Raw genomic sequence first — 144,179 nt, forward strand, 5'->3', positions numbered from 1 at the left:
TATACACACACACACACACACACACACACACACACACACACACACACACACACACACACACACACACACACACACACACACACACACACACACACACACACACACACACACACACACACACACACACACACACACACACAGTGGGGCCAAAAAGTACTAGTCAGTCCCTGATTGTGTAAGTTCTACTTAGAAAGATGAGAGAGGTCTGTAATTTTCATCATAGGTACACTTCAACTGTGAGAGACAAAATGAGAAAAAAAAAAATCCAGAAAATCACATTGTAGGATTTTTAAAGAATTTATTTGTAAATTATGGTGGAAAATAAGTATTTGGTCACCCACAAAGAAGCAAGATTTCTGGCTCTCACAGACCTGTACCTTCTTCTTTGAGAAGCTCTTCTGTCCTCCACCTATTACCTGTATTAATGGCACCTGTTGGAACACGTTATCTGTATAACTGTAAGAAAATGGAAGACATACAAGACCACTGATAATCTCCCTCGATCTGGGGCTCCACGCAAGATCTCATCCCGTGGGGACCAAAGTAACAAAGGCTACACACTACGCAGAGAGGGACTTAAATCCTGCAGTGCCAGGCATGTCCCCCTGCTTAAGCCAGTACATGTCCAGGCCTGTCTGAAGTTTGCCAGAGAGCATATGGATGATCCAGAAGAGGATTGGGAGAATATCATGTGGTCAGATGAAACCAAAATAGAACATTTTGGTAAAAACTCAACTCGTCATGTTTGGAGGAAGAAGAATGCTGAGTTGCATTCTAAGAACACTATAGCTACTGTGAAGCATGGGGGTGGAAACATCATGCTTTGGGGCTGTTGTTCTGCAAAGGGGACAGGACGACTGATCTGTGTTAAGGGAAGAATGAACGTGGCCATGTATCATGAGATTTTAAGCCAAAACCTCCTTCCATCAGTGAGAGCATTGAAGATGCAACGTGGCTGGGTCTTCCAGCATGACAATGATCTCAAACACACCACTCGGGATATTAAAGAATGGCTCCGTAAAAAGCATTTCAAGGTCCTGGAGTGGCCAAGCCAGTCTCCAGACCTCAACCCCATAGAAAATTTGTGGAGGGAGTTGAAAGTCCATATTGCTCAGTGACAGCCCAAAACATCACTGCTCTAGAGGAGATCTGCATGGAGGAATGGGCCAAAATACCAGCTACAGTGTGTGCAAACTTGGTGAAGACTTACAGGAAACGTTTGACCTCTGTCATTACCAACAAAGATTATGTTTCAAAGTATTGAGTTGAACTTTTGTTATTGACCAAATGCCAAATACTTATTTTCCACCATAATTTACAAATGTGATTTCCTGGATTTTTTTTTCTCATTTTGTCTCTCAGACCTCTCTCTCATCTTTCTAAGTAGGAGAACATGCACAATCAGGGGCTGACTAAATACTTTTTGACCCCACTGTGTGTGTGTATGTGTGTGTGTGTGTGTGTGTGTGTGTGTGTGTGTGTGTGTGTATATATATATATATATATATATATATATATATATATATATATATAAACATGCCACCCACGGTTTTCGTACCTGCCAGCCCAAAACTTTACCACTGGCTTGTAAACAGTGTGGGAAAAATGCCTGAAATCAACAAAGAGATGGATGTATTTAAAAAAATGAAACCATACACCATAAAAAGCACAGCATTTTATATTGAATCCCTCTTATCAAGTGGGCAATACAAGTATGATCTGTCTGTTCCTCTGTAGATGACCCATGGTTACTGACATACAGTCAGAGAAGCAGTTTGCTCTTTTCATGTCCACATCTGCTGGCATGTGTCCAGCTGGCCCACGTGCATGTCCTGCTCGACACGCGTGTCTTGTGGACGACGCGCCAGAACTGACACCGCGTCATGTGGAACAGAGCTCATGTGGGTGACATGAAAGTCAGATCACCCGCTACGCCTTCTGATCTAATGCTCCGTTTCAGCCTGTCAATGCGCTGTATTGAGGGACCGCATGCATGCTGCAGCCCACAGCATACAACCCCTGGCAAAAATTGAAAATGGCCAAAATATGGCCATCGGTTACTGCAAAGACTTTGCGTCTGACTGTCTGTCTGTCTGTGCTTAGCATAACTCCAGTCCTGTTACTGCCAGAGTCTTCAAATTCACAGGGAACATTCTTGGGACACAGACCTTGCAGGGGCGGTCCTGGAGGCGGGCCGACCGGGCAGCCGCCCGGGGCGGCATCGCGGGGGGGGCACGACCGTGCGGAAAAAAAAAACGGGGTGGGTGGGGTTGTCCTGACGGGGGGATCTGTGGTTACGTTACGTTACGGCAGAGCGGCGCCCCCACCTTCCCGTCCCATGGCGGCTTTCTTCTCGCTCATTCCCACAGCTTCACAGTGCTATAAACAGTAGCAAAGCAAAGACTGCAGCGAAATGAGACGAGTCTATATCTGGTGTTTTTTTTTTTGTAGCTGCTTGTGTTTGGAGACTGACTTCTATCACTCTTTCTGACTTCTATCGCAGTTTCTGTCCCTACCGAGCAGCGGGTGCTACTGAGCTCCTCCACCGTCACAAAGCACTCACAGGAGGACAAACTTCACACTAGCCTCGTGCCAGTCCCAGCTAGCAAGCTGCACATGATGGCAGACAATTTGAATGTTGTGGACCGGATTTTGGCGATGCCATTTGATAGTCTTCCTTACGAAGAAGTCATGGCTGCTGTCATGGCTTCAGCTCTCAATGGTTTGCAGGCCAAAGTTAAAGCAACAGCCCCCACGTCAATGTTTGTGCATTGCTATGCACACAGACTGAATCTGGTTCTGTCTCAGGGGGCTAAATGCTTATCTGAATGCAGAATATTTTTTGCATCACTCTCTGGGTTTGCCACATTTTTCTCAAAATCCACAAAGAAGATGTCTTTTCTTGAGTCTGCAGGCTGCTCAAGGTTGCCCAGAAATGCTCCTACTCGATGGAATTTCACATCACGGATAGTGAGCACTGTGGCAAACAATTATGATGCCCTCCTGGAAACTTTTGAGATGATCATTGCAGATAAGTCCATGGATGATGACACATTAGACTGTGCCAATTTCTTTGTGTTATTGCAGTAGTTGAAAATAGCTGTTGTGAGTTAATTTGTGTAATTTGTGGGCTTGTGGGTGTTCTGGACGAAGTTAGTGTTTTCATGGGTGGTGGGGCGGAGGTGGTGGCCACATTAGTGTGCGCGGGGGGGGGGGGGGGAAGGCGCACGCAGGGGGTTTCGCCCGGGGAGTAAATCACTCTAGGACCGCCACTGAGACCTTGGACAAGTTCAAAGATGGGTAACCTTGACCTATGTTAAGAGGTCAAAAGTTAATACAGTTGAGGGTATTTTAGCATTGTGTTATATTTGGAGATTTTAGAGCAAGTTGATATTCCGGGCTTTGATTCCTGGGAAACTCCTATGTAAATAAATAATCATAATTATTATTGTTGTTAATAACAAATGTGTGATACATACTACAGGATCTCCCAAGCTATTAGACCTGTGCTCTGAAAAATACAGTATATTGATAAATGAAATGAAGTTGATCACAGAAAAGATGACATATCTTGTTTTTATAGTCTGTAATGAAAAAGGAGTCAAAGTAAATGCGAGAGTCACTATTTTTTTCCTCAACTTCTGCTGATTTGGAGCTGTAATAAACACCCTTAAATCTTACACTCTGCAGCTTTAAGGCAAAACTGTCACAGGTTTTATGTTTATTTTGGAAATATTCGTCTCTTGTATCCTCCGTGTGCGCTACAAATAAAATGCAGTCGCTCCTGCCGGGTCCATAAGTGCAAAGTCAACCAGCTGATTGAAGATATTGTACGTATACAGGTGTCTCGCTCGCCCGTGGGCACAAACTTTGCCATCTAACTGATTGGAAATCTCTCCACAGATCAGCAGCTCAAGCGGACGTCGCCTTTGGGCCTTTGGCTGCTGCCAGACGGAGGGTGTGTCTGGTTTGTAAGGAGCTGCTGTGTGAAGGCCACAATAGCAGAACGGGTTTGTCAGCTCACTCATCTTCCATATAAGGGTCAGTAACACCTGCCGCTGCTCCGTTAGTTCAGACGAGGGCCAAGCGCTCTGCACAGATGGCAACAACTACAGCTCACCCCATGGGAAGCCTGCCCAGCGGACTGGGGATCTGCACCACGGCCCCGGATATACTTTACCTGCCTGAACTGGTGAGTAGAGCAGGACACAGGACACAGGACAGAGGAGACAGGACAGAGGAGACAGGATATGGCCTCTGATCCTGCAGGCTGCAGACGCTTTACACTTCAACTCCGGCAAACTTGCCAGACTCGGTGTGTTAATGCTTTAGGATGATTTTTCAAGATACACGTAAGATTTGAAGGAAACGCATCAAAATAACTGTGTTGTGCAAAACTTTTAGGCACTTCAAAATTTGAATGCAGAGTTTTAATTTTTTATTCATTCGTCAAGCTTAGGATGAGATCTCTGGGCAGTGTGGTTGTAGGATTACTGTCTTTGGAAAAACAGATCACGGGTCTGAGTCCCTTTCAGGACATTCATCCAGGAAGTGTCTCCAGGCTGCCCCCCATGCCCCTCCCCAGACATAACTATATCAGTTTGGACGTCCCCCAGATTAACAAGGTCCATGTCAGTTGTTGGAGAACCAGGACATCCTCATGAGAAATGGCTGGAACAAGGACTTACAACACACACACACACACACACATAATTTTTTTTTCTTACATATTTATTTCTAGATCTGTTTTTAAAGTTTTTTTTTTGTCTGATAAGTGTGTTTAAAACATTTGCACATTATTACATATTACCACATAATAGCCCAGTTTGTCTTATTTATTGAGCCACTCTTAGAAAACATGTGAAATAAAGGCAGAAAATTAATTATTAAATGAAAGCAAGTCATAATCACATCTTTGACTGACATTTTTCAAAAACTGGGAATCTCTATATGATCAACGAGACTTTATAATTCTGCTTTCTATTTTGGATGAGAAAAAATGTAATTCTAAACTTTTTTTTAAAACACCAGAATCTATATGTTTGGCAAAATTTCATTACTATATACTTCTAATACTGCTACGACGACTACTAGTAATAACAATTTCCAAGTTAAGCAATAATTTGATGTGTATTTTGGTGGTCTCAGTCCAGAAATGAGTATAAAATCATCTTACATTGAACATTTCATTCATATTGCATTTCTTTTAATAATTTCACAACATGTGACCAACTGTCAGTCTGACAGCAATAACACATATCGAAAAGTTACTATAACTCTGCTTAGACAAATTAAATGTGTTCTAGGCTGCTTTTTTCACCTTTATTTATCAAGGGGCGGATTATGATGATGATACACACAACACACACTCATGTCGACCACAGACGAAGTTACAACACAGTTTTCTGCAACTGTGCAAACACAACTACAACCCCTGGCAAAAATTATGGAATCACCGGCCTCGGAGGATGTTCATTCAGTTGTTTAATTTTGTAGGAAAAAAGCAGATCACAGACATGACACAAAACTAAAGTCATTTCAAATGGCAACTTTCTGGCTTTAAGAAACACTATAAGACATCAGGAAAAAAATTGTGGCAGTCAGTAACGGTTACTTTTTTAGACCAAGCAGAGGGAAAAAAATATGGACTCGCTCAATTCTGAGGAAAAAATTATGGAATCATGAAAAACAAAAGAACGCTCCAACACATCACTAGTATTTTGTTGCACCACCTCTGGCTTTTATAACAGCTTGCAGTCTCTGAGGCATGGACTTAATGAGTGACAAACAGTACTCTTCATCAATCTGGCTCCAACTTTCTCTGATTGCTGTTGCCAGATCAGCTTTGCAGGTTGGAGCCTTGTCATGGACCATTTTCTTCAACTTTCACCAAAGAATTTCAATTGGATTAAGATCCGGACTATTTGCAGGCCATAACATTGACCCTATGTGTCTTTTTGCAAGGAATGTTTTCACAGTTTTTGCTCTATGGCAAGATGCATTATCATCTTGAAAAATGATATAATCATCCCCAAACATCCTTTCAATTGATGGGATAAGAAAAGTGTCCAAAATATCAACATAAACTTGTGCTTTTATTGATGATGTAATGACAGCCATCTCCCCAGTGCCTTTACCTGACATGCAGCCCCATATCATCAATGACTGTGGAAATTTACATGTTCTCTTCAGGCAGTCATCTTTATAAATCTCATTGGAACGGCACCAAACAAAAGTTCCAGCATCATCACCTTGCCCAATGCAGATTCGAGATTCATCACTGAATATGACTTTCATCCAGTCATCCACCGTCCACGATTGCTTTTCCTTAGCCCATTGTAACCTTGTTTTTTTCTGTTTAGGTGTTAATGATAGCTTTTGTTTAGCTTTTCTGTGTGTAAATCCCATTTCCTTTAGGCGGTTTCTTACAGTTCGGTCACAGACGTTGACTCCAGTTTCCTCCAGTTTCCTCCCATTCGTTCCTCATTTGTTTTGTTGTGCATTTTTGATTTTTGAGACATATTGCTTTAAGTTTTCTGACTTGACGCTTTGATGTCTTCCTTGGTCTACCAGTATGTTTGCCTTTAACAACCTTCCCATGTTGTTTGTAGTTGGTCCAGAGTTTAGACACAGCTGACTGTGAACAACCAACATCTTTTGCAACATTGCGTGATGATTTACCCTCTTTTAAGAGTTTGATAATCCTCTCCTTTGTTTCAATTGACATCTCTCGTGTTGGAGCCATGATTCATGTCAGTCCACTTGGTGCAACAGTTCTCCAAGGTGTGATCACTCCTTTTTAGATGCAGACTAACGAGCAGATCTGATTTGATGCAGGTGTTAGTTTTGGGGATGAAAATTTACAGGGTGATTCCATAATTTATTCCTCAGAATTGAGTGAGTCCATATTTTTTTCCCTCTGCTTGGTCTAAAAAGTAACCGTTACTGACTGCCACAATTTTTTTTTCCTGATTTCTTATAGTGTTTCTTAAATCCAGAAAGTTGCCATTTGAAATGACTTTAGTTTTGCGTCATGTCTGTGATCTGCTTTTTTCCTACAAAATTAAACAACTGAATGAACATCCTCCGAGGCCAGTGATTCCATAATTTTTGCCAGGGGTTGTAGATGATATACCAACGAACAAACCACAATCAAAATAATTGATTTGTTCTTTTTTCTTGGAGTCTGCTGCAGTGGAATTCCTTCATAACTGCTCAAGTGCAAACCAGCGCCCCCTAATCTGAGTTTTCAGGCTTTTTTTGTGTTATTTATGCATTTGAATATACAGGGTTTTGTTTTTGCACTTTTCATAATAACAAATGTGTGTCACTTCTTTAAAGGTTGCACAGATTTTTTTTTCCGCCTTTACAACCACAGACTGTTTAAAATAATTTTTCTCTTTCAAACATCAGGATGTCGATTTGAATGTTGTAGCAGAATGAGATGAAGGCAGTGACACTTTGTGAAGGCAGACAGAATTGTTTATAACTTCATGTTAGTAATAAAACACCTGTAATACCCTACTCAAGAAATCACATAGAAATCCTGTAGGAAAATATCATAAGATTCTTACAGCAATTTCTATAGGAGAAAAAAATCCTATAGGAACTTATATTGGATTCTTATAAGAAAGAACTTAAATATGATTCCTCAGGGAATACGTTTTCCTGTTGGTCTCGGTTCAGTCGTTGCTAGAAATTATCAGTGCATATATACTATAATGTGCTAGAGCGTAGCGCTTGTGACAACAGTTGGAGGTATCTTCTTTAGTCTGCAGAAGCCTGAAACAAAGAAATTCTGTCCATTAGTTCCTGGTATTATTGAACAAGTAATATAATTATTCTATTGAAACAGAGTAGGAGATATAGCTAAGGTTTTGACACAAATAAGTCAAGACTTATTCTCAGCGTTACGCTTGCGACAATTTTACCTTGCTTTAGAAACATGATGTTTTTTCTAGGAAATGACATTTCTACCTTTACAAAAATGTATTACTGTGTGTTAATATGAAGCACAAACAAACAAACTGACAAAATACACAAAATACAAGGTTATTTCTTTAACATTCAACTTTACATGATAATTCTAAATATTAATGTCACACAAAATTGGTGAAAAATGTACTATTTTTGTGGCAAATTTCGTGCATATCTCTGGAACCGTGCAGAATTTTTCCATGAAATTTTCAGTACCTGTCAAAGAGACTATAGGCAACTCACAGATAAATCTGGATGGTGCTAAATAAAATAATGGCTTGTTCATGACAAATGCAATGCAAATCAGCAGTTAGGCTTCATTATTTTTGAACTAGGCCATAGGGGAACACTAACTGATAGGCATCTTACAGGATTCCTATTAAAGAAAATCCTTTTAGAATCTTTTCCATCTTTTCCAGACTTTTCCATTTTTTCCAACAGGGAAAAGCTTGTTGAAATTTCTCAGAGGCATTCTTTTGGATTCTCATCAAAATAAATACTGTTGGATTCCTATAGGAGATTTACAGTTTCTTTTTTTCCTATGGGGAAAACCTTATTCCAGTTTCTGAAAGAAATCCTATACGATTCCATTGGGATTTGTATTGTTTTCTTACAGCGGAAAACCCGTCCAAATTTTCTCAAAGATATTCGACAGGACTCCACAGAAGAAAATCCTGTAGGATTCCTGTGGGATTTCTGATAGACATCCTTCCTATCAAAGAAAATACTTTAGCATTGTTACTGAATTCTTACAATTTTCCTAAAGGAAAAACTCTTTTCAATATCTCATATACATCTGATAGGATTCCTATGGATGAAAAATCCTATAGGATTCCGAAGGGAAAAACTTGTTCCAGTTCCCCACAGGCATCCTTTGGGATTACTACTGTAAAAGTCCCATTTTTAAAGGTGATCCTGTGTTCAAGCTTTTTAAGATTTACTGTTCTTTTTCATTAGTGTCCAGCTCAGTGTCGGGTTTTAGTGCCACACTTTATTTGCAATATTTGACTGAATTGTAACTTTATTGAGAATATGTGTTGCAGTAAAATGACGGCACAGACAGAATTATTTAATAGTGGCATTTGACCCATGTTTGGTTGTACAGACCAGGAAATGTTTAATCCACAACACTGGTGAGCTACCAAACCCATCAAACTACTAATACAGAAGGACGGCAAAAGGTGTTCTTAAAAACTGATCCAGATCAAATAATAACTTTATTTGCACAAGCAACAGTATACAGAGAATGGTGTATTTGTGACTGAGAGGTTGCATGAACTGAGGGAACTTGCTGTGTTTATTTATCATGGGTGTGTTGTGTGTTGAAGATAAAATGAAAAAAATCAACCATTCAGAGTGACGCCCGTCATTCCGTTGACACTGACATGCACCAGATGCACAGCGTTGTGGTACTGAGAAAACAGACATGAGTCAAACGCTCTCCGGTGCATTAATGGATGGCCACTGACCTGTCAGAGTGGGCACCAAAGCTCCCTGAGGTGAAGCAGAAAAGGAGGAAGGAGAAGACCCCCCCCCCCCCCCCCCACACACACACACACACACACATTTTTCAATTCTGGTTTATTTTTATTTTGTTGAATGATTGTTTTCAATTCACTTTCTTTGTGTATAGCTCCACTCACACAGAAGGTGTGTGCATTTATAGGTGTGTGTAGCACTCACAACCCATAACAGATGCCAATCTGACTGGTTTATATTTCATAATATGCCCAACACACACCCATAGCTAATCTAATTCAGAGCATAAATACAACCCCTGTGCTCCCTGTGCCTTGCTTGTGCTCAGATTGCACTCCAAGTAAACAACAAAGTGGAGTTGAACTCACCCTTAAATGCACATTTGGCATGTAATTGAGACAGTGCACCATAGATGAACAAGCGTTTAAGTGCTTGTTCCAGTGTAGAAGGGTCAAACCCCACTCCTGCTCATTCTCCATGTAATATAGAGTTGCATCAGGAAGTGCATCCGGCGTAAAATTTGTGCCAAATCAACATGCAGATCCACTTCACGTCTGAAATGAAGACCCCGAGTGAAAACAAAGGAGAAGCTGAAGGGATTTAGTTACCATAGATTGTCAAGATAGGGCCCCAAGTGTCATTTGTTAAATAAAAATATCAAGTTATACCATCCACAGTAACCCCTTGTTTCTTCCCGAACTGTCTCCATGGAAACATTCATTGTGGAGCTTTATTATAAAATAAAGGACCTTCTCTCAGTTTGAACAATGTACATGAAAACAAATAAAACAAGATGAGTTTTACTGCTGAAATCATGAGCGATCATAGTTTATTTTCAGGGAGGAGGCAGAGATCCTGTTTTAAGAACGGACGTAAGCAGATATCACGGAAGTTTCTGCTGCTGGTCAGATTTCATGTCTTGAGGCAGTTTGTCAGGATTCAGCGAGTGTCTGCAGCTCAAACTGTTCTCAGGCAGAAGTAAAGAGCAAACTGTGGCTGCAGGGACACAAACCGCAACAAAACAGAAAGTTAAAGTTCCACAGTGTTTAGGAATATCTTTAAAATATTAAGAAAATTCATCTCTGTCAACTTCAACATCCACATTTGTACCAAAATAAGCAAAATAGATGCTGATTTATTTTATTAATAACCTGAGTGTCAGACTGCGCGACGCACCTCAACCATCATTAGACACCAACATCTTCTAGGACTGTCAAAATAAATAAATAAAAATCCATACTCCAATACTAATTGTTATTAAAATTTACTATTGGATTAGATACTCATTTCTTCATAATAAAAATGAAAGCTGGCCAAAGACAAAAGTCAGAGTGGTTTTGCACTGTCTCTCATTGAAATGTTGTTTCATCTGACTTCTAGATCTGCGAACAGCCTCATACTAATGCTCAGAAATCCTAAAACTACATTCAGTTGACAAACTCTGAAAACAATCTGGATGCACACAGCAACATATTCAAGCGTTGTTTTTAGAAGGAACATATAAAAAGTTCTTGCTTTTTGCACTACTTCAGAGAAGCTAAAAATAGTCTTTTCTCTCCTACCTACAGTGGGGCAAAAAAGTATTTAGTCAGCCCCTGATTGTGCATGTTCTCCTACTTAGAAATATGAGAGAGGTCTGTAATTTTCAGCATAGGTACACTTCAATTATGAGAGACAAAATTAGAAAAAAAAAAATCCAGGAAATCACACTGTAGGATTCTTAAAGAATTTATTTGTAAATTATGGTGGAAAATAAGTATTTGGTCACCCACAAACAAGAACGATTTCTGGATCTCACAGACCTGTAACTTCTTCTTTAAGAAGCTCTTCTGTCCTCCACCTGTTACCTGTATTAACAGCACCTTGAACGCGTTATCTGTATAAAAGACACCTATCCACAGCCTCAAACAGTCAGACTCCAAACTCAACCATGGCCAAGACCAAAAAGTTGTCGGACACCAGGAAGAAAATTGTAGATGTGCACCAGGCTGGGAAGAGTGAATCTACAATAGTCAAGCAGGTTGTGAATAAATCAACTGTGGGAGCAATTGTATGAAAATGGAAGACATACAAGACCATTGATAATCTCCCTCCATGCACACGTGGCCATGTATCGTGTGATTTTAAGCCAAAACCTCCTTCCATCTGTGAGAGCATTGAAGATGCAACGTGGGTGGGTCTTCCAGCAAATACAGTGGGCGATTTTAACATCCACACAGATGCTGAGAATGACAGCCTCAACACTGCATTTAATCTATTATTAGACTCAATTGGCTTTGCTCAAAATGTAAATGAGTCCACCCACCACTTTAATCATATCTTAAATCTTGTTCTGACTTATGGTATGGAAATTGAAGACTTAACATTATTCCCTGAAAACTCCCTTCTGTCTGATCATTTCTTAATAACATTTACATTTACTCTGATGGACTACCCAGCAGTGGGGAATAAGTTTCATTACACTGGAAGTCTTTCAGAAAGCGCTGTAACTAGGTTTAAGGATATGATTCCTTCTTTATGTTCTCTAATGCCATATACCAACACAGTGCAGAGTAGCTACCTAAACTCTGTAAGTGAGATAGAGTATCTCGTCAATAGTTTTACATTTTACATTTGATTGATTGATCCTCATTGAAGACAACTTTGGATGCTGTAGCTCCTCTGAAAAAGAGAGCTTTAAATCAGAAGTGCTTGACTCCGTGGTATAACTCACAAACTCGCAGCTTAAAGCAGATAACCCGTAAGTTGGAGAGGAAATGGCGTCTCACTAATTTAGAAGATCTTCACTTAGCCTGGAAAAAGTCTGTTGCTCTATAAAAAAGCCCTCCGTAAAGCTAGGACATCTTACTACTCATCACTAATTGAAGAAAATAAGAACAACCCCAGGTTTCTTTTCAGCACTGTAGCCAGGCTGACAAAGAGTCAGAGCTCTATTGAGCCGAGTATTCCTTTAACTTTAACTATTAATGACTTCATGACTTTCTTTGCTAATAAAATTTTAACTATTAGAGAAAAAATTACTCATAACCATCCCAAAGACGTATCGTTATCTTTGGCTGCTTTCAGTGATGCCGGTATTTGGTTAGACTCTTTCTCTCAGATTGTTCTGTCTGAGTTATTTTCATTAGTTACTTCATCCAAACCATCAACATATCTATTAGACCCCATTCCTACCAGGCTGCTCAAGGAAGCCCTACCATTAATTAATGCTTCGATCTTAAATATGATCAATCTATCTTTATTAGTTGGCTATGTACCACAGGCTTTTAAGGTGGCAGTAATTAAACCATTACTTAAAAAGCCATCACTTGACCCAGCTATCTTAGCTAATTATAGGCCAATCTCCAACCTTCCTTTTCTCTCAAAAATTCTTGAAAGGGTAGTTGTAAAACAGCTAACTGATCATCTGCAGAGGAATGGTCTATTTGAAGAGTTTCAGTCAGGTTTTAGAATTCATCATAGTACAGAAACAGCATTAGTGAAGGTTACAAATGATCTTCTTATGGCTTCAGACAGTGGACTCATCTCTGTGCTTGTTCTGTTAGACCTCAGTGCTGCTTTTGATACTGTTGACCATAAAATTTTATTACAGAGATTAGAGCATGCCATAGGTATTAAAGGCACTGCGCTGTGGTGGTTTGAATCATATTTATCTAATAGATTACAATTTGTTCATGTAAATGGGGAATCTTCTTCACAGACTAAGGTTAATTATGGAGTTCCACAAGGTTCTGTGCTAGGACCAATTTTATTCACTTTATACATGCTTCCCTTAGGCAGTATTATTAGACAGCATTGCTTAAATTTTCATTGTTACGCAGATGATACCCAGCTTTATCTATCCATGAAGCCAGAGGACACACACCAATTAGCTAAACTGCAGGATTGTCTTACAGACATAAAGACATGGATGACCTCTAATTTCCTGCTTTTAAACTCAGATAAAACTGAAGTTATTGTACTTGGCCCCACAAATCTTAGAAACATGGTGTCTAACCAGATCCTTACTCTGGATGGCATTACCCTGACCTCTAGTAATACTGTGAGAAATCTTGGAGTCATTTTTGATCAGGATATGTCATTCAAAGCGCATATTAAACAAATATGTAGGACTGCCTTTTTGCATTTACGCAATATCTCTAAAATCAGAAAGGTCTTGTCTCAGAGTGATGCTGAAAAACTAATTCATGCATTTATTTCCTCTAGGCTGGACTATTGTAATTCATTATTATCAGGTTGTCCTAAAAGTTCCCTAAAAAGCCTTCAGTTGGTTCAGAATGCTGCAGCTAGAGTACTGACGGGGACTAGAAGGAGAGAGCATATCTCACCCGTGTTGGCCTCTCTTCATTGGCTTCCTGTTAATTCTAGAATAGAATTTAAAATTCTTCTTCTTACTTATAAGGTTTTGAATAATCAGGTCCCATCTTATCTTAGGGACCTCGTAGTACCATATTACCCCATTAGAGCGCTTCGCTCTCAGACTGCGGGCTTACTTGTAGTTCCTAGGGTTTGTAAGAGTAGAATGGGAGGCAGAGCCTTCAGCTTTCAGGCTCCTCTCCTGTGGAACCAGCTCCCAATTCAGATCAGGGAGACAGATACCCTCTCTACTTTTAAGATTAGGCTTAAAACTTTCCTTTTCGCTAAGGCTTATAGTTAGGGCTGGATCGGGTGACCCTGGACCATCCCTTGGTTATGTTGCTTTAGACGTAGACTGTGGGGGGGTTCCCATGATGCACTGTTTCTTTCTCTTTTTGCTCCGTATGCATCACTGCATTTAATCATTAGTGATCGATCTCTGCTCCCCTCCACAGCATGTCTTTTTCCTGGTTCTTTCCCTCAGCCCCAACCAGTCTCAGCAGAAGACTGCCCCTCCCTGAGCCTGGTTCTGCTGGAGGTTTCTTCCTGTTAAAAGGGAGTTTTTCCTTCCCACTGTGGCCAAGTGCTTGCTCATAGGGGGTCGTTTTGACCGTTGGGGTTTTTCATAATTATTGTATGGCCTTGCCTTACAATATGGAGCGCCTTGGGGCAACTGTTTGTTGTGATTTGTCGCTATATAAGAAAAAAGTTGATTGATTGATTGATTGAATATCTCTAAAATTAGAAAGGTCTTGTCTCAGAGTGATGCTGAAAAACTAATGCATGCATTTATTTCCTCTAGGCTGGACTATTGTAATTCATTATTATCAGGTTGTCCTAAAAGTTCCCTGAAAAGCCCTCAGTTAATTCAAAATGCTGCAGCTAGAGTACTAACAGGGACTAGAAGGAGAGAGCATATCTCACCCATATTGGCCTCTCTTCATTGGCTTCCTGTTAATTCTAGAATAGAATTTAAAATTCTTCTTCTTACTTATAAGGTTTTGAATAATCAGGTCCCATCTTATCTTAGGGACCTCATAGTACCATATCACCCCAATAGAGCGCTTCGCTCTCAGACTGCAGGCTTACTTGTAGTTCCTAGGGTTTGTAAGAGTAGAATGGGAGCCAGAGCCTTCAGCTTTCAGGCTCCTCTCCTGTGGAACCAGCTCCCAATTCAGATCAGGGAGACAGACACCCTCTCTACTTTTAAGATTAGGCTTAAAACTTTCCTTTTTGCTAAAGCTTATAGTTAGGGCTGGATCAGGTGACCCTGAACCATCCCTTAGTTATGCTGCTATAGACTTAGCCTGCTGGGGGGTTCCCATGATGCACTGAGTGTTTCCTTCTCTTTTTGCTCTGTATGCACCACTCTGCATTTAATCATTAGGGATTGATCTCTGCTCCCCTCCACAGCATGTCTTTTTCCTGGTTCTCTCCCTCAGCCCCAACCAGTCCCAGCAAAAGACTGCCCCTCCCTGAGCCTGGTTCTGCTGGAGGTTTCTTCCTGTTAAAAGGGAGTTTTTCCTTCCCACTGTTGCCAAGTGCTTGCTCACAGGGGGTCATTTTGACCGTTGGGGTTTTTACGTAATTATTGTATGGCCTTGCCTTACAATATAAAGCGCCTTGGGGCAACTGTTTGTTGTGATTTGGCGCTATATAAATAAAATTGATTGATTGATTGATTGAAATACACCGCTCGGGCAGCGAAGGAGTGGCTCCATAAAAAGCATTTCAAAGTCCTTGAGTGGCCAAGTCAGTCTCCAGACCTCAACCCCATAGAAAATTTGTGGAGGGAGTTGAAAGTCCATGTTGCCCAGCGACAGCCCCAAAACATCACTGCTCTAGAGGAGATCTGCATGGAGGAATGGGCCAAAATACCAGCTACAGTGTGCAAACATGGTGAAGACTTACAAAGTACAAAGTATTGTTACAAAGTATTGAGTTGAATTTTTCTTATTGACCAAATACTTATTTTCCATCATAATTTATAAATAAATTCTTTAAAAATCCTACAATGTGATTTCCTGGATTTTTTTTTTTTTCTCATTTTGTCTCTCATAGTTGAAGTGTACCTATGATGAAAATTACAGACCTCTCTCATCTTTCTAAGTAGGAGAATTTGCACAATCAGGGACTGACTAAATACTTTTTTGCCCCACTGTATATAAAATACATGAATTAATATTAATCCCCCCACCCCCACCCCCACCCCAATTCCCATGGTATTGATGTAGTATATTTTTCTGGGTGTCAGTATCAAGTTTGAAATTCTACTTTTGTGACAACCCGAATTGACTGTATAATTCCATTTATGCGTTTACATTGATTTTATTGGTGTTTAAGTGGATGTGAGGATGACAACATTTACAAAGAAGTAACAATGTGACATGTCCAAAAAAAATGAACAAAAAGAAAATTTAATTTGAACAAAGCTGAGCATTCTTCTTCTACAACCAGTTGCTGTGGAGTATTTTGGACTTACCATGGTTGTTCTGACTTCCTGCAGGTGTTCGGGGGTTTGGTCTGGATCCTGGTGGCCTCGACCCACGTGGACCCGCCAATGCCTCTGGGCTGGGTGATGTTCGTCTCCGTCTTCTGCTTTGTTATGACCTCAATCTGGATGGTCATCTTCGCTGTTGGAGGTCACAAGAGCAGCTCAGGATGGGCCGCAGCTGTAAGACAAAAGAGAGGGAGCAAAAAAGGCTGAGAGAGAGGAATAAAAATAGGGTGTATGGACTAAAGGAAAAGCAAAGCAGGGTATTGAGGAAGAATGGAAGAAGGGAGGAAATGCTGGAAAATGGAGAGGAAGATAGAAAAGGATTAACTAGGGGAAGGAAAGGAATAAAGGGAAGGAAGCATAGAAGAAGTGAATATAGAGGAAGATGATTTCAGATTAAAGAGGATAATTAAGAAAATTCTGATAAGCAACTCATTTTTAAAATATATTTTATTTTATTTTGATTCTCATACAGCAATAAAAACCTGTGAAAGTTCACAGGAGACAAGGACATTTTGCACTGCAGATATTTAAATTCTTAAAGTTATTCACCCACATGAGTACCTGTCTAATCTGACATGATAATTAACTGAATTTAATCTGATCAACACTAAAATGTATTTAGCTCCTCCTCATAAAGCAACCAATGTTGGTGCAAAGTTCTTAAAAAAATCAGTGGATGAATATTTGAGTTATTGAGTTAACAATAAAACAAATGCGAGCACAAAATTACATCATGAAATCATGAGTTGAAACTTTGGAAATATAGAATTTTTGTTTTTTTATGTTAAGACATTCTGTGCTGCAGAATTTCTTCATGTTGGCTTTTGACGTGCATGTATTTCCTGTGTTATTTTAATGTGTGTGTGGAGGACTTTGCTTACCATGGTCTGGCCACGATCTTCTACCTGAGCGCGGCGGTGGATCTGGCTTACATCACCTACTTAAAGAAATTCTCCACCCACTTTAAAAACTACCAGATCGACATTTCTGCTGTGGTGAGACACAACTGCACACATTTACACTCTGACTCTACACAAGATTACAGTGTTGTGTAGAAATCTTCATCATAACAAAAGTTCTTTTTAATAAAGAAATGATGCAGCAAAAATAATCTCAATATCATGTACATAGATCAATAATTATTCATCATTATTTCCTGGTTACCAATTCATGCATTAAATGTGCTGTAAACCTTCAAAATAACATCTAAATTCATGTGGAAATGACTGTTTTGTGAACATATGCCTGAGTGCAGCGATGGCGTTAAATCAAATCAAATCATATCAATTTTATTTATATAGCGCCAAATCACAACAAACAGTTGCCCCAAGGCGCTTTATATTGTAAGGCAAAAGCAATACAGTAATTACAGAAAAACCCCAACAGTCAAAACGACCCCCTGTGAGCAAGCAACTGGCGACAGTGGGAAGGAAAAACTCCCTTTTAACAGGAAGAAACCTCCAGCAGAACCAGGCTCAGGGAGGGGCAGTCTTCTGCTGGGACTGGTTGGGGCTGAGGGAGAGAACCAGGAAAAAGACATGCTGTGGAGGGGAGCAGAGATTGATCACTAATGATTAAATGCAGAGTGGTGCATACAGAGCAAAAAGAGAAAGAAACACTCAGTGCATCATGGGAACCCCCCAGCAGTCTAAGTCTATAGCAGCATAACTAAGGGATGGTTCAGGGTCACCTGATCCAGCCCTAACTATAAGCTTTAGCAAAAAGGAAAGTTTTAAGCCTAATCTTAAAAGTAGAGAGGGTGTCTGTCTCCCTGATCTGAATTGGGAGCTGGTTCCACAGGAGAGGAGCCTGAAAGCTGAAGGCTCTGCCTCCCATCCTACTTTTACAAACCCTAGGAACTACAAGTAAGCCTGCAGTCTGAGAGCGAAGCACTCTATTGGGGTGATATGGTACTATGAGGTCCCTAACATAAGATGGGACATGATTATTCAAAACCTTATAAGTAAGAAGAAGAATTTTAAATTCTATTCTGGAATTAATAGGAAGCCAATGAAGAGAGGCCAATATGGGTGAGATATGCTCTCTCCTTCTAGTCCCCGTTAGTACTCTAGCTGCAGCATTTTGAATTAACTGAAGGCTTTTCAAGGAACTTTTAGGACAACCTGATAATAATGAATTACAATAGTCCAGCCTAGAGGAAATAAATGCATGAATTAGTTTTTCAGCATCACTCTGAGACAAGACCTTTCTAATTTTAGAGATATTGCGCAAATGCAAAAAAGCAGTCCTACATATTTGTTTAATATGCGCATTGAATGACATATCCTGATCAAAAATGACTCCAAGATTTCTCACAGTATTACTAGAGGTCAGGGTAATGCCATCCAGAGTAAGGATCTGGTTAGACACCATGTTTCTAAGATTTGTGGGGCCAAGTACAATAACTTCAGTTTTATCTGAGTTTAAAAGCAGGAAATTAGAGGTCATCCATGTCTTTATGTCTGTAAGACATTCCTGCAGTTTAGCTAATTGGTGTGTGTCCTCTGGCTTCATGGATAGATAAAGCTGGGTATCATCTGCGTAACAATGAAAATTTAAGCAATGCTGTCTAATAATACTGCCTAAGGGAAGCATGTATAAAGTGAATAAAATTGGTCCTAGCACAGAACCTTGTGGAACTCCATAATTAACCTTAGTCTGTGAAGAAGATTCCCCATTTACATGAACAAATTGTAATCTATTAGATAAATATGATTCAAACCACTGCAGCTCAGTGCCTTTAATACCTATGGCATGCTCTAATCTCTGTAATAAAATTTTTTGGTCAACAGTATCAAAAGCAGCACTGAGGTCTAACAGAACAAGCACAGAGATGAGTCCACTGTCTGAGGACATAAGATGATCATTTGTAACCTTCACTAATGCTGTTTCTGTACTATGATGAATTCTAAACCCTGACTGAAACTCTTCAAATAGACCATTCCTCTGCAGATGATCAGTTAGCTGTTTTACAACTACCCTTTCAAGAATTTTTGAGAGAAAAGGAAGGTTGGAGATTGGCCTATAATTAGCTAAGATAGCTTGGTCAAGTGATGGCTTTTTAAGTAATGGTTTAATTACTGCCACCTTAAAAGCCTGTGGTACATAGCCAACTAATAAAGACAGATTGATCATATTTAAGATCGAAGCATTAATTAATGGTAGGGCTTCCTTGAGCAGCCTGGTAGGAATGGGGTCTAATAGACATGTTGATGGTTTGGAGGAAGTAACTAATGAAAATAACTCAGACAGAACAATCGGAGAGAAAGAGTCTAACCAAATACCGGCATCACTGAAAGCAGCCAAAGAGAACGATATGTCTTTGGGATGGTTATGAGTAATTTTTTCTCTAATAGTTAAAATTTTATTAACAAAGAAAGTCATGAAGTCATTACTAGTTAAAGTTAAAGGAATACTCGGCTCAATAGAGCTCTGACTCTTTGTCAGCCTGGCTACAGTGCTGAAAAGAAACCTGGGGTTGTTCTTATTTTCTTCAATTAGTGATGAGTAGTAAGATGTCCTAGCTTTACGGAGGGCTTTTTTATAGAGCAACAGACTCTTTTTCCAGGCTAAGTGAAGATCTTCTAAATGAGTGAGACGCCATTTCCTCTCCAACTTATGGGTTGTCTGCTTTAAGCTGCGAGTTTGTGAGTTATACCACAGAGTCAGGCACTTCTGATTTAAGGCTCTCTTTTTCAGAGGAGCTACAGTATCCAAAGTTGTCCTCAATGAGGATATAAAACTATTGACGAGATAATCTATCTCACTCACAGAGTTTAGGAAGCTACTCTGCCCTGTGTTGGTATATGGCATTGGAGAACATAAAGAAGGAATCATATCCTTAAACCTAGTTACAGTGCTTTCTGAAAGACTTCTACTGTAATGAAACCTATTCCCCACTGCTGGGTAGTCCATCAGAGTAAATGTAAATGTTATTAAGAAATGATCAGACAGAAGGGAGTTTTCAGGGAATACTGTTAAGGCTTCAATTTCCATACCATAAGTCAGAACAAGATCTAAGGTATGATTAAAGTGGTGGGTGGACTCACTTATATTTTGAGCAAAGCCAGTCGAGTCTAACAATAGATTAAATGCAGTGTTGAGGCTGTCATTCTCAGCATCTGTGTGGATGTTAAAATCGCCCACTATAATTATCTTATCTGAGCTAAGCACTAAGTCAGACAAAAGGTCCGAAAATTGACAGAGAAACTCACAGCAACGACCAGGTGGACGATAGATAACAACAAATAAAACTGTTTTTTGGGACTTCCAATTTGGATGGACAAGACTAAGACAAGCTTTCAAATGAATTAAAGCTCTGTCTGGGTTTTTGATTAATTAATAAGCTGGAGTGGAAGATTGTTGCTAATCCTCCGCCCCGGCCCGTGCTACGAGCGTTCTGGCAGTTAGTGTGACTCGTGGGTGTTGACTCATTTAAACTAACATATTCATCCTGCTGTAACCAGGTTTCTGTAAGGGAGAATAAATCAATATGTTGATCAATTATTATATCATTTACTAACAGGGACTTAGAAGAGAGAGTTCTAATGTTTAATAGACCACATTTAACTGTTTTAGTCTGTGGTGCAGTTGAAGGTGCTATATTATTTTTTCTTTTTGAATTTTTATGCTTAAATAGATTTTTGCTGGTTCTTGGTGGTCTGGGAGCAGGCACCGTCTCTACGGGGATGGGGTAATGAGGGGATGGCAGGGGGAGAGAAGCTGCAGAGAGGTGTGTAAGACTACAACTCTGCTTCCTGGTCCCAACCCTGGATAGTCACAGTGTTAGTGTTGTTGGTCCTGTTGTTGTTCAACATAACTCAAAGAATTTTGATCCAATTTGGACCAAATTTGGTTCAGTGTTTGAGAGTTTGCAAAGGAAAAAGTGAGGTGAGTTTGAGAAAAGTCAGTTAAAAGTCAAGCTCACTGGCACAAGGTCAAATTTTTGGCCCAGAGCTTTTATAGAGGGCATCAATTCTCTGGTGCACTGAAACTAAAGAGAGAAAACTGAAAGAAATGAGTTAAACTGATAACACTCAATTGAATTGACTCGATTAAATTAACAAATTGTCATAAATATCACTTAAAGTCAACTTAAGTGTTGTTAAATAAAGCACTTTTAAAAAATTCTCTTTTTAGTGGGATATTTTAAAATTCTGGATGGAGTGAAATCACAATGTGGTTCTTGGATTATGTGGTTCCAGGATTATCTGGTTCAACGAATATTTTGTTCACATATTAGCCTGTTGCTAGTTTATCTGATTTGCCCTTTTTTTCTAAAAGGGCTTTTGCTGGTCTTCTAATTTGGGGGTTTTATGACATCATGTAACTGTCAACACATTGCAGAACTGAGACAAAGTTGCTGCAACTTTGTCCCAAATCTGATGGATTGTGAACAATAATCAACAACATGTCATCTACTCAATGGTGACGGTCAAATGGCCTTCTACGAAATGTGGAAAAAACACATTCACTGAAAACTCAGATCAAATTAACATGTAGTAAAACAGGTACAGGGCGCTCTTGCTATCAGCTTTGTTAATTTTGTGTTTTAGGTGTTCTGCTACGTGGCCACGCTCCTCTACTTCATCCACGTCATCCTCTCCTCCATCCGCTGGAAAAACTTCTGAAGCGTTCAATGGATGCTGCCTCCGCGATTGTGTGATGTAACATTCCTGCCATGATGTCAAAACATCATCAACTATTCCGTCGGAAACATGCTGACCTTTCAGCTCCAGACCTGCTCTGATATAATAACGGTGCTCTGTGTCACTCCCGAAGAAGGTTTTGGAGCTTCATTTTTGGGATGTTTAATAATGTTTTGCGAAAGTTTTAAAGTTTTTTAAATATATATATTAAAAAAATTATCTTATGGACAGAAAATGGAGCAAATGGGTCAAATCTGTCATAAAAGCATTATTTTACAGAAAGAAAACACGCTTTGATCTACAAATGGTTCAGCCAATCAGCTTTTGGCAACTTTAATCTTTTTAATGTATTTCATTTTGATCATAACACGTGTATATGCCGCACTTGAAAAAAAAGTGATTTTAGACCATTTTACAAAGTAATATTAAAATTCAACACATTACAAGCCTGAAATTAAATGTCGCTGTCTTTTTTTAATCAGCAACCTCAAAACTGTAATAAACATTAAACATGTTTAAAAATTACCATGAAGTATATTTAACAAACAAACAAACAAACAAACAGTCTTTTGTGTTTGTTTTATTTTCAAAAGGAAAGAAACAAGTAAAAGTAACAATGTGGAGAACATTTATCAATAAATTACAATTTAGAGAATAAACAAAGAAATTTAAGTATGATTAAAATATTAAGTAAAAAGAGTACAGAAGGATAATGAATACAACAAAATAAAAACAATAATAATTTGGTTACACTGCTTTTTATAAACATGATTTCACCCACATGACTACTGACTACATATTGGGGAAAAAAGTAATGATTTGGTCAGTTTTTGTTAATCACTAATGTGTTAGATGATGATTTCAATCAATTCAAAATTGTTGGAACAGTGAAGCCTGAAAGGTCAAGCATGGTTAAAGTTTTGGTAAGGAAAGAATAAAATCAGAAAAATACAGTAGGACAGAGAATACGAATACAACAACAACAACAACTTGATCACATTGTTTGCTAAAAAATGATTTCAAATGTATGACTGAAGAACAAAATGAAAAACTAAGTTGATGTAGAGAATTTTTGTTAAACTGATGAATTCAAAGATAAATTTTTCTTTTTTTAAATATCACTTCCAGATTCCTAGAAAGTAAAGACTGAATTGTAAAGTATGGATACAATTTTTTTAAGGAAAAGATATAGATCAATACAGTATAGGATAGAAAAATGCAACAACAGCAGCACTGTGTTTATTTGCTTTGATTTTGTAAAGTTGATTTCAAACAAGAATAAGTAAAAAACCAAAAATGTATGTATTGCTGTAGAAAATATAGTTAATCTCTTATGAGTTCCAAAATAAATCAAATTAATTTAAGATGGGTTATTAAAAAGGTTAAAATGTTGAAAGAAGGGAAAATATATTTTTCTTCTTTTAATATTTGTAGAAGTATAAAGAAAATCAAAAACACTAAAAATGTTGGCCGCATGCTTTTGGTAAAGTTAATTACATCAGAAAAAGGAGAAACAAAAAGTATAGTTCCAGAAAGTCGACAGGTTTAGTTATACTTACCCACAATTTGAGATGCTGATCTTTAAAACATTCTTTTAAAATTCTGTTCAAGACTTGATCACTGTTTTGTTTTTTTCTAAACTTGTGTTTTCACCATTTGATTTTTGAGCCATTGTTCTCCCTAAAAGTAATTAATGCAAATAATTCACTACTTAAATGATAACCATGTGTATTTTTAGGTACTTGGTTGAAATTTTTAGTTTTCACTTTTTGTATTGCCTACATTAAAACAATAAAAAACATCTGTGTCTTTGATTCATTTGCTTTCTTCAATGATTATGGTGTTACTTTGGATTCCTCTGAGATAGTTTCCAGTGTACGAAAACAGATGCCCCCCCCCCCCCCCCCCAACAGTCTAAGCCTGGGTATAAAGTATCATAGGTCAGAATAAACTCTGGGGGTTATTTTGTCTTAGTTTACTTTATACCTGTGGGAATAAACAACCCAGTCACACGGTAGTTCGTGATTAGATGGTGATACGCTCATGATACGTAATACATGACTGGGTTGGGATAAAATACCCTAGAACAAAGTACACCCCTCCAGTACTGAATATACCCCTGATCTTTGTTTTTCTTGACTTGCATTTGCTTTTTTCTTCATTGAACTCTATATTTTCTAAGAAGCTGTGATGCAGTGTCGTGTTAGTTGCGTACATTGGTATTTGTTGAGCAGTTTTCAGTGTGGCACGTTTGATCTTTTGTCCTAAAGATGATGGAAAACACACTGTACAACAATATTTTGAAATGCTACACCAACACAGATAGAAAATGTCCTCAACACATCTATGACCTGGATCCTGAGAAACGTTTGAAGGGCAAATCTCAATTTCTAAACTACAAAACCGTTCCATGTTCATGAAAGCATCCTGTTGAGATGAGGAGGTTTTGATGAGATGTTTGCTCACCATCCTGAGAGTTTGCAATGATAACCCTTCAACCAGAAGACAAAACACTAAATAAAATAGCACAAAGGTACTACTGCAAAGGTATAAACAATGTAAAAGAATACATAACCATCCCTGGTTCTCAAGACCTGGCACCTAAGTGGCTATACTCTACTCTTCCTTTTTTAGATATACCTTAGTATACACTAATATAGTTCTAGCTTAGAAATGGAATATATTATAGAAGACATACCTTTCTGAATTTTCAAAAAGGCATGTGAAAAACGCTTTGCCGTCAACCCTAAAGTCAGCAAGGCGGCCCCATCAGTACACCCCATTTCTGTGCCTGCAAAGATCTGGAGCCAGGTTGGAACTGACATCATTGGACCCCTACAAGAGTCTATACCAATAAGTATATCAATAATCATTTCTCAAGAGTGGAAAGTCAGGGGCACAGGTCCTCCGTCATGTGGGAGGATGATCACCTTGATTAGTGATAAGGGCCGTGTGTTCGTGAACAAAGTAGTCGACTCTCTCGAGACAGACCATTGCATCAGCTGTGTAAATGGCCAAAGGGAACGAGACAACTGGACACTAAAGGCTGTGCTGAGTGAGCTCATCAATGACCAAACCGATGATTGGAATCGGTTCATCCCAGGCGTTCCGTTTGCCTACCGCACCTCTGTCCACACATCAACACGGTGCATTCCATTAGAAGTGATGTACGGCTGCACTGCAAAGTCAGCAAGATCTACACCCCGTTGTACCATCACAGAAATGTGACTTTGAAATACCAACTGATTTTTTTTTTTTAAAAAAGGTCCCTTAAAACAGATTATGCACAATATGACTTGTTTAAAATCAACAAGCATGCGGTAAGAGGAGCCTGTGGTCAGAGCATCTGTTAGTCATCTGAGGAGCTGTGCCACTCAGATCCACAGACAGAACTGAAGGTTCTGTCTGGATTTGTTTCCATATCCAAAAGAATAAAGACCACAGAATGGATATGAAGGTAAACTTCATACAGCATAACGAAATCTGCACAACCCTGAGTCAACCCTGTCAGAAAACCACTTATTAAAACCCTTAATAGAACCTCAGAACATCAAACTACATGAGCTTTGAACTCAGCAATGCAAACATTATGATTGGTGTATTTTTCTTAAATGTTCTTTCAACCTCCTTTAATTTAGTTGGAAGCAGAAGTAGCTAATTTGAGAAAAACCTCCAAAGGACAAACACAAACAGGCCTCCAAACCTCACCTTACATTAAATTCAGGAGTAAAGGCGCCCCCTGCTGAGCTCTCACAGAAAATACAGTCAAAACGCAGATAACCAGATAACTTAATTTCTTCTATTTCAGAGTATCACTGTTCTGCAATAAAGTAGAGAAATGCTCCAATACTGCAAAGTGCTAAAGTATTGTTGCCAAACTGCACCTACTACTACTACAAAAAAAAAAACAAACAAAACAAAAACAAAAACCTGCTACTGCATTAATACAGCAAATACAAATATTTTTGTTACATCGAGTCACAGTAATAATGTGTCGGGACCTGAGACGGGTTCTGTGACGTCGTGTCTGCTCCCAGACTCAACTTGACTAATGTGTTAAGTGTTTTTGTACCTGGACAGGTAGTAATCAGTTCATGTGCTTTGCACACAGAGCGACGCTGAGGTTGAGTTTAATCCTTGCGTTGATGCTTTGAGCAGATCAGATCCAGATCTGCACCAACATTTAACCACCTCAGCGAAACCCAAAAACCACCATTTAGACACATTATAGCCCGACAGACTGTGACCACAAGACCTGTTCTCTTGTTGTACCTTTGAGCAAGGCATTGTGTGCTACTCATGCTGGAATTTTGTCAGTTACTTCTCCCAGGACTTTTGGCTGATTTCCACCAAATCTGATATGCAAAGGTCAAGGTCAATACATTTATTTTCACACAGCGCTGCACAGAGGAATACTCAGCACACACTGGGAGGTTTTTCCAGGTTCATACTTTATTATTACTGATGTTTGACAGGAGATGATTTGTTTGTTCAACAGAGGACAGTTTGAGGGGAAACTAGAGTTTGTGTTTTCTGTGACAGGTAACTGCAGTCCATCTACCGCCCACATTCACAATCCTCTGGACGTCATTTACTGACTGAAGCGAGCTGTTTGTACAGTTTCTTGACAGATGCCAAGCTGACACTTCTTCCTCAATGCTGAATCCTCCTGAACCCACCCACACATCAGCACTGCAGTCCAAGTATTAGGCCCATCCCAAACTACCAGATGCTGCGTTTGACGCCTGCCCACGGTGAGCGTTTGACTCCCTGTGCAGCTTTCACATCGTCCCAGTGAAGCGTGATGTTGGGAACTTCATCCTCAGGCTCCGGGTTGGGTCGTGCCCCGTGTTTAGGACTCGCCACCACTATGGGGAGCGCACCGCGCTCCGCCCGAAACTCCACAACATGGAGCTGCTTCTTTTCTGCCAGAGCTTGGTGGGTTTCCTACAGGATGGAAGAGGAACAAAGAGGCGTTCATGAAGGAGTGAGAACCATCGCTGCGATTTAAGAACAATTCTGTGGTCTCACCTGATTGGCTAAACCAGAGAAGAGCGCCTTGGTGATGTTAAGGAGGTTAACGGATCCTTTTACTCTACAGTACATGTCCTCGATACCGATAAGTTTACACATAGTGATGACGGCTCGGTGGCAGCGCAGACCATGACCTGAAAACACACATGCGTCCAAATCGTCGTCACTTAACTTCAAATAAAAACAATACATACAGTAGTGTTCAGAATAATAGTAGTGCTATGTGACTAAAAAGATTAATCCAGGTTTTGAGTATATTTCTTGTTGTTACATGGGAAACAAGGTACCAGTAGATTCAGTAGATTCTCACAAATCCAACAAGACCAAGCATTCATGATATGCACACTCTTAAGGCTATGAAATTGGGCTATTAGTAAAAAAAAAAAGTAGAAAAGGGGGTGTTCACAATAATAGTAGTGTGGTATTCAGTCAGTGAGTTTGTCAATTTTGTGGAACAAACAGGTGTGAATCAGGTGTCCCCTATTTAAGGATGAAGCCAGCACCTGTTGAACATGCTTTTCTCTTTGAAAGCCTGAGGAAAATGGGACGTTCAAGACATTGTTCAGAAGAACAGCGTAGTTTGATTAAAAAGTTGATTGGAGAGGGGAAAACCTATACGCAGGTGCAAAAAAGTATAGGTTGTTCATCTACAATGATCTCCAATGCTTTAAAATGGACCAAAAAAAAAACCAAAACAAAAAAACAGAGGCGCGTGGAAGAAAACGGAAAACCACCATCAAAATGGATAGAAGAATAACCAGAATGGCAAAGGCTCACCCATTGATCAGCTCCAGGATGATCAAAGACAGTCTCGAGTTACCTGTAAGTGCTGTGACAGTTAGAAGACGCCTGTGTGAAGCTAATTTATTTGCAAGAATCCCCCGCAAAGTCCCTCTGTTAAATAAAAGACGTGCAGAAGAGGTTACAATTTGCCAAAGAACACATCAACTGGCCTAAAGAGAAATGGAGGAATATTCTGTGGAGTGATGAGTAAAATTGTTCTTTTTGGGTCCAAGGGCGGCAGACAGTTTGTGAGACGACCCCCAAACTCTGAATTCAAGCCACAGTTCACAGTGAAGACAGTGAAGCATGGTGGTGCAAGCATCATGATATGGGCATGTTTCTCCTACTATGGTGTTGGGCCTATATATCACATACAAGGTATCATGGATCAGTTTGGATATGTCAAAATACTTGAAGAGGTCATGTTGCCTTATGCTGAAGAGGACATGCCCTTGAAATGGGTGCTTCAACAAGACAATGACCCCAAGCACACTAGTAAACGAGCAAAATCTTGGTTCCAAACCAACAAAATTAATGCCTCGCAGATGTGAAGAAATCATGAAAAACTGTGGTTATACAACTAAATACTAGTTTAGTGATTCACAGGATTGCTATAAAAACAGTTTGAACATAATAGTTTTGAGTTTGTAGCGTCAACAGCAGATGCTACTATTGTGAACACCCCCTTTTCTACTTTTTTTTTTACTAATAGCCCAATTTCATAGCCTTAAGAGTGTTCATATGATGAATGCTTGGTCTTGTTGGATTTATGAGAATCTACTGAATCTACTGGTACCTTGTTTCCCATGTAACAATAAGAAATATACTCAAAACCTGGATTAACCTTTTTAGTCACATAGCACTACGTACTATTATTCTGGACACTACTGTACATGAATTAAATGCCAAGAATAAAACAATAAAGCAAGTTTCCATTGTGGTTAACGCCGGATGCATGATTGTTAGGAAGTCCATAAAATCACGACTCGGGTTTGAGATTATAGAATTAATTTAACTTTATTCGCACCGGCATCAAATATTCACAAACCTCTGTTTTTCTTCCTCATGTGGAGAGTCGTCTTCATGACCGTGGAATCAATGTTGTGAAAAACTATTGGAGAGAAAAACAGTAACACAAACTCTGTGTGTGTGTTCATGTGATCATTTATTAATTTTCTAAACCCACGTATTCCAATTAAGGGAAACAGGGTGGAGCTTATCTCAGCGGGGAACATCCTGGACACCTGTCAGTCTATCACAGGACCACATACAGACAAATGCACTCTCAATCACACCTACGGTCATTTTAAACTGTTCAGTTCATCTAAGCTGCATGTCTTTTGAAGTGGGAGGAAGCACCTGGAGGGAACTCATGCGAACTCCACACAGAAAGGACCAGGTGGGAAGCGAGACCAGGACCTTCTTGCTGTGAAGCAACAGTGCTAACCACAAAATGCTGCCCATATATAAACACTAGAGCTCTTGGCCAAATAATGAATTAATGGAGCAATATCTCCACCCATTTCCAGAACCTTGAGTATAGACTGCTGTGGGTCACTGACAATGACCAACCTGTTGCTCATATAAGTCGATAATTCAGTCATACTCAGATGTTGTGAGCTCCTGCTGAACACAAACATTTGCCTCGTACGACTGGACCTACATTTCCTCACCTGACCACTGGGGGTATTTTCCCCCACACCTGCCTGCGTTTATGTCCCTGAATCGGTTTCAGCACTGTTGCCCCTCAACACTGAGGAGAAGGAATTCCAGTTCCAAGTCAAGTTGGAGCCTTTAAGCAGGCTCTCGTCTGGTCAGAGGCCTTTCTGGAAAGTTGCTAATCTCAGCCATCTTTAATGCACATGTGTGGGTGGTCAGTATGTTTTCTTTATAAACACGGGGAGGCACAAAGATTTTCACAGGACAAAACTCTCATGCACTCAACATGCACACATTGCAGGTCCAGCCATGAAAATAAGGAACAGAAAAGCTCAGATTGAAACACAGAGAGAGGGCAAGTGTTGCTTTAATGTCTGCACAAGACGAGGATACAAATCTGGCTCAGAAATTAATGCTTAAAATGCTGATCAACGGACCTTTAATGTCCACGTGTGCCAAACACATACCCTCATTCACATGACACACGAGCACTTTTCTTTAATTGTGAAACAGTGGCCAGATGTAAAGAATGAAAAGTAAAGAGGGGATAAAAAAAGAAAGCAGTGGAGAACGAAGCAATGAAGCATGAAGAAGAGGATAGAAGAGAAAGCTGAGGTGGAAAAAAGTGGAGGTAAAGAAGGGATATAATTAACCGAAGGACGGTGTGGAAGAGAGAAGGACAAGAAGCAAAAGAAGGATAAGCGGACAGACACCTACAGACTTACTGGTGTGGTTGTCGCACCGTTCGATGTAGCGCAAGTAGTGCATGGCTTTGTTCTTGGCCTGTAGTTTCAGCACAGACGTACAAAGAAGACATGATGTAATTACAGTGTAATAACCATCAGATAACCAGACATAAAAGCAGAAATGGCACAGGTTTTCCAACTCTTAAATCCTGGAAAAACAAACTTTATCAATAAAATAGATTTTGTCATTGAGAATGTTTAAATTTGAGAAGTGCTACAGATAAGGAATGATGCCTCAAAAGTGCAAGAATTATAATTATCTTGCAGCCCCTAGTGTGCCTTGATATTAGTGGTGACATGGGGGGACATTGTATATAATGGATTTAGTACAGTGGATTTTCACTGACATAGAATAAAATGTCCCCTCTGATCGCAATGTATTTCCATTAAATCCCTCGTATGTGGGACCGGAGTCATTTCCGTGATTAAAACCCTAACCGCTTTGCAGTGAAAGAACTTTGCTGCTTTCACTGCTTCTGCAGTGCGCACACATTTACATTTTGATAATGGATCAAATACATTTAGGAAATTTTGACCCGGTCATTAAATGAGGCGCACGTCCTGATTCAGGATTCCCCGTAGATGTTCGGCGCCTCCTGACTGTAACTAATCTGTTACATACATATCGCTCACATCGGATAAAATGTCCCGTCTGATCGCAATGTATTTCCATTAAAAACCCCAAACAGTCTGGACGTGCACAGTAACAGAGGTACAAATTGAAGTTCAGCGCTGTGACGCTCACTGATTTGAGGAAAGCAGGACTGGAGTAATTTCCCTGATTAACAGTCCAGCCATTTATTTTTTCAAACTGTGTTCAGACTCGGAGCGGCAACCCGGACGTGCCCGTTAAATCAGACACAAAAGGCTGTGATTTGACATTTTTCTGTTTTCAATCCTTTGTCTCCCATCATATTATAATAGTTTTTACAGTGCGATTACAAATGGATCAGAAAAGTCCACAACTTTACAGCACGAATAGTAGAGAAGCTTGAATCTTCTACTGGACTAGGTTGCTTGACGCGAGGACGTTTCGCTTCAAATCGCAGAAGCTTCCTCAGCTAAAATTCTTGCTCTGGTGGTCTGACTTCTGTCTTGACTCTTGTAGAAAAGAATAATCAAGAAGTCACAAAAGCTGGAGTTTTAAACCTAACCAGACCCCTCCTACCGAGAGGCAGACTGCTATAAGATGGTGACTAAACAACAGCTCTAATTAGCACCTATTGTGCTCTAGTTAGCACCCTCCTAATGACAGGGCAGCTGTCCCTCTCCTGATGGCTCCCTTGACGACTCTGCTGATGACGTGAATGACTCATTACCATGAACAAAAGACTGAAACTGCTTTGACCTGAGTACCCCATTGTAAACAGGGGATAAAGCGTGTCTCAGACCCCCTCCCCGGTTAAGGCTGGGTTTCAAACGTTTCACAAAGAATGCCTCCTTGACCCCTCTCTCAAACCATTTCTTCTCTCTGGCTAATATTTTAACTTCCTTGTCCTCAAACGTGTGGTTAGTGTCTTTAAGGTGGAGATGAACTGCAGACTGAGGTCCACTGGCACCCTCTCTGCGGTGCTGGTATAGCCTTTTGTGTAAAGGTTGCTTAGTCTCATCTATGTAGTGTTCGTTACAGTTTTCCTGACATCTGATAGAATACACTACATTGCTCTGTTTGTAACTAGGGATCCTGTCCTTAGGGTGAACTAATTTCTGTCTCAAGGTGTTAACCGGTTTAAAGTAAACTGGGATTTTGTACTGTCTGAAGATCCTCTGTAGTTTTTCCCCTACTCCTGCTAAATAAGGGAGAGACACTCTTCTTCTTGTCTCCGTCTCCTGTCTATCTGGTCTCTTTGTTCTCTGGGACTTCTGCACTTTGTCCAGGGACCATCGTGGGTATCCACATACTGTGAGGGCTTTCCGGACAAGTTATTGTTCTTTAGCCCTTCCCTCTGCAGTTGTGGGCACATGTAGGGCTCTGTACCCCGAGCTTGTATTCAAGGGGGTGGTTTGAGCCAAAGAGCAGATATTGGTCAGTGTGAGTTGGTTTTCTGTAAACCCCTGTCTGGAGCTGCCTGTTCTCTCCAATCGTAACATCACAGTCCAAGAAGGCTAAATGGTTGTTTCTGGCATCCTCACGTGTGAACTTGATATTGGCGTCCACCGAGTTGATGTGTTCTGTAAAGTCCTCAACTTCCTGTTGCTTGATTTTAACCCATGTGTCATCAACATATCTGAACCAGTGACTGGGAGAGATGCCCGTGAAAGACGTCAAGGCTGTCTTCTCCACTCGCTCCATGTACAGATTGGCCACAATGGGGGATACCGGAGACCCCATCGCACAGCCATGAATCTACCTGTAGTAATTCCCCCTAAACAGGAAATACGTGGTGTTAAGACAGATCTCCAAGAGCTGGCTATTAGAGCTAATTGGCATCAACTCCATGCTCAGAGTTGATGCCACCCTCTCTAACAAGGCACACTAGTAGCCACGAGTCGTGAAGTGTGTCATTTTGTTTTGAACCCTTCTTTGAAGAGGGGCCCCCATAGTGGATTCGGAAAAGAAAAAAACCCATAAATATTTCATAAAGCCTCATTTGGCCACCAATACTTACAGTTATAATACGAGTTTGTACACAGTTTAGATGTGATCATACTTTCATGATTTTGTTCTTGTGTGTTAATAGGATGTCAGAATCCATCCATCACACAACTGTTTTTTAAGGACCTGAGTCATATTAAAATAGCTGTCAAGCCTCTGAGTGCTCTAATTAACTTTGATGATTGTGTTGGATGAGAACAATCTGTTTTGCACAAATTTCTGAACAGAACACCCGTTTTAACAGGGTGCCTGCAGCAGAGCTCTAAATTAATTAAATTAACTCCAAACCTTAAAATTACATTTTTTTTTTTAAACCAATTAAGTCACAAACAGGAATTTCTTCAGCACCACTGTAATTGTGTTCCTTAGTACTGAAATAAAGGATTCATAATTTTGATTTTGACCCATGTGGGTTGAAATATAGTGAGAAGACACACTGGAACACTGCATTTTGAGGATCAAACGGGACTGGCATGATACATATGCTGGTGTTAGCATTGTAGATAAAAAAAAAGGGGGGGGATGAAGACGAAAGACAGACATTGTGAACAAACACAGGCGACCAAAGAGCCTCTGAAATAACTACTGATAAACTCTGGAGATACTTCAAATGAAGGTTTTATTGACGTGAGTTACAATTACAACATTTTTACTCCGTTTGCCAAAGTGAGTCCGTGGTAAGACTAATATCTGGCCATAACCTTACAAGATGCCTTTTTCTTATTTGTAATTCAAAGTTTCCAGTTTCCATCAAATGCAGCATACACTCTGAACTGTGTGCATGTGCAAACTCACTATATTTGCACATGAAATCACCCCCAAAAACTCACTTTACAAGTAATAACATTTGCTATAACTTTGTGACATTCCACAGAAATAAAAAGGTACTTTATAACAGCTAGAATTTGACACAAAATAAGTTTTGTAAAGTTTTTGAAAAATTATGAAGTGTGACTTTTTTTTTTTTTTATAACTGCGAGCCGGCTACAACGTTCACTCATTCATTCCTTCCTGAACTAATTTTTCAAAAAAGTGTTTCTCAAAATTAAAGTGATCATCAAAGGTGATTACAGCACACATAGGCTTTACTGCTAACAATGTTTTTAGTCTCTGCAAAAACAAATATATATTTTCCTGAAAAAATAAAAAAACTGCATTATTACATGTAAAAATCAGGAAAAACAAAGTGGAGCAAATTCATTCACATGTTCCAAGAACTGTAACTTTTTTTTTTTAAATGATGAGAATTTGTGGTCTTACCCTCTTCAGAGCCGTCATTCTGTCCGCCGCCTTCCCCAACGCAAAGCCTGATTGGAGAAAGGAAACTCGATTGAGTTCACGTTGACGACCACAGAATGTTTCATCTTATGTGTAGTGCTTCCTTCATCTTGGAATATTTGAAATTTTAAATCTCTAAGTAAGAGTGAGAGTGGGATCAGCTCTATAAATGGTCTAAGTGAACTCTGGTGGAAGGATGAAGTAGTAAACTCATGATTTCTCTGAACAGAACATTCTCTCAGACTGTTTGGAGAAATTCCACATTTTACCCACTATGTCTTTCCCAAAACTTTAGAAACATTTTCAGACGTTTTCCAGGCTTTATTCTTTTCCTCACTATTTTCCATGTGACTAGATTTCAACCAGCACTGAAACATGTCAACATAATTTTCAGTTCTCTAATTTTTCAGATTCACAAGAAACACTGAAGACGACGAGTCTTTCATTGATTCATGCTGTGACTGATTCCGTGTCCAGCTTTCACAGAACCCAACCTGCAGTTCCCTTGCCATTTCCCACGGCAACCAGACACCTGATGGACCTCTTCCTCCCCTCCTTGGCCGTCATGGTACCCACAGCTCTCACCTAACACACACACACACACACACACACACACACACACACACACACACACACACACACACACACACACACACACACACACACACACACACACACACACACACACACACACACACACACACACACACACACACACACACACACACACACACACACACACAATAAATTATGAGTAATTGGAGGTTGTCAAGAATTTCTGAAGTGTGTGATCCAGATCTGCTGACAGTGATGTGCTCACTTTTTCTTCATTTTATGAGCAACCCCCCCCCCCCACTGCTGCCCCACAAAAAGGGGGAAAAAACTCCCCCACTTGATACAAATCATTCCATTATTTTGCAGATTTAAAACTTAATTTCCTGAAAAACCACCAGAGGGCAGTATAGCTATATCATACAGAACAAGCAGAAAGCATAGTACAGAGTTGACAAAAAAAAGAGAAGGAAATTGTACATTTAAAAATAACATGCAGATAACAAGAGAAAGCAACAGATTGGAAAGACAAGAAATAAATCATACAAGAGAAAAAAGTGATAGAAAACCAGAAATGAAGAAATAGGAACAAAATATTGTACAACACAAACAAAGCGAAGGTACAAGTTCCTCAAAGAGAATTTGGGAAGGATGGAAATGTGAGGAAAAGAAAAACGGGTCATGAAAACAGCAAACAGAGGAAGCAAAGGAGGAGTAGAGGTGGACAGAAGATAAAGTGAGAGAAAGAGGGTTCAGAGGAAGGAAAGGAGAGGAGGAGAGACGGAGGCAGCAACAGCAGAACTCAGAATCAGCACCTTCAGAATCTACACAAGTACAGAGCCACTGTGCAGCGGGTCAAACGGCGTCAATCAGAGCTGACCAATGCGGGCGGGGCCCGTGGGCCACAATTGGCCCGCACTCCCTTTGTTTAGAGCTGATTCAGCTGGGGTGACTGAAATTCAATTTTCAAAAACAACAAAGGATTTTTTTATTTTTTTTTTTTACTTTGCAGTGTGTTCAAATGGCCTCTCATATTGTGTCAACGTAACATTTACAGCAACATCCGTCAACAAATATTTCTTTTGTGCACGAGACAGAAGAAAATGTCTTTTGTTCTGTCGTTGGGAGATATTAAATCTTCCGCCGTGCACATTGTGATGTGTGAATGAAAAAAGGAGAGAAAGAAGGAGACAGAATGTTGAAGAGAGACAAAAGGACAAATGTGTGGAAAATGGAACACACAGAGAGAGAGAGAGAGAGAGAGAGAGAGAGTTGATTGTCAGCCGAGTGAACTTCAAAGTCTAGATGTGTGTCCAGCTTCATAAGTTATATAACAGGCGCACAAATATATATCAGTAAAGGGTTTAAAATGTGACTGCAGGGCCACAACAGAAGGATTGAGGTCAGGGTGGCGGCAGCAAGTACTGAAATATCAAAACACAATGCTACAGTGCGCACAGACACAAGGAGCTGCATCGTTCTGATCATCGGTGACTTTTTTCATGTATAGATCTACAAACGTGCACCCACATCACTCCAACTCACCAGACATGATCAGCTGATCTCCAGTTCTACATACTGATACAACAGTGTTCAGTCCTCTCACACACACAGTTTACAATGATTTCCAACATTTCATTATCTAACCCTTATGATAAAGCATAATTAAGGCTTGAAGTTTTACTGTTTAAACATGAATTTTATTGAAAGGTTTTACATCCTTCGTCATTTGCATAAAATGGACTTATCTATTCTGGCCCTGCCGAGCTGGTTGTACACAACAACCAATTGCCTCCTGTCACAGTGAAACACCCACTCTGATTGAAAATGAATGGCAGCTGGTCGCTTTGCCTCTGTCTCTTGCAGCTAATGTGACCAAGGGGTAATAGGGTCCCAACCACGCTTGACAGCACTGTAAACAATGCTCTAACTAGTAACGCCATAAATTTCTGGACCCTTCCATGCAATTTAAACAAGCAGCCATTTTAATGTATATACATCTGACACACTGAAAATCTAACAATAAATCAAAACTTAAGCCAATTTATCTTGTAACGATTGCATTTAAATAACTTAATGTAGGCACTTTGATAAAATGGAACATGTGCAGTTGGGGAAAATTGAGCGGGAAAGTTTTGAGTCCATAAACAGCAGAAGAAAATGAGAGGGAGAGATGCCCGTGAAAGACGTCAAGGCTGTCTTCTCCACTCGCTCCATGTACAGATTGGCCACAATGGGGGATACCGGAGACCCCATCGCACAGCCATGAATCTACCTGTAGTAATTCCCCCTAAACAGGAAATACGTGGTGTTAAGACAGATCTCCAAGAGCTGGCTATTAGAGCTAATTGGCATCAACTCCATTTTAATGTATATACATCTGACACACTGAAAATCTAACAATAAATCAAAACTTAAGCCAATTTATCTTGTAACGATTGCATTTAAATAACTTAATGTAGGCACTTTGATAAAATGGAACATGTGCAGTTGGGGAAAATTGAGCGGGAAAGTTTTGAGTCCATAAACAGCAGAAGAAAATGAGAGGGATTTCAAACAGTTTCAACAGATCAAAAATTCTCTTTTGTCTTCTAAGGTCTTAATGTAACCTGCAGTCATCTTATTTCACCAGCAGGCGGAAAAGTGTGCTGCAAGGTTGCAGGGTTTGGCTTTACAGTACTTCAGGAAAGGATGCAGTCGCTCTGGCTGAGCGTTAGCGGCAGAGCAGATGGTCCGAGTTTTCCTGCAACAGCTGAACGACAGCACGACAGTGGGAGGATGCTTCTCACACTTCTGTTTCATCTCTTATTTTGTCAGTCTGTTGCTATACCTTCCATACTGCTGAAGGATCTAAAAAGGTCAATGATGATGACATTCTCTTCAGGCCTCAGCAGATGAGGCAGAACAAGGGTGCTGCCATTTATGTAATGGGACCAAGAGTTAAGAGAAATAAAAAGATCAAGCAGGTCAACATGAATCAAGGTCGTTGACAGGAAAGACACAAAGGAGCTTTAAATAAAAGAAACAGGCAGTAATTAAAAGCTCCTCAGAGAGGAAAAGACAGTAAATGGGGTAACCAGAGCATCTGTGATGCAGAGGTCATGAAACAGTAAACAAAATTTACAGCCACTGGTAAAGAATTTTAAGAGCAATTTTTGTATTTACACTATTGTGTTAATACACGTTTGAATTAAACTTGAACTACCAGGTGAAGAATTTATAACAGTGTGTAAACGGTCTTGGGGAGCTGCAGCGGGGAGCTGTGGCCTGAAGGTCTTGGGTGCCTCAAGGGTCAAGCTGTCTGACTGAAGGAGGTCTTCCAGGATATGCTATCCTGGAGGACTCTGGAGGCAGATGCAAGGTACCAACAGGCCTGAAGGGCGGCAGCCTCTGGCGTGAGGAAGGCAAAGCAGCAGGTGTGGGAGGATTTCAGTGTAACCATGGAGAAGGACTTTCGGTCAGCACCAAGGTGCTTCTGGTGGACCGTGAGGCACCTCAGGAGAGGAAAACGGGGAACCATCCAAGCTGTCTACAGTAAGGATGGGACTCCGTTGACCTCAACTGAGGAGGTAACTGAGTGCTGGAAGGAACACTGAGGAACTCCTACATCAGACTGGAGCGCCCTCTTTAGTAGGAGCAGAGCTGGAAGCTGATGGGGGATCATCATCAATTTCTTTGGTGGAAGCCACCGAGGTAGTCAAACAACTCCACAGTAGCAAGGCCCCAGGGGTTGATGAGATCCGCCCAGAAATGCTGAAGGTTCTGGGTGTGGAGGGACTGTCTTGGATGCGATGTCTCTTCAAGATTACGTTGAGATCTGGGACAGTGCCAAAGGAGTGACAAACTGGGGTGGTGGTCCCCATATTTAAAAAAAGGGACCAATTATGTGTGATGCCAATTACAGGGGCATCACACGAGTCAGTCTCACTGGTAAAGTCTACTCCAGGGTGCTGGAAAGGAGGGTTTGGCTGACAGTCGAACCTCTGATTGAAGAGGAACAATGTGGGTTCTGTCCCGTTAGTGGAACAACTAACCAGCTCTTCACTCTCACAAGGATCCTGGAGCATGCTGAAATTAACACTAAAAAACAGCTTAGCAAACTGATGGACACAGGCAAGTACAGCATGAACAGGAATCAAATCCAGGTCTACAGATTGGTAACCCAACTTCACCCCAACACAGAAAAATTGGACAATACCCCAGTTTCTCCAGTCACAAAAGATTAGAGTGGTCTTGGTGGCTTCCCTCACTAGCTGCCTTCTTGCACAATCACTGACTTTTTGGGAAATGCCTCCTCCAGTCAGATTAAGGCTCATTTATGCTCAATGAAAAAAAAACAAAAAAAAAACAAAAAAAAAAAAAACAGATAAGGACAGAGCATTCTGTCCACACTCTGCATACAATTCAGTCATATTTGTGTCCATTTTTTGAACAAAATAGAGCAATACCAGCGTTACCATGGGGGGCAGTGGAGCCAAGATAGTCAACAATACAGAAAAAAAGCTGTCAAAGTATTCCACTATTCTTGACGGTCTTTTCTGTGGACTTTTGCTATATATAAATAAACCTGTTGTAAAGGCCTTAAAAACAACTGCCATTTAACTGCTGTCTCTGATTTTCTTTCATTTGCGGTATAAACCTCATTAAGACTTCCTCGATATTTGAAGTTATCATAAACTTTCAAGACGATCTGCACTGCCATCTACTGGATATATTTGCGTAGAAGTATGTTGACAGCAACGCTTAAACCCCTTGAGATGCATGGGTAGATTTATGTCTGTAAATAAAGCATAAATAAGCGATCACAATACAACTTCTATTTCTTACTGACTGATATACAGTAAATGAACTCAGACTCAGTCAGTGACTTGGAAATGTTCATGTATTCACTCCTTGTTGAAAGAAAACCAGCCACTTACGCAAAGGGCCACAATAATGGTCACATTGACTCTGTATTTGGTATTTCTCTATATGAAAGCATTTTGCTTTATGGTTGATGTTTTATTAAATATTCTGATTATATCAAAGTTCCTTCATTTGCATTATTTCTGAACATATTTTCAATTCTGTGGATAAATTATAAGCGTGCCAATAATTTTTATTTTAACGATCATGGTCCTGAAAAAAACCTCAGATAAAAATCAACTTTAAAGAACTCGACTAAAGGCACAAGATTTAGAAATATCTCACACCGTCAAGCCTTCAACAAAACACAGACAATTATTAAAGTGCTGTTTCAGAAACCAGAATATTAAAAACACTGGAGAAGTTCCCAAAGTTTGGGCAAAGAACCTTGAAAAATTCATGCTTTCTTTGTTTTCTACATTTTAAAACCTTAACTGCAGCATGATTGAATTTATACTAGCGCATTGCCCGTGGGGATCCACGGGCTCTAAATTGGGTTGTGATCATATAAAGAGGTAGCAGACACTTTTCAAGGGCGGTAATAAATTATAAATTATGCAAACTTTCTATAATGATTTGGAATGGCGTGTGAGTACAGAATGTAATTATCAATGTCCATTGTTCACTGTTGTTAGCTAATATCCGTAGTTCCTCTAAAAATATTTGTCCTAGAAACATCCGTTTTCGTGGCATTCATCCTTGAATACATAAGTATACCAAACGGCAAATGTCAGCTCTCTCCAGTTTCTCCCTGATTTAAGCCAGCCAAACACACACACACACACGCACCCATGCAACACGTACGCAGAGGCCACTTGGCTTTTAATATATTGTACTGATTGGAGTGATGCCATCCTACAATGATTATTTTAAAAACAAATCAACGCAGCACTACTTGATGAACAATTTCATTTTCGATATGTCGCTGTAAGTGCGTCTGAGTGAGCTTGGCTTGGCTTTATTACATGAACTCTAATCCAATTGAAAGTTCCTGCTAAGCTGCTCTCCTTCAGGTTGTTTACCTCCAGGCAAAGTTTCAAGGTTGTTTACTTTAGGAGAGAGAAAAAGAAAAGAAAGATGGGGAAAAAGGACTTTAAAACCCCATTTGGACATGAACAATGTTTCATTTCTGTTAATGAAAAGCCTGATTCCTGTCCAAGCTGTGCCTGGAGTGAGGCCATGAGCATCGCTTTTCTGTCCGTCAGTCTCCATCCATTCTTTGCTTCCACCTTTGGCTCGCTGTCTGGTCCTCACCGCTCGCTTTTTTATAGGTCAAAACTGACAGCAAGCCTTCGGCGCTCCGACTGTGCCAGTGACACGCTCTGCCCGTTCAGACACTGTAAGAGGCCATTTGTAATGATGATGTCTTACATTATGAGGTGTACATTGTTTTTTGCTGCAGTGCCGCACTGACTGGAACGCACCTTTAACCTGCGCACACGCCTGATGATATACTGCTATAGACTACACATCCCTCTACCACTATTCTCTTATTTCTATATCAGTATTTCTTTTGATTTACATTTTAAATGTTTTTCAATAAAATATAGTCCTTAATCAGCGGGTTTTAGACTTCTGTGACATATGTCACAACTAGGCTACAACAAAAAGAGCTAAAAGCAAAAATGTAAAATTAATTAAAAATAAAAACTAAGGAAGAGGTGTTACAGGAGCGAGCGGCTCAAATGTGTCACGTCGTGCTTCGACACTGTGCACCCGAAAATATCTCACTTCCATCACCAACTGAGTTCGCCACCTAACTAGCAATGCGCCAGATTCGGGAGCATGCAACTCTTAAAGGTAATGACACTCTTGATTGGTACAATTCATGTTGTGACCAAAACACACCCATGACTGACTAAATACACGCCCTCTGCACTCCACACTCAAATTATGTGCAGTGTAAATGGCAAAGTGGTCTTGGATGTGCTCCAAAATGCCCTTTAAACCGTGCACTGTATCTGGACATCTAATTGGTGCATTGTCAGACACACAACGTATGTTGGAGAGAGCTAGTGATAGAGTATTTCCCGGGATATAAATCTCATTTTGTTTTAAACTTATATATGAAAAATACTGCACTATTACCTATAACCACAAGATGGCACCATCTATATGCCTGACAAGCTGCTCCTGTATATTAATCTGAAAGAGGTAGTCTGATTCAAACCCTGGATAACAGTAATGCACCATTAAGATAGATGTGAACTGTCATAAAACAAGAAGATTAAGATCTTTAGGGCTTCCTGAAATCAATAAATCATCCTCCCAAACTGAAAGACCACTCTTTATTAAAGAAAGGGAATAATCTAACCTTCATACTACTCGGTACTCCACTTGTTTCGACTTTGTGTTATACTCAAAACAACAATCAGGAGGACAGCTAGGCTAAAGTAAGGCTAACTATCACATTTTCTAAATTATGGCAGTTTTAAAATGTTTAATTAACATAGTCCAAAAAATACAGCATGCCCCCACTTTTAAATGGGCAAAGGTGTGGCAAGCAGCAGCTCTTTTCAACTTAAAGCGACTGCTGAAGAATCAGGCTGACACTTCGACTACATTCAGACTCCAGGCCTTAATGTTCTATTCCAATCTACTGCTTGGCACTGATTTTTTTTTGTTGTTGTTGTCCTGTTCACACTCTTTATTATGTGGCCAATATCAGATTCCAGTGTGACCTGTTCACAATATATGATCTAAAAATAACAATTAAAATTTCACCTATAATTATCTGCATCAAGACACTTAAGCCTTAAGTCCAGATTTAAGATGCACTTATTTTCCCTTTCGTGTGGCTAGCATACTGGCATAGTATGGTACTATGCTTCCTACCCTTTTAATTTCATTTTATTAGTAAACAAAGCAGGACGTGGCCTCAGCTTTATCTAAAGTCTGGGTCTTTTAGTGAGCTTAAGGCTAGTGGGTGGTTATCACCTTAGTATTTCCTCTGTTTTTCTTGTTGCTTAATGCTGACAAATTATACCCTGTTTGTTGTCTTTCAGCTGCCTGATTCTGTTTTTTTTTTCCCTCTCTGTTTGAGGTGCGGCTCCATCCAGAAGTAGGAGTCTTCTTCTGCAAGCCTCCCGTCCTGTACACTGGCATGGACTCCCAAAAATTTCCTGTATATTTGGACTGTCAACTGTGTTGGTAGCATGGCCCAAGCAGAGGGTCACCCCTTTGAGTCTGGTCTGCTTATGGTTTCTTCCTCAAATCATCAGAGGCAGTTTTTTCTTACCACTGTCGCCTGTGTGCTTGCTCTGGGGGCTGGTAAGGTTACCCCTTACTTGTGTGAAGCGCCTTGTGGCAGTTTTGTTGTGATTTGGTGCTATATAAATGAATTAAATTAAATTAAGCCTGTCTGAAAATAATGTGTTTTACAGAACATAATCTTTTGAAGATGACATATTTACAGTAGACATTTTAATAAGTGAAGTAGACATTATATTGGCTGAGGCACCATTAAGCATCTTTTTCCCCTCCACCAATTTTAATATTCAGACATCCAGTGCTGATGTTTGATGTATCTGTCTCTTTGTTCTAACAGCAGCATCAGATGTTATAGCAAATTTGAATGGAGCAGAGCCAATAACCTACCTGCACAATGACAACACTAACACACTGATTTGATCCATATGATAAAGTTGTTAACATCCCTACGCTAATCGGATAACAAGTCCACGTCATCAAGACCATATCTAACAATGAGCCAACAAAGCCTAACAGCGACAAAAAGACAGACTTGATGATCATCACTAATTGAGGTTAATATATTGGAGTGGGTTCACTGAATGCTTAACTTTACAACAGAAATGCATCTGCCTTAATGACACTTAAAACCTGCAGTCTACTTTAGATTCTGCTCCTCTTTATCATTTCACTTCCCAGTTTCTCTCCCCTCCCCTGCAACTCTTCACTCTCACTCCATTCGCCACCTCTCGGTCACGCCCCCAGATGTGTTCGCTAATGGCATGCCGACGTCATCGTCCTTGGGAGATGAGCCTTTTATTCCAGTAAGCCCTTTTCATTTCATTAGGCCTGGATTTATAGTGTCGGGTATGCGCGCGTGCGCACACACACACACACACACACACACACACACACACACACACACACACACACACACACACACACACACACACACACACACACACACACACACACACACACACACACTATTTATAGAGAGAAATGGCACCAAGAAAGCATCCATCAGTTTTCGGGGGGGGCTAAATATTGTGACACCATTCCTATTTACGCAAGCAGAAAAGCTGGGCAAGAATATCAATGTCACACATACTGATACTGTGTGTGTGTTCATTATGAATATAAAGGGAAATATAAAACACAAAAACATTAGGGCTGCCTCAATAAATACGATATCGACTTGTACGATACAAGGACATGACCGTGATAATATTTCTGACATTGATACTGCCTGCTGCTTCTAAACATCTATATCAACATAATTTTGCCAATATGACGTTTGAACAAATATCATGGTTTTCCCTACCTAACATTTTCTTTGAAGCATCTAAGCTGAACAAACAAGGGAAGGGTAAAAAAAAAAAAAAAAAAAAAAACATATGGAGAAAAGTACTTGTCGTTTTTAGCTGTGCTGCTACTGTCACTCAGCCACACACAGGGCAACAGTGAAGCAGGCGAAGCAAAGATAACCTTTCGCTCACAGTCAATAAGTGTTTTACAAACACTTGTATAACTCCAGCCAGAGCGTTTGTAAGAAAAAGTCGAAATTAATTTGGTTTCAAAGCTTCCACTGTGGGAACATCTTGGATTTCAAGTTAATATGAGAAGAGTCCATTAACATGTGCTGAGTGTTTAAGGTGTCATTATTTATTTAAGTGCAGCTTTTGTTAACAGAGTACAAGTCAATTATTATTTCATATTTTATTTATTTAGGATATTTTATCATGTCTTCCACACTTTTAACACCAATGGAACAAAAAAGTTTATTATTATTATTTGAAAGGGCGTACTTGCCCTATTAGTTGCACAAGGGTCTTAAAACTACAGCAATATTGTTTATTACATTCGCCGACGAAGTTGGAGGTTATGTTTCACCCCTGTTTGTTTGTGAACAGCCTGGAGCCCACAATTTTTCATTATGAAATTTTTACTGAAGATTTATATCTTAATAGGCAAGAAATTATTAAATTTTCAAGGCCATAGGTCAAAGGGCAAACTCAGGAAAAATCTCAGAAAATGGGAAAAATCCCTATCTTTAACAAACAAAATTTTAAAAAATTCATAACTGTCAAAAAAGATCAAATTTCTTTCATATTTCACAGTGTTATGTAGGATGGTATTCTTTATCACCTGACAGCGTTTGATCCGGATCTGATCCAGATTACAGATTTTGTGGCCATTTCAATTTATAATTAAAAGCCCCATTTAATGTATATTTTACATTATATATTAACCAAACATGCCCCAATCACTCTCATATTTGTAAGTGAGGTGTAGATTGGCACTCACTATCACCTGACAAAGTTTGATCTGGATCTGATCCGGATTGTGGATTTTGTGGACATTTGAATTTAATATCGTAAAGCCCATTTGATGTACATTTTGCATTACATCTCAATCAAAGTGCCTCAATCACTCTCATTTGTGACAATGAGGTGCAAACTGGCACATATTTATCTGGGGGAATTCCCTTTTCCTCTACACGCTGTCTACAATAAGTGTGTGTGCATGCGTGAGGTTTTGAGATTACCAGTGACCTGACGCAGTTGCTTGATGCGTGTTCTCGGGGTGTACATGCTAACATCTGTAAGATGTCTTGTAAATCACTTCATAGGTGTTATCTTGTTACAAAAACAGCACTTTTAGATTCTGAAGTAAATAAGTCCCTTCGGCTGCTCCCTTGTTTGCACTCGGGTTTGCCACAGAAAATCCGAGGTGGATCTGCATGTTGAATTGGCACAGGTTTTATGCCAGATGCACTTTCTGATGCAACTCCATATTACATGCAGAAATGTGGCAGGGATGCGGTTTGAACCAGGAACCTTCTGCACTGAAACAAAAATGCACTAACCACTTGGCCACCACCCCTGCAAGTGCTTATTTCCTCACTAACCAATACAAAATATATAAGATATTAGATTTATACAGAAATAAGCTGTTTCGGAGAGTTTTCCACCATCCTGATTTATTTTGTTCGACCGAGCAATCAGCTGACATCAAGCTGCCCGTCTTCACTCTGATTGGTTGTCGCCGTGTCCTTCACAGCGTGCCTCACACAAACCGGGGGAAGCCCCCATGTGATGTAAGACATCTCTACCAAATGTAGGTCATGGTGTCTGATTGCTTGAAATTTTTTGTCTTTAGGGGCCAAACTTCTAAATTGTTTCCAAACAGCACAAATTCTGATCATATTGGTGATATGTCCCTTATTTAATGCTATGGAAATGACCATACAGCTTTGTTTAAGTTTTGTTTTTGCTGTTGCAAATTAAATAGCACGTTGCCCGTGAGGATCCATGGGCTCTAGTGTTTATAAAATAGGTAGCTGACATTTTTCAAGGGTGGTAATAAATAGTGCAATGTTTCTATAATGGAGTTAGAATGGCGTATGAGTCCAGAATGTAATTGGCAATACCGACTGTTCAGTGTTGTTCACTAATATCTGCAGCTTCTCGAAAAACATTAGTCCTATCAACTTTCCGTTTTGGCGCCATTCATCCTTGACCCAAAATACAGAAGCACACCAAACACAAATGTCAGTTCTCTCCGGTTTCTGCGTTACCAAAGCCATATGCACGCACGCACGCACGCACGCACACACGCGCAGAGACCACTTCGCTATTATAATATAGATTTTTGAGATATCCTGCTTACAATGAACAAATATGTGCAGTAGGGCTGCAAGTTATTATAAAGTCCATTACAATTTCACCAAATCAATCAATCAATCAATCAATCAATCAACTTTTTTCTTATATAGCGCCAAATCACAACAAACAGTTGCCCCAAGGCGCTCCATATTGTAAGGCAAGGCCATACAATAATTATGAAAAACCCCAACGGTCAAAACGACCCCCTATGAGCAAGCACTTGGCAACAGTGGGAAGGAAAAACTCCCTTTTAACAGGAAGAAACCTCCAGCAGAACCAGGCTCAGGGAGGGGCAGTCTTCTGCTGAGACTGGTTGGGGCTGAGGGAAAGAACCAGGAAAAAGACATGCCGAGAAGGGGGGCAGAGATCGATCACTAATGATTAAATGCAGAGTGATGCATACGGAGCAAAAAGAGAAAGAAACAGTGCATCATGGGAACCCCCCCACAGTCTACGTCTAAAGCAACATAACCAAGGGATGGTCCAGGGTCACCCGATCCAGCCCTAACTATAAGCCTTAGCGAAAAGGAAAGTTTTAAGCCTAATCTTAAAAGTAGAGAGGGTATCTGTCTCCCTGATCTGAATTGGGAGCTGGTTCCACAGGAGAGGAGCCTGAAAGCTGAAGGCTCTGCCTCCCATTCTACTCTTACAAACCCTAGGAACTACAAGTAAGCCCGCAGTCTGAGAGCGAAGCGCTCTAATGGGGTAATATGGTACTACGAGGTCCCTAAGATAAGATGGGACCTGATTATTCAAAACCTTATAAGTAAGAAGAAGAATTTTAAATTCTATTCTAGAATTAACAGGAAGCCAATGAAGAGAGGCCAACACGGGTGAGATATGCTCTCTCCTGCTAGTCCCCGTCAGTACTCTAGCTGCAGCATTCTGAACCAACTGAAGGCTTTTTAGGGAACTTTTAGGACAACCTGATAATAATGAATTACAATAGTCCAGCCTAGAGGAAATAAATGCATGAATTAGTTTTTCAGCATCACTCTGAGACAAGACCTTTCTGATTTTAGAGATATTGCGTAAATGCAAAAAGGCAGTCCTACATATTTGTTTAATATGCGCTTTGAATGACATATCCTGATTAAAAATGACTCCAAGATTTCTCACAGTATTACTAGAGATCAGGGAAATGCCATCCAGAGTAACGATCTGGTTAGACACCATGCTTCTAAGATTTGTGGGGCCAAGTACAATAACTTCAGTTTTATCTGAGTTTAAAAGCAGGAAATTAGAGGTCATCCATGTCTTTATGTCTCTAAGACAATCCTGCAGTTTAGCTAATTGGTGTGTATCCTCTGGCTTCATGGATAAATAAAGCTGGGTATCATCTGCGTAACAATGAAAATTTAAGCAATACCGTCTAATAATACTGCCTAAGGGAAGCATGTATAAAGTGAATAAAATTGGTCCTAGCACAGAACCTTGTGGAACTCCATAATTAACTTTAGTCTGTGAAGAAGATTCCCCATTTACATGAACAAACTGTAATCTATTAGACAAATATGATTCAAACCACCGCAGCGCAGTGCCTTTAATACCTATGACATGCTCTAATCTCTGTAATAAAATTTTATGGTCAACAGTATCAAAAGCAGCACTGAGGTCCAACAGAACAAGCACAGAGGTAAGTCCACTGTCCGAAGCCATAAGAAGATCATTTGTAACCTTCACTAATCACTAATGCTGTTTCTGTACTATGATGAATTCTAAAACCTGACAAACTCTTCAAATAGACCATTCCTCTGCAGGTGATCAGTTAGCTGTTTTACAACTACCCTCTCAAGAATCTTTGAGAGAAAAGGAAGGTTGGAGATTGGCCTATAATTAGCTAAGATAGCTGGGTCAAGTGATGGCTTTTTAAGCCATTTTAAATCACACCATTAATGCTAAAAATGATGTCTAACCAGCCGCTCAAAACTCAAAGACATTTAATTTAAAGTCTTTCAAACGAGAGAGAAGCTACAGCAACTCTTTTTGACATGTTGGACTGATCAAAAAACAATGGATTCATTGTTTCACCCCAATACGCAGTCAGAAACGCAACTGCAGGGATACAAACAACAACATCAACAACTCAGCACCACTTTGGCCCTTGTAAACAAATCTAAATTTAAAAATGCACACATAAACATTAAGAAAAAGCAAAAGCATAAATTAAATAACTGATGTTTTGGTAAAAGTCAAAAGTAATCCAATGAAATAAAAACCTGTTACGTATTCACAGCAATCTGGATTAGTAAGGTTGGTAAGGTTAGACCTTACTTGTGTCAAGTGCCTTGAGGCAACTCTGTTGTGATTTGGTGCTATATAAATGAAAATAAATTGAAAAATAAATTGAAATGTAAGACCCACGCACAGACTTACAGCAGTTCATTTAAACTTTGTCATGTAGTATTTCACCTTAACTCAATAAGCACTAATGGACCCTCTAAACTAATGGAAACAATGTCAGAAGGTTTTACTTTCACACACGCGCGCGCACACACACACACACACACACCACTATTTTTGTATAGATTGTCTAAATGCAATATTTTTCTGCTGCAAACAGGAACACGTTCAATGTCTGTGAAATTTAAACATTAACATGCATAAGATGTTTATCATACATGGATGTACACATTAATATTGAACAGTGCACCCAGCATTATGATGACATTAAAAGAAAGCTGTGACGTGCTGTACTTTCTAATATTAGTTATTCAGCAGCTAATAATAGTTACAGTTACAGTTTGCAGAACAATTAGAAATGATATTTACCAATACATATATTACATATACATATATTGTCGTAAGGCATACAAAACAAATTCACATTTTCAAAAATGTAAATTAGATCACCACAGTATAGCAGGCCAGACTATGCCCCCCCAATATATAACCTTCAGGGAGGTGACTAAGAACCCGATGGTCACTCTGTCAGAACTCCAGCATTCCTCTGTGGAGAGAGGAGAACCTTCCAGAAGGACAACCATCTCTGCAGCAATCTACCAATCAGGTCTGAATGGTAGAGTGGCAAGATGGAAGCCACTCCTGAGTAAAAGGCACATGGCAGCCCACCTGGAGTTTGCCAAAAGGCACCTGAAGGACTCTCAGACCATGAGAAACAAAATTCTCTCATTCAGTGATATGGTGTCAATGCCAGGAGTCGTGTTTGCAGGAAACCAGGCACCATCCCTACAGTGAAGCATGGTGGTGGCAGCATCATGCTGTGGGGATGTTTTGCAGCAGCAGGAACTGGGAGATTAGTCAGGATTGAGGGAAAGCTGAATGCAGCAATGTACAGAGACATCCTGGATGAAAACCTGCCCCAGAGCGCTCTTGACCTCAGACTGGGGCGACGGTTCATCTTTCAGCAGGACGATAATCCTAAGCACACAGCCAAGATATCAATGGAGTGGCTTCAGGACAACTCTGTGAATGTCCTTGAGTAGTCCAGCCAGAGCTCAGACCTGAATCTGATCGAACATCTCTGGAGAGATCTGAAAATGGCTGTGCTACCCATCCAACCGGATGGAGCTTGAGAGGTGCTGCAAAAAGGAATGGACAAAACTGCCCAAAGATAGGTGCATCAAGCTTGTGGTATCATATCCAAGAAGACCTCAGGTTGTAATTGCTGCCAAAGGTGCATCAACAAAGTACTGAGCAAAGGGTGTAGTAATCACATGTATTTATGTAAATGTGATTTCTTAGTGTTTTTTTACTCATCACTCATCTTCAACTGCTTTTCCGGGTTTGGATCGCAAGGGCAACAGCTCCAGCAGGGGATCCCAGACTTCCCTTTCCCATGCCACATTGACCACCTCTGACTGGGAGATCCCGAGGCATTCCCAGGCCAGTGTGGAGATATAATCTCTCCACCTAGTCCTGGGTCTTCCTCGCGGTCTCCTCCCAGATGGATGTGCCTGGAACACCTCCCGAGGGAGGCGCCCAGGAGGCATCTTTACCAGATGCCTGAACCACCTCAGCTGGCTCCTCTCAACGCAAAGGAGCAGCGACTCTACTTCCAGCTCCCCACAGATGACCGAACTTCTCACCCTATCTCTAAGGGAGACACCAGCCACCCTCCTGAGGAAGACCATTTCAGCCACTTGTACCCGTGATCTAGTTCTTTCGGTCATGACCCAACCCTCATGACCATAGGTGAGAGAAGGAACAAAGATTGACCAGTAGATCGAGAGCTTCGCCTTTAGGGTCAGCTCCCTTTTCGTCACAACAGTATGGTAGAGCGAATGCAATACGGCTCTGCTGTGCCAGGGCGGTAGAGCGCAATTTTTTTGTGTTTTTATAAATTTGCAGAAAGAAAAAAAAAAAAAAAAAAAAAAACTTCAAAAGGTTTTTTCATAGTCATTATGGGGTGTTGTGAGTAGAATTTTGTGGGAAAAAAAATGTATTTACTCCATTTTGAAATAAGACTGTAACATAAAATATGGAAAAAGTGATGTACTGTGAGTACTTTCTGGATGCACGGTAATCACAAATTTCCATTTACACCTGGACTGGAAAAAAAAAAAAAATCCCTCATTTCCTTCCAGTGAAATTTCTGGCTTTTTGTGAAGCCTCTATCAATGTTTGATAAATGTGCAGTTGTGAATGATAACTTAGTTTCTTCATATCACTCACCTCGATCACACGTGAATCAAAATCCTCATAAGCGTCTGTGAACAAAGGGGAAAAAAATAATAACAATTAAAAAAATGATGGCATACAATTTATGAAAATGAAAACATGAAACACCCCCTCCCTCCATGATGATGGCACTAGAGGTCAGGTCGGGGGTGGGATACAATCTTTTTATTCATCATTTTCAAAAGTGTTCTGTAAACACGACGCCATTTAATGAAATATCCACTGAAAACGCTGTAGTACATGTGCCAGGCCTGCATGTGGCGCTGTAATGCTCCCACAAAAAAATGTGAAGCATTCAGATAACCGGTGTAAAGGAGATAATCAATGTAGCAGAAGGCAGAACTTTACAAAGCGGCACACTGAGTAAAATGAAGCCTATTAATCTGAGCTGTTGCATCCTTTCAGCCAGATCTATCACCACATCCTGCCAAAAACCGTCATCTCTTGTTTTAGAAGATGACACCTGTAAACAGTGTAACTCCTTATTGTGGAAGTTACTTGTGAATAAACACAGAGGCGAGGTCTTTTTAAAGTCCTTCGGTGTTTGTCTGCTCCAGGTGCGTTTCTCAGCCTGCTGCCGCTTGTCCCGCCGCCAGCAAGAACAAAAAATAACTTATATAATAAAAAAAATTATATAATAACGCAGCCATTCTTTCTATTGTCACCATTCCGCTATCGTACATTATGAGTGAGAGATGCCGGTATGCTTAGTGAGAAGATTCATATTTAAAACAAATAAACAAAAAACCAAACATTTTTTCTTGTTCCGGTCGGGTCTGACATGTTGAAATGTCATGAGATATCACTGCCTCAAGAGATTTCACAGGAAAACAACGGCGCAGTGGGAAATGACGGTACGCGGCTGCAAACAGAAAAATTTCAATAAGTTTAAGCAAAATTACCAGCGCAAACAAAGAGGGAACACCCTAAATTTGAAAAGTGGCCTGTGCCATTATTCCAGTGCTGAGAGAGAGAGCCCTGTTAAATGACATGAAATCAACTATTTTGATTATCATGCCAGCTGTTCTCCAAGTATCACTGCCAAGCATTCTCCAGTGAGTACCAGGGGTGGGCCACAAGGACCAGGAGTGTGCAGGATTTCATACAACCAATGACTTTAGCAGGTGGCTTTACTGATGAGCTTCTGTCCTCAACTTAAACACCTGACCATCAATAAAACCGCCCGCTGAGGTGATCAGCAGCACAGAAGACCTGTACTTTCTTGGCCCTTCATGAGACATGATTGTCCACACCTGTGTCTCACACCTGCATGTTATAAACACCTCTGCTGCTGCTGGTGGTGATGAAATAAATACCCAGATGCCCTTCTAACAGCAGCTGGTTCACCTCTATACAATTAACAGCAAACAAAAAGAGTGTTCCAACTCAAAACCTCCATGGTTAATAGACAGAGGCACACGTCAGCTGGGATGCTACGCCGCCATCTGCAAGAAACTAACCCCGATCACAATCAACCGAGTCACGGCTCTCTGCGGATTCATGTATGCATGACAGAGCGTGTGGGAAACCAACGTGTTTGCAGACATATGACAGAGTCAAAGTGTGTTAGCTGAGAAACAAATGGGAGGATAGAAAAAATGAAAAAGATGTTCCACGAGGATGCGAGACTCAAACAGCGACATAACATGAGTGAGCACGAAGCCAGAAAATGTGCCGTGTGAGAACAGAGGATCTCTCATCTTCTCAGTTTGAGGTAAACAGGATGAACTCAATTCTGACAGCCGACATTTAAAGATGTAATAAGTCTGGGAATAAGAGGCTGGCAGCTCCATCAGCAAGTGAGCTGGAATTAACCGGCGGTGTTCCTCAGGGTTAGTAATGAAAAGTTGATTAGGCATGAAAAGCACCTTTATGACTGTTTGGAACCAAATATTTAATATCAAACATCAACCCAAAGCCCTTGGTGGGTTTACCTTTAATGGGCAACAGCGCTCACCACATGAAATAAACAGATATTTCTAAGGTCGCCCGGGTAATTACACTTTTCCCTACCATACGAAACAAATTTGGGCACTCAAATTTAATCAATTCAAGTGTTTTGATTCTTGGAGACATCAACGGCTAAATGAGACCACGAGTTTTGAAAAATAAATATCACATACAGCTGTGTTCAGAAGTTTACATACAGCATGCTCATCATGGACATAAAAGTCAGAATACTGGGCTTTCAATGTTTCTTTGAACTCTTCTTTTTCTAGCCTGGTGGCTTAGTGGTCAGCACTGTTACTGCACAGCGAGAAGGTCCCAGGTTCACTTCCCACATGGTCCTTTCTGTGTGGAGATTCATGTTCTCTGGGTTCCTTCCGGGTGTTCCAGCTTCCTCCCACTTACAAAGACAGGTGTGTTCAGTTAATCAACAGCTGACTGAGCAATGGAACACAGCCAACGGAGCTCATTTAATCTGATTAGTTCAGGAACAAGTGGGAACTGAGCAGTATTTTGGGGCCTGGGGACAGGGATTGGGAAACACTGAACTGTAAAAAAAGGATATCTTATCCCTTCCTGGAAAGGAATTGGCAATCGTCTGGATTGCAACAACTAGAGTCACTACATTGCTTGCAACAACGCAATGATGGTCAAGGTACCTGCAAGGGTCATTCTAAACGGGATTCTGTCCCAGTTCAACACTGGCTTCCACCACTGACGTCTACTATGGACCTCATATTGCCTCAACAGATGAATGCGACACACAATACTGAATGCAAGTGTGAATATCAGCTCTGCTTCTTTACAACCAATGTTGATTTTCAGTTCTCATGATTTCATCATGTATCTTGATGTTTTACTGCAGACATTGTGATTTTCCAATGAAGCAGACATCACCAAACTCTTTCTTCAATTGACCGGAACCCTCAGGTGTGGACCTCCCTACTCATTATTATCATCATATGGCCTTTTCCTATCATTAGCATTTGCTATAATTACTTAATTTTGTTGCGATCTTAAGTTTTGTGTTTTTTTTTTTTTTTTAATTGTACACTTTGCTTGTTATCTATGAACAACTATTCAAAAGCAACACGACAAACTATTTGTTAATGAAAGTAAGCATGTTGTGTGTGAGTATGTGTGTCTGTGTGTGTTGGCGTTTTACCTCCATATGGTCCGGGATCAGGAGGGCCCAGGCTGGTGCCCCCCAAAGAACCTCCTGTCCACCCCCTCTCCTTCTTGACCTTCACATTCCTCTTTCTTTCCCACTCAATTCTGAAACGCTCTGTACAATCACACAACCAATATGCTTACCACAGAAGCCAGAAACGTTGAAGACACAGCAGACTTAAAGAGAAACACACTTCAAAGTAACTGTGTATCACTGTCAAAGTGAGGGTATAAATCTACCGAGTTCAGACTGCTTCTCCTGTTGCTCCACCTCACTTCTGCGACTCATGCTCCACGAAGTCGCGTCCCTCGGCAACGGAGCATTCAGGCCCGGCCACAGAAAACCGCCGCGACCTACACACGGGCAATATAGGAAGACACAATTAGCAACCTTATTTAATAATAAAATGGGTGAGGCATAAATAAGAAGGTTGATGGAGTTAAACAGAAGGACGTGCAGGTAACGATAGCTGCAGGCTTCCAAAGTTTATACAAGTTATTTGTATAAGTGTAAGACACACAGGTGAACAGCAATTTAGTTACTTACCTATTTCAGTAAAAAGTGATGCAAAAGGATTAGGAAATGGAATAGTTTTGACTGTGTTGAATGTTTGGTCTTCAAAGTAAAGGTCAAATAAGGTCAACGTACATTAGATTCTATGACATGTGACATATGTTAGCCTGTAACGTGATAACTAAGCACAAATGGTGAAAACTATTTCTTTGTAAAAGCCTATTAACTCAATCAATAGTTTGCATCACGTCTTACCAAAATTTGAGCAACTTATACTTTTGACCCTTGTACAAACTTAAACTGAATTTTATAACCACTTTTGTTGTTTTTACCCCTTAATTCCATAGAATTCTGTCATAGTTCATCATACCTTTTTGGAATCTTTATGATCAGACAAATAATGTGGTATATTTCTCAATATGACTGGAGCACTTTTAAATTTTGACCTCTGTGTAATTATTCATTGAATCCGACCTGGCTACGACTACCACCCTGGGATGGCTATCATACATCTTTGTGTAGGCCTTGGTACACTGAGGCTGGATTCTAAGTGTCGTATAGTCCCCTTAATTGGTACCGAAAACCTGCTTGGCCCAAAGACTAATTGCATTAACTCAGCTAGGTTAGCTACTAGCTGGGCTGTGACTCAAACTGGTACTTTTTCTAGTTCTGTATTTTCTTTTAAAAAAAGCTTTTACACCTGTTCCTAATTGCTACTGCTAATGGCTACAGATAATGGCAATACAAACTACATTGTTGGACATGTTTGAAGGAAAATTACAGAAGAAAAAGCTGTTCAATGAATGAGTAGAATTCAGTTTTAAAGAATGTGGGTGGAGGCGTCAAGCTGCGCATTATTAAACTATAAACGGACAGGAAAATAGAAGCACTTGAAGGCAATATCTTAAAACTGACTGCTGAATATATTTAAAACAGGTCATACTTTGGGGTCAGGTGACAGCTCAGGGGGCGTACACTGGGGCTGAGCATCAATGTGTCCAACAGACTATGGAACCATACAAGCAGATATCTGAAACAGATTGAATGAGGTCTCACCCTCTCCAATGCGCTGTCCAACATTCAGGTCTTGCTTCCGTTTGCGTTTGGTTCTCTTCCCTCGGCCCTTCTTGCTCCCGGCACCCGTCTCTGCTGACACAGCTTTCCACAGCTCCTGAGCAGTTACTGTTTAAAATAAATAAATAAATAAATCTGGGGAATTTTGTCAGTGCTGTAACTCATGAACGGCGACTCAAACAAACAAAGCACAGAGTGAAAGAGCAAAGAATACAAACAGACAGAAGTAGACTGACAGAGCTACGTTACAAAGTTCAGCCTTGATGTCAGAAAAATTCTGGCATCTTTGTAATTGTCATAAAAAAGTGATCATCCCTTACGGCACTGTACGCCATCAAACCTGCACAGTGCAGCTTTAGTCTCCAACACTCCAGCTGCTGATCTGTCAATTATGAGAATTATCTCTCAAAATTTAGCATGCATTTGATGAATATGGGTTGTCTGATTGGATACACTGAACAAAAAGGTACTCAATGAAAACAAATGGGATGTACTTTATCTCACAAGTAAGTTATTGTTGTACAAACACAATCTCAATGAATGACAACACAAATATTTATTCTGAAAGAACTTGCATCCAAGCAACAGGAATTCTTTTTCTGTGCAAATTGTGAAGACTAATTCTTTTAATCATCGATGGGCATGATTAACATTTTCTGACATTTAGAGACTAAATCAATTGAAAAATAACTGCCTGATGCTGAAGCCTCTGAATTGTGACTTTAAAAAGTCGACATTTGTAAATCAAAAGTACGTACGTATATATATATATATATATATATATATATATATATATATATATATATATACACATATATACACACACACACACACACCTGTATGCAAAGGTTTGGGCAAACCTGAAAATTGTCATGATTTTCCTTTATAAATCACTGGTTGTATGGATCAGAAATATCAGTTAAATATATCATATTGCAGACGAACACACTGATATTTGAGAAGTGAAATGAAGTTTCTAGTAGTTACAGAAAGTGTGCAATAATTATTTAAACAAAATTAGGCAGGTGCATGACTTTGAGCACCCTTGTAATTTTATTGATTTGAATACATTTAGCACTAATTATTGGAACACAAAATTGGTTTGGTAAGCTCACTGACCCTTGACCTCCTTGCACAGGTGAATACAATCATGAGAAAGGGTATTTAAGGTGGCCATCTGCAAATGTTTCCCCTCTTTGCATCTCTTCTGATGAGTAGCAACATGGGAGCCTCGAAACAACTCTCAAATGACCTACAAACAAAGACTGTTCAACATCATGGTTTTAGGGGAAGGATACAAAAGACTATCTCAGAGATTTCAGCTGTCAGTTTCCACTGTGAGGAACATAGTGAGGAAATGGAAGGCCGCAGGCACAGTACTAGTTAAGGCCCAAAGTGGCAGGCCAAGAAAAATCTCAGATAATCTGAAGCGATGGATGGTGAGAACAGTCATAGTCAACCCACAGACCTGCTCCAAAGACCCACAACATGATCTTGCTGCAGATAGTGTCTCTGTGCATCGTCCAACTACACAGCGCACTTTGCACAAAAAGATGTTGTATGATGCAGAGGAAGCCTTTTCTGCGTACACACTACAAACAGGTATGCTAAAGCAAATTTGGACAAGCCAGATTCATTTTGGAAAAGGTGCTGTGGACTGATAAAACTAAAACTGAGTTATTTGGACATAACAAGGGGCAGTATGCATGGCTGAAAAAGAACACAGCATTCCAAGAAAAACACTTGCTACCTAAAGTAAAATTTGGAGGTGGTTCCATCATGCTGTGGGGCTGTGTGGCCAGTGCAGGTACTGGGAATCTTTAGTAGAGCTTGAAGCTTGAATCTTTGACTGGACTGGGTTGCTTGACGCAACCAATAATAATATTCAGGTCCCCAGGTGCGATTTGAAGCGGGCTGTCCAGTGGGTATGGATGTAGGAATATTTAAATATTTTGTTAAATCACGTACTTTTGATAAAACAGCTAGGGTATTTATATATATATATATATATATATATATATATATATATATATATATATATATATATATATATACACACACACACACGAGGTCTATTAGAAAAGTATCCGACCTTAGTATTTTTTTCAAAAGCCATATGGATTTGAATCACATCAGACAAGCTTGAACCCTCGTGCACATGCGTGAGTTTTTTCACGCCTGTCGGTGCGGTTACTTGGCTTTGAGTGAGCACTGGTCCACCCCTCCCGTCGAAATTCCTTTGTCTGAGAACTTCCTGAGAGACTGGCGCTTTGCTTGATCAAAATTTTTTCAGAAACTGTAAGGCACATCCAAGTGGACACCATTCGAGAAATTCAGACGGTTTTTGGTGAAAATTTTAAGGGCTGATGAGAGATTATGGAGTGTTACTGCCGCTTTAAGGACTGCCCACGGAGCCGGATGGCGCGCCGCGCCCCGAGCCGCCATTGTCAGCCTGTTTCAAGCTGAAAACTTCCAAATTTAAGCCTCTGTTGACCCAGGACGTCGTGAGAGAGCAGAGAAGTTTCAGAAGAGGTTGGGATCAGCAGTTTATCCGGACATTCCACTGTTAAAGGAGATTTTGTAATGAAAGACGTGCGGACGGATTCGCGCATCTCTCATGCCGCATGGCGCAAAGCAACGCCGTGATGAAGCCTCACAGGACATGTTTTGGCATGTCCACGCACATCCACAATTTCTCGGATAATCACTCGATGGAAAAACCACCGACAGCTGTCTGAACGCCATCTCAAAGCCGTCCTGTGAGACCAAAACGGAGGTGTTCCTTTGTCTCACTCCATCAGCAAATCGGTCGTGACGCGCGAAGCCTCCGCTCGGCTTTCCATGACAAAATCTCTTGTTAAAAGTGAAATCTGCCGGAAAATGGCTGATGTCCAGCTCTTGTGATAACCAGAGAAAGTGCACACGACGGTCTCGGATCCACAGAGCCATCCGTTTAGAAATGATCCGGTGGTTTGTGGCTCTCGATGGCGGCACTGAGCGCGGCGCACCGAGTGTCCTTAAAGCTGTAGTAACAGTCTTTATTCTCTGTGAAGCCCGTAAAATTTTCACCGAAAGCCAGATACATTTTTCTAATGGTTTCCAGTTGCCAGTCTCTAACAGTTTCTGAAAAAATTCTGATGGGAAAAAAGCCAAAATCATTCCGCCATTTCCTGACAATGAAAATCCGCCGAGGGGCTGGACCACTCCTCACTCAAAGCCTGCTCACAGGCGAACGTCGCAACCGACATGCGTGGAAAAACTCACGCATGCGCACGAGGGTTCAAGCTTGTCTGACGCAATCACATGTGATTCAAATCCATATGGTTTTTGAAAAAAATAATAAGGTCAGATACTTTTCTAATAGACCTCGTATATATATATATATATATATATATATATATATATATATATATATATATATATATATATATATTATATATATATAGTACACACACAAATTTTTTTTAAGTAGTTTCAGCAGCTGCATCAAAGTGACCACTGGAATAATTTACGTGGTATGTTTTCATAAATTTCTGACTCACATATGGAATTCAACAGTGTTTATAACACTATTGGATAAATGATGATCTGAATGTTTGCCTAAGTGTAGCAGCATTTTATCAAGGCATCATAACAGAGAAATTAAACTGGAATTAAAACAGGCTCTGCTTTGGTCTTGCAGTGCACTTTTTTTTTTTTAATTGTAATGTTTTTACTCCAAAAGAAACAAGATAGTTTTTGATATCATCTTACACTTGTTGAAGAAGCTGCCATGTCTGGTTTGCTGCCATGGTGCTGCAGAGATCAGTGGTAAGGAAGGATTTCTTTGGAAAGAGACAGACAAGACTCCAGTGGCCAATGGAGACGTTGGAAATACTCCACCCATTGAACGAAGTGGTACTGCCCCTGAAAGAAAAACAATCATCACATCAAACGAGACAATAGCTCAGATCTGACAGCTTTTACAAACATGTTTCCGTGTGAAAAGAATTTTACATTGTCCCCATTTTGAGTCCATGCAATTGTTTGAAAAGACCACAAGCAACCTGTCACATGGGACGTTGACCAGATACGGTAGTTCAGAACCGTGCCTACAACACAAGGCAATCTCAGTCCAGACTAGACCAAGTCAAAAGTCAACAATGATGGAGAATAAAGTTGCTATCACAGTAGGGGCATCCCTCTCTACCTTCAAGACCCACCTCTTCCACAAGCACCTCCTCTTATAACACCTTAACCTGTCCATACTCTCACTTCACTGTCTACTTCTGCAAAGTATCATCATCTGTCATTAGATGCACACTCATGTCTAGACTTACTTGACACAGATTGACTGTTACACACCTGAAGGTTGATTTGGATAAAAGTGTGTGCTAAAGCACCAACATAAAACTGTTGGTGAGTTTGAAGGGGTGTGGTTAATTCAGACACTGAGCACTGTGAAGCATAATGTTAGCACAAGATGGTAAACAGTTGAAAAACAAAATAACATGTCATTGGTTCACAGTTGCATCTGAGAGATATAACTACTGTCTGCAAGTTATCAGAACGGAATATTCTGTGACTGGAACATAAGTCTTGGCTGAGCATGCAAGGTTGTTCCACTCAGACAAAGCACAGTTTAGCTGTCATTTTTATATGTGGGCATGAAAATGAAGTATTATGAAACATAGGCATTTGTAAGATTTCCTAAGCATCTCTAAGATATCCACTATGTCACATCCTCATGTGTCTTATCCACAAGCCAAAGATATTCATTTTATTTTCATTGAGGACAAAAGTAATTAGGAAAACTAAAATATTCATATTTAAGAAGCTGAAATCAAAGAATACAGACTTTTTAATGACTACAAATGATTAACTGATTACAGTAAAACATTAATGATGGTCAAATTAAGCAAACAGATTGGTATTAACAAGAGGCTAGAAGTACCTATAAAGTTAGAGTTTTTTATTTTACAGTATTCTGTCAAGTTCCCCAGTGAGATGTGTTACTCTGTGGCTCTGCACATGCGCACACCCATATTTCTGAGATCTGTTCATACGCCCCTAAATCCTTGCAACCTTTCGGAAGTAATGTTGCAGAACAGTAAATGTGCACTCTCTTTGAAATCACATGTAAAAACATAACAGCACATCAAAACTTGCTCCCAGTGGTCTAAGAGTACACATGAAGCGCGTGGAAGTGGAAAATAAAATGTGTTTCCTGGAAGCATTATCTGACAGGGGATACTTAGTCTATCAAAATATGCTTCCTTTGAAATCAAATGCTGTCCGAGTGTTGACAGGACACACGCCCGTTTGCAATTAAAAAAAAAAATTAAACTCCTAATACGTTTCGAATTAAAACTTTATGTGATGTGGGCTACAAAACTGCACATTAGCAGCATGAATGGATTGACTTTACTATAGATTGGCGCTAAGGCACCATTTTTCGACACAAACCACCATAAATCATCAGAACACCGGCATCTGTGAAGATAAATGAATCAGTTTTTTTTTTTTAAACTAATCAACACGTCAAAGTTTCGGGGAAGTTTATAACCTCCGCAGCGCAGATTAAAAACTGTTGTGCTTAAAAGAAAACACTAACGCTAATGATTATTTTTAAAGACACGAACCCGCCGACAGCAAAGGCATGGAAACAAACGTGACCGAAGCAAACGGCGACAAATCCTCAGAGAAATGCAGAAAAAAAAACTCCAGTATTTATTCGGAAGTCAATTAAAGCAGCTGTAACAGAAGAAAAAACAAATTATTCACCTCGAAATGTAACGCGGAGGGCACAGCACAACCGTATCGAAGCCGCCATGATGGAACTAACGGGTCCTTCAAAGGACAACAAGGCATCACAAAATGTGCCTGTTGGAAAATGGAACATATTTTATTTACGTATTATTATTAGTATTATTATTATTACCACCAGGGAAGCGAGGCTACCCAGTCACAATTGCAATTACGTTTGTGTCTTATTTCCATGCTTCCCTACTAACTCACAAAGCAGCCCCATCTACCACAACTTCTTGAAATACTGAGCGCTTTTCAAAGCTTTTTGGTTGCAGTTCTTCAGGAGTTCCCGCATATAGTTTATATATGAACTATAACTATAACTATGAACTATTTCTTACCTTGCTCAATATATATTTTTACATGTTTTTGTTGTTTATGTTACTTCATATTATTGTTGTGTACTCAGTTTCTGAATGAACCCAATATATGCTGACAGTAACCACACAGGGTGTAAAGGAAAACAAATGTGATTTATTTACGTGTAGAAGTCCAGTCCGACAAAAGGAGTCCGATAAGCTCAACAGGAGTTAGTACTCAAACAAACGCAGGCAGTGGAAGGCATCAAACAACTGGGATCAGACAAAAGGCAATCAATATGAAGATGGGGGAGGTGATGGTCTAGTGGTTAAGGTGTTGGGCTTGAGACCAGAATGTCCTTGATTCAAATCCCAGCCTGACTGGAAAATCACTAAGGGCCCTTAGACCTAGGCCCTATTGCTCCCGTTGTGTAGTGAGGCAGCACCTTCACATCGGGGTGAATGTGAGGCATTATTTGTAAAGCGCTTTGAGCGTCTGATGGAAATAGAAAAGTGATGGAGATCTGATGGAGATAGAAAAGTGCTATAAAAAAGCGTCTATTTACCATTTACCATGTCACAGATAGTCAAAGAATAATCTGACAAAGCAATGGGGAACAGTGCAGTGCAATGCAAATGAACAGATGAGTGAGAATGTAAAACATCTGTGGGGAAGACCAGGTGACAAAGACGCGCCTACAAAAACACACAGAAACTAACAAAGACAAAGTATCACAAACCCTAAGAAACTCTGGGGGTGAATAGAAAACAAACAAACTAAAAGGAGAACAACAAGGTAAAAAAAAATCCACAAACCAAAGAACAAAAGACTAACAACTAAGGTGGAACTCAAAACAGGCTAAAGTGTGCAAATACAGAAAAACAACATGACTAATAGACAACATGACAACAGACATCACTGACAGACCACAATGACAACACAAGGACAGACAGAGGACATATCACAATTATTCGCAATGGAACAAATCTGAGCCTCACTATATCTAAATTCTAGGTCTGTTAGTGAAGCACAAGGCTAGCTGCTGGCAACCACTTTAGTAGTCTTGCGTTCCTCTTGATTGATTGACTGCTGGTGAATGAATGCTTTAGGTGCTTTTATGTTCGCCCGACTGATTCTGCTTTTTCTGTCCATCCAATTGCTGTTGCCAGGATCCCAGAAGCTGGTGCTGCTTCCAGAGCCCCAGACTAACCTAGAATTGGCCATCAGAAGTATTCAAGAGCTGAGACTCTGCATCAAGATGGACCATTTTTTACCTTGATAACTAACTCTCTGTTTTATGCATGGTCTGTAAAAACCTTGTAACAGTTAGAATGGTCCAAGCAGTGGGTCACCCCTCTGAGTCTAGTCTGCTTGAGGTTTCTTCCTCAAAAATGTGAGAGGGAGATTTTCCTTACCACTGTCACCTGCGAATTGCTCAGGGGGGTTGATAAAGTTAGACCTAGACCTTGCCTGTGTGAAGCACCTTGAGGCAGCATTGTTATGATTTGGAGCTATATGAATAAAATAGATTGAAATTTACACATTTGTATGCATTATTATATTGGCCTGTCTAGGCTGTTTTTAAAGCTGTGTTTGAAAAGATTGCATCACTGTGTCAAATATTCCCTGTGAATAATTTTAACACAAGTTCCTTCTTCCTTAATGAGGACCCAGTTCCTGTGGGGAGAAAAATAAATTTTGAAGAAATTTCTCAGTGGCTGTCTGTTGATTGGTTGCACAAATCAACCTCCACAGAGGCTCTGTTTCCCTTCTTTGTCTGCAGTATTAATTATCACATCAAGAGGAGATGGAGTAAGAGTTATGGTGGAGAGAAGCTGAGAAAAAATGCAGAAACGAAACAATAATGAAAGGGTGAAGACTGCATAATGTAACTGCACACATGCATTGTTATCAGAATTTGCTGGGAGGCAACACCTCCAGAGTATCTGTGGGAGGAAGGAAAAGCAACACCTCATGTCTAATTTATACATATTTATGTTTGTATTGTTTCAATTTCAATTTCTTTTCCTTTATATAGTGCCAAATCACAACAGAGTTGCCTCAAGGCGCTTCACACAGGTAAGGTCTAACCTTACGAACCCCCAGAGCAACAGTGGTATTGTTCAATGTTTTATGCTTGCATTTGCATTTAGACACACACACACACACACACACACACACACACACACACACACACACACACACACACACACACACACACACACACACACACACACACACACACACACACACACACAACATTTCCAGGTACAGTCTGGTAACTTTTTTTTTTTGGTAATTTAATGTAATTGTAATACCTTTGTGCGCCACCAAAGTGGAGTTGGAATGAAACAAGTTGTTTTTGTTATATAGAATTTCAGGTATAATTCAAGGGGTTCAACCAAATATTTTGTTACTTATTTAGGAATATCGGACATTTTTATGCACAGTCCCTTCATTTTCAGTGCCCTTAACTAATCAGACAAACTAAGGGGAAGAATACATTGAACATGTGTTGGATTTCATTTGGGATGTGTTGGATTAGGATTGGGATGACTAGTCCAAATAGTCGACTATGATGAGCTGGCAACCGGCTAGTCAAGTACAAGAAATTTAGCTAACTAGTCTGGCCATTCAGATTTTCTCAGATCTATCTATCTACCTACCTACTTACCTACCTACCTATATATTTATTGCCACTGCCATTACCAACTTACAGTATGTCACGACATAGTACAGCAAACAGTTAATTTATTAATATTGTAACAAAGACCAAAGTGAGCCAAAATGGCAACAATTGCCATCAATAATATTTGTACACCTACCTTTTAGTTCACGCCTGACGTTAGCTACATGTTCTGCATTTGTGCACGAGATACACCAAATGTTCAAATATGAAATCCATTAAGTATGGCGGCTGGAAAGTGGAAACCAAATTTACACCTTAGGAAACTAATTTTTAAAAAGTAAAAACAACATTTACAACTCAAATAACACATTTAAAAAAAGTAAAGCAATTTTTACTAGTTAAAAACAAATGTACAACTTATAAACACACATTATAAAATTAAAACAAATTTACATTTCAAAAAGTATGTGTTACTAGTTAAAAACAAATGTACAACTTAGAAATTAATACATTTATACAAGTAAAATAAATTTACATTTCAAAAATATTTTCTTTTACAAAAGTAAAACAAATTTACAACTTCTAATACCCATTTATAAAAGCAAAATAAATTTACATTTCAAAAATATTTTCGTTTGCAAAAGTTAAAAAGAAATTTGCAACATCGAAAACAATTACATAAGTAAAAGCAAATTTACATTAAAAACGTTGCTTTTATGTTTGCAAATTTGTTTTGGAACAGATTAGAAATTAGTTTTAGAACATGTAAATTTGGTTTGCACTTCCCAGCCACTGTAGTTACTCCTAAGTCACTATCTGATTAGTAGGAAATTCGTTTTTTCTCAGGTTATTTGTTTAGTAAACTTTTATTTGCCTTGCACCTACAGCCCATTACCATTAGATTGTGCTCAGCACCACGTCTAACATGTCTGCTGCTGTTTGATTCCCCTTCAGATAAACGGACTAAAGTGCTCTTGAGCACAGTCCCCACATTGGTCCCGATGTGCACCTGAGCACTTTGCATGACATCACCTTCACATTGGTGTGCGAGTTTGTGTGAAAGGCTGAATGTAAGGCATCATGATAAAGTGCTTGAAGGAAATACACAACATAGTTAATGCAAACACATCCTGATTAATATTAAATCTATTGTGGTGGTGTAAAGAGGCAAAATTACAAAAACGGCATCATTGTTGAAATACGGATGGGCTTAAGTGTATCTCAAAGGAAATATATAATTACTGTTACATTGTATGTTGAGTGTGAGCGTACAATCCACCCACACACCTGAGTGTGCACGCTGTGGAGAAAATGCACGTGAAGCACCAAGCCACTAATCATCACCTCTCGGCACTGATCGTGATTACCACACAGCAGATCAACTTGTAATTATCCACTCTGTGGGTCTCAATTTCCCTTACCCCCCCCCCCCCCCCCCCCCCCACTCAAGATAGTTTCTTCAATACCTGAGCACTGTCTCCCAGCGCAGCCTCGTGCAATCACAGCGCTGTTGAAGACAGAACGGCTGTCCAGCTGTGTGTCAGCAGGAGGTGCCAGCAGCATCTGAAGGAATCGATTTCCTTCTCCTTTCTGCCAAAATAATTGCCCTGTAATGACAGCTTCATTCAGGGTTTTATGTAAAGGAGTGAGTCACTTTTCTTGACTTTGCACAGTAGCGAGTGGAGGAGTGAAGAGTGGGAAAGTATTTCCCTTCTGTAAACATGCTGCTGGAGGTCAGTGCAGCTAAAAGTGACAGAAGATTGTTGAGAAACTATCGGAGGGTGCTGCACTCAAAGTGCAGGTGAAGCAGTTTTCATTTCTGTGTTCATGTCCCAAATGTCTGCTGCATTCAATCCACTGTGCACCCCCCGTCCAGTATAGGTCATATAGGCTGCTTCATATGCTGTTTCAGTGTGTACATATTAACTGCTGTCACATACTTTTGTGCACATCAAGTTGCTTTAAGTAATATCAGCAATATTTGTCATGGGAGGTAAGGTGCAGAATGATGGGTGATGTCCCATCTTATTGTCCTCACACTTGTTATTGGACCTGAAATATCTGAGTCAAACATGGGCGGCCCAGGGGTGCTGTCTCAGTCCAAAAGCACTGCATCAGCGACTCATTTGCAGAAGTGTGTGTGTTTGCATGTGTCCTGACACTTCTCCTCTTCAGAGGACTACATTATAATGTTGGGTTATACTGAATAACTACTGCAATGCAGAGGGAGTGAAACAGAAAAGTAAACATTCAAATAAAGCAATGACAATAATCCACTTTCACCCTCAGCAGGGCTGGACTGGGGAAATTTTTCAGGCCGGGCATTTTTAACCAAGACCAGGCCACCACCAGGTATCGAAGGGGAAAAAAATTAAGCCTGTTGTGACAGTGTTTTTTTTTTTTGGTCCCTTAACCGATTAATGTGCACCAGGGGACACATACATTTAACACTATAAGAAGCTTTATGAAAAGTTCTCCCGAAATACAGTTATCATAGGCTTATCAAAAGTACGATCTATTGACAGTAGGTCACATTACTTTTTAGACATAATAAGCCATCATTTCATTCAGCCTTGTTACTTAAATTGAGAAATAGAAATGATATAAAAACATTTGTTATAGAAATACTGTAGGCTATAATATAAATAATATATCATTACTTGTGTGATACACTTCATCATATAAAGCAAGAAATGACTGGATGATTGGACCAATGACTGGATACAAAGGTTGAACTTTTGAAACTGCAATACACAAAAAGGCCACAAGATGGAGACAGTTGTCTCTCACTACAAGCTACAAGTAACATCAAGGATTTCTTTTATTAGCAATTTGTGTTGCTAATCAACTTAGAGAATGACTCTCAATTTAAAGTAAAATGTTAGGTATGTGAAATTATGCCAGGACTTGGGAAAATACATTTTAGACAGGGACGCTGTTATACCACGCCACCGCACCGCAGACTGTGCAAAACAGCATACTTCGTATGACCGACGCACGACCGTCACACAAATAGAATAAAGAATAAAGAAACAACCTGGCAGCGGCAGCATGGTAGCTAGCCATGCACACCATTTGCACAGGTTACATTGCTAGGCTAGGTTACGTGACTGGCAGAGTTAGCACGAATGAAAATTATATACAACCTTAATTCATATCTGAGTGACCCAGTTAGACAGCACTTTACTTCGGACCAGAAGATCAGAATGTCTCTCTCACACAAAGATGTCTGATTTATGAACAAGTTAGGTTGCTGTTCATTAATTAATAGCTGATGATAACCTTCATTTACCGTCATGGCCATAGTGGTCCCCACCTCATCCACCTGTTGAACTTCTCCGCCACTTGCTGAGGCTGCCTGCCACAGATGTGGTTGCTCCGCGTCCACGCGAAGCAAACATGTCTGTTATTTTAAGACATTTTGCAGTATCTGCCTGAAGGGCTACTCTCTTCTGATCCCTGGCTCTTTCAGCACCACCTTTCCTCTTCTTGCCACCATCCATATCGCTCGTTATCACTCTGTCCGGCACTGGCACACTGTGTAGCCCAACCGAAGCCCGAGATGGAGGGGTAATTGGCCTGCCCCTCACCTCATTGGTCCAGGCCACAATCAATCATGACTAAAGGGCCGAGCTACCAGTTTATGCACCAATAGGAGGGTTTATATACCGGTATCCAGTGTTGCCACAGTTACGTTGAAAAAGTAATCCAATTACTGATTACTCCTTGAAAAAGTAACTTAGTTACTTTGCTGATTACTCAATTGTAAAAGCAACTAAGTTAGATTACTAGTTACTTTTTAGTTACTTTCCCCAGCTGCCCACAACAACCCTCTGCCACCTCAACATGACAATGATACCTGTTTTGCCAAAACTCACTTTATAGTCACCCTTTATTGACTTCAATGAAAATATATACTTGTTTTATAAAAAGTAAAATAAAGACCTCTTTCTTGACCTCATATTTAACTGTTGACAGCACTGTAACAGTAAAACTTGTAATTTCTAACCTACATTGTTAATAAATGTAACTATTAAATTCTTTCTAGCATTTTTCTAACATTTAAATTTTCTCTAAACATTTTACTTGTCGAAATTATTATTATTTTAAGTAGTATTAGTAGTTGTAGTAAAAAAAGGCTTCAAAACTGGACCTTTAATCTAGGGGTGTTATGAGGGGGGGACATCCTTGCCCCACGCCTCCATTCCATCTGGATTCGCCCCTACTTTGGCGTTTGAGCACAAAGAATGGATAACATTTATTTATGCAGAAATCATGACCAGATTGACAGGTAAGAAAATTTTATTGTGTTTTCACATCATGTGGTCCTCAGAAAGAGAGTTTAGGTGCATTTGAGTGGAAAATAGTGTTAGTTGTTGACGCGTCGCTGAGGATCAGCTGTTTTAATGTGCAGATACGGAGCAGCTCAGCTCAGCTCTAAATAAAGGAGGAAAAAAGCATAAAAATGTCTTTGTAAAGCTCAGTGCAGGTGTGCTGATCACCGTGCTTTAAGAGGTGAGGACGAGTCATAGCTGCTACAAAAAAAAAAACAAAAAAACACGGATGAAAAGCTCACAGCTCGCTTTACTTAGTAAAAAAAAAAAAAAAAAAATCCGCAGGCCAGTAGGCCATCAGGCCACCGGGCAAATGCCCGGTGTGCAATACTATATCTTCCAGCCATATGCATAAAAAGTGATTTCTGTCTGATCACGCCATAATCAAAAGGTGAGTGGATCACTCAGAGACCTGGTTGCAAACATTTGTTTGCTATAACTAAGATTAAAAAATGTTAAATTGCCTGGTTGCAAACATTTGTTTGCTATAACTAAGGTTAAAAAAATGTTAAATTTTAAAACTAGAATGTGTAGGATTTAGGGGTGTTTAGTTGCATAAATCATGCCCGAGAATTCAGATTTTTTTCTGCTGATTTTTTTCTGATCTGGATATCAACGTTATGTATTTTCTTTTCAGTGATAATAAGCAACAAGCACTAACTGTTACACAGCTATTATCACACACCCTGAAGTTTCAATTTCCTCTGCCAGAGTAATCCCTTAAGTGATGAAAGGGGAAACTGCTAGATAAAATTTTCCCATGGGGGTTGAGAATTTTTGCTCCCTGGTCCCTATCCTCCTCTAATATCAAACAGATTAGTAGGCTTGTAAATACCCATGTAGACACACAATTACACTTGTCTGGTTTGTAAAAACATGTTTGTATGTATAAGCTGAGAAATAAAGGGAGCTTCTCCTTCCTGTTGCAAATACTGTAAAGGTGCAAATAGTCGCGTGGGAATTATTATGCGAATTTCGCGAGTTAAACAAGGTCGCCAAATTAAATACCGCTATTTTAATACATAACGTACATATACGTACATATTCATAATGTAAACGCAAATATTAATACCGCTAAATACGAGGTCTGTTAGAAAACTATCCGACCTTTTTATTTTTTGCAAAACTGTATGGATTTGAATCATGTGCGCTTGCATCAGCCAAGCTTGAACCTTCGTGCGCATGCGTGAGTTTTTTCACGCCTGTCGGTTGCATCATTCGCAACCGACAGGCAGGTATAAAGTTTGCATTAATGTTATCTTGGTTCTTCCTGGGTGGTTCTTATGGCAACTGATCCAATCCCAAGCAAGGACTATTTGTATATAAAATGTATTTCCTAAAATTATACATTTTGGGTTTCAAATGAAATTTATGTAGCTTTTTACCCCTCGAAATCCTCAAAAAGCTTCTGCTTCAGGGGGCTTCGCTCCCCTGAGCCCCCCACGAGGGCGTTGCCCCTTGACCCCACCGGGGGCCCTGCAGCCCACTGGACCCCCAACTCAAGGATTTGAACCCCCCCTTTCACATTCCTATATACGGCCCTGTAAATAGAATATAGAATTTGTAATCATCTGTTCATTATTGTATTATTGTACACCTGCAACAAACTGTTTTCATGAGCTTAGAATGAGCTCTTCCTATCGACAGTACATTGGTGAAGGTCCGCCTCATGGAGGTCGGCATGTTACACCGCCATGTTGATACAGTAGCGTAAAGGGACATACTTACTCCAGCCTTTGCAATTTGCTGCATGGCTGAAGAAAAAAGGAGAGGAATCAGTGGTCCGTCTGCTGGTTGCCAGTGCAGGCCAACAAGTTTCCCTTTGTCAAAGAAGTAAAAATGTTCAGGGAAACAAAATCCTGACCTGCGATGGCATCATGCAATCTGCAACCGAACCACACTGCTGCTTTAAAGACCCTGACAGTGGAAATATATCAACTGTTTGAATTCCTGAGATTACACAATGTCAACAACCTGTGCTGGTCATCACAAATGTGCACGGTCTCAGTTAATGCTGCTTAGCAGAGCCTTTGCTTCAGGCTGCAGAAAAGCCGGACTCAAGCGACAGCAGGTCACTCAGACCTACAGAGCACTCAGACAGCGTCGTCCCGACCACAGACAACCACACACACGAGATGCAAAACAGGCCAGGAATATAAAATGCGCTTAATATTGATTAATACTACTCGAAATACTCTATGATCCATTTGTATTTATGTATTGCAGTCCATTGGAAATCTTTGGATCATGACTGAACAACACAGAGGAACAGACAGACTGATAGAGATCACTTTCAAAGTTTCTCCCACTGGGGGGATCTTCACGTCACCTAAACCAGACATGGATCAATACTGTAACTCTCTGCTGTCTCCCCTCTGACATCTCCTCCTCCTCCTCTCTGGTCAGACAGACAGCACTGGAGGTGAGGTGAAAACACTCCTGGCATAAACTACAGAATCATTAAATCCTTCAAGCTCTTTTGTTTTCTTGTTCCAATAGTTGATTGAATTTGTGCATACCAAACTAACCTCTACTCCTCTCTTTGTTGCATTTATACACCTGTAGTGTTATGTTTTGGTCATTACATAATCATTCTATGAAGGCTGAGTGCAGGTTTACTCTGATTCATGCAGTCTGCTGTGGTCAAAGTGTCTCTGCCTGCATGCCTACATCCCCATGCCTATGCAGTCAGTGTCACCTCACTAGCATTAATTAATAATTTAAGAATAATTTCCTTTATTTGTCATTGTACAGTACAATCCATCCTTATTACAGTTAGACACAATCCAACTACTAGGAGAAGTGGGCTGCCACAGTCCAGCATCTGAGGACCAACTCCACATGAAGAGAACCTGCCTTCGTCAGGGCCAGAGAAAGGAATGGACCCTAAATAGGCATGTTTTTGATTGTGGGAGGAAACTGTCATGGTGGGAGTGTGTGGGGATGTTTATGTTGTCGTGGTATTTATTTCATGTGTGGGGTTTTCTTTGTCTTGTCAGTATTTTATGTCTGCAAATTCTTGTTTTGCTGTTAGGTTGGTTTGGGTGTGTCTGGTCCTGTTTGTGTGCCACACCCCTGCCTGCTTGTTCCCCTGCATCTGTGTCTGATTTTCCCTCATCACACCTGTTATTTAAGCTGCACATTTCCACCTTGTCACCACCAGATCGTTTGTGCTCCATGCCAGCATTTACAGCACTTTTTCATAGTGTCCTAGTCTCCTCGTTCATGTCTTCGGTGTGCCGTTTTTATGCTCTTGTTTTGACCTCGCTTATCGTCTCATGTTTTGGACACTGTTGCCTTTCGTGGCCTGCTATCCTGTGAACCGAACCCTGCTTGTTAAACGAGTGAAGTCTTTTGACCTTACCTTTTTGTGTCTGAGTCTTGCATTTGTGTCCAGCCGGTTCTGCTCTGAGATCCTGACAGAAACACACTCAAACACAGGGAGGACACGCAAACTCCACACACTTGTTGTGAGGCATCAGTGCTAACCACTAATCCACCATGCAGCCCTTGTCTACATTAATAACATTGTCTACCATTTACCATGCAGCTCTGATTAATAAAGGGAAAAGTTATAACCAAGGTAAAAAACAAAAATGACTAGCGCCTTTGGTTCTGGAGGAACGTTGTTTCGTTTCACTGTGTATATATGGTTGAAATGACAATAAAACTACTTGAACTTGAACAAATACCCCCATTTGTGCCAGATCTGTTCCTTGTGTGCAACTTGCATACAGCAAACTCTCAAATTGACGTTATTGTCATGCTACTACTACCAGAACACACTGATGATGTCATCACAGGTAAGATGCAGAAGCGGTGAGAAAAATGTTGGGAAAACTCATACTTTTTTGCTTTTTAATATGTGTTGGGGTCATAAAATTAATTCATTTGAGGGTGGGTCTTTAACCAATTTGCATTAAAAAAGGAGGTGGACAGATGCTCGAAGAAGGGTGTTCCAATGTGTGGATATGGCAGTTCTTTCCTACTCACCTCTATAATAATTTGTTTTGACTCCTCCCATTTACTCAGATTTGTCACAGTGAATCCAGCATGGGTCAGCGTAACAGTTTGGCACTAATTTTATGCCGGTTGCCCTTCCTAACATAGATGTAGAAAATGGGCATATTGGGCTTTGAACATATTATTTTGTTGCTTTTAGAAGAGTGCTAGCCACTACTCCATCATGCTACAGAATCTGCTACAGAATCTTAACCACTACTACAGAATCTTAAATATTATAACTACACAGTCCTTTAAGATGTAAGACGATAGTTGTTGGGAAAGTGTAGGAACACGGACCCACAACAGGGGGCGCAAATGAACGGACAATGGAGTAAGTCAAAATAACAACGCTTTACTGTTGTGAATGTGCACAACGAATACAACCAATTACAGAAATGGACAAAAGTCAATACACAAAGGTGTCGTGTGGGCAGGCTCGAAGATAGGAGACACCTCTCCAAGGTAAGACCGGAACCACACGGCTTCCTCCGCCACAGGACCCCGGGAATACTGGAGCCGCCAAGTCCCGAACTCCCAGGTGGCCACTGCCTCCGCGTGTCGGACCTGGTACTGCTGGCGAGGGAAAAAGAACAGTTAGATGGGGGCGCGTTTGCACCCAGAACTCCGAACGGCAGGAAAGGTACCTCCACCTCTCGTTGGAACAGTAAACCAATAACTAGCTCAGTCAAAACTGTGTACTCAGTAGGCTTTGATATGTTACCTCTCTGGTAGAAACGATATCTCGGCAATGAGGTGGAGATGCCGTCCTGCTGATATACCCCACTGATGATTGCCGTCAGCTGTCTCAGGTGATGGGTGACAGCTGTCACCGAGGCTGCTCCCGTGAGGCGGCGGCGCCCTCTGGTGCCTGGAGCCCGCACTCCAGGCAGGGCGCCCTCTGGTGATGGTGGGCCAGCAGTACCTCCTCTTCAGCGGCCCACACAACAATAGTGGTGAAATTAACTCCTTAATTGTTAATGTATTAGCTAGCAGTCCACTACATGCTGGCTTAGGGTAGTGGTTATAAAATTAGCCTGTCATGATATGTCCTCATATCTTATAAAATTCTAACCTGTTGAGTCTAAACAGTTTTAATAACATTTATATAATTTCAGTCAGATGTAAGACAACACTGGTAATTGGTAAGGTATTTCTTTGCGGCAACATGGTCGCTATTTTTGCCAACTTATAATACAATTATCAGTGCTTGCTTATGACAGTGGCTATATACAGTCTAAACCTTGCACTAAATTACAGTTATGTTCCAATAGCATGTCAAAACATATAATTTTCAGTAAAGTGAAATAATATACTGGATAGATACTCTGCACTCTCTCCACATAATTATTTACTACGTGCTATCATGCAGTGGCTCAAAGAGATTATTCTCAGTAAGATAGTCTACGAGCTGCCGTGACACCACTTTTTCCAGAATTTTAGAGAAAAATGATAGATTTGATATCGGCCGATAGTTTGTCAATACACTAGGGTCATGATTAGGTTTCTTAAGTAATGGTTTAATCACTGCAGATTTGAAACATTTAGGAACAGATCCAGAAGTTAAACAAAGATTAGATGTCATCTACACTAGTAGACAAGTTAGAGATGAACGCACCAAATTCATCTAAGAATTCAGAATATGGGCCAGGAGGCCTATATACAATGACAAAGTAATTTGACTGATTTTTATTCTTCTGACCTTGGCAATGTGTAATATCCTGAGCAGAGCAGAGAATCAGATGCTCAAACGAGTGATATTTGTAACTCCCAACAGCTAATAAGCTAAGCCTAGATTTATAAATAAGAGCAACATCCCCGCCTTACTTCGCATCACGAGGGACGTGACTAAATGTATATGCTGGTGGGCAGGCCTCATTTAAGGGGAGGACAGCTGTAGGTTTAAGCCAGGTTTCACATAGCCCAATCATATCTAAGTGATGATCAATAATTAGATCATTGATCAACAATGATTTTGAGGACAGTGACCTTATGTTAATGATACCCAGTCTAAGGACCTCAGTGGGGTTGACAGTTGAACTGTTTGGGTTTAGGGGTGGTTCCAGAGTAGCATATATAAGATGCCTAGAAGTAGGTTTAGGTTTAACACATTCCACACGCGTTGTAGGTAGCAGACAAGAAATCTTTGCTATTGCTGGAACAACCACTGGGGCATCCTCAATTTCAACATCATCCAATATAGTAATGGGTATTAAGTTTGGAAAGCATGTCCCTCTATGATTTTTATGGACACGACTACGGAAGCAGGCCACAGTCTCAACTTGTTGAAATTTCCCTCCCTGGCAAATAAACCGCACTATCACCATAGTGGATTTTCTGCACTAAATTCCCCGCTAAGCTAATGGATTCCACACCCACATTTGTCATAAGCCTTGCAGGGTCTCTAATCAGCTGCTCCGTGGCCTGCTGTAGATTCCTAATGTTACCCTCCCTGTAGAGCTCTATCTATGTTCGCAGACAGGATGCCAGCGCCTTCCCCAGTAGGGTGGAGGCCGTCCGGCATCAGCAAGCCATGGCGGCCCCAGAACAAGGGCAGTTATCAATAAAGCTAAAGCCTTGCTGTCTACAAAACTGTGTCAGCCACCTATTTAATGATGTCAGCCTGCTAAACACCTCATCAGTACCCCGGGAGGGGAGGGGACCAGAGACTATTAATCGATGCCGACACATCTTTCTGGCAAGGTCACAAGTCCTCTCTATGTCCATTTTTGTGACCTCTGAGTGCTTCATCCTGATATCATTGGTGCCAACGTGAATAACTATGTGACTATATCTCATGTCATGTTCCTTTGTCTGTCTTCTCTTCTGCAGCGTCAGCACCCTAAGATGAGATGCAATGTCGGGAGCTCTGGCCCCAGGAATACATTTAATGTCAGCCGGCATCTGTAACCTGACTTTGCGGGTGATAGAATCCCCTATCACTAAAGTCCGGTGTTTCGGCCTGGAGACAGGAGTGGAAGTCACTTGTGGGCTCAGAGAATCACATCTGGCAAATCCAAGGGGGAGAACCGATTCACAGTTTGCACTGGCGAGTGTGATCGGGGTGCCACAACAGGGCACCAAGCCCTACGGGGCTTCCTCCGCCTAGCCACAGTCCGAAAGCCGTCCTCCACAGCCGGCATTTCTAAGCTGATGCTAATGGGCTTGCTAGCCGGCCCAACACTAACCTCATCTGGAGTGCCCGTAACATCTAACTCCACTGCGCTAAGAAGCTGCTCTAACTTACGGACATGGCTCTCTAAGAGAGCCACCCTATCTTCCAACATCACGCAGGATTTACGGAGGGTGTAAAGTAGAATTAGTAGTGTACTTTGTGCACTGAGAAATTCAAGAATGTAGCCAAGCAAACAGGAGCTAACCAATAATGGATAAACTAACCACTCCTAAGGCTCACACAGACGCGAATAAATTATTAAAATTCACAGCAGTTACACTGAAAAACTAACAGAAGTATTAAACAGGTAAAAAAGCAGCAGCTATAAAATACACTAAACAGTTAATTAACTAACAGGAGTATAAAAAAATGAAATGAAAAAATGATGACGGGGGTTTGAAATAGCTAACGCAAGCTAACCGCTAGCGAAAATGCTAGCTTCTCCTAAGATTTTACACAGGAGTAAACTAATTACTTAAAATTCATAGCAGTTCAACTGAAAAACGAAACAGAAGTATTAAATGGGTAAAAAAGAAACAACGGTAACAACGGAGAGGGGAGGGGTCGACCTACATCTACATGTTACTACATTTTCCACTATAAAGTGTCAGAAATAAACATGATTATTTCAGAGGGAGAAACAGACACTAAATACTTAACTGTGTTATTTGCATAGTGACTGTATGACTCACTTCTTGAATCCAGGTTTTTTTGCTTTTTGTAAAACTATCTCTGTGTTTTCAATTACACAGCTGGTGTAAGCAACATGCGTTTTAAAAGCTTTTGGCAATGTTGCTTTGATTGTTTCATGAGACAACCACACAATGAGATTCTTCATGTGTTCATACATAATGTCTACCCACATCCACACTGTCCTGCTGACCTGACCTAAATTCTCTGAGTGGAATCCCTGTGTACAGATGGGAGTTTGCATCACTCCAAGATGCAGTCAGCTACAGGGTGTGGTGGTCCTGGTGGTGATGGATGCATTTCACACGTGATGATGGTGGGTCTTTTTGAACAGGTGTGATCCTCCATCCCTGGGCATCACATGATGACTTCCTCACCCTGAACCATCTCAACTTGTTCATTCGAGGGCAGAAATACAGGACATGATTATCAAGAAGTGATGCATTAGGGTTTTTATGACAGCACTTTTATGACACCATTAACCTTCCACCAGCCCCACTACTTCCAACTGGTAACAGCATCAACTCTGTGCTCCAGAAACCAACAGCTACAATATTAAATTCAGATTAAGATTAACCCTCTGGGGTCCGAGGGCATTTTTTTGGACAGCTCACTCGCCTGGCATAAATGTTTTATTATTGCTGTTAACAGCTCTCCCTGCATCCCACAATCAAGTTTTATGTTATAATGTATAATAATATACGAGGTCTGTCCATAAAGTATCGTAGCTTTTTATTTTATTTTTAACTATATGGATTTGATTCATATGTTTTCACGTCAGACAAGCTTGAACCCTTGTGCGCATGTGTGAGTTTTTCCACGCCTGTCGGTGACGTCATTCGCCTGTGAGCACGCCTTGTGGAAGGAGTGGTCCCGCCCCGTCGTCGTATTTTCGTTGTCTGGAAATGGCGGAATGATTTGGGGTTTTTTTCCATCAGAATTTTTTCAGAAGCTGTTAGAGACTGGCACCTGGAAACCATTCAAAAAATTTATCTGGCTTTCGGTGAAAATTTTACGGGCTTCACAGAGAATAAGGTCTGGTAGTACAGCTTTAAGGACCCCTTTAAGGACCCCTTTAAGGACGCTCAGCGCGCCGCGCTCCGAGCTGCCACGACACGGCACAAGCCACCGGACCATTTCTGAGCTGATGGCTCTGTGGATACGAGACCGTCGTGTGCTCTTTCTCTGGTTATCACAAGAGCTGGAGATCAGCCATTTTCCAGCAGATTTCACTTTTAACAAGAGATTTTGTCATGGAAAGCCGCAAGGAGGGTTCACGCGTCACGACCGATTCGCTTTGGAAGCGAGACGAAGGAACACCTCCGTTTTGGCTTGTCAGAGGACAAGTTTGGACATGTCTATCTCGGCTTTCAATGCTTACCAGTTCAGTAAGTATTAGTGAAATTGTGGAGAGCTGGAACAATTCTTGAAAGGGTAGTTGTAAAACAGCTAACTGATCATCTGCAGAGGAATGGTCTATTTGAAGAGTTTCAGTCAGGTTTTAGAATTCATCATAGTACAGAAACAGCATTAGTGAAGGTTACAAATGATCTTCTTATGGCCTCGGACAGTGGACTCATCTCTGTGCTTGTTCTGTTAGACCTCAGTGCTGCTTTTGATACTGTTGACCATAAAATTTTATTACAGAGATTAGAGCATGCCATAGGTATTAAAGGCACTGCGCTGCGGTGGTTTGAATCATATTTGTCTAATAGATTACAATTTGTTCATGTAAATGGGGAATCTTCTTCACAGACTAAAGTTAATTATGGAGTTCCACAAGGTTCTGTGCTAGGACCAATTTTATTCACTTTATATATGCTTCCCTTAGGCAGTATTATTAGACGGTATTGCTTAAATTTTCATTGTTACGCAGATGATACCCAGCTTTATCTATCCATGAAGCCAGACGACACACACCAATTAGCTAAACTGCAGGATTGTCTTACAGACATAAAGACATGGATGACCTCTAATTTCCTGCTTTTAAACTCAGATAAAACTGAAGTTATTGTACTTGGCCCCACAAATCTTAGAAACATGGTGTCTAACCAGATCCTTACTCTGGATGGCATTACCCTGACCTCTAGTAATACTGTGAGAAATCTTGGAGTCATTTTTGATCAGGATATGTCATTCAAAGCGCATATTAAACAAATATGTAGGACTGCTTTTTTGCATTTACGCAATATCTCTAAAATCAGAAAGGTCTTGTCTCAGAGTGATGCTGAAAAACTAATTCATGCATTTATTTCCTCTAGGCTGGACTATTGTAATTCATTATTATCAGGTTGTCCTAAAAGTTCCCTAAAAAGCCTTCAGTTAATTCAAAATGCTGCAGCTAGAGTGCTGACGGGGACTAGAAGGAGAGAGCATATCTCACCCATATTGGCCTCTCTTCATTGGCTTCCTGTTAATTCTAGAATAGAATTTAAAATTCTTCTTCTTACTTATAAGGTTTTGAATAATCAGGTCCCATCTTATCTTAGGGACCTCGTAGTACCATATCACCCCAATAGAGCGCTTCGCTCTCAGACTGCAGGCTTACTTGTAGTTCCTAGGGTTTGTAAGAGTAGAATGGGAGGCAGAGCCTTCAGCTTTCAGGCTCCTCTCCTGTGGAACCAGCTCCCAATTCAGATCAGGGAGACAGACACCCTCTCTACTTTTAAGATTAGGCTTAAAACTTTCCTTTTTGCTAAAGCTTATAGTTAGGGCTGGATCAGGTGACCCTGAACCATCCCTTAGTTATGCTGTTATAGACGTAGACTGCTGGGGGGTTCCCGTGATGCACTGTTTCTTTCTCTTTTTGCTCTGTATGCACCACTCTGCATTTAATCATTAGTGATCGATCTCTGCTCCCCTCCACAGCATGTCTTTTTCCTGGTTCTCTCCCTCAGCCCCAACCAGTCCCAGCAGAAGACTGCCCCTCCCTGAGCCTGGTTCTGCTGGAGGTTTCTTCCTGTTAAAAGGGAGTTTTTCCTTCCCACTGTAGCCAAGTGCTTGCTCACAGGGGGTCGTTTTGACCGTTGGGGTTTTACATCATTATTGTATGGCCTTGCCTTACAATATAAAGCGCCTTGGGGCAACTGTTTGTTGTGATTTGGCGCTATATAAAAAAAAAATTGATTGATTGATTGAACTAGCTTGGAAGTGAGCCAAGCCAGTTTGCAACCAAATATCTTTAATTTAGATTAGTTTAGAAAGCACTGAAGACATACTGTTGAAAATGAGAAGAAAGCTGAAGAAAATACAACTACGAGGTCTGTTAGAAAACTATCTGACCTTTTATTTTTTGCAAAAACTATATGGATTTGAATCATGTGTGATTGCATCAGCCAAGCTTGAACCTTCGTGCGCATGCGTGAGTTTTTTCACGCGTGTCGGTTGTGTCATTCACCTGTGAGCACGCCTTGTGGGAGGAGTGGTCCAGACCCCTCGTCGGATTTTCATTGTCAGGAAATTGGCTGATCGACTGCTGCTTTGCTTCATCAAAATTTTTTCAGAAAGTGTGAGAGACAGCCAAGTGGAAACCATTTGGAAAATTCAGATGGCTTTCGGTGAAGATCTTATGGGGATCACACAGATTAAGGACAATTACATCTGGATTAAAGACGGCCCACAGCGGCGGATGGCGCGCCGCACACCGAGCGGTGATCGACAGGCTCAAACGACCAGATCATTTCCAAAGTGAACGCTTTGTTGATCCGGGACGTCATCTGACTACCAGAGAAATGGCAAGACAGCTGGACATAGCACTTTTTCAGCACATTCCACTGTTACAGGAGTTTTTGTAATGGAAAGAGGAGCGGAGAAATTCGCCACGGAGCCGCTCATGGCGCGGGATGAAAGCACCTCCGTGTTGGTCTCACAGGACAAGCCCTAACATGCCCAGCTCTTGCACCATTTGCAAGATTCAGATGGTTTTCGGTGGCTTTTCAGTCGTGTGACTATCCGAAAAATTGTGGACGAGCTGGACATGCCACAACATGTCCTGTGAGGCTTCATCACGGCGTTGCTTTTTGTTCTGTGCCTTGCGCCTCCGTCCCGACGTGCGAAGTCCAACGCACGTCTTTTCATGACAAAAAGCTCCTGTAACAGTGGAATGTGCCGTTCATTTCCAAAGTAAACGCTTTGTTGATCTGGGACGTCGTTTGACAACCACAGAAATGGCAGAAGAGTTTGACATCAGCACTTTTTCGGCATGAAAAGATGTGTGGAGGACTTCGCGTGTCAGGACGGAGGCGCAGGGCACAGAACAAAAAGCAACGCCGTGATGAAGCCTCACAGGACATGTTGTGTCATGTCCAGCTCATCCACAATTTTTCGGATAGTCACACAACTGAAAAGCCACCGAAAGCCGTCTGAATCTTCCGAATGGTGCAAGAGCTGGGCATGTTAGGGCTTGTCCTGTGAGACCAACACGGAGGTACTTTCGTCCTGCGCCATGAGCAGCTCCATGGCAAATTTCTCCGCTCCTCTTTCCATTACAAAAACTCCTGTAACAGTGGAATGTGCTGAAAAAGTGCTATGTCCAGCTGTCTTGCCATTTCTGTAGTAGTCAGACGATGTCCCGGATCAACAAAGCGTTCACTTTGGAAATGATCTGGTCGTTTGAGCCTGTCGATCGCCGCTCTGTGCCGTCCGCCGCTGTGGGCCGTCTTTAATCCAGATGTAATTGTCCTTAATCTGTGTGATCCGCATAAGATCTTCACCGAAAGCCATCTGAATTTTCCAAATAGTTTCCACTTGGCTGTCTCTCACACTTTCTGAAAAAAGTTTGGTGAAGCAAAGCGGCAGTCGATCAGCCAATTTCCTGACAATGAAAATCCAACGATGGGGCTGGACCACTCCTCCCACAAGGCGTGCTCTCAGGCGAATGATGCAACCGACAGGCATGAAAAACTCACGCATGTGCATGAAGGTTCAAGCTTGGCTGATGCAATCACACATGATTCAAATCCATATAGTTTTTGCAAAAAATAAAAAGGTTGGATAATTTTCTAACAGACCTCGTATTTGACATTTGAGTTCTTTCCTACATACTATACTAATTGTTCACCAGAATATGTAAATGTTACAGTCATAACTCAAATACACCAGCGTTCATCTTGCAAACACTTATTACCAGTTTTATGTAGCAGCAAATCTAATGAATGTGATGAGTTAATTGGCCATTCAGGGTGATTGTGCAAACATTTCTAATTATTTTTAAATTACATTTCATCTTGCACACAGCAAACAAATTACTCTGGTCAGAAAAACTATGCCATCTTCGAGATTTTTTTTTTGGTAAATGTGAGATACCGAGAACACAAGGGATTTGGTCAGGAATGAATAAAATATAATTCATGCCATTTAAAACAAAAAAAAAAAAGACATTTTGACCAAAGCACCTTCTTCGACATTTGTCTTTGACAGCTCATAAAATGGAACTGCATTGTGTTGCATTAACTGCACCAATGAGGTTTTCTCTGTCTCACTTTGGCCTTATGTCAGCATGACAGCGGTAAGAAAATCAAGAATATAAAAAATATATATATTATTACACAACTGGATTCTGCTGCTGACCTTTGCAGGAACTGCTTTTCTGAACCATTTCCAGCTGGCCTGGTAGCAACCGAAGCAGACCAAAAAGTCAAAATAAAAAGAAACTTTGTTTTACAGAAAGACTGAAAGAAACAACAACCCAGAGCAATATGGTCTAATTTAGTCTTTCTGTGAATAACATGGCAACTTTTCTGACATGAATCATGTTTATAAAATATTCAGAAAATAGAGATTGATTTTGTTACTTTCCTTTATTCCTGGTGTTTGCTACACATTTTCCTTTCCTTCTCTTTTATTTACTTGCAAAACAACTTAGCCTTCTTGATGATTGATTGCAATTATTACCATTGAAAGAAAACTGCTTCAGCACAGTTTAAAAGAAGAAAGTTTCCAAAGTTATTACATAATTTATGAATAACGCAGCCGTCTTAGTGACAAATAAAAAAAATTTACCAGGACATTATCTACTGTCATTGTAGGAGCAATGCAAGAAAATAAGAGCGATAACATAGTCTGTGGACAACCATAAAAATAGAGGAGGAGAAAACAATGAGTTTTAAAGGACTGACGTGGAAACAATGTAGATGTAGCTGCAGACAAGAAGTACACATTTTACACAACAATAATAAAAATTTTAATAAAAAGGAGGGGCAAATGTGCAAAACTTTAACAAGTTTCTTACAAAATTTTCAAATTTTATTAAAATAACACAGATTTCATATATGAGTGGCAAATACAAGAAGTTCCATAGTTACAATCCACACATTAAAATAAAATTAAAATGAAATTTTGATATCCATGTCTGTTTTTGTTCTGTACAAATCCTTTTCTCATTCATTAAATGCATTCCTTGTCAGCTGATGTCCGGTGGGCCTGACAGAAAGTTTTGTGCATGCTCAAAATTTTGAGCAGACATCAGATGTAGAGCTTTCTCGGTGATTACACATTTGTTTACTGTTTTGTCCTGTACTTGATTGTTACTTCTACGACACTCGTGCTCATGTCCTGTGGTTGTCTGATGCTTCAGACTGGGCTTCTGATTGGCTAAAGCTCCTGCATGGGTTGTGAATTCCGCACAAGGGGAGAGAGGACAGCTCCCAACATGGCAATATGTAGCGCTGCTGTTCATTTTGCCAAGCTCAGACTGAAGAAAAAGACAGCACGGCTGTGTGTGTGTGGATCTGCACGTCAGAGTGCACCTGGCACATTCTTTTGTCTAGAAAGACAAAAGAATCCTTCTTTCTCTTCAGAGAAAGAAGGATGTTTGCTGTCCTTGCTTTTGCAGCCTCATAGAATGCTGAGACAGTGGAAAAAATGTTATTAGTGCACAAATGTAGTGAGGAAGGATGACATCATGATCCCTGAGCTGTATGTAAAAGTTTGGTCACCCCTGATGATTTCCATGATTTTCCTTTATAAATCATTGGTTGTTTGGATCAGCAGTTTCAGTTAAATATATCATATAGCAGACAAACACACTAATATTTGAGAAGTGAAATGAAATTTATAAGATTTAGAGAAAGTGTGCAATAATTCTTTAAGCAAAATTAGGCAGGTGCATAAATTTGGAAACCCCAACAGAAAAATACAACAATATTTAGTAGATCCTCCTTTTGCAGAAATAACAGCCTCTAAACACTTCCTATAGCTTCCAATGGGAGTCTGGATTCTGGTTGAAGGTGTTTTGGACCATTCTTTACAAAACATCTCAGGTTTGTTGGTTTCTGAGCATGGACAGCCTACTTAAAATCACACTACAGATTTTCAATAATATTCAGGTCTGGGGACTGAGATGGCCATTTCAGAATGTTGTACTTGTTCCTCTGCATGAATGTCTTAGTAGATGTTGAGCAGTGTTTAGGGCCGTTGTCTTGTTGAAAGATCCAGCCCCTGCACAACTTCAACTTTGTCACTGATTCTTGAACATTGTTCTCAAGAATCTGCTGATACTGACTGGAATCCAAGTGACCCTCAACTTTAACAAGATTCCCAGTACCTGCACTGGCCACACAGCCACACAGAATGATGGAACCACCTCCAAATTTTACTGTAGGTAGCAAGCATTTTTCTTGGAATGCTGTGTTCTTGCATACCGCCCCTTGTTATGTCCAAATAACTCAGTTTTAGTTTCATTAGTCCACAGCACCTTATTCCAAAATGAAGCTGGCTTGTCCAAATGTGCTTTAGCATACCTCAGTCGACTCTGTTTGTGGTGAAAAGGCTTCCTCTGCATTACAGCATCATATAACATTTCCTTGTGCAAAGTGCGCTGTATAGTTGAACAAACAGAGACACTATCTACAGCGAGATCATGTTGTAGGTCTTTGGAGCAGGTCTGTGGGTTGACTATGACTGTTCTCACCATCCTTTGCTTCAGATTATCTGAGATTTTTCTTGGCCTGCCACTTCGGGCTTTAACTAGTACTGTGCCTGCGGTCTTCCATTTCCTCACAATGTTCCTCACAGTGGAAACTGACAGCTGAAATCTCTGAGATAGCTTTTTGTATCCGTCCCCTAAACCATGATACCTTAAATACCCTTTCTCAGGACTGAATTCACCTGTGTAAGGAGGTCAAGGGTCAGTGAGCTTAACAAATCACTTTTGTGTTCTAATGATTAGTGCTAAATGTATTCAAATCAATAAAATGACAAGGGTGCCCAAATGTATGCACCTGCCTAATTTTGTTTAAATCATTATTGCACACTTTCTATAAATACTAGAAACTTCATTTCACTTCTCAAATATCAGTGTTTTTGTCTGCTATATATGATATATTTAACTGAAATTTCTGATCCAGATAACCAATGATTTATAAAGGAAAATCATGAAAATTATCAAGGGTGACCAAACGTTTGCATACAAATGTAACTAATGTATAAATATAAATTTTCAGTCTTAGAAACTTAAAAAAAGTTCTTTGCTGTTATGAAAGAACAGCATCAAAGTTCACTTCTGTAGAGCAAAGTGAATCCCCTGAAGTCACACTGAAGTCATTTCCAGTTAGTGAGATGTGCTTTTAAATAATCACCATTACATTATTCATTTAACCTGCATTCTGGACTTATTACACATGTTAAATAATGTAAGTGGATAAATAATTCACAGAGATGTCGAAATGGCTGCCGTTTTAACTGCCAGTTCACAATTAAATAGGTGTGTGTGTGTGTGTGTGTGTGTGTGTGTGTGTGTGTGTGTGTGTGTGTGTGTGTGTGTGTGTGTGTGTGTGTGTGTGTGTGAGGGGGGGCTACTATTGAGACAGCCATGAAAATAAAGGGGGGAAAAAAAAGGCTTTTTCCATGCTTCCCAATCATTGGCTCCTTCTTTAACTGCTAACCCCCAAGTGACTCCTCACATCCAGTCAGATTCCTTCAGGTGTACATGGTGGTCTTATGAGATTTTAGTGTGGCACTCCTGCTGCTCTCATGCAAACACAGCTTGGTACAGAAACGCCTTTAATTCAGGATCTGTTTGTGTTGTCGTTTTCAAGTTCAACGCAGCAAGAATAGTAGTTCTACCATTAAGACTCAGGAAACTAGAAACAATGAAATATTTAATCCATAGTGATATTGCACAGTCACGAATGTGACAGGGTATATCGTTCTGAAATTCTGCAGTCAGAAGAAGTCAGGAGTGGAGTCTGCCCTGGGAATCAGATGTTGGGTGGAAGAGACAGAGTTTCATCCAGTGACTGTATAGCAGAGAGGTGAGTTAGAACTGACATTTTAAATAATATACATTTGCTATTGGCCATGAGTTAATGACTAAAATAAGGACCAGCTGCTTACGCCTAGAGTGCTTGGTGAAATTCTGTTGTTCCTGCATTAATGATAAATGTCCGCCAGGTGGAGATATTGCTCCATTTCAAGAACCTTGAGTCCAGGCTGCTGTGGGACATGTTGGCGAACCTGTTGCTTATAGTAGTAAATACAGTTGTTACAGAGTAGGTGAATCTGCATGAAAGCTAGAAATCTGAGTCTTCCTTGTAGAACTTACGCTTCTCTTAGCTGAACTGTTAAGTCTACTCAGATTTGATGAAAATTCCTCCAAGACCACTGCAACACTCAACAAAAATATAAACGCAACACTTTTGGTTTTGCTCCCATTTTGTATGAGATGAACTCAAAGATCTAAAACTTTTTCCACATACACAATATCACCATTTCCCTCAAATATTGTTCACAAACCAGTTGAAATCTGTGATAGTGAGCACTTCTCCTTTGCTGAGATAATCCATCCCACCTCACAGGTGTGCCATACCAAGATGCTGATTAGACACCATGATTAGTGCACAGGTGTGCCTTAGACTGCCCACAATAAAAGGCCACTCTGAAAGGTGCAGTTTTGTTTTATTGGGGGGGATACCAGTCAGTATCTGGTGTGACCACCATTTGCCTCATGCAGTGCAACACATCTCCTTCGCATCATCCCTGAAGAGAACACCTCTCCAACGTGCCAAACGCCAGCGACTGTGAGCATTTGCCCACTCAAGTTGGTTACGACGACAAACTGGAGTCAGGTCAAGACCACGATGAGGACGACAAGCATGCAGATGAGCTTCCCTGAGACGGTTTCTGACAGTTTGTGCAGAAATTCTTTGGTTATGCAAACCGATTGTTTCAGCAGCTGTCTGAGTGGCTGGTCTCAGACGATCTTGGAGGTGAACATGCTGGATGTGGAGGTCCTGGGCTGGTGTGGTTACACGTGGTCTGCGGTTGTGAGGCTGGTTGAATGTACTGCCAAATTCTCTGAAACGACTTTGGAGACGGCTTATGGTAGAGACATGAACATTCAATACACGAGCAACATCTCTGGTTGACATTCCTGCTGTCAGCATGCCAACTGCACGCTCCCTCAAATCTTGCGACATCTGTGGCATTGTGCTGTGTGATAAAACTGCACCTTTCAGAGTGGCCTTTTATTGTGGGCAGTCTAAGGCACACCTGTGCACTAATCATGGTGTCTAATCAGCATCTTGGTATGGCACACCTGTGAGGTGGGATGGATTTTCTCAGCAAAGGAGAAGTGCTCACTATCACAGATTTAGACTGGTTTGTGAACAATATTTGAGAGAAATGGTGATATTGTGTATGTGGAAAAAGATTTAGATCTTTGAGTTCATCTCATACAAAATGGGAGCAAAACCAAAAGTGTTGCGTTTATATTTTTGTTGAGTATATTTGCAAAAAAGTACTAATTCTCTGATGTAAATATTTCAGACTAAGGAAGGCAATATAGATTCTTGATGATCTCAATTCTCATCTTAGCTCCACCCATATTATTGACCTCATGAAAGAGCAACTTCAGTTGATGTTGGTGGATAAACTCAGTGGACTGTTTTCTTGCAACATAGGTCATATGAAGGTCATTGTTTTGAGTTTGAGGTCACAACATGCAATGATCTTCAAAACAAAGAAATATTTCAATCAAACTCTATGGATGAAGTCACTGGACTGTCCTCTGCCAACAAGATCATTGCTTTAAGGTCAAGGTCATGGAATTTTGGAATTATGGAATTTCGAAGCATTACCAACATGGTTTCCATAGGCAACATTCATGCGAGACTCAGCTCCTTATCACAGACAAACTCCAGAGATGTCTAGACAACAACATCCAGTTAGATGTTTTGTTTCTTGACTTTTCAAAGGCTTTCGAGAAGGTTGATCACCATCGCTTGACCCATAAATTTGCTTCTTTTGAGATAAGAGGATTCTCCAATATCTGAATCTCAAGATGGCTTGCAGACTGCATGCAGGCTGCTGTTGTTGGAGTTGTGCACTTTTCTGATACCTTTATTACCTCTGGAGGACCTCAGGGTACCATCTTGAGCCCTCTCCTATTCTTATTGTACATCAATGATATAGGAGAGGGTATAACAGTTCCCATTTGGCTTTTTGCTGATGAATGTGTCCAGTATTGGCCTATCAGATCACCAGTTGACACTCATAGGCTTCAGACTGATTTGACCTCTCTTGATAACTGGTCTCACACATGGAGGATGACTTTATCAGCAAACGACATCCTTACAGTGTTATATATCAAATTGACAAACTGCTGACTGATGTCCCCCACAATCCTTATCATGGGGTTGAATTCCAGCACGACCTTAAGTGGGATCAGCATATTCAGAATATCTCCTCAAAGGCCAGTGGTGTACTATGTTTCTTGTGGAGGAATTTCTCATGTCAGAATAATTCAGTTTACCTTAGGAATGTTCAGAATTACTCATCGTTCAGTTCAGGGATGTTCAAGGTCAGACTTCATAGCAGATTACTTCCAGGCTGGGCTTATGAGTACCAAGCTTCACTGGCATTTGCTGAGCGTAGAAAACTCCAGAGGCAGGCTGCAGGTGGAAGCTCTAACTGGAAGGCATGTGGAAACAACAAAATAGTGGGCTCTATTGCGGAAAATAGGGGCCCTGGTTTACCTTCTGATGTCTGCTGAAGAAAGCTGGCCAATGATGTTTGCTGTGTGAAAGCTGTTTTCAGGCTGAGTCTTTGGCAAAGATGAGCTGCATCACCAGGTGTATATACGCAGCAGCTCATCATGAGGTGGAAATGAGCTGCAGGTGTGGTTTAAGCGGGCTCAGCTCCGCTTGCCAGGGCAAGACAAGGCAGGAACCAAGGCAGACGAGCAGACCATGACATCCTGACATCAAGTGAACTCACACACAGTAATTTTGTGGCACTGCTGGTGAGGTACTGCTACTGTCTGAATGCCATGTTAGATCGGCGTGAATATGTTCATTAAAAACAAGGAAAATGGCAGCAGATAAGCGCTGGAAAATGCTTAAAGTGCTGCTACATGTGACCCGGTGACGTGTTCGGTATTCTGGTTATTGTCAAACCAGATCAGCACTGATCACAGACTGTCATATGTCTCTGTCCATCCAGAATGAGTCATGCAGCTTTATCCAGTAGTCTTTTTTTAAATCCTGTTTGTGGTGTGTGTTGGATTAAATCCAGCAGCTAATGGCCACTGAACTGCAGGACAGAATATTTTACAGTCAATTTAACTCTTTTTATAGGATAAGCACTTTCTACATCCAAGAGGGTCCAGCATTTGTATTCAAAAGAACGACTGCATCCTCATGACTCTCAAAATCCACAAGCCAGGTTCTGTCCTCTCAAGATGGATATCTCATCAAAGGCAAAAAAAAAAAAAAAAAAAAAAAAAAAAAAAATCGTCTTGCCTTCGAGTTTGAACAATGTGACATGCTAAAACATATTTAAACAGGACATCACCTGAGAGCTCCTGGTCACCCTCTTCTTGTCCTAAACTGCTTTTAATTCACATGCCCTGCTCTGCTTTTCAGTCAACAGCTCTGTCTGCACACATCTCTCTCATATGGTTGCCAAAATTCAGCTCTGCAAACAAATACTGCAGCTACAGGTTTGTGTTACAGCAGCGTGACTCATCCACGCTGCCTGGACTTCTTAAACAAATGTATGTTATGTCGGCATGCACTGCTGAAAATGTAAAATTTTCTTTCACTCTCCATTTGATGGAGTTACATATCATTGCTGTAATTCTGGGTGATTTCACTGCAAGATGTGCAGCCATACACTCAAAGTGTTGGTTACTTTCCACATGAATTGTAATGTGTTTTTTTTGTGAAGGCATCATTTCCATTTAAAAAGGAGCCAGACTTACTATTACTATTTGCAATTCGTAGCTAAACTACGTATGCAATTGCAGTTGTTACTAATACCTACTGTTTTATATCCAATTACATATGATTACAACTTATTGTCAATTATATACAAAATCCCATGTTACAGTTATTTTGTGCATGTGCAAATATGTGCATAAAAATGCAACCTGCCCTTGCTGTGTTTAACCGTTGCATTTTCAAAAAGCTAAAATATCTCTGTTAAAATCTGAAAAATGTCTTCTGTTTAAAAGTGTGAGATGCTTTTCATGGTATTTATGTTGCAAAGGAAGATCAGAAGGAGACTTCTGCCCAAAGAAAGGTAGGTAATAGTAGTGTTTATTATTAACATGGGTATAGTCACTGAAAGCCCCCACCTGGTTTGGTTGATAAGCTGATTTCCAGAAGGACCCGTGTCTCTTCACCTCCACTGCATCCAAGTTCAAAGTTTGAACTGCTGGAGTCAGTACGACGGTCAGCTCTGAAAGTGGCGGTTGGGAGCTTGGCTGTAATCAGGAAGAGCTGAACCCGGGTCACCAGTGTCATGATCCAACGCGTAGACCATTATACCACCACTGCAAAAAGATGTTTCTCAATTATTGCAGAATGTACTCGTTCGTCTAATTTCACCTACTTTTATGCAAGATCACCAGGTCTGCACCATGGTTTTTAACATATTTCAAACATTCCCAATTGCTCACAAGGGTCTACTATGGAACTTTTTTTTAAACTGCCGATTACACTCAGTTTCAGGCCCCAGTTGGCTGTCTGAGTTTTTGGGTACCTGATTTTATTTTTGCCAAAATTGTATATAATCAGCAATGAAAAATTAGTAATGAGAGACGGACTTAAATGTCTGATAACCCAACCAATTAAACTCCTGCTCTCATTCACGCCAACATTTTTCCTTTATTTTCAATTTATTTTCATTTATATAGCGCCAAATCACAACAAAGTTGCCTCAAGGTGCTTCACACAAGTAAGATCTAACCTTAATAACCCCCAGAGCAAGCACACAGGTGACAGTGGTAAAGAAAAACTCCCTCTGATGATTTGAGGAAGAAACCTCAAGCAGACCAGACTCAGAGGGGTGACCCTCTGCTTGGGCCATGCTACCGACACAATTTGCAAAACACTTCACAAAACGAATATACAGGAAATGTTGCCGGTGCATAAGACAGGAGGGTTACAGAAACAGACACCACACCCATCTCTGGATGGAGCTGCGCCTCAGATAGTCTCCATAGTCTGTATTTTGTGTTTCTGGTTCATGATCTGTCATGTCAGTGGTTTGAGTAGGCTTAGTGAACCCATACCTGAGTAGCCAGAGTACAGCACTGTCTGGCTGCCTGGGGAGTACAGACCTGCTTTCTAACAGGAAACCTGTAAACCCAAATGCACCAAGTAATCAAACAGATTAAACAATGTCACCTCAAAGTCTTAAAAATGTTCTATTTACTTAAATATCTCAAGCTACTTAAATATTTCAAGTTCCACAAAGTAGAAGTATTTAAGTAGAATGTTTTTGTGCATTCGGGTTTATAGTGAACATCATTAAGCATGTTGGATTAACAGGTGTAAACTATTTAGGGTGTTTGTGTAACTCCAGGAATCAGGATGTTTGTGCTCTACTCAAAAAGTAAGGGCCCCTTCACACATAACCTGAAAGACGCAGAAACTGGAAGAAAATCCAACCAAACATGAAATGGGGAACCATGAACCATTGTGCGCGTACAAGAACACAGTGCGAGTAGCTGGGACATGTTGCACCACATTGTGCCACTGATGTGGAGAAAAATAAAATAAAAACCAGCTAATTAGTGAAAATCACTGGGTTGATATAAATAATAAATAAAAGGGGGTGCAATACAGAACCCCGCTGTTAAATAACCCTGGTTAAATAAAAAATAAATGCCACTCACGCGATTCAAAATTGCAATTTACAAAAGCTCTGATTACCAGACAGAAACTTTACCACTGCACTACAATCACTGTCTTATAACAGGACCGTGAAATGGCTAAAATCAACAAGGAGATGAATGTATTTTTAAAAAAAAAAAAAAAGAGAAATAACTGACCAAATGCCGTTTGTTAATTCTGCTGATACGTGACTGAAAGTGGCGTATTTCTCACAATGTTGGCTTGTCCTGCGGCACGCTGCTCACAGGACATGTGTATCCTGGCCCAACATGCGTGTCTTGTCAGACAGACGTGACATTTAGATCTCCTGCTGCGTGTCCACATGAACTGATGGTCCGTTTCAGCTGGGACAGCCTGTCAATGTGTGCGCACTCTCCAGGTGGTCGCAAAAGCGATATATGTTTTTAATGTATTTCCACGTGAGGACAGCAAGCACACACACACGCGCATCACAGTGGGCTATTGTAAGGTCCTGTCTGTCTACAGCTGTGATGACCAGGACCAGAGATGCCACAGACCAAAGTGTCACTCTGATCAGATGAGAGGCGCCTTGCCTGTGGGGGAGAGTGGGGGGGGGGGGGGGTGCGCAAACCACACACACGCCACATGTTGGGGGGGAGTGTGGGGGAGTGCACGAAACACACACACGTGTTGTGGGGTGAGCCGGTACTCTGACACGCCACATGTGCACTTGACAACTCTACAGTCATGGGGCACTTAGACAAATTTCACTGCCAGCTCGAAAGTGGTCGCCTGCTCACTGTTTTGGGCCACACATTTCCTAAGTGCTCCGCGAGCAGTATTAGATGTTTGTGTGTGTCACTTGGAATTTGTCTGACACCTGCCACGAGAGGGATCGAATGGGCTCTCATAGGGCACATGCTGTCTTTCTGCCGTTTGTGTGCATGAATGGCTGCAGCGACAGGTGTACACTCCGATTTTTCATGAATGGCATGCGGTTCCTCCTTCATGCGCTAGTCGGCTTCAATCGTGTTATGTGTGAAGGGGCCCTAAGTAAAGTTTTAAATCAGAAACAAAAACTATTAAAAAAGTACAAGATACTACTACACACTGTACCTGACCTTGCAGAATGTTGACAACACCTGTGGGTTTACCACAGGTGTTGTGCAGTCCCCGAGTGAACAGTTACATCATCACACTACTCTTTCCTCAAATCCATGCAGCATTTGTTTAAAGATCATTCCAGTATGTTCATGCTTCAGGTTGAAGAGAACCAGAAATTTCCCGTAAAATGTGAAATTTAGTCTGCAACATTAAATCTGCAATAATGTATTTTTTTTGAGAACATATTATCTTGATTCAAATTAAGCTACTTAAACTTTGCTGTCAAGCAGAGATTTATATAAATGCAGATGTCAGTCATGGAACGCAGTACAAAATATCTACATTTTGTGATGGATAAAGTCAATTCAATTTCAATTTATTTTCATTTATATAGTGCCAAATCACAACAAAGTTGCTTCAAGGCAACTCACACAAGTAAGGTCTGGTCCATTCTTATTCACTGAGGATTTGATTATTTGTCATTTTCTATTTGAAAAAAAAAAGGTGAAAAATTTTCAACATTCTTTAATTGATTGAATTATTAATTGTCACATCAACACAGATGCCCATATTCATATCAAAAAGCAGTAGGATTGTGAAAGTGTTGTTTTTGAGACTCTATTTGAAGTAAGGCTGTGTCTTTCCCCACTATTTTTAGCTTTTTAGTTTAGTTTGGGGCGTTATTTCATTCTGTAAGTATATAAAACATTCAATACAAAGAAAAATATTTGACATGTGAAAGAAGAAAAATATTACAGAGCCTGTTCCTCTCTCAGAAGATATTAACAAAACACATAATACAAATGAACAAGAGTTCCAGACCAACATGCCTTTTTACATTTCATCATTTATTACTTTTCAAAAACACTCAAGTTAAAAAAACATGGTAATTCACTTTTTTCCACAAGACAAACATACCAAGACTTAGATTAAAGCATGTTCCTGTATTTAGTCAACAAACAGGTTTTGATACTTTTTGAAGAACAAATTTCATTAAGGTTCTTTGTTTTTTTTTTGTTTTGTTTTTTTTAGATCACTGGAAAGCAGTGCTCTTTACTGTGACATAAGTATCAATTCACTATACTACAGCAGACGATGACATAATGTATCATGTGGACTCAACTCCTCTTCCTTTGTTAAATGTTTTTTCATTTCAACCTTTGATAGCAAGTACATCATCAAGATTATATTTTGTCATCACATACACACTGTTTTTGAAATGGACTGGGTAATATGATGTGTGATCAACTAGCTTCTCAGCATCAATGAACTCAGTTGCCTGTGCAAGATTAGGAACTGCAACTTCATATGCTAAAAAAATCTCTTTCCCAGCCCACTGTCTCATAAAGTTGGTATTCAAAACAATACAATGAACTGTCAACCAAATAAATGTGTTTTATAAGTCCAAATACAGGAACTTCGTCATTTGCACTGGTGATTATTAGAGACCTGTCACAAACATACTTGTTCCCATTAAGAATAAGCCACTTTACTTTGACTGCATGTTGTATGCCATACACTCCCACAAAATCTTTCACCTTTGTTGTAATGTACTCCAAATTCATCACTTCTGAGACAGGACCCAACTCCTTCTCATGAGCAAAAATTGGATGGTCTGTGCCCATTTCATTTTGACAGCATTCAAAAAGCTGATTATGATTCACAAGTGACTTACAGACATTTCTGAAATTCAATTTAGATGACCACTGTTTGAAAAAACAGTGCTTTGATTCAAATCTCATGCACATATGCCTTATTAATGGACCCAGATAAAGAATTTGAGAAGGAAAATGCAGCAAGTAATGCTGTTTAGGAATTATATTATTCTCAGGAAAAAGTTGCTTAAACTGTTTTAGATGCTCTTCAATCATATTTTTCAGTCTCAACACAGTCTGTACAGATAAAACAGGGGCAAAAATTATCTTTACTATCTCAATTAAGTCTAAAACCAATTGAACATATTCATTTCTCTCTATAGTGTTAAGCAGAAAGGGCATGATCTTCAACATTATCAGCATTTGCCCTGAGGACTGTTTAAGTTTATTATCATTAGATGCCAAGGTACTGAAACTGATAGGACAGGGTTTATCACATACATCTACTGGTGACAAAGGAAAATTCTGCAAGGCTGAGTTGAACATGTCCAAGTCCATATGTCCAGAGAGAGATATTTCAACACGCACTTGATTTCCATGGGTGCGACACCCTCAAGCATGATATGCATGATATCCTGTGGTGTTTGCCGAATGAGGTCAAATGCTGGGAAATCAACCAACTTACTTCTTGTTTATAGCATAGGTGGTTTTAAGGGCTGATTTCAGAAAGTCTGTTTTAGCCTTTTCTATTTCATTACATTGTTGAATATGTTTTTCGATTGTTCTTTAAGTAAAACTTTGTTCATTAAAATTCATCTGCATTTCTTCAAATGTACACTCACAATGTCTACACTTACTATATGCAAAGCCAACTCCTTCCTTAAAACCAGCAATCTCATGTTGTGCAAGTGTGTCACCACAAACTGAAACTACAGCACCAAATAAATCCATTGCACCACTCTGTGTTTGGATTCTGACACCATTAAACAGTAACTGTAAGTCTTCATCAATTCTTTGTAAAACACAGTCAATCCCGCACTTATCAATATCCTCAGATTTTGCTATAGCAAGGAGTCTGATTGCACCAAGCTTTGACCTAAACTTGGGGTCTATGTTTCCTAAAGTATAGTAAACCATCAGTAATTTATTTACTGAGGCATGTGATCCGAGAGGATTGCATATTTCTATTTCATCAGCATACAAAATTATCTGCAAAGCAGATGGTTGTACTGAAAACAGAGGGTGTGATTTGAAAAAGCTTCCATTAATAATGTCATACAAGAGCCCATCTTTGTGGCAACTCTGTGGTGTGGTGTTGATCATATCAAAAAATTCTAGCATTGGACAACAACTGTTCAAGACTCTTAATTAGGGGTATATAATAAAAACTTCTATTTTTGATTGCAAGAACTCTTGATTGGCCTTTCTTAACTCTGCATACCCTTTGACTCATAACTATCTCCTCTGGCTTGCCCGGGTTAAACAGCTTCTGGATAGTGCTGTCCTGCATGTACGTGGTGGCTATCCTGGAGAAAGGATCTTGAAAATTGTCCAGTATTGCCAGTGTTTCCTCTTTAAGCTGCTCCATGCTGTCTGAATGTCTTTCAAAAGTTCTCTGTATAGAGTCCCTTAAGGTGCTGACAAAAGTGGCTTGATACTGCTGGACCCCGGAAACAATGTTATTGATGCCCCTCTGAAAGATAAACAAAGCAAAGCATAAGATAGATACCTGTCAATCAACAAATTCAAAGCACTGCACTAGTGTAGAAGTTATTTAAGACCCCTTGTCCCCCTTCTGTTGACTGAAAAATACTTAACACTTACACTAAATTTTGTGCTTGCCCAAAAAGTACTACAGTATCAACTCAAAGAAGGTATTATTTTTTGAGAAACACAAAAACAGAACTGAATATAATTATGTATACTCTTTTCTTATACTTTAAAGTAGCTCAGTTATTATTGGTTATTTTATTGAATAGATTTTTAGTCCCCTTGCCCAGTACTGTATCATTATTTATCAGGTGGGTTAGTGACAGTAATAGAGCTATCTAACACTTAAGTTCAATAACAAAAATATGCATTTTATATCATTACAATCCATGTTTGATACAATGGAGGGGGCAAAAATAAATAATACAAAATGTTACCATAGTATTATCATACTAACGTTAAAACTGTAAAGCAATACCTGTGACAGGTGACATCTTTCTCGCACATTGATGGCAATTGCAGCTGCATGTCTGGCAAGATTTCCACTTGATGCAATGGCTCCTTCCTGTGAATATAGAGGATATATCAGTATCTAAATTTCTTCAACCTTAAATCAGTATCAGTACCAGGAGAACATCTGTCAAGATGATTTACAACTTTAAAGGGTACCCCGGGTGATTTGACAAGTTGGTCTAAAAATATTGAGAACTGCCCGTAATACACAAATGTAAAATTTATACTTCATAAAATTATTTCGTTTTTTAAAAAATCTTAGTTATTTAAAGCAAAAATGACCCCATGGGCGCCGCCATGTTTGTTTACATCGCAATGCATTCTGGGTTGATGACGTAGAATAGTTGGGACAGCTTGCCGAGCAGTATCATTAAAGAGAACCAAAATGCCACATTGCGCTGCTGTTGGATGTAATTTCCAGTCAAATGGCAACAAAGGAACGGACATAAGCATCCACCGATTCCCAACTGACAGGAAATTGAGGAAAGAGTGTGAAAAAGCGTGCGGGCGCACCATTCTACGTCATCAACCCAGAAGGCATTGCCATGTAAACAAACATGGCGGCCCACGGGTATTATCGGTTTTTATATAAAAATATAAAATTAAAAACACATTTGACTTATTTTGATACCATGCATATATTTTTAACGTCATAATAAACATTTTGGGATAGACATGTAAAATTAGTTGGGGTTCCCTTTAAAGACTTGAAGATAGCCAGCATTACAACTTACCTCATTGTTCGTATGTAAAATCTGGAAATCCTCCAGCGCCTCCCTTGGCATTTCATCTGGGATTACTGGTGTGTTGACTTCGCTGTTGGTCCTTTGCATTCCCCTTGTTTGAGTGGCGCAGTCCGAAAAAACAGGTATATCAAAATGTTCACCTCCGCCACCAGACATGTCAGGTGTAGCTGTCATCCATCCAGTAGGTGGGTTTCCAGAAGTAAGATACAGCGCATGTGTGCGTCTGATGTGGTAGTAAAAGGAGTTGAAAACTTTTCCTCCACACAACCAGCGATTCCACAAATAACACGGAAATCTGGATTACAGCTATGGGCAGTATTGATATGACTCAAGAGAGACTTCAGTGTCAAAGCAACAAAAACAAAGCAAATCACACCAACAGGCCATGATGTTCCGCCAAAACAAAAAATAGGGCTGGTCAGGTGAGGTTTTAGCCGAATGAAAAAAATCAAGCCTAGCAATAACAGCCAAGTTAATGTAAAGCTACTAAAAAAGCTACTAAAAAGAATTTGAGTTGTATTCATACAGTAAGAGCGCAGCTTCTCACACCAAAAACCTCTCACTGGTATGACTACTTCACCTCTGTTGGCGGGATCATGCATGCGCTGTCGGTCAATACCATGTCAGGAAGCGGGTGGGAGTGGATCATGCCAAGACTGTATGAACTGAAAAATTTAATGTGATTCAAAATTAAGAAAGGCGTAGAGCAACGTGATCAGCAATTAAGATATTAGTTTTATTTTAATATCCGCTGATAATGTTTGTTCATCACTTTTAACACGTTTTACACAGAGTGGAATGGTCTGCCCCACCCCTCTCTCACTGCGCTCACTTGGTCTCGCCTATGCTGCGACCGTTTGGACAGGAGGCGTTTGAATCTAGATTCAGCAAGCGGTGAGTATAAATTTTCAACATGATAAATCAGCATTTTTGTTGTTTTCGTGTCTTGCCTCACTCCTGAGTCCATGGCAAGCAGGTAGACACTATTCCTTTGAGTTGCATCCACGAACAAGCAAGAGACATAAAGCTCGCTAGTTAGCTTAGCTTAAACACTAGGAGTCAATGAATAGTGCTAGCCAGCCTCTGCCTGCAGACATCATGCAACTCTTTGGCAACTTAGCAGTCCTGTGTGCTTGTTGTGACTTGTTTTTTGTCCGAGTTATCCTCTACTGTTGTCTTTTTATCTTCATCTACTCCTAAACAGAGACTTTGCTGTACGAGGTCTGTGAGAAAAGTATCGTAACTTTTTATTTTTTTCAAAAACTATATGGATTTGATTCATATGTTTTTACGTCAGCCAAGCTTGAACCTTCGTGCGCATGCGTGAGTTTTTCCACGCCTGTCGGTTGCGTCATTCGCCTGTGGGCAGGGATCATTCCATATGAAATGAGCCAAATTGAGAACATCTTCCAGTTTTATGGTCTCAGAATGGCTCTGTTTTTTTTATATTTTGTGGTATGAGGTGTAAGATGAAGATTGCACTTCGTTCCAGTTAAATATCTCCACCCATTCCGATTTTATAGGCTGTTGAAAAAGGGGGCGTGGCAACATTAACCCTTTGTTATTGGTTTGTAAACATTTTTAAGAGGCTCTAACTCAAAAACTAAACAAGATATCAATTTGATTTTTTCAGAATGTATTAACTCTGTCTTAAACTCTCAGAAAAAATGATTTTTACAAACATTAACCCTCCACTGGCCACACAGGATCAGGGTGGAAATTGAAATTTTAACAGTACTGAAGCAAAATCAGCCGAATATAGGCTCAATTTTCTCACATACCATTGAAGATAATGCTTTTGCTTTTAGTTTTCTGGAAAGCACATGCCAGGGGCTTCCAAAGGAAGTGAACTCCAGACTGATGCTGTTATTTATTTCAGAGCAATGTTAACCCTTTTCAGCCTTGGTTGCCGGGTGGGGCACTTTTGGACCCCTTTTTTCCACCATGTGGGTATCTTCTGATTTTCAAAAACTATGTATCATCTAAAAGCCCTTGATACGAGGTCTGGCCGTAAACTATAGGTCCTTTTTATTTTTTGCAAAAACCATATGGATTTGAATCACGTGTATTGCATCAGCCAAGGTTGAACCCTCGTGCGCATGCGTGAGTTTCCCCACGCCTGTCGGTGACGTCATTCGTCTGTGGGCACAGCTTGTGGGAGGAGCGCTCCACCCCCCCTCGTCGGATTTTTTTGTTGTGAGAAAATGGCCGAACGCGTGGAGCAGCGTTACTGCATTAAATTCTGCCAGAAACTTGGCGACAGCCAGGCAGAAACTATTTGAAAAATCCAAACAGCTTTCGGAGATGAAGCCATGAGCAGCACACGGATTAAGGAGTGGTACAACCAGTTTAAAGACGGGCGCGTAACGGTGGAGAGCGAGCCGCGCTCCGGTCGGCCATCAACGAGCCGAAATGACGAGATCGTTTCCAAAGTGCACGCTGTGGTTATGCGGGATCGTCGCTTGACTGTCCGAGAAATTGCTGAGGAAGTGGACATTGGCAAGACTTCGGCACATTCCATCATAACGGACGATTTGGGCATGAAACGAGTGGCGGCGAAGTTCGTGCTGAGGTTGCTGATGGCGGAGCAAAAGCACCTCCGTGTGGAAGTCTCACAGGACATGCTGGACTCCATTGACACTGATCCCAGCTTTATGGACACTATAATCACCGGAGATGAGTCCTGGGTGTACGGGTACGACCCGGAAACCAAATTTCAGTCGTCACAGTGGAAGCATTCCACGTCGCCAAGACCGAAGAAGGCGCGCCAAGTGCGCAGCAACATCAAGGTAATGCTGACTGTTTTTTTTTTACTCCCGTGGTGTGGTACACCACGAGTACGCACCACAGGGTCAAACAGTAACAAAGGAGTATTACAGGGATGTCCTCCGTCGTCTACGTGATAGTGTGCGGCGCAAGAGACGAGTTGTGGGCCGGAGGAAATTGGCGCCTCCACCACGACAACGCGCCAGCTCATTCCTCTCATTTAATTCAGACTTATTTGACCAAAAACCAGACTCTGGTGGTTCAACAGGCGCCTTACTCCCCTGACATGGCCCCTTGTGACTTTTGGCTCTTCCCAAAACTTAAAATACCATTAAAAGGAACCCGATTTGAGACAAGAGAGGACATTATGGCTGCGACGACGGCGGAGCTGCGCGTCATCCCGAAAAAGGCATTTTTGGAATGCTTCCAACAGTGGCGACAACGCTGGGAGAAGTGTGTGGAGTCCCAAGGAGAGTACTTCGAGGGTGATTAGGTTTCCAACCCTCCAGGTAAGCCAGTTTTTTTTTCCCAGCCAATGGTCCGATACTTTTCGGACAGACCTCGTATGTGCTGCTAGAAAAATTACCCACTGATATAAAACAAACACCCCTACACATAGAATTAAAGCCCTCTTTTCAGGGTATATCCCACTTTTTGCATATATTTTAATGTACAGTCGTATGTATATAAATGTACACAATACATAGGAGTTATGGTGCATAGTTACCTAAAATGCATAAATAATACATGTACAACAGCTCTTTTTCATTTTTTTAAAATATAAAATAAGTAAACCTTGAACTAACTAATTATGTTAACATCCTAATACATTCTGTTATTCACAATCAACCCTTGTACCTCTGGTTCTGGACAAAAAAAGCCCACAATTTTGCCAGGCTATTCTGTAAATATTGACTTATACTCTGTTGCCAACTTCAGGCTGTCAAACCATGCCTGCACTCTGGAAGCTTCTTGACTAGATAAAACATAGTTCCTTCCAAGTCCAGTGGTGTCTGGAGCATCCATCAAGAGAATGTGAGTCAAAGGTACCCAGCATTCGTCCACCCTACGAGGCCAGTGGAAATTTGAGGCTGGTCCATTTGGGTGCATAAATGAAACTTTGACATTATCATTCTCTTGAGATTGCTCAATGATATTTGCCAACCACCAATGACCATCATACAAGCAGGCCACATAATGACCAGGGATACAGTCTGCCAGTTTTAGAGGCTCAGGTATAGGGGTACCGCACTCAAATCCAACCTCCTCTTCACCCGACAAACGTTTGACGAGAATGGTACCATTCCTAGTTACACTGAAACAGTGGTTATCCCTGGTACCCAGAACTTTCTTAGCCCCCTCAAATCTCTTCAGCTGCTGCTTTGAGTGCTTCTGAACATCCTCACTCTCAACAAAAATTGTCTCAACCCCCTTGATATTTAGGATATTCTGGAATACTACTTCATGGTGTATCTCTGCAGTGATGAGCTTTGGTGGGTTATAAGGGGTTAATTTTGGTTATGTTACAAGGCCTTTGCCATTTAAAAATGAAGCAACATTTTCAACACCGTCACAGACTATCAAATGTGGGAAAGTGCCTGAAAAGAAGGACATTTCGAGGGAGGCATGGGTATGGTTTAACAATTTTGCAAACCTGTGTATTGTTTACATTTATGTACATATTACTGTACATTAGAATATATGCAAAAAGTGTGATATACCCTGAAAAGAGGACTTTAATTCTATGTGTAGGGGTGTTTGTTTTATATCAGTCTGTAATTTTTCTAGCAGCACATATCAAGGGCTTTTAGATGATACAAAGTTTTTGAAAATCAGAAGATACCCACATGGTGAAAAAGAGGGTCCAAAAGGGCCCCGCCCGGCAACCAAGGCTGAAAAGGGTTAACATTGCTCTGAAATAAATAACAGCATCAGTCTGGAGTTCACTTCCTTTGGAAGCCCCTGGCATGTGCTTTCCAGAAAACTAAAAGCAGAAGCACTATCTTCAATGGTATGTGAGAAAACTGAGCCTATATTCGGCTGATTTTGCTTCAGTACCGTTCAAATTTCAATTTTCACCCTGATCCTGTGTGGCCAGTGGAGGGTTAATGTTTGTAAAAATCATTTTTGTTCCTTTGTCTTGCTCGATCAGTGAATCGGTCGTGATGCACGAAGCCTCCGCGCGGCTTTCCATGACAAAATCTCTTGTTAAAAGTGAAATCTGCCGGAAAATGGCTGATGTCCAGCTCTTGTGATAACCAGAGAAATTGCTCACGACGGTCTCGTATCCACAGAGCCATCCATTTAGAAATTATGCGGTGTTTTCTGCCTCTCGATGGCGGCTCAGAGCGCCGCGCAGTGTGCCATTGTGGGCCATCCTTAAAGCTGTAGTAACACTCCTTATTCTCTGTGAAGCCCGTAAAATTTTCACCAAAAGCCAGATAAATTTTTCGAATGGTTTCCAGCTGCTTGTCTCTAACAGTTTCTGAAAAAGTCTGATGGAAAAAAGCCCAAATCATTCCGCCCTCACAATGAAAATCCGACGAGGGAGCTGGACCACTCCTCCCACAAGGCGTGCTCACAGGCGAATGACGCAACCGACAGGCGTGGAAAAACTCACGCATGCGCACGAAGGTTCAAGCTTGGCTGATGTAAAAACATATGAATCAAATCCATATAGTTTATGAAAAAAATAAAAAGGTATGATACTTTTCTCACAGACCTCGTATTTACAAGCATGTCTGTGGTGTTTTGCGCTCTTTACGTTGGTGAGCGATTCGAGTCTTTTGAACAGATCTTTTAAATGAACGATGAACTGAATCGCAGCTGTGGAGTCGTTTGTTTTTGTAGGCAATTTGCAGTTAATAGTGGCTCGTAAACAAACAGCTCACTCAGGACTGCGGGTGTGAATCAGCTCTTGTTGAGGTTAAAAAGCTGTTCTAAAGAATCGACTCATTCAAGAACGTCCCATCACGCATGCAACACCGCAATCATGCTTCTATGTAGGTCACCAAAAAAGTATAGGAGTAAAATAAGATATCTGAAGATAATGCTGTACAGTCACAAGTTCACAGGATCATTAAGAGTTGCTAAGATTTTATCCAATTGATTTATATATTTATCTTATATATTTTATTATTTTTTATTTTTTTGCATATCATCATCATAAGACAGTCATGGATGGTCTGGATGATGTTACACAATCAACTCTTAATGGTAGGTCATGTTTATGTGTTTAAAAAAATACTTATAAATGTGAATACTTAGTTAATTGAATTTGTTTTCCGTGCTGACACTACTCTCAAAAACTTCAGTGTAACCTTTTAAATGTAATTTCATAAAACCGAGTTGTGTACGTTGTATTCTATATTGTCTTTTATTCATTCATCATTACATCCAACTAGAAAGAGTAAGCACAATTTGCATTTTGCTCTGCCAAGTATAAAACTGCTGTATTACATTGGTATAATAAATTTATTAACAGCTTTTTATGGTTGGCCTGTCTTTACAGCTGCCAACATAGATGAGGCCTTGCTTGTCACCCTCAGCCGTGAGGAGTTAAGAGACCTTTTTCCTGGGCCAGAAATTTTTCTTAGGAGGAAACAGTTGTGGGCTCATGTTCACAAAGAGGTAAAAATTTGCCTGCTTCAATCTGAAAATACCTTGTGTAACACATGTTGTTATTACTAGGGCTGTTAGAATAATTTTTTGATATTCTATCTTAGGATGAGAACCCAACTTTACCAGACAAAGGTGGCTCTGGTGAAAAAGGAACAGTTTCTCCACCTCAAGGGACACCTCCATCTCCTTGGGCATCCACTCCCTTGGTGGAGAAAACTTCAGAGAAGACCCTACAGCTTCCCAGTCCACCAGAATATGTCATCCACACAGACACTGAGTTGGAGCTAGCTCGTAAGCACTACTTTGAGATGGTCCGTTGTGGTAGAGAGGGGGAGGCTGCCATGTCCAAGGAGCTGAGATGTAGGCTGGTGAGGAACACTGTCACCAACATGATTTCGATGTTGAGAGCAAGCCAGCAAGCAGAGGAGCTCCGTTACCCTCCCAAGCATGAAGTCATTGCCATGGCCAAGAAGCTTGTGGAGTATTATCCCATGCTACAGGATAAAGACTTGCCTACGTGATGACATATTTTACCAGAGTATGTTCTTGCGCATAATTTTTTTTCCCGAAATTATTTCTTTGATATTTACATACACATTTTCAGTAAGTCACATTTTATTCACAACAGACAAGCGTGTACAGTTATCTTCAGAAGAGGATACTGAATGTGAAGTCTCCCCAAAAGAGACAGGGGCCCACACCAGAGAGGGGCCGTTCAAACAAAAGGCATGCCATTGACTTCTCACCAAGTGACCAGGAAGAAGATTATGATGCAGATTCAAGTGGGGGATCAACAATTCTTGTGCTTCCTGGTAGCAGCTCTGATGGCGAAGGTTCCTGTAAGTAAAACACTCATAACTCTGTGAAAATTACCAACATAAAAGCTAGATATTGAGGTTATTTTTTATTAAGCTTTGATACATCATAATGTGATAGATGGAGCTTTTTTCATTTATATGGCTCTATAAAGTAAAAAAAAATATAAACATATAATAAACAAACAGTGATGTGTTGCTGGCTTGAAGCCATACTGTAATCTAAACTGACATGTATAATTCCAATTACCGCTTAATATTATACTTTTTTGTAGACATGGATAGTCTAGCAGCACAGGCCCGGCATTACAAGACCCTGCAGGAGATGTATAAGAAGCCAAAACCCAACCAAGATGCTGTCTGCCAAATCCTTGACCTTGAGTTTAAGTCAAGAAGAGCCTTTATTGACAGTGATGTTCTGAGAGAAGAGGACAGGCCAACAAAGGTTCTGGAGGCATATCCATGTTTCAAGGAGCTACACAATGTATGTGATTTATTTGTTACCATAACTTCCACAAAGCAAGCATTATTGCTGTATTAACATGTACTTGCACATTAGGTGATGGATGAGCTGCACCGGATTCTGGATAAAGGCAACAGCACATTTGTGACTGATGTCAAGAAGAAATGGGATGATTTCTGTTCGATGGTGCGGTTTTATGGTGTTTGGAAGAAAGTGCTGAAGCCACCCATGAACATGGGTGGAGGTAAGTCATTGTGCTGTCTTTAATAAACCATTTAGTTAATACAAGTCTTAAAAAATATTTTCTTATTTAAAATTATTTTATTTTATTTTTTTTTAATTTATCTATATATATTTTTTTAATGTTTTTTTCTCCTTTTTTAACTGCTGTTGGAATTTTGATTTCCCTGAGGAGTTTGCCAAGGAGATTTATAAAGTCATATCAAATATAATAAATGCAGGATAATTCTATTGTTCATTGAGACAAATCATTTTCTGTGACCTTAAAACAAAGATGATAATGAAATTTAGACAGCAAAGACATTACACTAAAACTGAATTTATTCTATTCTAGAGGAATACACCATCTCTCTCTTCAGAGCACACTCCCACACTCTCATGTATTCTTTACAGTTAATGTATGCTTGAAAGAGCTTTCACTTTGTGTTTTCTCCTTTTTTAGTCCCTAAAGGTTCAACTTGAGGGTCTGTTCAAGCATTTATTTGATCTTGCTGTGGAAAATTTAACAGTTTGCCCTCTGGTGTTATTTTTTTTTAATAAAAAAATATCAGAGGTCCTGGAAATTCAAATCAGAATCAGTTTTTATTGCCAAGTACGAGGTCTATTAGAAAAGTATCCGACCTTATTATTTTTTTCAAAAACCATATGGATTTGAATCACGTGTGATTGCGTCAGACAAGCTTGAACCCTCGTGTGCATACGTGAGTTTTTCCATGCCTGTCAGTTGCGTCATTCGCCTGTGAGCAGGCTTTGAGTGAGGAGTGGTCTGGACATGCCAGAACATGTCCCGTGAGGCTTCATCACGGCGTTGCTGTGTGCCATGCGGCACCGCCGCGACGCGTGAAGCCTCCGCTCCTCTTTCCATGACAAAAACTACTGTAACAGTGGAATGTGCCGTTCATTTCCAAACTGGACGCTGTGTTTTATCCGGGATGTCGTCTGACTAGCACAGGAATTGTGAAAAGACGTGGACATCAGCACTTTTTCGGCACATTGAGACAGATGTGCGGAGGAATTCTGCGCGTCGCAGCGGTCCGACGAGGGGGTGGGCCACTCCTCACTCAAAGCCTGCTCACAGGCGAATGACGCAACCGACAAGCGTGGAAAAACTCACGCATGCACACGAGGGTTCAAATCCATATGGTTTTTGAAAAAAATAATAAGGTTGGATACTTTTCTAATAGACCTCGTATGCAGCACATACAAGGATTTCATTCTGGTAACTGTTCTCTCTTGTACAAAGTACTGAGGAGCTCAGTACAGTGCTGTCTTAATAAATAACATAATCTACACTTTGAAATAGTTTGCCTTGCCATGATAAAAATGACACCTTAACACCTAAACACAGATCTTTAACAAAGAAAGCATTGTTAATATAAGACTTTATTTGTAATAACCCATTAAGTTAATATGACCTAGTAATAACAATAATAAAGCTATACACAGTGACAATATAGCTTTCTGACACTAGTAGAGCACAAATCATCAGTTTTCCTGATTTATCAACTTAAACGGATTTAATATTCAAATAATTAGATATAAAAGAGGGTACCAAACCATGTAAAGAACAGAATTGTGCCTAACAATCACAGTTGTTAGGTAGCAGTTGACTGCTCAAGTATTTTTGATATCTGCTCCACCCTAACAAAAATTTATTTTGTTTGTTCTTGCTGTTTAGCCAACAGAAGATCCTGCGGTTTACCTCCAGAAAAGACCTCTCTTCAGTCCTGTGTTGCTTTTTGACGGGTCCTGTTGTCTTGTGGCCGTTGGAACCACACCCATCACCACGATTGCCAAAGAAGATCTCAGTCATGGTTTGCTCTATCTGATGGCTTACTACTACACCATGCATCTTACCTATCCATAGTGTGTGGCAACTCTTTTGTCCATCATTCAGACAGAAGTCTTGAAGGACAGTATCCATGAGCGAGATGCCACTGGCTCATACAAAAAAGCCATGGCAGAATGGAAAGACTTTGTTGAGAAGTAGTACTGTTTAAAGAAACACCGCAACCTTTTTGATGTTTTGTGTCTTACCTGAGTCCCCAGCCCATAGCAAGCAGGTAGACTCCATTCTTTTGACTGTGATACAGTAATGAGTACCAGACGGACAAAGATATCTGACTGCTAGCTTAGCTTAGCTCAAACGCTGAGAGTATTTGGGTAATTCCTCTACATACAGTCATCAGATAACTTTAGACGATCCTTCGTGCTTTTTGTTATTTTTATTGACTGGGCGATGTAATGTTATCATTTTTTTGACTAAGATTAGCATTTTACACTATTTTCTATTCAAATACTTAGGAAATTAAGCTGAACGGCTCATGCGCAAAACCTTGATGACTTGCTGAGAATCACTTCCACTGTGTTTGTGCATGTGCCACACGGCTTAATTTTGTAAGTGTTTCTTTTAAACATTAATTTAAATGCTAGTCTAGGTTTAAAAATCGAATGACAGTACATAGAGGTATTACACATATACTCCCTGTGTTCAAGCTAAACTAAGCTAACGGTCAGCTATCTGTGTCCATTACTGTAATCACAGTTTAAAGAATGGTGTCTACCAGCTTGTCATGGACTGGAGACTGAGGTAATGCATAAAACGTCAAAAATGTTGAGTGTTACTTCAAATTGGCTGTGGTGACTTTCATGCCTATGTTTAAGTTTTGACATGACAGCCTGGAAATTCTGTTCAATAAAATGAGCTCCAGTTAACAGTCAAAATGTTTTACGTTTAAAAAAACCCATTTGTTTTACGTTTTATGTTGTTGTACCTTGTTGTTTTTTGGAATAAATGTTTTGAGCAATATTCTTTGGTTTCTTGAATTTGGAGAAAATGCTAAGTCTTGTTTAAAGACAAAAACTATTAATAAGTATTCTTGGATTCAGAGGAATAATCTTGTAAAGGTTCTCTAGTTTTAAGATTTTTTTCACTCAAATTGAGAAAGACATGAGCTTAGAAAGAGCTATTCACAGGCTAGTTTTGAGTTTATTTGACTTAATAAAGTGCTCATAATAAGTGTCTGAACACCTATTTTAAGACATTTCTCACTTTTCTAAAGCTTAGATATTTTGTCTTATTTCAAGAAATCTTGCCAAGTCTAATTATCTCACTGCACTGGCAGATAATTTCACTTGTTTCTAGTCTAAATCTTCTCAAATCAAGTTATTTTTCCTTAAACCTAGACCAATAACTTTTGCAGTGTATGTGTGATTCCAGTCTATTGTCAGGAGGCTGCGATGTGGACAGAGTTGGAAGGACAGAGTGTAAAGGAACATGGGGCTTCACAACTTCTTTGTTTGCTTGTATCTGGATGTGCATGATTAATATACACACACAGTTGCCTGGCTGACCTTTTTTTTTCTAGGGCTGTATGCCTAAATGACAACAGTGCCACCACTGGGTGGCAGTTGGTTGTTCCTCTGCCAGCTTGCATCCTGCCACTATGTGCTGGACTGTTTCATGTGCACATCCTGTAACTTGGGTCCTGTCAGACTCCTGCCTCTATGGATCTGTGTTCAGAGCTTGTTCTTGTGCTGCCATGATCAGAGGCTCTGTGCTGTCCTTTAGGCTGGCCTTTTCTAGCCACTGGTAGGTCTTCTTGATGTCACCCACTTCCTCTGTTTGTCAATGGTACATCCCATGGAGGAGCTTGGTCTTCCATGATATCGCCTCCTGTTCCTTATTTAATCATTTTCAATTCAGTTCATTTTCCATATAAACAGGCTGAATGAGTGTCATGAACCAGCTTATGTAAGGTGTATCTGAATACTGCACCCTGCCAATACCAGAACATGTGCATGAGCACAACTCTACTTGCTATTTACATGATGACAGCTTTCTAGAAATGAGAAAAGATACTTTTATTGCAGTGTGCACTGCTTTGCGCCAGGTGTAAGATAAGGCCCATTGTCTGTGCACAAGAAAAAAAGGGATTCAATGCCTTGCCCTGAGGCACTCCAATTAGATCAAGAAGCAAAATCTGCTTATTTGAAAATGATGGCCACATTAGTTTGACCTGTTGTAATAAACAATGACTCAGCATTAGCCTGCAGTGGAACCCAGACATTGGGGAGAGAGTAGGCAGATTAAAAAGTGGGACCAGAGAGCTGAGGGCATCGTCACAGCTGAACATTAAAGTTACTTTGAAAATCCTGTAACTATAATTCTTTTTGACATGGAGAAATGTAGCTGTGAGCCACCCCATGTACACTGTAATTAAGATCAGCAAACTTCAGCCATCACAAAATAATTCCGTTATTTGCTCACTGTCCGTCCGTCTATTTGTTAGCTTAGCTGGAAGGGCTGGTTCCCTCCTGTCAAGGTCACGGACAGTGTGGACCACCAGCCACATTTTTAAACAATGGTCATATACTGAGGAAGAAGAAATTACCACGATTTTTAAAATACACTGATGAGGAAAAGAAGTACAGTGAAGAAGAATGGAAAATTTGCCATCCTCCTGTATTTACTGCAGGATGGATCCAATCAATTCAATCAATCAATTTTATTTATATAGCGCCAAATCACAACAAACAGTTGCCCCAAGGCGCTTTATATTGTAAGGCAAGGCCATACAATAATTACGTAAAAACCTCCATGCTAACAAATGAGCAAAAATGCTGAGCAACACCCTTCTATTGAAGAAGTCAGTGACTGAACATTTACTTGCCGTTTTCAGCAAAGACCCTCAGTGTGTGTTCATCTGGAGTTGCTTAGCAGTTTAATGTTACAGTTTAGGCCTTATTTGATGAACCAAAGTGAAGAACAGGTGACAGTAATTACTGTGGGTGCAATGTGTAAAACAACCGTTTTCCGATTTCAGGTTCAGTGGGCCTCATGTATCAAAGTTGCGCACTTGTGGCGTAAATTTACGGTGTAAATTTGAAGTACACCAAAGTTGCCGTGACATGTATCAAGCAGTGCGCACCTGCCCATTTCCGGTGTACGCCTGACGCGACCTTGATAAATGCGGCGGGTGAAAACAATCGTAATTATAATAAACACGCCCATAAATATTCAGACTCCGCTTCAGACACACCCTCATTTTACGACATGGAAGCCAGGAAGACGGCAAAGAAAAAGAACTCCACCAATCACGACGCGTGCCAATAGATCGTCAAAATCAGTTGTTTTGTAGTATAATCAAAAAAGTGTTACAGTGGTCCCTCATTTATCGCGGGAGTTACAATCTAAAAATAGTCCGCAAAAAGCGAAGTCCGCGACGTAGTCAGCGTTATTTATTTATTTTTTTTTACAATTATTATAGACGTTTTAAAGACGTAAAACCACTTTATACACTTTTCTCAATCAGGCATTAACATTTTCTCACTTTTCTCTCGTGTGTAAACACTCTCAAAGTTCAAACCTTAGTAGAAAAATAAGACCAAACTGTTTTCAGGCCCAAACATTTGTTTGAGAAATAAAAATAGAATGTTTTCCTATAAATAATTATGATGGGTTTTAGAACTAACAAATTTAATTTTAACGATCAACGTACGAGGTTGGACACATAAGAAATTATTAATAGTGACTGACCAGTATTTCACAGATCGGGCCTCTGCGTCCTGACGCCGCGCCTTTTTCCACTCACACCCAGTGTTGTAGTTACTTTACTGATTACTCAATTGTAAAAGTAACTTAGTTACTTTACTGATTACTCAATTGTAAAAGTAACTAAGTTAGATTACTAGTTACTTTTTTTAGTTACTTTTCCCAGCTGCTGACAACAACCCTCTGCCACCTCAACATGACAACGATACCTGTTTTGCCAAAACTCACTTTATAGTCACCCTTTCTTGATTTCAATGAAAATAAATACTTGTTTTATAAAAAGTAAAATAAAAACGTCTTTCTTGACCTCATATTTAACTGTTGACAGCACTGTAACAGTAAAACTTGCAATTTCGAGCCTACATTGTTTATAAAGGTAACTGTTAAATTCTAACATTTTTCTAACATTTAAATTCTCTCTAAACATTTTACTTGTCGAAATTATTATTATTTTAAGCAATATTAGTTGTAGTAAAAAACGGCTTCAAAATTGCACCTTTAATCTAGGGGTGTTGTGGGGGAGGGGGGCACATCCCTGCCCCACGCCCCCCCATCCCATCTGGATTCGCCCCTGCTTTGGCGTTTGAGCACAAAGAATGGATAACATTTATTTATGCAGAAAACAGGACCAGATTTACAGGTAAGAAAGTTTTATTGCGTTTTCACATCATGTGGTCCTCAGAAAGAGCGTTTAGGTGCATTTGAGTGGAAAATAGTGTTAGTTGTTGACGCGTCGCGGAGGATCAGCTGTTTTTAACGACCAGATACAGAGCGGCTCAACTCAGAATTCTAAATAAAGGAGGAAAAAAAGTATAAAAATGTCTTTGTAAAGCTCAGTGCAGGTGTGCTGATCACCGCGCTTTAAGAGGTGAGGACGAGTCGAGCAGCTGCAAAAAACCGCGGATTAAAAGCTCACAGCTCGCTTAAAGTGGGCAGTTCAGTCGAACCCCGACCTCCTGCCCACAGACCAAGTTTAATGCTGCTATCGACCCACAATGAAAAATAATATTAACGCACAGTGACATGGAGAAGTAACTTTAATCTGATTACTGATTTGGAAAGATTAACGCGTTAGATTACTCGTTACTAAAAAAAAGTGGTCAGATTAGAGTAACGCGTTACCGGCATCACTGCTCACACCTGGCTGCAGGTGTCTGTTTCCGAGTGACAAACACAGTTATGAGTAGTTGTTGGTGCTGTTTTTTCTTCTGGGCGAGAAGATTCATTTTTAAAATGTATTTATTTTATTGTGACAAACGAATGGAGACGACACAACCTGATTGCAGCACGGGCGAAGGGAATGACAACACTACAGTTGTAATTATCAATTTCATAGTCTAAAACGGTCACACCACATAAAGTTAAGCTCAGCGCTGCTCTGGCTCCAGGCTTGAAGTCTGGAGAAAAAGGCGAGCAGCGCTTTCTTTGCGGTCAGCGCTGTGGCCACGGATCGTGCTTGATAGACCAGCAATCCCGCAAAAGCGGGATTTGTATTGATTATTATGTAGTATAATCAGGAAAGTGTTATTTATGTAACATATGCATTGATTTGTATAATGGCACTGTTTATCATGTTGATCAGTTTCATTTCTATGTGGATTCCAGCGCTGGATCATTTTGGTGTATAATTTACGCCACCTCTCGACCCGGTGTATATTTTCAGCGCAGCGTACGCCAACGACCACATTGATAAATGCCAAGTAGCGCAGCCGTTTTGGCGTACACCCCATATACGCTCAAATATCGCTGTACGCACGTTGATACATGAGGCCCAATGTGTTTTTCATATTCATCATGAAAACCCTTAGCAAAAAGAAGTTTATTCAAGTGTACTATGAGTATACTTATTTTTTACTAAAATTGAGGAAGTATACTTGAACGTGATTTTTTTATAAACTATACACGTATTTTATATAATTAAGAATACTATAGTGAAGTATACTTGGCTTATACTGAAAAGTATAAACAAAAGTCTAAGTCTAAGTACATTAATACTAAGACTTACACTTATACTTTAATACTAAAACTTATACTTTAGTATACTTTTTACATCAATACTAAAACTTATACTTTAGTATACGTTTTACGTCTTTCTGCCACAAAGTACTAACACTTATTATGCACTTGGTGCAAGATATACTAAGTCAAGCCATTGACTCAAGTAACTGAAAAGAAGTCATAAAAGTACAGATTTTTTTTTTATGTAGTTATTTTTGGTTCCAAAGGTTCGCACTTTTCTTTTACTTTTTTTTAACAAGGAAGGACTTTAGTTCTCAGTTGAAGAGGCTATGTTTACATTTTTACAAATAAGGACTTGATCTTGGAGAGACTATTATGTTTACATTTTACATGCACTTTTTCCTTTAATTTTCTCCACAAAGGAAGGACTTGATTTCATAGGTCTTTGTTTTTGAAATGTTTGAAAATATATCAAACTTGTTTTCAACATTCTGTCTTGTGATTTTTTTTTAATGCATCACACTCTTATGTACATACAGTATGAGTAAACTTTAAGAATACTTTAAGGAGTATATTTTCAGTATATAAATAATAAGCTACAAGTAATATGCCAAGCAAAATTAAAGTATAAAAAGTAAAATTGTGAAATAACCAATGTGTATAACAGTATACTTTAAGTATATGATAATAAACTAAAAATAGGGACTCAAAAGTATACAACTAGTACAATGGCAGTATATCGATAAGTGCACTTGTGGTATACTTTAAGCAAAGGAGAGGGATATACCAAGTACATTGATAGTATATAGATGAGTGTACTTGTTGTATACTTTAAAGTGTACTTTTGCAAGCTTAAAACGAACTTTAAAATATAATTTTATAAACATGAAATGTTCCAATTTAGTCCGAAAAATTATTAAATTTGTGTACTTTCTAGTATACTAACAGTACACGATCTGTAATATACGTCATATACTTATACTGAAGCATACTTAAGAATGAACTTTAAGTACATTACTTTTTGCTAAGGGAAGCTAAATGTATTGGGTTTGTGTAAAGATAAGCACTGTGCCTGATCATATCTCAACTATATAACTCACCTTTCTTGTGAACGGAAGCTGAATTATGCACAGGTGGCATTCATCGTGTTTACATGTTATTTACCAAGTCTTCTGAAGTTAGTAGCCTTTGTTGAATGTTTTTTTCATTAGGCTCATTGACTTACAAATTTTGTGCTCCATTAGCTGACTACATTACATTAGCTACATGCTAACTTGCTTAGTCAGTTGTGATTTCTCTAAGTCACAGTTCATTCTAGCCACTACATTGTTGAGTACAATTTGTTGAATTGGAATAGATTTATTGAATTGTAAAGATGCATTACTGGCATTTGTTTGTTTTTAAAAAATGAGTTGTCACTGCTAGCATGGTAACTATTAGCTAACAGTGGTCCAGTGGTGGTGGAATTCCAAACTCTGTGGAGCCACATAGTTCATAAAATATGTAGCTAGATAAGTCAGTCCTCAACAAAAATTCATTTAAATAAATGTTTATATTGCTTGTTTCTAGTGGAAATTCTTGTGCACATATTTGTTATATTTGAAGTGGTGCTTTTATGAAGTGCATTATTTGACACAGTTTGCTAGCATGTTGCTAGCCGTGTACAGCCACAGATACATTTTCTACCTGCCCTCAGAAGGTGTGGCTCTATCCTGTATGTATTAGATTTGATTGAGTTAATTGCAAAATCATTTTTGAAAATGTCAATGTTGTATAAGCTTTTACTTCTTAAAGAGGCTGGAGGGCAGACATTATGGCATCATTTGCAGTTGTAAGCCTAGGGTTTTCCCTTGTCTGTAGTTTCATGCAAGTGTAACTGACTTGACTTGTAATTATTAAAGTCTTATTATGGCTCCATGTACTGATTCACAGAGAAGTTCTGACAGTTGAGCGGGATTTGACACTTCGGTGCGAATGCTTCACATCCTGAACATGCTCCGGGGGTGGAACAACAAAACGGGTGACGATGCGTATCATGTAACTTGTGACATTATGATTTGAAACTGGCTTGAAGTAATATCTCAATTAATATCATGTAAGCAAGGAGAGCTTGCTTACTTTCTTTTTCTTTTATAAGTCAGCCTTTTAAGTGAATTTTCACACCCATCTCTCGTTGTCAGCCAATATGAAACAGACACGCTTTCTAGTTTAGCCCCATTTCACCACATGGTATGAAGAAAAAGCTTTAATGCTAGCGAGACAAGCAAATGTTGGCAACATGTGAATCCAAATGAAACAAAAGCCATGGTACAGATGGGGATGAGGCAGTTTGTACATAGCAGAGACCAGGAGGCAGGGATTTAAACAAATGATACTAGATGGAAGCTAAGTTTGCAATGTGCTGAGTCCAAAAAAGAGGAACAAAAAAGAAGAGCAGATCAGAAGAAAAGAAAAACACCCTGCAATACCCATCTATTGACTTGTTCTGAGTTCTAGTTATCTAGTATAGCATTTAGACCTTTCAAAATTCATAATGAAGAAATTAGTTTTGACTCGGGCCTAAACAGTTCTGGGTGCAGTATGTTGTTGCTAGAGGTGGGTGGATCGATCCTAATATCGTTAATATCGATACCAACACTGGTATTGATATTGAATGATCCTCGTATAAAAAGATCGATACTCAAGCTTTATTTCTCCCACACGCACTGACTGCTGCGCACGCAGATTCATCAAAGTCTACTCTGTCTGTAAGAGCAGCGCTGCACTGTGTCACACAACACGGAGCAGCGCACCCTTGTATTGTGGTTTGTCAGCCCTCTACCTCAAGAGATTTTGTTTTAAGTTGTGTTGAGTGATATTTTTTCAAACAAAAATGTTGATTGTGATAATAAAGTATTTTGGTGTCATGTACCATGTTTGGTGAAATTCTATTCTAGGTCTTTTAGATCCTTTGGATCTATGAAGCTTAAATATGAAAAAGTATCAGTATCTGTATCAATATCGGCAATACTGGGCCTGTATTTACTAGGTATCGGATCAATAACAAAATTACCGGTATTGCCGACCTCTAATTGTTGCAGCATGAGAGCTTTTAGTATTCATATCTGTTGCCGATGGTGAGTGAATTTTTAAACTCCATTGATGTTTTTAATTTGACACAATGATCTGGTGTTGTTCTATGGGTTAACTAAATCCAATTACAGAAAAAATGTTCTATATCCCTCCTGAAGACAGTGTGGTGGCCAAGTAATTAGTGCACTTGCTTTCCAAACATAAGGTTCCCGTTTCAAGACCACCCATGTCTTGCCGTGGAGTTGCGCCCAGAAAGTCATCCACCAAAAAAACTTTTGCCAAATCAACATGCAGATCCATTTCAGAGCTACTGCGGTGACCACGAGCAAAAAAACCCCAAACAAAAACAACAACAACAACAACAAAAACAATAAAGGAGACATTGAAAGATTCAGTCAGTTCTATACTAATCCTGGAAAATTCATTGATCCTTTTTGACGTGTAATTCCCTCACACCCGCATAACTCTTGTGAATAGGAGCATGTCTATGCATATTTTATTGGCTCTTCTGTCTTTACTTCAAAACCACCCCTCTGAGTCTGGTCTGCTTGAGGTTTCTTACACATGGAGTCACTGGAGCAGGTTCAAAGGCAGGCCATCTTGCTGGATGATTTTGCCAATGATTTGACAGTGACACTTTGTGGTTTCTTAGATTTCTTTTGAAATCATGGACTCAAAATGCAATGCGTATTTGGGACATTTCTGTACTGTTCCCGTCCCGCTGATCGCTGTGTGAACTGGAGTTAACATTAAAATGAACATAAAAAAAAAAAAAAAAAAAAAAAATGAAGTGTTAAAAGATGAGCTCTCGAAAAACCAAATTAATATACAGTTTGATCATGAAGTTTGTTGACATCCAAAAATCTGCTAATGATATTTTTTATATTGAGTCCAACTTAATAATAATAATAAATTTTATTTATAAAGCGCCTTATATTTGACAAGCAAATCTCAAGGCGCTACCATAAAAGCACAATAAATCAGTTAAAAAAAAAAAATCAGATAATTAAGAAAAAGCTTTTAAGAACAAGCATGTCTTGAAGTTATTTTTAAAAGTTTCAGCTGACTGTGGAAGAGCATTCCACAGTCGGGGTGCAGCCGTCTGGAAGGCCCTATCTCCCATAGTGCGGAATTTGGCCGTTGAAGGCTGAAGTTGGTGACTGTCAGCAGAGCGAAGATGATGTGATGGATTGTAAGGACTAATCAGATCTTTAAGGTACACCGGAGTGCTGCCATAGACACACTGATAGGTCAGGAGACAGATCTTATATTCAATCCTGAACCGAACAGGGAGCCAGTGGAGGTTTTTAAGAATTGGTGTGATATGTGGACCTCCGCACCCTCATCAGGATCCTAGCAGCGCAGTTCTGAATATACTGCAGTCTTTGCAGGCTCCTGCCAGGTATCCCGATGAGGAGTGCATTGCAATAGTCCAGCCTGGAGGAGACAAAAGCATGGACCAGTTTCTCAGCATTGGGTAAGGAAAGGGGGGGACGGAGCTTGGCAATATTCCGGAGATGAAAGAATGCAGTTTTGCAGAGGTGCTGGATGTGGATGTCAAATGACAGGTGGGGATCAAACTGTACCCCAAGGTTAGTGACAGAGGAATTTAGGGGAATGTTGTAGCCGGCAAATGAAAAAACAGTCAGAGGCAAGGACCGAAGTTGGTGAGGGGTCCGAATGAGCACACCTTCTGTTTTATTCCTGTTAAGATGAAGAAAATTGTCATTCATCCATGCCCCCGTCTCCTCCAAACAGGCAGTAAAAGCAGTTAATGAAAGTGAAGGCGATGTAGTGTCCAACCTGACATAAAGCTGAGTATCATCAGCATAGCAATGAAAGGCAATTCCATGCCTGCTGATGATGTGGCCCAGGGGGAGCATGTAGATGGAAAATAATGTGGGACCGAGGACTGACCCTTGAGGTACTCCACAGGTGACAGTGTGGGCCCTCAACCTAGCTCCTCCCAGAGCCACATACTCAGATCTATTAGTCAGGTAGGACCGAAACCACTTGAAACTTAAGTCCTTATCCACACTCATCTATTATGCTCTAACTAATGCACACAACAAAAATTCTAAACACCTGCTTTTCTTTGGAACGCTTTAAATGATCATTTTAATGCATCTGTTCATAGCTAAGTGAAAGCAGACTGAGACAGGAACTATGTCCTGCAAACAAAGAATTATGGGAAATGTTGAAAGACTCCATTTGTCATTATAATCGCCTCAAAATTTCAGTTCCCTGTGTTATCACCCCGGCTGTGTGACCTTATGATTCTCATACATCTAGATTACGATTTGTTTCCCAGTGTAATCTTTACGTGCCTTAACTAAAGCACTCCTTCTGCTGAATCACCTCTAAATTATTTACACATTATTCACTTTGCGTGTTTTTAGGAATCTGCTAGCTTAGCGTAGCTACTAGCTCTTAGCCGATTTAGCATGGCGGCTTCTCCTGTCTCTCCCGCACTTTTCTGCTCTGGGTGTGAAATGTTTAGTTATTCCTCGGCCTCCTTTAGCAGTAACGGTACTTGTAATAAGTGTAGCTTATTCGTAGCTTTGGAGGCCAGGCTGGGCGAATTGGAGACTCGGCTCCGCACCGTGGAAAATTCTACAGCTAGCCAGGCCCCTGTAGTCGGTGCGGACCAAGGTAGCTTAGCCGCCGTTAGTTACCCCCTGGCAGATCCCGAGCAGCCGGGAAAGCAGGCTGACTGGGTGACTGTGAGGAGGAAGCGTAGCCCTAAACAGAAGCCCCGTGTACACCGCCAACCCGTTCACATCGCTAACCGTTTTTCCCCACTCGACGACACACCCGCCGAGGATCAAACTCTGGTTATTGGCGACTCTGTTTTGCGAAATGTGAAGTTAGCGACACCAGCAACCATAGTCAATTGTCTTCCGGGGGCCAGAGCAGGCGACATTGAAGGAAATTTGAAACTGCTGGCTAAGGCTAAGCGTAAATTTGGTAAGATTGTAATTCACGTCGGCAGTAATGACACCCGGTTACGCCAATCGGAGGTCGCTAAAATTAACATTAAATCGGTGTGTAACTTTGCAAAAACAATGTCGGACTCTGTAGTTTTCTCTGGGCCCCTCCCCAATCGGACCGGGAGTGACATGTTTAGCCGCATGTTCTCCTTGAATTGCTGGCTGTCTGAGTGGTGTCCAAAAAATGAGGTGGGCTTCATAGATAATTGGCAAAGCTTCTGGGGAAAACCTGGTCTTGTTAGGAGAGACGGCATCCATCCCACTTTGGATGGAGCAGCTCTCATTTCTAGAAATCTGGCCAATTTTCTTAAATCCTCCAAACCGTGACTATCCAGGGTTGGGACCAGGAAGCAGAGTTGCAGTCTTACACACCTCTCTGCAGCTTCTCTCCCCCTGCCATCCCCTCATTACCCCATCCCTGTAGAGACGGTGCCTGCTCCCAGACTACCAATAACCAGCAAAAATCTATTTAAGCATAAAAATTCAAAAAGAAAAAATAATATAGCACCTTCAACTGCACCACAGACTAAAACAGTTAAATGTGGTCTATTAAACATTAGGTCTCCCTCTTCTAAGTCCCTGTTGGTAAATGATATAATAATTGATCAACATATTGATTTATTCTGCCTTACAGAAACCTGGTTACAGCAGGATGAATATGTTAGTTTAAATGAGTCAACACCCCCGAGTCACACTAACTGTCAGAATGCTCGTAGCACGGGCCGGGGCGGAGGATTAGCAGCAATCTTCCATTCCAGCTTATTAATTAATCAAAAACCCAGACAGAGCTTTAATTCATTTGAAAGCTTGACTCTTAGTCTTGTCCATCCAAATTGGAAGTCCCAAAAACCAGTTTTATTTGTTATTATCTATCATCCACCTGGTCGTTACTGTGAGTTTCTCTGTGAATTTTCAGACCTTTTGTCTGACTTAGTGCTTAGCTCAGATAAGATAATTATAGTGGGCGATTTTAACATCCACACAGATGCTGAGAATGACAGCCTCAACACTGCATTTAATCTATTATTAGACTCTACTGGCTTTGCTCAAAAAGTAAATGAGTCCACCCACCACTTTAATCATATCTTAGATCTTGTTCTGACTTATGGTATGGAAATAGAAGACTTAACAGTATTCCCTGAAAACTCCCTTCTGTCTGATCATTTCTTAATAACATTTACATTTACTCTGATGGACTACCCAGCAGTGGGGAATAAGTTTCATTACACTAGAAGTCTTTCAGAAAGCGCTGTAACTAGGTTTAAGGATATGATTCCTTCTTTATGTTCTCTAATGCCATATACCAACACAGTGCAGAGTAGCTACCTAAACTCTGTAAGTGAGATAGAGTATCTCGTCAATAGTTTTACATCCTCATTGAAGACAACTTTGGATGCTGTAGCTCCTCTAAAAAAGAGAGCTTTAAATCAGAAGTGCCTGACTCCGTGGTCTCGTAACTCGTAGCTTAAAGCAGATAACCCGTAAGTTGGAGAGGAAATGGCGTCTCACTAATTTAGAAGATCTTCACTTAGCCTGGAAAAAGAGTCTGTTGCTCTATAAAAAAGCCCTCCGTAAAGCTAGGACATCTTTCTACTCATCACTAATTGAAGAAAATAAGAACAACCCCAGGTTTCTTTTCAGCACTGTAGCCAGGCTGACAAAGAGTCAGAGCTCTATTGAGCTGAGTATTCCATTAACTTTAACTAGTAATGACTTCATGACTTTCTTTGCTAACAAAATTTTAACTATTAGAGAAAAAATTACTCATAACATCCCAAAGACGTATCGTTATCTTTGGCTGCTTTCAGTGATGCCTGTATTTGGTTAGACTCTTTCTCTCCGATTGTTCTGTCTGAGTTATTTTCATTAGTTACTTCATCCAAACCATCAATATGTTTATTAGACCCCATTCCTACCAGGCTGCTCAAGGAAGCCCTACCATTATTTAATGCTTCGATCTTAAATACGATCAATCTATCTTTGTTAGTTGGCTATGTACCACAGGCTTTTAAGGTGGCAGTAATTAAACCATTACTTAAAAAGCCATCACTTGACCCAGCTATCTTAGCTAATTATAGGCCAATCTCCAACCTTCCTTTTCTCTCAAAAATTCTTGAAAGGGTAGTTGTAAAACAGCTAACTGATCATCTGCAGAGGAATGGTCTATTTGAAGAGTTTCAGTCAGGTTTTAGAATTCATCATAGTACAGAAACAGCATTAGTGAAGGTTACAAATGATCTTCTTATGGCCTCGGACAGTGGACTCATCTCTGTGCTTGTTCTGTTAGACCTCAGTGCTGCTTTTGATACTGTTGACCATAAAATTTTATTACAGAGATTAGAGCATGCCATAGGTATTAAAGGCACTGCGCCTGCGGTGGTTTGAATCATATTTGTCTAATAGATTACAATTTGTTCATGTAAATGGGGAATCTTCTTCACAGACTAAAGTTAATTATGGAGTTCCACAAGGTTCTGTGCTAGGACCAATTTTATTCACTTTATACATGCTTCCCTTAGGCAGTATTATTAGACGGTATTGCTTAAATTTTCATTGTTACGCAGATGATACCCAGCTTTATCTATCCATGAAGCCAGAGGACACACACCAATTAGCTAAACTGCAGGATTGTCTTACAGACATAAAGACATGGATGACCTCTAATTTCCTGCTTTTAAACTCAGATAAAACTGAAGTTATTGTACTTGGCCCCACAAATCTTAGAAACATGGTGTCTAACCAGATCCTTACTGTGGATGGCATTACCCTGACCTCTAGTAATACTGTGAGAAATCTTGGAGTCATTTTTGATCAGGATATGTCATTCAAAGCGCATATTAAACAAATATGTAGGACTGCTTTTTTGCATTTACGCAATATCTCTAAAATCAGAAAGGTCTTGTCTCAGAGTGATGCTGAAAAACTAATTCATGCATTTATTTCCTCTAGGCTGGACTATTGTAATTCATTATTATCAGGTTGTCCTAAAATTTCCCTAAAAAGCCTTCAGTTAATTCAAAATGCTGCAGGTAGAGTACTGACGGGGACTAGAAGGAGAGAGCATATCTCACCCATATTGGCCTCTCTTCATTGGCTTCCTGTTAATTCTAGAATAGAATTTAAAATTCTTCTTCTTACTTATAAGGTTTTGAATAATCAGGTCCCATCTTATCTTAGGGACCTCGTAGTACCATATCACCCCAATAGAGCGCTTCGCTCTCAGACTGCAGGCTTACTTGTAGTTCCTAGGGTTTGTAAGAGTAGAATGGGAGGCAGAGCCTTCAGCTTTCAGGCTCCTCTCCTGTGGAACCAGCTCCCAATTCAGATCAGGGAGACAGACACCCTCTCTACTTTTAAGATTAGGCTTAAAACTTTCCTTTTTGCTAAAGCTTATAGTTAGGGCTGGATCAGGTGACCCTGAACCATCCCTTAGTTATGCTGCTATAGACGTAGACTGCTGGGGGGTTCCCATGATGCACTGTTTCTTTCTCTTTTTGCTCTGTATGCACCACTCTGCATTTAATCATTAGTGATCGATCTCTGTTCCCCTCCACAGCATGTCTTTTTCCTGGTTCTCTCCCTCAGCCCCAACCAGTCCCAGCAGAAGACTGCCCCTCCCTGAGCCTGGTTCTGCTGGAGGTTTCTTCCTGTTAAAAGGGAGTTTTTCCTTCCCACTGTAGCGAAGTGCTTGCTCACAGGGGGTCGTTTTGACCGTTGGGGTTTTACATAATTATTGTATGGCCTTGCCTTACAATATAAAGCGCCTTGGGGCAACTGTTTGTTGTGATTTGGCGCTATATAAATAAAATTGATTGATTGATTGATTGATTGATACATCTGACACTGAAATGTTTGTGCAAATTTTGTGGTGTAAGCAGTCAGCACATTTCTTTGTTTACATTGTTTAACACCAATCATTTCTTTAGCGAATGATGATTTCCACTGTTGCCCCCTTTTTATTATTAATCTGAGTGGTTGGGCCACGGTATTGTCAATGCTTGGTGAACTAACTAAGACACAACCTTAAAAATATGACTCATTTGACATAAATGTGTTTGTTCCATTCAGTTTGGACTTCCAAACTGACTGCAAAATCTCATTTTGCCTTCTGAGGAGTTTATATTTAGGAGGGTCAGAATTACACAATTATCGCCTGCTATATGACATGCTAGCCACAGTTTTGGACGCCTTGGATGTTTCTCCCCTCAAAGGTCAACATGATCAAGATAGATGCATCACACAAATAACAACATCAACTCCGATTCATATATCACTGAAGTTGACTTTTGGGAAAATATTCAGACAGATTAGTTATTTGGATTTTTCGACTTCTTAAGCATGAATTTATGTTCCTCTGCCAAAAATGTGAGTGTGATGCCTCTTTATTTTGGGTCTCCTAACATTACTAGATTGTCTTTGTGTCACGTGCCATAGTGCTGACAACAATTAGTTGCTCGTTGTCCATGTGATTAAGATATCGCTCAGGCCTTTGTAGACATTGTTTTCCCTTTTCCCCACCAGCTATCTGTAAGAATCCTCAAAACCTCGAGTAAATAATCCAGCTTTAACTTGCCTGCTCACTTCACTGTGTCTGCGTTTGGATTCAAGCCTGAAATTGTGCTAATCAGAGTTAATGATGCCATTAGGGAATATGCCACAATTTGCAAATGTTGGCGCTGATATCGCCTTTATTGCAGCGCCTTTCCTAGCTGTCTCACAAGAATGGATCACAGGATGGGGATGACTAGAGATGTTCTGAAAATATGCATGTAAACACTTTCTCGTGGTGGCATCTGTTTGGTTTGTGAGGTTCACTGAAAGACCGATAATCTGCTTTTAACACATCTCAGCTAGTATTTGTCTCTCATATTGTCCCTTTTTCTGTGATGTCATCCTTAGAGATGTTCTCGTTTTTGAACTCTGTTGGTGGTGTGCCATGGTCAAAGTGTTTCAGTCGAGCTTGTAGTGAAAGTAGTTTAATCAGGGTGAGGACATATGAGATACAAACAAACAAATATCCTGAATAACAGGCTGGCATTCTTACTAGTTTGGTTGCAACCTGACAGATCAGTCGCTTGGAAATAATTTCACTCACTGTCACTGTCCGTCCAAGCACGGTACGTGTTCCCCAGCCGTGACGTTCAGAACCAGAGATCTCAACAGCAGCTGCTGTCGGCGGACACGCCCCCTGTCAGTTCAACGCACACACCAACGTGTCACTCTGTGATGTATGATCATTTCTTTTTAGTTATTTTTACTGCTATTTATTTATTCCCCCCTCCTCTGCAACACATCTGACACGTGTTGCGGGATGGGCGGGGGGCGCACAACACGTGCAATTCACATGCATGGCATGTATTGCGGGGGGGAGCCGACACTCTAGCATTCTAGAGTTTTGCAAAACCGCACTCGTGAGGGCACTTAGACAAATTTCACATCCAGCTCAAAAGTGATCGTCTGCTGACTATTTTTGTGCTGACAGCGTGAATGGCCACACATTTTCTAAGTGCCAAGCGAGTGGTGTTAGATGTTCGTGTTTGTCACGTGGAATTTGGCCGACACCTGCCGCAAGAGGGATTGAATGGGGTTTCACAGCGCACTGTCTGTCTTTCAGCTGCTGGTGTGCGCAAATACACTCAACAAAAATATAAACGCAACACTTTTGGTTTTGCTCCCATTTTGTATGAGATGAACTCAAAGATCTAAAACTTTTTCCACATACACAATATCACCATTTCCCTCAAATATTGTTCACAAACCAGTCTAAATCTGTGATAGTGAGCACTTCTCCTTTGCTGAGATAATCCATCCCACCTCACAGGTGTGCCATATCAAGATGCTGATTAGACACCATGATTAGTGCAGAGGTGTGCCTTAGACTGCCCACAATAAAAGGCCACTCTGAAAGGTACAGTTTTATCACACAGCACAATGCCACAGATGTCCCAAGATTTGAGGGAGCGTGCAATTGGCATGCTGACAGCAGGAATGTCAACCAGAGCTGTTGCTCGTGTATTGAATGTTCATTTCTCTACCATAAGCCGTCTCCAAAAACGTTTCAGAGAATTTGGCAGTACATCCAACCAGCCTCACAACCGCAGACCACGTGTAACCACACCAGCCCAGGACCTCCACATCCAGCATGTTCGCCTCCAAGATCGTCTGAGACCAGCCACTCGGACAGCTGCTGAAACAATCGGTTTGCATAACCAAAGAATTTCTGCACAAACTATCAGAAACCGTCTCAGGGAAGCTCATCTGCATGCTTGTCGTCCTCGTCGGGGTCTCGACCTGACTCCAGTTCGTCGTCGTAACCGACTTGAGTGGGCAAATGCTCACATTCGCTGGCGTTTGGCACATTGGAGAGGTGTTCTCTTCACGGATGAATCCCGATTCACACTGTCCAGGGCAGATGGCAGACAGCGTGTGTGGCGTCATGTGGGTGAGCGGTTTTCTGATGTCAGTGTTGTGGATCGAGTGGCCCATGGTGGCGGTGGGGTTATGGTATGGGCAGGCGTCTGTTATGGATGAAGAACACAGGTGCATTTTATTGATGGCATTTTGAATGCACATAGATACCGTGATGAGATCCTGAGGCCCATTGTTGTGCCATACATCCAAGAACATCACCTCATGTTGCAGCAGGATAATGCACGGCCCCATGTTGCAAGGATCTGTACACAATTCTTGGAAGCTGAAAATGTCCCAGTTCTTGCATGGCCGGCATACTCACCAGACAAGTCACCCATTGAGCATGTTTGGGATGCTCTGGACCGGCGTATACGACAGCGTGTACCAGTTCCTGCCAATATCCAGCAACTTCGCACAGCCATTGAAGAGGAGTGGACCAACAACCTGATCAACTCTATGCGAAGGAGATGTGTTGCACTGCATGAGGCAAATGGTGGTCACACCAGATACTGACTGACTGGTATCCCCCCCCAATAAAACAAAACTGCACCTTTCACAGTGGCCTTTTATTGTGGACAGTCTAAGGCACACCTGTGCACTAATCATGGTGTCTAATCAGCATCTTGATATGGCATACCTGTGAGGTGGGATGGATTATCTCAGCAAAGGAGAAGTGCTCACTATCACAGATTTAGACTGGTTTGTGAACAATATTTGAGGGAAATGGTGATATTGTGTATGTGGAAAAAGTTTGAGATCTTTGAGTTCATCTCATACAAAATGGGAGCAAAACCAAAAGTGTTGCATTTATATTTTTGTTGAGTGTAGTTGTCGGGGTGTAGGTGTTGGGGGCAGCTCCGATTTTACACATATTACCTACGATTCCTGCTTCGTGCGCAATTCAGCCACATTCGCACCATGTGCCCTAAAGATGGGAGTGTACAACAAACTCATGCATGGGGTATAGTTTCACAATAACAAATTTACAAAAGAAGTCCGTGCATACACACAACTTTGTAACTTGGGTAAAAAGATTGTGTGCACACATTTTTGTGTTTGGGGGTTTTGTTTGTGATTCTGCATGTTTTGTAAACCAGGCCCCGGTGACCTTTATTAGCTTACTGATTATGACCCCTTTCACAAGTATTGAATTTTGCATTTTGTTTTTGTATGGCTGAATCTCAATTTGCCCAACTGTGATGTCGCTCTGGTGTCCCTTTGAATGTGAGTTAAACCTGCTCTGCAGAAACGCCACTTTGACATACTGACCATCTGCCTCATTGTCAAGGAAACATTTTCAGCACATTTTTTGTAGACATCATTCAGCATTGTGTGCATTTTTTTCTGCTCAGTCAAAAACACGAGATAAGAACCTTTTATGGTAATAATCAGTAAATCTTAAGACATGTTTTCATTCAATTTTTCTATGCAGCTTCCCTTTATAGTCATTTAATTGGAGTCATTCTATGATGTGCTTTCTTGAAAAGGCTCTGGCATTTCTTCTCTACAGTCATAATGCTACCCGCAGATGCAAACATATATCCTTTTATACCCGGGATTTTATTATTTCCCACAGTGAGCCGCATCATGAAATTGCCATTATGCCATGGGTCAAACACAGGTCGATTATGACTGGGAACGATGGGCTATCTGGAAAACATTACCATTTGGGATTGCTGTGAGTTGATTCAAAATTACTTTCAATGCATCTTCATGGCAAAGACCTATTTGTGCTGGTGCTTATCCCCGGATTCTGTAGCGCAAAGCTGATAAGAGTATTCCAGTTCCACACTGGTACGAGTCTGAATGCAACATAAAGCTCATAGCACAATGTAGTTGCATTAAGTCATTTAAAGTTGCATTCTGTAGGATATAGGGGTGTTTATTAGCAGAAACAGAATGTAGCATTCATAACCATCTGTGCATTAGTAGGTAAATACCTGCAATAATGACTCAATGTTCTTTCATAAGCTAAGAATGAGCCCTTTGTATCTACTTGGGAGTTGGCCCTACTCATGGAGACCGCCTTGTCGATACAGTAGTCCAATGGACATATGTATTTTGCCTTTTGCAGCAGGCCAGAAGATTGAAAAAAGAAAAACAAAAGAAGTAGAATCAGTGGTTGCTCCCCTATATACAACCCCTGGCAAAAATTATGGAATCACCAGCCTCTGAGGATGTTCATTCAGTTGTTTAATTTTGTAGAAAAAAAGCAGATCACAGACATGACACAAAACTAAAGTCATTTCAAATGGCAACTTTCTGGCTTTAAGAAACTATAAGAAATCAAGAAAAAAAGATTGTGGCAGTCAGTAACGGTTACTTTTTTAGACCAAGCAGAGGAAAAAAATATGGAATCGCTCAATTCTGAGGAAAAAATGATGGAATCACCCTGTAAATTTTCATCCCCAAAACTAACACCTGCATCATATCAGATCTGCTCGTTAGTCTGCATCTAAAAAAGGAGTGATCACACCTTGGAGAGCTGTTGCACCAAGTGGACTGACATGAATCATGGCTCCAACACGAGAGATGTCAATTGAAACAAAGGAGAGGATTATCAAACTCTTAAAAGAGAGTAAATCATCATGCAGTGTTGCAAAAGATGTTGGTTATTCACAGTCAGCTGTGTCTAAACTCTGGACCAAATACAAACAACATGGGAAGGTTGTTAAAGGCAAACATACTGGTAGACCAAGGAAGACATCAAAGCGTCAAGACAGAAAACTTAAAACAATGTCTCAAAAATCGAAAAATGCACAACAAAACAAATGACGAACGAATGGGAGGAAACTGGAGTCAACGTCTGTGACCGAACTGTAAGACACCACCTAAAGGAAATGGGATTTACATACAGAAAAGCTAAACGAAAGCCATCATTAACACCTAAACAGAAAAAAACCATGGTTACAATGGGCTAAGGAAAAGCATTCGTGGACTGTGGATGACTGGATGAAAGTCATATTCAGTGATGAATCTCGAATCTGCATTGGGCAAGGTGATGATGCTGACTGCCTGAAGAGAACATGTAAATTTCTACAGTCATTGATGATATGGGGCTGCATGTAAGGTAAAGGCAATGGGGAGATGGCTGTCATTACATCATCAATAAATGCACAAGTTTACGTTGATATTTTGGACAATCGAAAGGATGTTTGGGGATGTTTCAAGATGATAATGCATCTTGCCATAGAGCAAAAACTGCGAAAACATTCCTTGTAAAAAGACACATAGGGTCAATGTCATGGCATAGGGTCAATGTCAACGAGTAGATCTGATTTGATGCAGGTGTTAGTTTGGGGGATGAAAATTTACAGGGTGATTCCATAATTTTTTCCTCAGAATTGAGTGATTCCATATTTTTTTCCTCTGCTTGGTCTAAAAAGTAACCGTTACTGACTGCCACAATCTTTTTTTCTTGATTTCTTATAGTGTTTCTTAAAGCCAGAAAGTTGTCATTTGAAATGACTTTAGTTTTGTGTCATGTCTGTGATCTGCTTTTTTTCTACAAAATTAAACAACTGAATGAACATCCTCTGAGGCCGGTGATTCCATAATTTTTGCCAGGTGTTGTAATCTCCTGGTTGCTACTGCAGGCTAACAAGTTTGAGAACCATAATTTTTGTGGCAAAAAAGGCAATGGAGTGTGAATCCCTGTCACTAAAGAAGTGAAACTGTGAATGTGAATGGAAACCAAATCATGGCAGGTGGTGGGACAATGCATTCTGCAACCTCACCACTAGGTGACACTAAATTCTGCACACTGTGGCTTTAATTTGTCATGGATATGTTTTAGGTGTAACATGCGACCAGCAATGATACTTGCACTGTTTTGTGTTGGGTCTATTTTATAACAAAAGCTATTTTCCTGGGTCAGGGGAGAGTTATCGATTCAAGTGCCTCAAGTGGAGGAGTTTAAGTATCTTGGGGTTTTGCTCAAGTCGGAGCGTGACATGGATAGACAGATTGGGGTGGCATTTGATGTTTTTCAGACCGTCATGGTGAAGAAGGAGCTGCGGCGGAAATGAGATTCCTCCATTGAGTATCTGGGCTTACACTCCTGGACAGGATGAGAAGGTCAACTATCCAGGAGGCACTCTGAGTAGAGACACTTTTTTGCTCACATCAAAAGGAGCCACTTGAGCTGGTTCAGGCATCTGGTGTGGATTCCCCTTGGTCATCTCCCTAGAGAGGTCTTTGAGGGATGTCCATCTGGGACACTTCAGGGAATACTCAGGACATGCTGGAGGGGTTATATTTCCCAGCTGCCTTGGAAATTCCTCAGGCTCCCCCTGATAGCGGTGCAGGACGTGGCTGAGGATAGTGAAGTGCGGGATGAGTTGCTTGGTCTACTTCAAGGATCTGGATAACCTGTAGAGAATGAATGAATGGGTGGACGGCTAATCGTGCCATCATTACATACTACCATTTTAGTTGATAACATCGTTATTCTCCTCTTATGTTCTTTATCACCTAATGTGAGTGTTAAAACAACCAGATAACATTAATTTTTAATGATAGAAAGACAAATGACTTCAGAACCTCTGGAAGTTTTATTAAAAAGGTGAGACAACAAAAAGGCACACTTGTGAGCACCCCTGGTGAGAATAATTTCTGCCTTCTCCCTTCATCACTTTGGTAAATAAATTAGGAGACAGTCACTGAAGAATGTCTTTTGTCTTCCAAGAATGTATTCAGAAACAAAGTGTTGCCAACCAAACCACACTATCACACTGGGGTAAATTAGAATATTGCCAGTTCTGCTTTAAAATTTAAAGCTGCTTTATAAATGATGTAGACCAACTGTGTCAGGCGGGGCGAAGGCAAGGCACAGACAGAGGCTGGACACAAATGCAGGCTCTCAAACAGGTCGTATGAGTAAAAGGAATGGTCTTTAATACAGGCAAGGTTCAGTATACAGGAAGGCAGTCCGCCGAGCAAAAGTACCAGGCAGGGGCGAGACAGAGGACGTGGTCCTAAACAAGCAGGGTCAGTACACAAGCAAACTGGGTTTTCAGAGCTGAGGCAAAAAGCAGGATCCGGTAAAGAGAGCAGAGTCAAAAAACAGCTAGGCAAAACAGGACTGTGACAGAGTGCTGGTAAGTGATCAAAAATCAACAAATGAGCCACGAGGGAGTGAACAAACAGTTTAAATAAGGAAGGCGGTGACAGGAAAACAACATGCACGTGAGGACGAAGGATCTGGAAAGGGGGGGGGGGGGGGCGTGGCTGAGAGGTGAGGAACAGGTGCAAGAGAGTGAGGGAAGAAAAAACGCAATGCAGACCAAACCAAGAGAACAAAGTGACTGGAAAATTAACGGTGGAAAATGTGACGGGCGTAAGGCAGACAATAATTAAAGTGAACAAATAAAAGGGGAAAAAAAAACTAGGAACTACTGTGACTAATCTACAAAGTGGGAAACTAGGAGATCAATAATAATAATAAACTAAACTGTAACAGAACTGACACTGAATAAAGTATAAAAATAAATACAATGGCCAATAATAAGAAGACAATACAAAATAACTAATAAACAGAGAATGCAATAAATCACAAACAGAACATAATCAGATACGAAACACTGAAAATAAATAATAAGCAAAACCACAGAATACATAATTACAACTGAAGATAACCAATCCATATATGACTAACAAAAGAAAATGGTGAATGAAACTAGTGACTACAGCAAACAGAAAGAAAAGCAATAAATGACTGAACTGAAAATGCAATACAGAGAACCAAGAATACAATAAAGAACCAAAACCAGGGACCACAGAATAATACAAGAACCAGAATACTAGAATGAACGGAAACTAGAAACTGGGGGGGGGAGGGGGTCCTGTTGTGTGGGCCGCCAGAAGAGGAGGTACTGCTGGCCTACCACCACCAGAGGGCGCCCTGCTTGAAGTGCGGGCTTCAAGCACAAGAGGGTGTCGGAGCAACAGAGAGTGACAGCCGTCACTCATCATCAGCACCAGCTGTTACTCATCAACTGCCATCATTCAACATCACCATAAAAGCCAGACTGCAACTCCACCGCCCTGCCGAGAAATCATCTACGACTTAGGTAATATTCTCTGCTGAGTCTGAACGTTGACTTACGTGTGATCTGTTTGCAGCCATTGTCCTGTGGTGCCCTGTCAGCTGGGTTGGCGGTCTGTGAGAGTGCCGACGTCTTCGCCTCTCACTCCAACCAGATAAGTGGTAACAGGAGCTGCTGACGTGTTCCTATTTCGGAGGTGGAGGTGCTCCCTCCCGGAGGAACTGTTTTTCTGTGTTTGAGGATTTACTGGGTGTGTATCCACACACCCACCATTAACTGTCTCTGCTTCCTGCCAGCAGTACCAGGTCTGACAGCTGGAGACGATGGCTACCTGGAGATTCAGGGCTTGGCTTGTCGGCTCCGGTGTTCTTCAGATCCGTTGGTGGTGGAAGCCGTGTGGGTCCCGGCTCTTCTCTGGACGGGCGTCTTCTATCCTCGAGCCTGCCCACACATCACTTTTCGTGTAACTGACTATCATTCTCAAACTGCATTTGTCTGTATTCCGTGGTGCACGATTTGCAACATTAAATTGTTATATTTTGGCTTATCCATTGTCCGTTCATTTACGCCCCCTGTTGTGGGTCCGTGTCACTACACTTTCACAACAGGATTTCTCGGCCAGCGTCATGTATCCCGAGGGGCGTCAACCATCGCTTGAACAGCCAATGGAAGAGCGAGGTGCACAGGCGCCAGCAGGAGGTGTGTTAGGTGAGCTGCAGCACATCTTAACCGCTTTCACTGCTCGGTTGGACTTGGTAACCGAGCAGAACGTTATACTCAATCAGAGGATGGAGGCTTTCACTGCCCAGGTGGAAGCGCACGCACAGGGCGCCACTGCAGCACCTCCTCCTGCTGACCGAATGCCCGATACAGACATTCCAGTGGTCGTTCAACGAACCCCCCCTCCATCCCCTGAAGCATACATAAGCCCTCTGGAGCCGTATGGGGGTTGTGTCGAGACGTGCGCAGACTTCTTAATGCAGTGTTCGCTCGTCTTTTCACAGTGCCCCGTCATGTACGTGTCAGATGCCAGCCGGGTGGCTTATGTTATAAATCTGCTTCGAGGAGAGGTACGCGCCTGGGCTAGGGCGCTCTGGGAGCAGAATTCACGGCTCCTAACGACATATACTGGGTTTGTGAGGGAGTTTAGACAGGTGTTCGACCACCCTCATAGAGGCGAGACCGCTTCATGCGTGCTGCTGTCGATAAGACAGGGGTGTCAGAGCGCAGCGAAGTATGCGGTCGACTTCCGCATCGCGGCAGCGCGAGCTGGCTGGAATGCTGTTGCGCTGTGCGCTGCAAACGTAAACGGACTGTCTCTGGTCCTTAAGGAGCACCTGGTGGCGAAGGACGAGCCGCAGGATTTAGACGGGCTTATCGACCTGGTAATACGGTTAGACAACTGATTAACAGAACACCAACAGGAGCGAGACAAAGGGCGTGGTCAGGCACAAGCCGTCCCTCTTCCTCCCGGGTCCGAAAGGGAGCCGTCTTCCCCACGCTCCAGGGCACTCCACGTGATGACAGCTCCCCCTGCTGGCGTTGTTAGGGAAACGAGCAGGGCCAAAAAGAGATCAGATCAGAGACAAAGGAGGCTGGTCCGTGGGGAGTGTTTTCACTGCAGCTCAACCGAGCACACGCAGAAAACTGCCCCAAACGGTCAAAACAGCAGCACTCGTCCTTAGAGACTGGGCTAAGGGTGGGTCATAATACCCACGCGGGGAAACCCCGGAAATCTGCACGCATCCCAGTTATGATCCTGAGTGGGGATCTAACCCTTCACGCCCCAGCACTGGTGGACACAGGGTCAGAGGGGAATCTGCTGGATAGCAGATGGGCAAAGGAGGTTGGGCTCCCTCTGGCGGCCTTACCGTCACCATTGTCGGTACGGGCACTAGATGGCACCCTTCTTTCACTAATCATTACACCAGATCAGAGACAAAGGAGGCTGGTCCGTGGGGAGTGTTTTCACTGCAGCTCAACCGAGCACACGCAGAAAAACTGCCCCAAACGGTCAAAACAGCAGCACTCGTCCTTAGAGACTGGGCTAAGGGTGGGTCATAATACCCACGCGGGGAAACCCCGGAAATTTGCACGCATCCCAGTTACGATCCTGAGTGGGGATCTACCCCTTCACGCCCCAGCACTGGTGGACATAGGGTCGGAGGGGAATCTGCTGGATAGCAGATGGGCAAAGGAGGTTGGGCTCCCTCTGGTGGCCTTACCGTCACCATTGTCGGTACGGGCACTAGATGGCACCCTTCTTTCACTAATCACACACCAGACACAGCCAGTGACATTGGTTGTATCTAGAAATCACAGGGAGGAGATTATGTTTTATGTAACACCTTCAACCTCCCGAGTGATTTTGGGGTTTCCATGGGTGTTAAAACACAATCCCCGGATTGATTGGCCGTCTGGGGTTGTGACGCAGTGGAGCGAAACCTGCCACCGGAGTGTTTAGGATCCTCGGTTCCACCCGGTGTGACAGCTAAGGAGGAGGTTTTAGTCCCCCCCAATCTGGTGGCGGTGCCAGCCGAGTACCACGACCTTGCTGACATCTTCAGTAAAGATCTGGCACTCACGCTGCCCCCGCACCGTCCGTCCGATTGTGCCATTGATTTGATACCGGGTGCTGAGTAGCCCGTCCAGCAGGCTGTACAACCTCTCACGTCCGGAACGCGAATCAATGGAGACCTACATCCGGGATTCGTTAGCTGCTGGGTTGATCCGGAACTCCTCCTCCCCGATGGGTGCTGGTTTCTTTTTTGTGGGCAAAAAAGACGGTGGACTCCGTCCATGCATTGACTACAGAGGGCTGAACGAGATCACGGTTCGCAACCGATACCCGTTACCTCTGTTGGATTCAGTGTTCACGCCCTTGCATGGAGCCCAAATTTTCACTAAACTGGATCTTAGGAATGCTTATCACCTGGTTCGGATCCGGGAGGGAGACGAGTGGAAGACAGCATTTAACACCCCGTTAGGTCACTTTGAGTACCTGGTCATGCCGTTCGGCCTCACCAATGCGCCCGCGACGTTCCAAGCGTTGGTTAATGACATCTTGCAGGACTTCCTGCATCGGTTCATCTTCGTATATCTGGACAATATACTCATCTTTTCTCCGGATCCTGAGACCCATGTCAAGCATGTACGTCAGGTCCTGCAGCGGTTGTTGGAGAACCGGCTGTTCGTGAAGGGCGAGAAGTGCGAGTTCCACCGCTCTTCTTTGTCCTTCTTGGGGTTCATAATCTCCTCCAACTCCGTCGCCCCTGATCCGGCCAAGGTTGCGGCGGTGAGAGATTGGCCCCAACCAACAAGCTGTAGGAAACTGCAACAGTTCCTCGGCTTTGCAAATTTCTACCGGAGGTTCATCAAGGGCTATAGTCAGGTAGTTAGCCCGCTGACAGCCCTAACCTCCACTAAAGTCCCTTTCACCTGGTCGGATCGGTGCGAAGCCGCGTTTAGGGAGTTGAAACGCTGGTTCTCGACTGCACCAGTCCTGTTGCAGCCCGATCCAAATCGCCAGTTCATAGTTGAAGTGGACGCCTCTGACTCAGGGATAGGAGCCATGCTATCCCAGAGTGGGGAGTCCGACAAGGTCCTCCATCCATGTGCCTATTTTTCTCGCAGGTTGACCCCGGCTGAAAGGAACTATGACGTCGGCAATCGGGAACTTCTGGAGGTGAAAGAGGCTCTTGAGGAGTGGAGACACCTGTTGGAGGGAGCATCGGTACCGTTTACGGTTTTCACGGACCATCGGAACCTGGAGTACATTCGGACCGCCAAGCGTCTGAACCCCAGGCAAGCCCGCTGGTCACTGTTCTTCGGGCGTTTTGACTTCCGGATCACATACTGCCCTGGGACTAAGAATCAACAATCCGACGCCCTGTCCCGGGTGCACGAGGAGGAAGTCAAGACCGAGCTGTCGGATCCAATGGAAACCATCATCCCCGAGTCCACTGTCGTGGCCGCCCTCACCTGGGACGTGGAGAAGACCGTCCAGGAGGCCCTGGCACAGAACCCGGACCCGGGGAGCGGCCCGAAGGATAAACTGTACGGCCCACCAGAGGCCAGGACTGCTGTCTTGGACTTCTGTCACTGTTCCAAGCTCTCCTGCCACCCAGGGGTGTGAAGAACCGTGGCAGTGGTCCGGCAGCACTTCTGGTGGGCGTCTATGGATGCCGACATCCGGGATTACGTCCAGGCCTGTACCACCTGTGCCAGGGGCAAGGCTGACCATCACAGGACCCAAGGCCTCCTCCAGCCAAGGTCGGGGTGCCCTTGGGGGTCGGGGTGCCCTTGGTCCAGGCCCACCTCAGGAGGTGCCATCGGGTGTGGCATACCTCCCGCTCTGCCCTGCTCAAAGCTTGGACGAGGGCCAAGGCCCATGCAGACCGCCGGCATTCCCCGGCCCCTGCATACCAGCCCGGGCAGGAGGTTTGGCTATCTACCAAGGACATCCCACTTCAAGTGGAATCCCAAAAACTCAAGGACAGATTTATTGGACCGTTCCCCATCCTCAAAGTCCTCAGTCCGGCCGCAGTGAAGCTGAAGCTGCCAGCTTCACCCTCAGATCCATCCTGTTTTCCATGTGTCACGTCTCAAGCCCTACCACACTTCACCACTCTGCACCCCCGGACCGGCGCCGCCTCCTGCCCGGATCATCGACGGGGAGCCGGCATGGACCGTACGCCGGCTTCTGGACGTCCGTCGGAAGGGCCGGGGGTTCTAGTACCTGGTGGACTGGGAGGGGTATGGACCTGAGGAATGCTCCTGGGTGAAGAGGAGCTGCATCCTGGACCCGGCCATCCTGGCCGATTTCTACAGGCGACATCCGGATAAGCCTGGTCAGGCGGCCATTGGGGGGTCCTGTTGTGTGGGCCGCCAGAAGAGGAGGTACTGCTGGCCTACCACCACCAGAGGGCGCCCTGCTTGAAGTGCGGGCTTCAAGCACAAGAGGGCGTCGGAGCAACAGAGAGTGACAGCCGTCACTCATCATCAGCACCAGCTGTTACTCATCAACTGCCATCATTCAACATCACCATAAAGCCGGATTGCAACTCCACCTCCCTGCTGAGAAATCATCTACGACTTAGGTAATATTCTCTGCTGAGTCTGAACGTTGACTTACGTGTGATCTGTTTGTAGCCGTTGTCCTGTGGTGCCCTGTCAGCTGGGTTGGCGGTCTGTGAGAGTGCCGACGTCGTCGCCTCTCACTCCAACCAGATAAGTGGTAACAGGAGCTGCTGATGTGTTCCTATTTCGGAAGTGGAGGTGCTCCCTCCCGGAGGAACTGTTTTTCTGTGTTCTGTGGTTGAGGATTTACTGGGTGTGTATCCACACACCCACCATTAACTGTCTCTGCTTCCTGCCAGCAGTACCAGGTCTGACAGCTGGAGACGGTGGCTACCTGGAGATTCAGGGCTTGTCGGCTCCGGTGTTCTTCAGATCCGTTGGCGGTGGAAGCCGTGTGGGACCCGGCTCTTCTCTGGACGGACGTCTTCTATCCTCCAGCCTGCCCACACGTCACTTTTTGTGTAATTGACTGTCATTCTCAAACTGCATTTGTCTGTATTCCGTGGTGCACGATTTGCAACATTAAATTGTTATATTTTGGCTTATCCATTGTCCGTTCATTTACGCCCCCTGTTGTGGGTCCCTGTCACTACACTTCCACAACAAAGAGACTTCATCTCTATTGTCTTAGGCTCCATCTAGCTGTAAATGGGTATATACATTGCGTGGGGAAGTAACCAGCGATGGACTGGTTTTAGACACCTCCAGCACCAGTGTGTCCCAGGGCCTTTATTATGATTGGCTTATGTGGGGATATGAAAAGAGATCAACATTGCAGTGTATGGCTTACAACCATAACTACCGTGGACTGTTTGCTGGGCTGAAAGCCATTTATGGACCCAAGAACAATGCTGTTGCCCCAGTGAAGTCCACGGATGGGAGTAAGCTGCTCACAAACCTTCAAGACCAGATGGAAGGAACACGTCAACATCTTGCTAACCCAAGAAGGATCTGCACACCTAGGTGCATGTCAACAGCTGAGGAGGAAGCCCACAATGAATGAACTGTGCGGGGAAATCAGTATGGAGGAACTCAAGAAAGCTCTGAAGTCAATGGCAAATGGCAAAACACCTGGTTTGGATGTATTCCCTCAGAGATCCTGAAAAATGGTGGAGAAAAGTTGTGTAAAGCTCCACTAGACCTGTTCAACAGATGCCTACTCTCTGATACTGTGCTCCAAGACTTTTGAGATGCTTTAATTGTCACCATCTATAAGAGAAAGGGCAATCATGCAGAATGCGGAAACCATCTAGGAATATCACTATTGGCCATAGCTGGAAAAGTTCTTACCAATATTATCCTGAACAGATTAAAAATCATTTCAGAAGAAGGTTTCCCTGAATGTTAATGTGGACTCTGGGCTGCTGTTCCACTTCCAATTTGATCTTCATTCTGCAGCAGCTCTAAAAGAAGGCTGCAGAGCAGCACCAACCATTGTATGTAGTCTTTGTTGACTTCACAAAGGCATTTGACAAAGTCAACCATACAACCTTCTTGAAGGTTCTCAAAACATATGGATGCCCTGACAAGCTTGTTAACATCATCAAGCAGTTCCACTATGGAATAAAGGCACAAGTCTCAGCCGGTGGTGAACCCAGTGATGCCTTTGTGGTCAACCATGGTGTGAAGCAGGGGTGTGTGCTGGCTCCAACTCTTCTCCCTCTACCTCACAGCTGTGCTGGATACTATGAACAAAGGGGTCAACAATGGTGTGCTCATCTGCACAAGGACTGATGGCAAACTGTTCAAACTGGCGTGGCTTCGTGCTCACATAAAACACAGGAGATGGATCAGAGAACTGCTCTATACTGATGATTATGCTCTCGTGGCCAGCAGTGCAGTTGATATGCAGCAGATTGTGGACCATTTCTCCTCTGCAGATGATAAGTGTAGCAGGATGAAATAATTGGTTTTGGTGACTTCTGTCTGGTGTCTGGTTTCAGCCAGTCACTGTAGGAGAAGGCTCGCATGAAAGTGAGTGGAGAGAACCTGTCTTGCTCTTGCTTGCTGGAGGCTGGGCTTGTGTCATGATCGGGCGTCTCTTACTTATGTGTTCCAGTGGTGACAAAGACTCATGGGGGTGTTATTGCCGCCAGCACATGGCGTATCGCTCTGTCAGTCACTGACTGCTACTGTGCAGCGTTGATGTTCCCATGCCTTATTGAGCGGACTGTGGTTAAGAGTGGCGTGATGGCATGACTGAGTTGCTAGAGGAAACCGCTGCTTCTTCGCGTCCATCCTAGTTGGTTCGGCTCCATCATGTTCGGTTTGTTTTATGTCAGACTGATGGCTGTGTCTGGTGGGGTGCTGTGGTGCACCCCTTCTGAGCTGTGCCAACGTGGTTCATGTCAGCACTTGACTGTTCCTGACTGTTGTGGCCAGTGGGCGTGTGTTCTGCATGGATCAGCCACCTGCAGCTTGACGCTCAACCCGCAGTCTCGGCTGAATGTTTTATGGATGAGTTAATTTATGTGATTTATGTGTTTCTGTTCAGCCATTAGGACTTTCCATGTTTAGTTTATACTTAGAATATATTTTAACAGTTGTAAAGCAAGTTGTAAATGATAAATTCAGTTATGTGTCTGAACTTCTTCTCTGTCTCTCACAGGAAAAACACCTCTGTTGGAAGCCTTAAGGACAAGTTGGAACATGTCCAGCTGTTAAACAATTTCTCATATACTCACTCCACTGAAAGCCATCAAAAGCCGCCTGGATTTTACAAATGGTTATCAACACGTAGGTCTTTTTCCTGTGCCGCCGCACCGCGCCGGCTGCGTCCCGACGCGCGGACCCGTCCGCACGTCTTTCATTAAAAAAATCTCCTTTAACAGTGGAATATCCGGATAAAATGCTGAAACCGACTTCTTCTGACACTTCTCTGTTCTCTCACGACGTCCTGGATCAATAGAGCCTGAAATGTGGAGGTTTTCAGCTTGAAACAGGCTGACGACGGCGCCTGAGAGCGCTGCGCGACGTCTCGCTCCGTGGGAAGTCCTTAAAGCGACAGTATCACCTCAAAATCTCTCATCAGCCGTTAAAATTTTCACTGAAAACCAGCTTAATTTTTCGAACCGTGTCCACTTCGATGTGTCTCACAGGTTTAGAAAAAATTTTGATCAAACAAAGCGCCAGTCTCTCAGCAACTTCTCATACAAAGGAATTCCGATGAGGGGCTGGACGACTCCTCCCACAAGGAGTGCTCACAGGCGAATGACGTCACCGACAGGCGTGGAAAAACTCACGCATGCGCACGAGGGTTCAACCATGTCTGACGTAAAAACATATGAATGAAATCCATATAGTTTTTGAAAAAATAAAAAGGACCTATACTTTATTGACAGACCTTGTATGAATGAGCCCGCGTGCTTTACAACCGAGTTGGTTTAATTAAAGAATTCCCTGGGTGAAATTCCCGGGGGGTGTCAGACGTAGGATTCATCATTACCATCATCGTCCATTCTGCCATATTTGGAGTTGTTGGCAGGATTCCTTATTATCTTAATGACTGTAATATTAGTGCACCACATATGTTTGGTTTAAAGATCAACATATCTAAGACCAAGCTGCTCTACCAGCCTCCTCCAATGTCCACTGAATTGCTTGAGACAATTACAGTCGAACCACTGAAGACAACAGAGTCCTTCACTTACTTGGGCAGCACCGTTACAAACACCAGCTCTGCAGACCTGAAAGTTGAAAGGAGGATCCAGTCCACCAGGAAGGCCTATGGTGCACTAGATAGGAGACTGTCTATTCCTTTGAGTACACCATTCTCTCCGGCTTCACCATTTACGCTCCATCCTCAACATCAAGTAGCAAGATCGTATCTCAGATGTTGAGATACTGCATCGTGTTCATACAGTCAGTGTTGAAGCCCTAATAACCGTGTCACAGCTTTGCTGGCAGGGCATGTACTGTATGTTGGACGGTCAACAGTAGGCTCCCAAAACCTGCGTTTTACTCAGAACTGCACCCAGGGAAAAGGAGCCATGGAGGACAAAAACTGTGTTCCAATGATGCATTAAAGCGGTATATGAACAGAACAGGTATTCCACATGATACCTGGGAGGAAGAGGCACTCCAGAAAGTGAAATGGCATGGACTGTTGAGGAAGGCCATGTCAGCCATAGAAGAGCAGTGCCAGCAAGAATGGCAGTGAACACATAATCAACGACAGGTCTGACAGTCCATACGAGAGCCTGTTTGAGATAGACCTCAACTCAAACACAAGACGATCATCTTCAGCAATGAAGGAGAGCCATGATTATGATTGGTTTGTGCGGAGATATGAAAAAGAGCCAGCTGATACTACCAAAAAGCAAGATTCCAGGTCTCTTTCAGGTACTATCTCACTGGGTTCCGACAGCGTACGAATGGCAGTTGTGAGAGAAATTGCTTCACGTGACCTTCACTGGGTGGCACTTACCTCGCTTCACTTGCAGTGCATTGTGCCTGCATTTTGAACTGTTCAAAGTTGGTGAGGTGACAAGAGTACTCCCAAAATGCTCTCAGAGTTGGTGTTGTGTGACCCTCTGAATGTACTCGCTGGGACTCCTAATGTGAGAGATTCATGAGAGAACTGTGGGAGGGGTGGACCACGCATACAAGCTGCTGGGGAGCACACCAAAATAGTGGAGATGATCGGAGAGGAGCAGCTGCTTCTGGAAGTGGCTGAGGTACTGCCAGCCTGGCCGCAGTAGGCTTCAGGACTGCCATTTGAACTTTCTGGACTTTTGCATTTAATGTGTTATATGTTTATTTTTTAATTGATGAGCACATTTCTACAGGAGTGGGGCACAGACAACTGTTTCAGGTCAGACAGCACTGTGCCATTTTTAATCTTTTTTTTTCTGGAACGCTCTCTCTGTCCCTCCGTTTCCCACTCTCTGAGGCCGTGACCAGACTTGCTTGATGTGCTCGCTGTGAGGACAACGCAAGATCAGCAAGTAAATATGACATTATGCTTCCATGAAATGACACACTCTGTTCTAATTCAGCACCCACAGCGCACGTGTGTCTGAAGTGGGAAATCTTTCTACTACATGTCATGCTGTGGAAATGTGACATCTGACCATCAGAACCAGAACACAGGAGGATGGAGGAGAAGGACATTGCGTTGTGTGATCCATGGCAGATCATCATGGAAATCCACCTGTGTAGACCCAGAGTGAAAAAACAAGGGAACAGGCAAAGGGATGTACAATGTTATTGCCAAATAAATTAAATAAAATCAAAGGATGCACACCCCTGAAGCAATGCTGGACATCGCAGTGTCTTGGAGAAGAGGCTGGTCCAGATTAGTGTTGTGCACAGATCTTGGAGGAGAGGACAAAAGGCTCATATAAGTTTGGACTGTATGTACGCCAGACATGGAGGACAGTAGATCCAGCAGGGACATTTTTCTGTAAGTCGGTGAGTGCACTATCCACACTTTCACTCAAGAAAGTGTGACTGATGTCCATGCACACAGATGAAGTCCAATTCTCTATCCCCCTTCAGGCCTTATGGTCAGCTGTGGATAAAAAAACTACCATATTTCTAAATGTAAGTGAATAAACAGAGTTGTTGAGGTTCTCGCTGTGGGCATAGAGTCAGTCCATGTGCACCGCTGTTAGCCATTACCCATGAATCACTGGCTTTGTCAAAATGCATTATGATGCCTGTGAAGGAGGGGTTCATGAGTTGTACAGTCTGAGAATACATTTTAATCCAAGAGTGTGTGGGAGCCATTAGTTATGAAGCCATGTTATTATGTGGCTGTCACCTTGATGATAAGTGGGGCTATTGTAGGCGGCACGTCTCAGTATAATGTAACATTTGTATGGAGCCATTACCAGAAAATATCCAATTTTTTGGCACATTATTAAAATATGATCTTTTCACAGAAGGTCTGAATGATCCTTCCATTGTCTTTCAAAGCAGTAGCTATCATAATACAAATTTTTAATATATGCTAACTTCTGAAAACCACAAGTAATCGACATACAATACTGTTAAATGTAACTATAAAAAATAAATAATTGTTGATACTTGTATAGAAATTACAAAATCAAACAAAGAAAGTGCTTCACAAAATAAAGACAATAAAATATCAGTCATATAAAGCAGTGACTGAAACAAACACAATAAACTGATTTTTTTAACAATTACATTAAAGTCAAAGTTAAAACATTAACATAAAGCAGAGATACTGTAAAAAATTTACAAAGCATTTAAATAACAAATTTATGACAAATAACAAATACAGGGTACAAAATCAATTAAACATTCTCATGAAGCATTTTGTATCATATGGTGCATCCAGAAGGTATTCACAGAGCTTCACTTTTTCCACATTTTGTTATGTTAGAGCCTTATTCCAAAATGGATGAAATTAATTTTTTTTGCCCCTCAAAATTCAACACACAATACCCCATAATGACAGTGAAAAAGGCTTTTGAGATTTCTGCAAATTTATATAAAACAACAACAACAAAAAACAAAGAAATCCCATGTACATAAGTATTCACAGCCTTTGACAAATCGAGCTCAGGTGCATTCTGTTTCCACTGATCATCCTTGAGATGTTTCTACAGCTTAATTGGAGTCCACCTGGGGTAAATTCATTTGATTAGACATGATTTGGAAAGACACACACCTGTCCACATACAAGATCCCACAGTTGACAGTGCATGTCAGAGCACAAACCAAGCATGAAGTCAAAGGAATTGTCTGTAGACCTCAGACACAAGATTGTCTCGAGGCACAAGTCTGGGGAAGGGTACAGAAACATTTCTACTGCTTTGAAGGTCCCAATGAGCACAGTAGTCTCCATCATTCATAAATGGAAGATGTTTGGATTCATCTTTCTAGAACTGGCTACCCGTCTAAACTGAGCATATCGGGGTAGAAGGACCTTAGTCAGGGAGGTGACCAAGAACCCGATGGTCACTATGTCAGAGATCCAGCATTCCTCTGTGGAGAGAGGGGAACCTTCCAGAAAGATAACCATCTGCAGCAATCCACCAATCAGGCATGTATGGTAGAGTGGCCAGACAGAAGCCACTCCTTAGTAAAAGGTACATGGGCTCTGTACCTGAAGGACTCTCAGACCATTAGAAACAAAATTCTCTGGTCTGATGACACAAAGATTGAACTCTTTGGTGTGAATGCCAGGCGTCATGTTTTGAGAAAACCAGGCACCATCCCTACAGTGAAACATGGTGGTGGCAGCATCATGCTGTGGGGATGTTTTCAGTAGCAGGAACTGGGAGACTAACCAGGATTGAGGGAAAGATGAATGCAGCACTGTACAGAGACATTTCTTTCTGCTTGGGACTCCGGCGAAGGCGGTCGCATCTCCTCCTCTCTCCTTTATCTCTGCTTCAACCTTCAAAGTCCCTACTTCACCAGGCTGTGAATTCTTCAAACTATATTGGATTAATCATGGAATTGATCAGCTGGTTTCTGAACGCTACTGACATCATTTTTTGTACAAGAAGATCAGGGCCGGGGGACCCTGCGTGCCCAGATGGAACCTACCCTGCGGGCTATGTTCTCAGCGCCTGGGAGATGTGGCAGGTTGCATGCTTTGCGCCATTCTCTGTGGAGGACGTCGAGGATTTATTCATATTTGGTTTCATAGTAGGAGGGCTGGTACTTATTGTCTTATATGCTGCCCTGACCTACCGGAAGATTGGCAAGACGGCTGCCACCAAAACCATGACCCCTCGCTTGTCCATCATGATTAATGAGTTGGGCAAGGCGATGCATTCTTAGACTGCGTTAACCCTTGAACTCAGATG

At 41.2% G+C, this 144,179-nt stretch overlaps 2 protein-coding genes and 1 long non-coding RNA gene across 3 annotated transcripts; 2 read left to right on the top strand and 1 right to left on the bottom strand.

Moving 5' to 3' along the window:
* The first annotated feature begins 3,748 nt into the window (after window positions 1-3,748).
* On the top strand, window positions 3,749-23,852 carry LOC117523894 (myelin and lymphocyte protein-like). The gene is made up of 5 exons (XM_034185516.1): window positions 3,749-3,830; window positions 3,904-4,192; window positions 16,319-16,486; window positions 17,182-17,307; window positions 21,868-23,852. Exons 2-5 carry the CDS (start codon window positions 4,100-4,102, stop codon window positions 21,940-21,942), a joined length of 462 nt encoding a protein of 153 aa, XP_034041407.1. The 5' UTR covers window positions 3,749-3,830; window positions 3,904-4,099; the 3' UTR covers window positions 21,943-23,852.
* A 2,538-nt stretch (window positions 23,853-26,390) lies between these two features.
* On the bottom strand, window positions 26,391-61,528 carry mrps5 (mitochondrial ribosomal protein S5). The gene is made up of 12 exons (XM_034184999.1): window positions 61,480-61,528; window positions 59,470-59,622; window positions 55,699-55,824; window positions 54,369-54,482; window positions 54,124-54,243; window positions 51,006-51,040; window positions 34,551-34,641; window positions 34,039-34,085; window positions 30,162-30,219; window positions 28,826-28,888; window positions 26,992-27,128; window positions 26,391-26,907 (listed from the first exon to the last, which is right to left on the bottom strand). Exons 1-12 carry the CDS (start codon window positions 61,526-61,528, stop codon window positions 26,683-26,685), a joined length of 1,218 nt encoding a protein of 405 aa, XP_034040890.1. The 3' UTR covers window positions 26,391-26,682.
* On the top strand, window positions 28,520-38,994 carry LOC117523457. Its single transcript, XR_004564509.1, has 3 exons — window positions 28,520-28,666; window positions 35,229-35,234; window positions 38,980-38,994. It is a non-coding gene; the product is annotated as an uncharacterized LOC117523457 (long non-coding RNA).
* Window positions 61,529-144,179: the final 82,651 nt, after the last annotated feature.

This window comes from Thalassophryne amazonica, chromosome 13 (assembly GCF_902500255.1).
Source record: "Thalassophryne amazonica chromosome 13, fThaAma1.1, whole genome shotgun sequence".
Classification (NCBI taxonomy): Eukaryota; Metazoa; Chordata; class Actinopteri; order Batrachoidiformes; family Batrachoididae; genus Thalassophryne; species Thalassophryne amazonica.

Coding starts and splice junctions, on each gene's coding strand:
- LOC117523894 (XM_034185516.1), top strand. CDS start 4,100: ATGGCAACAACTACAGCTCACCCCATGGGAAGCCTGCCCAGCGGACTG. Junction 4,193..16,318: donor TACTTTACCTGCCTGAACTG/GTGAGTAGAGCA, acceptor GACTTCCTGCAG/GTGTTCGGGGGTTTGGTCTG. Junction 16,487..17,181: donor GCTCAGGATGGGCCGCAGCT/GTAAGACAAAAG, acceptor GTGTGTGTGGAG/GACTTTGCTTACCATGGTCT.
- mrps5 (XM_034184999.1), bottom strand. CDS start 61,528: ATGGCGGCTTCGATACGGTTGTGCTGTGCCCTCCGCGTTACATTTCGA. Junction 34,642..51,005: donor TTGATTCACGTGTGATCGAG/GTGAGTGATATG, acceptor TGTGTGTGTTAG/GTGAGAGCTGTGGGTACCAT. Junction 34,086..34,550: donor AAATGGCAAGGGAACTGCAG/GTTGGGTTCTGT, acceptor TTCTCCAATCAG/GCTTTGCGTTGGGGAAGGCG.